The sequence below is a fragment of the Pantherophis guttatus genome, chromosome 1 (genome assembly GCF_059756535.1).
Source record: "Pantherophis guttatus breed Tessera chromosome 1, ASM5975653v1, whole genome shotgun sequence".
Taxonomy (NCBI): domain Eukaryota; kingdom Metazoa; phylum Chordata; class Lepidosauria; order Squamata; family Colubridae; genus Pantherophis; species Pantherophis guttatus.
The window spans coordinates 343,606,122-343,750,300 of NC_142063.1; the positions used below are offsets into that span (position 1 = coordinate 343,606,122).

A 144,179-nucleotide genomic window follows, 5' to 3' on the forward strand; every position below is an offset into this window, starting at 1 on the left:
ACTTTTGCCACGCAATGGCACGGTGGGCCCAGTACGCCTGTTTTTCGCCCTCCCCAGGCTCCAGAGCCTTTCTAGGAGCCTGGGGAGGGCGAAAACGGCCTTCCCCACCCCCACTGAGGCCCTCCGGAGGCCGGAAACGGCCTGTTTGACAACTTCCGGTGGGCCCAGAAGGCCTGAAAATCAGAAAAAATGTCAATGGTCCAACATGGGGCAATCAGTTGCCCAGCTCTGCATGGAAAACTCGTGGTCCAAAACAATATGCCAATCCAGGCCAGGTTAAATTCGTCAACCCGACCAACTTTTCAGTGTCCTCACAACCCAGAAATCTCCCAACAAAAAAACCAAAACAAATATAACCATTTCTCCTTCCTTCAAGTGTTCTCCCATACGGGATTACAGGTGGTGCTCAATTTACAACCACAACGGAGCCCAACTTCTCTGTTGCTAAACAAGATGGTTGTTAAGTGAATTTTGTCCCATTTTACAACCTTTCTTGCCACAGTTGCTAAGTGAATCACTGCAGGTAAAATTAGTAACAAGGTTGTTAAGTGAATCTGGTTTCCCCATTGACTTTGCTAGTTGGAAGGTCGCAAAAGAGGATCCCAGGAACCTAGAACACTACAAGCGTCATAAATATGAGTCAGTTGCCAAGCATCTAAATTTTGATCACGTGATGCTGCTGCAATGGTCGTTAAGTGAGAAGAATAGTCATAAGCCACTTTTTCCAGTGCTATGGTAACTTTGAATGGTCACTAAGCGAACTGTTGTAAATCAAGGACTACCTGCATTCTCCTATACAGATTATTCTGCCATACAGATTTCCATATTTTTCAGACTATAAGATGCATCTGACTATAAGAAGCACCTATATTTAGAAGAGGAAAAAAACAAAAATATGTTTTTGGCCTCCGCACTTTTGAGGCTTTTTTCGGCCCATTTTGGAGGCTTTTTTGGCCCGTTTCTGAGGCTTTTTCTGGTCCATTTTTAGGCTTTTTTCGGCCTGTTTTTGAGGCTTTTTCTGGGCCGTGCTTAAGGCTTTTTCCAGCCCATTTTCAAAGCTTATTTCGGCCCATTTTTTCCGAAACGGGCCCAGAAAAGCCTCAAAAACGGCCCGAAAAATGGCTCGAAAGCAGACAGAAAAAAGGCCGAAAAAAGGCTTGAAAACAGGGTGTGTGGAGGCCAAAAAAAAGGCCGAAAGGTGGGCAGGGCTTCGACAATATTCGGTCTATAAGAAACTATAAGAAGCTTCTTCAGTTCTGACTGAATGGTGGAGGATGGAAGGATTTATATTCCTTGCAGTCATCTGGTCGTTAGCGCTCTCTCTGAGAATTGTTGAGGCCACTTGGAGGTCTGTACCCTCAGGGTCACCTGAATAGTGCAACTGGGTGTGGAGCCTTCTTGGAACTGCTGAAAGGACTGTATTGTAAACAGGAGAGAGGTGGTGTCATACCCCTCCCCCTGTGTTGAGAGTGGGCTGTTCAATCTTAACTTAGATGGGCCTCTTTGACCCCTCTTTCAAACCACAGGAAAATGTGGACTTTGCTTTCTTCAAAAGAGTGGCACCTGCTGTCTTCAAAACAGTGGCCTTTATCTTTCAAATGCAGATGGACTGCTGAATCTTGTCCCGAGGGCTTTGTTCTCTTATGTTGTGTCATGTGTTTGTGAAGTGGTTGTTTTGTTTCTCCAATGTACAGATCTGTACACCTCTCACTTAACTGTACTGCATATAGCACATTGCTCAGTTTGTGTCTGGGCATTTTATCCTTGGAGTGGACAAGCTTCTGCTTCAGTGTATTTTTGGGTTTAAAGTGTGTACAGGCAGTCCTTGACTTATGACAATTGAGCCCAAAATTTCTGTTGTTAAGTGAGATATTTGTTAAGTGAGCTTTGCTCCATTTTATGACCCTTCTTGCTATGGTTGTTAAGCAAATCACTGCAGTTGTTACATTAGTAACATGATTGTTAACCGAATCTGGCTTCTCCCTTGCCTTTGCTTGTCAGAAGGTCGTAAAAAGGGAATCACATAACTTGGGAACATTGCAATTGTCATAAAGATATGTTGGTTGCCAAGGGTCTGAATTTTGATCCAGTGACTGGGGGGATGCTGCAATGGTCATAAGTGTGAAAAACAGTCATAAGTCACTGTTTTCAGTGCTGTTGTAATTTTGAAAAGCCACTAAATGAACTATTATAAGTCGAGGACTACCTGTATGCATGGTGTGTTGCACCTATCAGTACCGTACCTATCTTTCCATACTCCCCCCGCCACCCCACCATCACAACTGATGAAGCTTCTTGGTGTTCCGATCCGGCTCCCCAAACACGACAAACCCTCTAAAGTGAACTCAAAAGATTCCTTTACGAGGAGCGCCAGCAGCCCCAGGAAAAAGTTTCTCTCTCACCGCAGGCTAACAAGTCCCTCCGGCCGGAAGATGAATATAGTCTGCCACATCTATTCATCTCCGCCTCCTGCCTTTTATCCCCAGAATTAGGATGGGGCTTCGCTAGTAGCGGTGGCTCTTCCGTCCCAAGGACCGGCCCATAGATTTCCACTGCTCTCCTCTCCTCTGCCTTCTGTGCATCCAAGCGTCAGGCACTGGACCCAGCTGTTCCTCCTCCTCCTCATCAGCCACCTGCAGACCTGAGGGCTGTTGACTCTCCATCTGAGGGCTGACGGACGGCCCAGTCTCTCTCTCTCTCTGCCAGCTCCATTCCCTCTTTCCCCTCGGAGCTCTCAGGATGCCTTGATGCTGACCCTGACTCCCATCCCTCCTCCTCTGATTCGGCTGCTGGGGAAGGGGGCAGCGGCCGACTGGCCACAACTCTTGGATGAGAAGCGAAACATCTTCAAGCAAAAACGAAGTCCCGTTGCCTTTTGAAAAATCCAGACCTCCCACCCAAAAGAAACTCACAGAAAAGGGACTCCAACTGAGGATCTATTCCATTTATTCGCCTCTTTCTTTGTCAAAATCATCTCTTTTGCCCCCGAGTCATTACTCTGACTGATCCGAGCGCCCACCTCCTCCTGCTGCCCCGGCTTGGCACCCCTTTGCCTCTCCGTCTACCCAGACAGGTTTTCTGCAAGACAGAGGGCACCGAGTTACTAAGAGGATACCTACCGCATGGCAATGCCACCCTGGCACTTTCCAAGAGCTCAAATTCCCTTTACGGGTAGTCCTCAACTTACGACCACAAGGTTTCTGTTGCTAAGCGATGAGACAATTCTTAAGTGGGTTTTGCCTCATTTTATACAGGTAGTCCTCGACTGGACGTCTACTATTGAACCCCAAATTCCTGTTGTTAAGTGAGACATTTGTTGGGTGACTTTTGCCTCATCTTACGACCTTTCTTGCCACAGCTGTTAAGCGAACCACTGCAGTTTGTTAAGTTAGTAACAAGGTTGGTTAAGTGAATCTGGCTTGCCCATTGATTTTGCTTGTCAGAAAGTCAGAAAAGGTGATCAAATGACACACACACACCCCAGAGACACTGCAACCATCATAAATATGAGTCAGTTGCCAACTGTCTGAATTTTGATCATGTGACCAAGGGGATGCTGCAATGGTCATAAGTGTGAAACAAGAGTCCCTTGGGAGTTGGGTGGCATAGAAATGCGATAAATTAAATTAAATTAAATTAAACAACACACAACATAAATTTGGGGCTCTACTGTGGTCGTAACTCAAAGACTACCTGTAATTCTGGAGAGATTTGTTGTAACGTAGAACAGTGACCAGTCATAAGTCAAGGACTACCTACCGTGTGTCCCCGAAAATAAGACCCAACTGGATAATAAACCCTAATGAGCTTTTTGGAGCAAAAATTAATATAAGAACCCATCTTATTTTCGGGGAAACATAGTATATGTTAGGCCAGGGGTCCACATAACACCCAGGGAAAAACCTCTCTCCATGGAACCAGTCCCTGGTGCCCCAAAGTTTGGGGGCCACTGCCTCATCCCCTTTGCAAGCCTTGTAGTAACCTCCCTCGAAGATAAACTTACGTTATTAAGCCAAATTGTAAACAGGACACTAATCTTACACAAGATAAAAAAAAATATTGTAAGTTGTTGTATTCGTTTCTCACCACTAGGAGGCACTACACAACTGATTTTTGTCCTTGCATTGGGACTTCTCTGGCACAAGTTAGCACTCCCTCTACAAATAGTGCTCAACTTACAACAATTCATTTAGGGACCGTCGAAAGCTACACCACCACCACCGAAAACAGGGACTGACACAATCCTCGCAGTTACAACGGTTACAGCATCCGGACGGCCCCATGATCAAAATTCCAGCACTTGGCAAGCCCTGGTCATCTCTCACTTGGACTACTGCAATGCACTCTATGTGGGGCTGCCCTTGAAGAGTATTCAGAAACTACAGCTGGCTCAGAATTGCAGCCTCGAGTCCCCGAGGGTGGCCCATGTCACACCACTGTGATGCAAACTGCAGTGATTGGCACTCTGCTTCCGTGCCCAATTCAAGGTACTGGTTCTTCTTACCTTTAAAACCCTTTACGGCAGGGGTTGCCAACCCCTCTCCCCTCCCCCTCAGCTGGGCCCCCAAGCAGCAAAGATAGAATAACAGAGTTGGAAGGGACCTTGGAGGTCATCTAGTCCAACCCTCTGCTCAGGCAGGAGACCCTATATCCGTGATGGCAAACCCTTTCCGGACCGAGTGACCAAAGCGCGTATGCGCCCAAACCCCCAAAATGCAATGCACGTGTGGCCCCTGCACACGCACCCTGCCCCCCCCATGCATGCACGGCAGTGACCTGATGAACAGCTGGCAGGCTGAAGGCGTGCACACCTGCACGGCGGAGCTAAACTGGGGCGACGGCATGCGTGCCATAGGTTCGCCATCACGGCCCTTTTATCATCTCAGACAAATGGCTCTCCAATCTCTTCTTAAAAACCTCCAGTGTTAGAGCATTCACAATTTCTGCATTTAAATGTCATTATTCCACTGATTAATTGTTCTCACTGTCGGGAAATTTCTCCTAAGTTCTAGGTTGCTTCTCTCCTTGGTTAGTTTCCACCCGTTGCTTCCAGTGGTGAAATATAAAATTTGTTACTACCGGTTCTGTGGGCGTGGCTTGGTGGGAGTGGGTGGGTAATGTGACTGGATGGGCATGGCCAACTTTTTTTTTTAACTTTTACTTTTAAAAGCATTAAAAATGCTTTTAAAAGGCTCTGACGATGCCAGCTGAGTTGCCTGATCATCAGAGGCTTTTGTTTTCTTTTAAAAGCATTTTTTTTTTTTTTTGCTTTTAAAAGAAAAAAAAGCCTCTGATGATTGCGCGGCTCAGCTGAGCATGGGGGGGGGGCGGGCAGGGATTTTTGCTACCCGTTCTCCGAACCACCTGCCACCATCGCTACCGGATCGGGCGATCCGGTCTGAACTGGGAGCATTTCACCCCTAGTTGCTTCTTGTCCTGCCTTCAGGTGCTTTGGAGAATAACTTGACTCCCTCTTCTTTGGGGCAGCCCCTGAGATACTGGATCTCTGCTATCATGTCTCCCCTGGTCCTTCTTTTCATTAAACCAGACCTACCCAGTTCCTTCACTTAAGCCATTCGTTTAGCATTCAAACTTACAACAGCCCTTTAAAAAAGTGACGTGCAACCCGTCCTCGCACTTGTAACCGTCGCAGCATCCCCACAGTCACGTGATCCAAATTAAGAACAGTTGGCAACCAGGACATATTTACAAAGGTCGCAGCTTCCCGGGATCATGTGATCCACACCTGCATCCTTCCCAAGCCGCCTTCTGACACGCAAAGCCGGATTCGCTTAACCCCCGCACCATTCACTTAACAACTGCAAAGGCTTCGCTTAACGTCCGTGGCCCCCCCCCAAAAAAAGTCGTCAAATCGGACGCCGCTCACTTAACAACTGCCTCGCTTAGCAACAGGTCCCCATTGGGCTTGTACATCAAGAACTACTTATAATCCTTCTTAGTATAGCTGTACGATTGAAAATCAGGCTCGTCAGATGTTACATCTTTTCTATCTTGCTCCATGGAGTAGAGCCCGGGTGTCAAACTGGATTTCTTCGAGGGCTGGATCAGCACCGTAGTTTTCCTTCGCGGGCCAAGATGGGGGGGAGGGGGGAGACACGGGACGGACGCCTCCTGCAGCACCCTGCCAGCCAAATCGGGGCGCAGGGGGGCTGCATGCAGCCCTCTGACCCGTTTTCATCTTGAACAGCCTCCTGCAGCACTTTTACTGGCCGAAACGGGGTGCGCCCCCCCCACGCGGCCCATTTCAGCCGGCACCGCGGGCCAGTCCTTTGATATTTCCAGGCCGGCCCCGTGGCCTGGATTTAAGCTCCCCGCAGGCCTTGAATTTTACACCCCTGGAGTAGAGAGTTGGTCTCTGACAGAAGGCCATTTGAAGAGACTAAGAAGCATTTGAAATGTAGATTTACAGGCGGCTGTTACGTATAAGTTGGGTTGAGAAAATCAGAAATGAGGAGGTGATAAGCCGCCTGGGAAAGCCAAGGGAAATCATCAAAACCATCAAAAAGCAAAAGTTAGAATATTTCAGACATGTGATGCGACACCTGGAAAAATACGGTATATTTTAGTTAATCCTCCAGGGAAAGATTGAAGGCAAACAAGGTCCAGGCAGAAGGAGAACATCATGGCTTCAAAATCTAAGGGACCGGTTTGGACACAACTCAGCAGCACTTTTTCGTGTGGCTGTTAATAAAAATAGGACCGCCAACATTATCGCCAACGTCCGATGACAGATATGGCACAAGAAGAGGAGCTGTACATAGAACTGGAGGGTTTTTTCCTTTCAAAATGCACTTAAAACCATAAAACCTGAGGGGGGAAATGCCCATTTTTAACATTATCTTAAAAGCTCTCAGCCCTTCAGCCTTTAAAAGAAAAAAAAAATCACGTTTTACCTTGGATGACGGAGTGGAGCATTGCGAAGGGGCGATCGTCCACGTTTCGGGGCTGCTGTACGAAGGTCCTTCGGCCAAGTTGAAGCACAGATCCTCCTCGCTTTGCAGACAGCCGCTCCGAGATTTTCGGCCGGAACATATACTGATGACGATGGCGCTGGTGTTATCGGCACGAAGCATACGCTGCCTCCACCGGGCCAGCGCTCGGTTAACCAGCATTTTGGCCAAGGACTGTTGATGTTCTCCCTTTGGGGTCAGACACGGGGAAGAGAAGAAGAAAACAGGCAAGTCACTATTCCGAAAGGCTGCGATAGGTATGGCAGGAACACAAAGTCTGTTTAAAATCTCAGTGCTGCCACTGAAAACTGGAAAAGATCTACACTGCAACATTTAGACAATGCTTTAAGAGGGGTGGGCTTCCACTCCCAGAATTTCCCAGCCAGCCTGCTTTAAGAGGGGTGGGCTTCCATTCCCAGAATTCCCCAGCCAGCCTGCTTTAAGAGGGGTGGGCTTCCATTCCCAGAATTCCTCAGGCAGCTTGCTTTAAGATGGGTTGGCTTCCACTCCCAGAATCCCCCAGCCAGCCTGCTTTAAGAGGGGTGGGCTTCCATTCCCAGAATCTCCCAGCCAGCATGTTTTAAGATGGGTGGACTTCCACTCCCAGAATCCCCCAGCCAGCATGTTTTAAGATGGGTGGACTTCCACTCCCAGAATCCCCCAGCCAGCATGTTTTAAGAGGGGTGGACTTCCACTCCCAGAATTCCTCAGCCAGCTTGCTTTAAGAGGGGTGGACTTCCACTCCCAGAATTCCTCAGCCAGCAGGCTTTAAGATGGGTGGACTTCCACTCCCAGAATCCCCCAGCCAGCATGTTTTAAGATGGGTGGACTTCCACTCCCAGAATCCCCCAGCCAGCATGTTTTAAGAGGGGTGGACTTCCACTCCCAGAATTCCTCAGCCAGCTTGCTTTAAGAGGGGTGGACTTCCACTCCCAGAATTCCTCAGCCAGCAGGCTTTAAGATGGGTGGACTTCCATTCCCAGAATCTCCCAGCCAGCATGTTTTAAGATGGGTGGACTTCCACTCCCAGAATCCCCCAGCCAGCATGTTTTAAGATGGGTGGACTTCCACTCCCAGAATTCCTCAGCCAGCTTGCTTTAAGAGGGGTGGACTTCCACTCCCAGAATTCCTCAGCCAGCATGTTTTAAGATGGGTGGACTTCCACTCCCAGAATCCCCCAGCCAGCATGTTTTAAGAGGGGTGGACTTCCACTCCCAGAATTCCTCAGCCAGCATGCTTTAAGAGGGGTGGACTTCCATTCCCAGAATCTCCCAGCCAGCATGTTTTAAGATGGGTGGACTTCCACTCCCAGAATCCCCCAGCCAGCATGTTTTAAGATGGGTGGCCTTCAACTCCCAGAATCCCCCAGCCAGCATGTTTTAAGATGGGTGGACTTCCACTCCCAGAATCCCCCAGCCAGCATGTTTTAAGAGGGGTGGACTTCCACTCCCAGAATTCCTCAGCCAGCTTGCTTTAAGAGGGGTGGACTTCCACTCCCAGAATTCCTCAGCCAGCATGCTTTAAGAGGGGTGGACTTCCACTCCCAGAATTCCTCAGCCAGCAGGCTTTAAGATGGGTGGACTTCCATTCCCAGAATCTCCCAGCCAGCATGTTTTAAGATGGGTGGACTTCCACTCCCAGAATCCCCCAGCCAGCATGTTTTAAGATGGGTGGACTTCCACTCCCAGAATCCCCCAGCCAGCATGTTTTAAGATGGGTGGACTTCCACTCCCAGAATCCCCCAGCCAGCATGTTTTAAGATGGGTGGACTTCCACTCCCAGAATTCCTCAGCCAGCTTGCTTTAAGAGGGGTGGGCTTCCACTCCCAGAATCCCCCAGCCAGCATGTTTTAAGATGGGTGGACTTCCACTCCCAGAATCCCCCAGCCAGCATGTTTTAAGATGGGTGGACTTCCCCAGCCAGCATGTTGATGGGCTTGCTAAAGTTGCTAAGATTTACCGTGTTTGTCAAAGCACAACAAAATGATGATAGGGAACGTTAAGTGAACAGGAGTATCAAAAACAATCAAGCTGCTGGCTAAGAATGATCAAAGCCCATCATCTTTTTTACGCAACATGCATGCAGAAGTTAAGGTTTCAATCATGCGGATCAGCAAAGAAAAACGGAAGTCCTTGACAGCTCACCATAAAATATTTTTTCTCTTCGTGGTCCTGGCACATGGAGATAGCCTCTTGGGGTGGGATCATGTTCCACAGTCCATCACTCCCCAAAATTATATATTTATGCTTCTGAGGATCTAGTGTGTGTACACTCGTGTCCGGTTCTGGAGAAACCACAAACTCCCCGCTGTAGAAGTCGTAACTCCATAGATCACCTGTATAAAAAAACAGAGCAGAACAGATTAACAGAGTTGGAAGGGACCTTGTAGGTCATCTAGTCCAACCCCTTGTCCAAGCAGGAGACCTTGCACAAGTGATGGTGAAGCTATGGCCCGTGTGCCACAGGTGGCACGGAGAGTCTTCTCTGCGGGCATGTGAGCCGTTGCCCGAGCTCAGCTCTACCGCATGTGCGTGCACTTCCTGCCAGCCAGCTGATTTTCAGGTCTCTGCCGCACATGCGCAGGGGTCACGGCACATGTGGGAGATGTGCATGCATGCGCAGGGGAATCACACTCACATGCAAGGGAGCAGGGGGCATACGGGGGCACGCATGTATTGCATTATGGGTTATAAGTGCAGGGAGGTCTACTAGCCCCAAAATAGGGCGTGGCATGGCCCCCCGCGGCCCGTTTTTGCTCCCAGGAGGCTGCAGGGAGGCCTACTAGGCCCGAAATAGGGCGCGTCGCGGCCCGTTTTTGCTCCCAGGAGGCTGCAGGGAGGCCTACTAGGCCCCAAATAAGGCGCGGCATGGCCCCCCGCAGCCCCTTTTTTGCTCCCAGGAGGCTGCAGGGAGGCCTACTAGGCCCAAAATAGGGCGCAGCATGGCCCCCCGCGGCCCGTTTTTGCTCCCAGGAGGCTGCAGGGAGGCCTACTAGGCCCCAAATAAGGCGCGGCATGGCCCCCCGCAGCCCATTTTTTGCTCCCAGGAGGCTGCAGGGAGGCCTACTAGGCCCAAAATAGGGCGCAGCATGGCCCCCCGCGGCCCGTTTTTGCTCCCAGGAGGCTGCAGGGAGGCCTACTAGGCCCCAAATAAGGCGCGGCATGGCCCCCCGCGGCCGATTTTTTGCTCCCAGGGAGGCCTACTGGGCCCAAAACGTGGTGTGTGGGAAGCATGGGTGGGGCGTACATACATACGCAGAGGGGGGCAGAGTGTGCAGCGGGAGGGTCGCGCACGCATTGCATTATTTGTGCAGAGGCGCACACATGCGCTATGGTGCACACATTCGTGCACTTTCGACATGTGACAACAATGAGACAACTTGAGAATGAGCAAGTCAGGTCCAGCCTATAATTATATCTGGAAAATAAGCGGTGCCTGGAGAAGCAGCCAAGAACATGTCGTCTTAATTGCCTTCATGGGGCGGGTTAGAAGCATAGAAGGCCCCGAAGGAAGGAAGAAGGAGGAAAGGAAGAGAAGGAGACAAAGACAGGGAAGAATCATGGATGCAAAACCAGATGCTTTTACAGGTAATCCTTGTGTGATGACCAGGGACAAGGCATGAAGGTCACACAGGGTGGATAAAAGTTGATGATTTTTTTAAAAAATGAAAAAAAATCAGATTTTTTAAAATTTAAATCGGATTTTTTTATTTTTATTAAGTTTATTTTAATAAAATGCTTTTGGACTAAAAATAAAGATTGTTTTCTATTTAAGATACATTAATAATTTCATTTATTCAGCATGAAATGGAGCTTAGTTATGTAGGATGACGCTGTGTATATTCTGCAATATTGGGATTGTCGGTGAGTCACTGCAGGACAGAGATGACAGCTGCTCTTTAAAAATTATGATTTAAATCGAGTTGATTTAAATCAAGCCTTTTTACTAGTGATTTAAATCGTGATTTATATCGTGATTTAAATTTATTTATTTATTTATTGGTTCGATTTATATGCCGCCCTTCTCCAGAGACTCAGGGTGGATTACAATGCGTTAAGCAATAGCCTTCATACTTTTGTATATACCTGCTTAGTAGGGCTTTCGATCCCCCCTAAGCGATGTTCTTTTTTTTTTATACAAAGTCAGCTTATTGCCCCCACAATCCGGCTCCTCATTTTACCTACCTCGGAAGGATGGAAGGCTGAGTCAACCTTCAGCCTGGTGAGATTCGAACTTGCGGTAATTGCAGGCAACTGGTGCTATTTAACAGCACTTTAGACTGCTGCGCCACCAAGGCTCTTTTAAATCAACTTGATTTAAATCAAATCTATCCTGGAAGGTGGCATCCCATGATCCTGGGACAGTGTAGCCGTCATAAATATGAGTCAGCTGCCAAGTGTCCGAATTTGGATCACGATGCTGCAAAGGTCGTAAGTGTGAAAAAACGGTCATCTCACTTTTTCCAGCGCCATTGTAACTTTGAACAGTCGCTGAACGAACTCTTGTAAATCAAGGACTACCTGCCTATGGATCCCTAAATCTTTCTATCGATCGTCACGTCATTTCATTTCGGTTCTCAGAGGCTACTTACCAAGGGCTCGGGCCACTGCCAGGAAGGGAATCTGATCGATAACGGTACTTCGTCGGACCGGACCGTTGTGACTCAAACGAGGCCGTTTCCAAACCACCCGATTCACACCGGATTTATTGATCACACTAAAACAATCGGAGAGAACAGAAGGGAGGGGGAGGAATTAAACGAAGGGTGAAAAGTTTAAAAGAAACTAAAAGTTTCAAGGCATGGGGTATGAAACAAGACTTCTACAATGCATGATTAATAATAAATTTGATTAATAATAAATAAATAAATTAAAGGTGCTGGCTGGTATCTATAAAGCCCTACGGGGTCTGGTTAACTGAGGAATATAACAGCAATAACAACAACAACAATAACAACAACACGTAGACTTATATACCACTTTATAGTGCTTTACAGCCCACTCTAAGTGGTTTACAGCATGGGTGTCAAACTCACGGCGTCACGTTGCGGTCAAGTTTCGCGACATTTTTCCCCATTCACGGAGCTGGGGTGGCCTGCGCGCGACATATCCAGCCCACTTGTCGCCAGTTTGACACCCCTGGTTTTCAGAGGCATCCCATTGCCCACAATAATCTGGGTCCTCATTTTACCATGCGCTCCATGGCATAGGACCCGGGTACCTTCAAGACCAACTTCTGCCACCAATAGTCTCCCACCGGCCAGTCCGCTCCCACAGAGAGGGTCTCCTCAGGGTGCCATCCGCCAAGTTATGTCGGCTGGCGACACCCAGGGGGAGGGCCTTCTCTGTGGGAGCCCCTGCCCTGTGGAATCAACTGCCCCCGGAAATGCATAAGATCTCCGACCTCCGCGTATTTCGCTATGCCCTCAAGACCCTGCTGTTCCACCAAGCCGGGCTATCAATGTAAGGATTTTAAATTAGGTGTTTTAAATTTTGGGGGTTTTAAATTTGAGCCGAAACTATTTAATAATTTTAATTATTTTTAATCGATGTCTGTCTTTGTGCTTTTAATAGGCTGTACACCGCCCTGAGTCCTTCATGAGAAGGGCGGTATAGAAATAAAATAATAATAATAATTATTATTATTAGTTAATCGTTAGTGAGATTCACAGCCTTGGAGGCTGGTTAATAGCTCAGCAGCTCGAGTCCTAACCAAGGACCTAGGAACTGTTAAGGTATCGTCGGAGGATGTAAATTATTATTATTATTATTATTATTATTATTATTATTATTATTATTATTATTACCACCGACCTCAGAAGGAAGGAAGGCTAAGTTGACCTTGAGCCGGTTAGGATCAAACTTTCTGGCTGTGGGCAGAGTTAACTTGCAATACTTCATTCAAACCACTGCGCCACCAGGGCTTCCTTCCTTTTCTCTCCTTCCTTCCTTCCTTCCTTCCTTCCTTCCTTCCTTCCTTCCTTCCTTCCTTCGCAATAGCACTTAAGACTTACATACTGCTTCATAGTGCTTTACAGTCCTCTTTAAGCGGTTTTTATAGAGTCAGCCTCTTTCCCCCAACAATCTGGGTCCTCATTTTGCCGACCTCGGAAGGATGGGAGGCTGAGTCAACCTTGAGCCGGTCAGGATCGAATTCCCGGCTGTGAGCAGAATTAGCCTGCAGTACTACATTATAACCAATTTGGGTTCCATTGTGGTCGTAAGTCAAGGACTACCTTATAAATAGAAAAAGGCCACATTTTGAACAAGCCAGTGTGAGATCTGTTACCTTCCCCCAAGGCCTTCAATCCGCTGCCTCTCCTTTGGAAGCTCAGGTTTGTGATCCTGCGTCACTTCCACGGCTCGGACATATTCATCCTTCGGGTCATCCTGGACTCCGAGAACCACACCCGAGTCGCCGACGTGAGCCACATACATCTTTGAACCACGGATGATTACCACGCTGGCTGTCGTGCCTGAAGTACTCGGAAGTCCAGTCATGGTCTTCGGCCATTCTGCTGCAAAGGGGGAGGAAAATAATTATAAGTTATATAATAAATACATAAATCAGCAAGTAAGTAAGCAAGCAAGCGAGCGAGCGAGCCGGCTTAGTCTAATACAGGGGTATCAAACTCAAGGCCCATAGGTCAGATCCAGCCCGCAGAGTGCTTAAATCCGGCCCAAAATCAGGCATGACACCCCAAAAGGACACTGCCAAAAACCTCACAGCACCAGAAGCCTCAGAAAACATTGCCAAGAAACTCAAGCCAGCCCTTTCTCTTTTAGTTGCGTCCCTTTCTGGATCGGGACTCCCTACACACAGTCACTCATGCCCTCGTCACCTCCCGCCTGGACTATTGTAACGCTCTCTACATGGGGCTTCCCTTGAGGAGCACCCGGAGGCTCCAACTGGCGCAGAGTGCGGCCGCACAGGTGGTTATGGGAGCAATATGGCGCTCCCATGTGACACCTCTCCTGCGCGAGCTGCACTGGCTCCTGGTGGTCTTCCGGGTGCGCTTCAAGGTTTTGGTTACCACCTTTAGAGCGCTCCATGGCTTAGGACCTGGCTACTTACGGGACCGCCTACTACCACAAACAGCCTCCCACCAGCCGGTACGCTCTCATAGAGAGGGGCTCCTCCAGGTGCCGTCAGCCAAACAATGTCGACTGGCGGCCCCCAGGGAGAGGGCCTGCTATCTGGAAGGAGCTCCCCCCGGAGATACGGAGGATCCCGGATCTGCGCACTTTCCACCGTGCTTTGAAGACACTCCTATTCCAGCAGGCCGGCCTGGCCTAATTTTCTCCCCTTCTTTTAAATTTTTAAATTGAAATTTTAATTCGTTTTAAATTATTGGGAGTTTTAAATTGTCTCGGGCAAAAATTATTTAATTGGGTTTTAATCATGTTTTAACTTTTGTATTTATGTGTTTTATTTTGTGCCTGTTCACCGCCCTGAGTCCTTCGGGAGTAGGGCGGTATACAAATTTAATAAAATGAAAAATGAAAATGAAAATTAAGAAAATTAAGCATTAGCTGAAAAGAAAACTCAGAACAGCCTGCTAAATGCTGTTACAAAAGTAACAAAAGCTGACCACAGAAATACTTAAGCAGAGCCATTAAGATAAGGGGAATCAGGCTAAAAGTAAACCCTCCAAACTCCCTTTTTCCTGAGAGGGTTAAACACCAAGGACAGGAAAAACAAAAGACCTAGGACCAAGAAACGCAGGAAAACAGGAAAACAAAATCCAGGGCAATCAGGAACACATTAAAACCCATCAAGCTGCAGGAGCTTCAAAGGGGAATTGAGCATAAAAGGCTCAGATTCACACTTTCAAGTTTGCTTGCAAGCCAGGAATGCTCCAGCTGTGTCACTACTTTTCTTTAACAGAGTTGGAAGGGAACTTGGAGGTCTTCTAGTCCAACCCTGCTTAGGCAGAAAACTCTATACCAGTGATGGCTAAACTGTGCCAAAAGCGTGGGGAGCGTAGGGGGGGGTCGCATACGCGCATGCCCACACTCATAATTCAATGCACCCCACCCGCCACACGTGTGCGTGGGACCGCACCCATGCTCTCCCCGCTTTTGACACATGACGGCACACAATGGCACGGTGGGCCCGGTAGGCCCATTTTTCACCCTCCCCAGGCTCCAGAGGCTTTCTTGGAGCCTGGGGAGGGCGAAAACAGCCTTCCCCACTCCTCCGGAGACCCTCCGGAGGCTGGAAACAGCCCGTTTCCTGACTTCCAGACCCTAGAAAGGCTCTGGAGCCTGGGGACAGTGAAAAACAGGCCTTCCGGTCCACCGGAAGTCAGGAAACGGGCTGTTTTCGGCCTCCGGAAGGGGTGCCTGTTTTTACCCTTCCCAGGCTCCTAGAAAGCCTCTGGAGCCCGGGGAGAGCAAAAAACGGGCCTCCCCCCCCCTCGGAGGCCCTCTGGTAGCCACAAACAACCTGTTTCCTGACTTCCAGTGGGCCTGGAAGGCCTGAAAATCAGCACCAGAGCTGAACTAGGGCAATGCTCGTGTGCCCACCGATATGGCTCTGCGTACCAGCCATAGGTTCGTCATCACGGCTCTATAGCGTTTCAGAAAAATGGTTATCCAACATCTTCTTAAAAACTTCCAGTGTTGGAGCATTCACAACTTCTGGAGGCAAGTTGTTCCACTGATTAATTGTTCTGTCAGGAAAATTTCTCCTTAGTTCTAGGTTGCTTCTCTCCTTGATGAGTTTCCATCCATTGCTTCTTGTCCTGCCTTCAGGGGCTTTGGAGAATAAGGTTGAGCTTCTTGTTTTTTTTCCTTGAAAACTTTTAGCTTCTCATCCAAGAAGCTTCTTCAGTTCTAACCGACTGGTGAGGAATAGAAGGATTTTTACTTTTTGCAGTTATCTGGTTTTTAACACTCTGAAGGTCAGTGGTTAGCTCTTTTGAGAGTCATTCGAATAACAGAACAATAGTCGGAAGGGGCCTTGGAGGTCTTTTATTATTATTATTTATTTTATTAGTCATATTTCTAGGCCGCCCACTCTCCGAGGACTCTGGGCAGCTTACACCAAAGACAGTATACTAAATAGCATATTACCCCCAACAATCTAGGTCCTCATTTTACCCACCTCGGAAGGATGGAAGGCTGAGTCAACCTTGAGCCGGTGAGATTTGATCCGCTGATCTGCTGAACTAGCAGTCAGCTGAAGTAGCTGCCGTACTGCACTCTAACCACTGCGCCACCTCGGCTCTTCTAGTTCAACCCCTTCTCAGCGTTCCAGAACAACCCAACTCCAATCAAAAACTCCCGAGACAGGCATCATCTCAAATCTTCCATTTATTAGAATAGGTATACTGGCGTATCTGGGAAAAGCCGAATCTGAGAATTCTGGGTTTTCCCTCAGTAAATCAAAACCCCCAAATCCAACCCCTGCACCCATCGGCCCATCGCATGGCCCAATCACCCTCCGTCCCAACTTGAGGCCCCACTTCAACCACTCCTCCTCCAGATGCAGGAACACCCTGACCTTGACCGAAAAGAAGAATGCTATTATGTCTAACTACAATCTCTCTACTACATCCCCCCTCCTACTTTCCCAAGCGCAAGAAAGTGGCAGCGTGGAAGCTTCTGGTGTTAATATGGCTTCCAAAGCTGACACCTCTTCTAGTCCAAAGCCTAAATTATTTCAGACAAATGGTTATCCAATCTCTTCTTAAAAACTTCCGGTGTTGGAGCATTCACAACTTCTGGAGGCAAGTCGTTCCACTGATTAATTGTTATAATCATCAGGAAATTTCTCCTTATTGCTTAAGTTGGTTCTCTCCTTAATTTCCATTGATTAGTTTCCATCTGTTGCTTCTTGTCCTGCCTTCAAGGGCAGGACATTGGAGAATAGTTTGACTCCCTCTTCTTTGGGGCAACCCCTGAGATATCCGAAGACTGCTATCATGTCACCCCTGGTCCTTCTTTTCATTAAACTAAAGATAAAGGTTCCCCTCGCACATATAAGCTAGTCGCTCCCGACTCTAGGGAGCGGTGCTCATCTCCGTTTCAAAGCCGAAGAGCCAGCGCTGTCCAAAGACCCCTCCGTGGTCATGTGGCCGGCATGACTCAACGCCAAAGGCGCACGGAACGCAGTTACCTTCCCACCAAAGGTGGCTCCAAAGGTGCTTTCGAACTGCTAGGTTGGCAGAAGCTGGGACAAGTCACGGGAGCTCACTCCGTTTACGCGGCACTAGGGATTCGAACCGCCGAACAGTTATAGAGTTTTTGGATTATCAATTGATCTGTTGGCAGTTGATCAGTTTTCCAATATTGGGCGAGTGCCAATCTGGCTGCAGTGACTATGTGTAATATTAAATACTTTATTTCTTTCCTACAGTTTTCTTTAATCATCCCTAATAAAAAAATCTCTGGTTTGAGTTCTATTTTTTCCAATGTTATTTCTATTAGCCAAATTCTTATTTTTTCCCAATATTTCCTAATTTTTGGGCAAAGCCACCAGACATGGAAGAAAGTACCCTGTGCCTGTTTGCACTTCCAACAAATTGGACTTAAATTTAAACCTTCAGAGTGCTAACTCTGGGGGTTCTTTCTAACTAAGGGGGAGGGAGGGAGGGAGGAGAGGGGAGGAGGGAGGGAGGGACGGAAGAAGGAAGGAAGGAAGGAGAGGGGAAGAGGGAGGGAGGGAGGGAAGAAGGAAGGAAGGAAGGAAGGAAGGAAGGAAGGAAGGAAGGAAAGAAAGAAAGAAAGAAAGAAAGAGAAAGAAAGAAAGAAAGAAAGGAAGGAAGGAAGGAAGGAAGGAAGGAAGGAAGGAAGGAAGGAAGGAAGGAAGGGGAAGGCAGGAAGGGGAGGATAGAAGGAAAGAGGAGGGAGGGAGGAAGGAAAGGAGGAAAGGAAAGAGGAAGGGGAGGGGGAAGGGAGGGAGGGAGGGAGGAGGAAGGAAGGAAGGAGAGGGAAGGGAAAAAGGAAAGAAAGAAGGAGAGGGGAAGAGGGAGGGAGGGAGGGAAGAAAGAAGGAAGGAAGGAAAGAAAGGGCGAGGTAGGAAGGGAAGGAGGAAGGGGAGGATAGAAGGAAAGAGGAGGGAGGAAGGAGGAAAGGGAAGAATGGAGGAAAGGGAGGAAAGGAAGGCAGGCGATACAGAAGGATGTAATGAAATGAAATTTGAGAAAGCTGAAATCCAGCCACCACCACCCCCCACCTCCTTTCTTTCGCTATCAAAAGCTTACATTTTGTTCTTCGCATCTGGGCCTCTCTCTATCCACCCTCCAGCCCTCCGTTACTAATTCATTCCAGCCAGGTTTGTTTTCGGCTGAGAGCATCTGCAGCCAATTTTGCAGGCCACACTTTTCTGCAAAAGCATAACCAGGAAGCCCGAGGGGCCAAAAGGAAAGCTAAAATTACACGTATGAGCTCAGCTTGGGACAACCCCCGTACATAACAACGAGGCCCTTTAAAAATCAATGGGGCGTAATTCAGATTAAAAAACTGAGCTCAGTTTTAAAAAAATCAACATAACAGAGCAAACTGGTTTTTTGGCCATTGGACAACAGCCCCAAATACACCTTTAGCACACAAAAATAAAGTTGAAATCAACAGCTGTCCCTCCATCTCTGCATTCACAAATACAGGTAAGTCCTCGATTTACAACCATTCGTTGAGTGACCATTGAAAAAAGTGACAGGACTGTTTTTCCCACTTTGGACCGTTCCAGACTCCCGTGATCCAATTTTGTGGCAAAGTCAATGGGGCAGCCAGACTCACTTAACAACCATGTTCCTATTTTTAACAACTGCAATGATTCACTTAACAACCATAGCAAGAAAGGTCATAAAATTGGGGGGGGGGCCCTTAACAAATGTCTTGCTTAGTAAAAAGAACCGTCAGGCTCAATTATGGTCGTATGTCGAGGACTACCTGCAATGCCGAAATTGAAATTTTCTGGCTAAAAGAATCCCGAGACCATTGCCGATTTAATTTCATTTGGGCAGGAGCTATCAAGTTAAGCCCAAACTATTTCCCACTGTATACGGTATATAAAAAAATAAAAATAGATAAAAAGCTGCAGGAATTCTCTTTTTTCTTTTCTTTAGTGCTTTACCATAAAAAAAAAAAGTTTTTTAAAAATTGCTTTTATTCATTTTTAATGGAAGCTAAGAATTCAAAGCTAGAATCCCCAATGGGCCAATTTTACGCTCAGCCTGATTCAGATTCAGCAAAAAAAAAAAAAGCTAATTTATACAGGTAGTCCTCTACTTACGACCACAACGGAGCCTAAAATTTGTGTTGCCAAGCGAGTTTGGCCCCATTTTACGACGTTTCTCGCCACATTTGTTAAGTGAGCAACTGCAGTTCTTAAATTAGTAACACGGTTGTTAAGTGAATCTGTTTTCCCCCATTGATTTTGCTTGTCAGAATGTCAGAAAGGGGGATCACGTCAGTGGTGGGTTTCAAACTATTTTACTACCGGTTCTGTGGGTGTGGCTTGGTGGGCGTGGCATGGCATGGCTTAGTGGGCGTGGCTTGGTGGGCATGGCAGGGGAAGGATCCTGTAAAATCTCCATTCCCACCCCAATCCAGGGGAAGGGTACTGCAAAATCCCCATTTCCTCCCGATCAGCTGGGACTCGGGAGGCAGAGAATAGATGGGGGCGGGGCCAGGCAGAATTTTTACTACCGGTTCTCCAAACTACTCAAAATTTCCGCTACCGGTTCTCCAGAACTGGTCAGAACCTGCTGAAAAACCCACCTCTGGATCACGTGACTCCGGAGACACTGTGGCCGTCATAAATGTGAACCACTCGGCAAGCATTCAAAGGCAAATCATGTGACCATGTGTTCTGCCCCAGCTACGGACCACAAAGAACACAGCACACACAAAGTCTGTACAAAACTTAAATTTACTAAAATAACTCAGTCTTTTCCAAACCAAGGCTGTTAATAAACTTCCTTAACAGCCTACAAGAAAACAAAGATAAAGTAATCACAATCTTACGAAGGTTGGCAGAAAGCCCAGAAGCAATTTGCGGAGAATCCAGACGCGAAGGAGAATGAACTAAAGTTGTTCCCTACAAATTGCTTCAGTCGGTGTTCCTCCTTAAATAGGCTAAGGGAATGGCCAATTAGCCCCAAGCCTTACTCTCGAGGAGACCTCCTCCTGAGGAGCCACTCCTGCCTTTTGGCCGCTCTGCACACCCATGCATCGAGAAGAGGCTCCTCCTCTTCATCCTCTTCACTTATGGGAGCTTCTGGAGGTTCTGAAGGCCCTGGCTGAATCCCCGCCTCTGGCACCACATCTTCTCCAGCCTCCTCACTGTCCGACTCGAGTGCCAGCTGCACAGGCTGCAGGCACAGCACCACACCAGCCTCCTCGTTGTCAGAATCAGCTACAATCCGTACAGGCCCCATGGTCGCAAGTGTGAAAAATGGACATAACAGCACTTTTTCAGTGCCGTTGCAACATTGAATCGCCACTAAATGAATGGTTGTAAGTCGAGGACTACCTGTACAGATCTCATTAAATTCTTTCAAAAGAGGCTCATCCAGGTAGTTCTCGACTTACAACCATTCAGTTAGTGACCATTCAACGTTACAACACTGAAGAAAGTGATTTACCCTTTTTGTTTTTCACTCTTACCAGCGTTGCGGCATCCCCAGGGTCACATGATCAAAATTCAGATGCTTGGCAACTGACTCAGATTTATGACGGTTGCAGTATCCCCGGGATCATGTGATTCCCTTTTGCGACCTTCTGACAAGTAAAGTCAATAGGGAAGCCAGATTCCCTTAATAACCGGGTTACCAACTTAACGCAACAATTCATCAAACAACTGCAGCAAGAAAGGTTGTAAAATGGGGCAGAACTCACTCAAGAAATGTTTCGCTTAGCAACATAAATTTTGGGCTCATTTGTGGTCGTAAGTCGAGGACTATCTGTATTTATGGCAGTCCCAAGGTGATGTGATTATCATTTGTAATCTTCCCAGCCGGCGTCCAACAAGCAAAGGCAATGGGGGGGGGGAAGCCCGATTCACTTAACAACCGTATGACTAACTTAACAACTGCAGTGATTCGCTTAACAACCATGGCAAAAAAGGTCATAAAACGGGGCACAACAGCCTCGCTTAGCAACAAAAATTTTGGCCTCCATTGTGACCGTAAGTCAAGGACTACCTTTACACACTGTTGAATGCCCAAAGAAAAGGAGTGGTCCCTACTAACCCTGTAACCCCTGAGTAAAATAATCCTATAGACCTCAATTGTGTCAATCAAGAGAAAATATTCCTTACACGTCCACACAACCATTTTCAGCAAAACAGCAAGATCCAACAATGCCCATCCTTAAAAGTGAGAATGTAAGACCTCCTTCCCATATTCCAAGTTTACTCCAAGAATACAGTAGTCCCCCATTTACAACAGTTCATTTAGTGACCCTTCAAAGTTACAACAATACTGAAAAAAGTGACTTACGACCATTTTTCACACTTACAACCGTTGCAACATCACGTAGCTCACGTAATCAAAATTCGGACCCTTGGAAACTGACTCATATTTATGACAGCTCCCGGGATCTTGTGATCCGCTTTTGCGACCTTCCGACAAGCCAAGTCAATAGGGGAAGCCACATTCACTTAACAACCGTGTTACCGACTTAACCACGGCAACGGTTCACTTAACAGGCCTGGCAAGAAAAATCGTAAAATGTGGCAAAATTCATTTAACAAACATTTTTGTTTTGTTTTGTTTTGTTTAATTTTGATTTCATTTAGCAACATAAATTTTGGGCTCAATTCAGTGGTGGGTTGCCCCCGGTTTGGACCAGTTCGCAAGAACCGGTAGTAAAACCAGTGGCAGGCCCCGCCCACCACTCCGGATGTCATCATCGGCGATCTGCGCATGCACAGAAGCTTCTGCACATGCACAGAAGGCTCAATTGTGGTCGTAAGTCGAGGACTATCTGTATTTCGGGAAGTTTATGCTTCCTGGTCTGGATTCAGAAATTCACTCTAGTGCCGTGATGGCGAACCTATGGCACGGGTGCCACAGGTGGCACGTGAAGCCATATTGGTGGACACACAAGTGTTGCCCTAGCTCAGCTCCAGCGTGCATGCGCACACCGGCCAACTGATTTTCAGGCCTTCCGGTCCCACCAGAAGTCGGGAAACTGGGCATGCGAAGGCTGTTTTTGCCCTCCCCAGGCTCCTAGAAAGCCTCTGGAGCCTGGGGAGGGGGAAAAACGGGCCTACCAGGCCCACTGTGCCATCGCGTGCCAAAAGCAGGGGGAAGTGGGGGGGGTCATGTGCACATGCACGGGAGGGCGGGGCACATTGAATTATGGATGTGGGCATATGTACCCGCGACCCCCCCGTGACCCCCGCTTTTGGCACACGACAGCAAAAAGGTTAGCCATCACTGCTCTAGTGCATGCGTGCCACAGGTGTGCACGCTTTCAGCAGCTTCTTTTCTGGTTTCCGGCGTGCCAGCTGGTCTTCACAAGCGCCGGAGCACCGGAAAACGGCTTGAAAATGGCCCGAAAACAAACGACCAAAAACCAGACCATTTTCCGTTTTCAGGCCGTATTTTGGCCCGTTTTCAGGCTGTTTTTGGCCCAGAAAACGGGCTGAAAACACCCGAAAAACTGCCTGAAAACAGCCCAGAAAATGGCCTGAAAACGCCCAGAAAACAGGCATATGTGCGCTAGCCAGCTGGTCTCTGGGTTTCCGGCACTCCTGTGCATGCGCATGGACGCACGATTTGGGCACTCATTGCCAAAAAGGTTCGCCATCACTGCTCTACTGAGTTCAAACAGGACTTACAAGTTAGAAAAATATACAGAGTGACTCATCCATTTCCACTGGTCTCAATTTTTACCTGAGTATGCATAATTTAGCCACAGGAGTTTTTTGGCATTTGAATAAGGGAGTCAACCTTGTTCTTTGAAGAACTGGGTAGCCGGCTTCCCACGTGACACTAATAGCGTGGGAAAGAAATTATAAAAGCTGGATTCATACATGACACTAATATATTAGAAAAATAAATAAAAGCTGGATTTACACTTCTCACTTGGGAAACACTTATAAAAGCTGGTTTCACACGACACTAATTTATCAACAAAATATAAACGCTGGTTTTGCACACGACTCTAATATATTGGGGGGAAAATTATAAAACCTGGATTCACACGACACTAATTTATCAACAAAATATAGAAGCTGGATTCATACATTTCACTCGTAATATATTGGGAAACACTTATAAAAGCTGGATTCACACAACACTAATTTATCAAAAAATATAAATGCTGGTTTTGCACACGCACTAATATATTGGGAAAAATTATATAAGCTGTATTCACACGTGACCCTGATATAGTAGAAAAAAATATAAAAGTTGGATTCACACATTTCACTCTTAATATATTGGAAAACACTTATAGAAGCTGGATTCACACAACTCTAACTTATTGAAAATATATAGAAGCTGGATTCACATATTTCACTCTTAATATATTGGGAAACACTTATAAAAGCTGGATTCACACAACTCTAACTTATTGAAAATATATAGAAGCTGGATTCACATATTTCACTCTTAATATATTGGGAAACACTTATAAAAGCTGGATTCACATGACTCTAATTTATTGAAAATATATAGAAGCTGGATTCACACATTTCACTCTTAATATATTGGGAAACACTTATAAAAGCTGGATTCACACAACTCTAATTTATTGAAAATATATAGAAGCTGGATTCACATATTTCACTCTTAATATATTGGGAAACACTTATAAAAGCTGGATTCACACGACACTAATTTATCGAAAATATATAGAAGCTGGATTCACATATTTCACTCTTAATATATTGGGAAACACTTATAAAAGCTGGATTCACACAACTCTAACTTATTGAAAATATATAGAAGCTGGATTCACATATTTCACTCTTAATATATTGGGAAACACTTATAAAAGCTGGATTCACACAACTCTAACTTATTGAAAATATATAGAAGCTGGATTCACATATTTCACTCTTAATATATTGGGAAACACTTATAAAAGCTGGATTCACACGACACTAATTTATCGAAAATATATAAAAGCTCGATTCACACGTGACATTAATAGATTGGAAAAATATAAGTGTTGGATTCACACATCTCGCTCTGATATATTGGGAAACTACTATAAAAGCTGGATTCACAGGACACTAATATATTAGAGGGGTGGAATACAAAATTCTCACAACACACAAACCCCAAACCAACTTCTTTCCCCCACACTGTGGCTTTTCATGAATATGAGGTACCCAGCCATGGGCAGAGAATGTGGCTTGCGTAGAAAGGTTCTCAAGATGTGGGAGAAATACAAGATTTTGTGTTATTGCAAGACATTTGATCACAATCTAAACAGCCAGTAATGAATCAAGCAATGTAGATATTCCTCGATTTAAGAGCCATTCTTTCAGCCTCTGTTCGAAGTTACGATGACAATGAAAAACAGTGACTCAAGACCAGGCTTACAACCATCACAGTATCCACACAGTCACACAACACAAACAAAATCCGGGCGCTTGGCAACTGGCATGTGTTTGTGACGGTTGCAGTGTGCCGAAGTCATGTGGTCACTCTGTGGAAACTTCCCAGCTGGCTTCCGACAAACGAAGTCAATGAGGGAAGCCAGGTTCGCTTAACAACCTTCCAATTCACTTAACAACCATAGCGATTGTCTTAATAATCAGGGGCCAAAAAAAAAAAAGCTCGTAAAATCAGGCACGACTCACTTTAACCACTTTGCTTAGCAAGGACACTGCGGTTGTAACTCGAGGACTACCTGTAGACTACCTCCCTCTTTCAGTTAGTAAAGTTCACATTTATTTATTTATTTATTTGTTTAAATTTCTATACCGCCCTTCTCCAAATAGGACTCAGGGCGGTGCACAGCCTAAGTAAAAACAAAGCATACAAAATTTAAAAAACAGTATTAAAATAATTAGATATTCTGGCCGTAAATTAAAACAACCCAATTTAAAACCAATTTAAAATTTAGCTCAAGCCAGCCCAGCTAGTTGAACTGGACATTTTTATTTTATTTTATTTTTATTTTATTTCCAATTTATATACCGCCCTTCTCCCTGAGGACTCAGGGCGGTGTACAGCCAAAATTAAGAACATGAAATACAAATATTAAAAAACAATTAAAATATATATAAATTTGGCCCAAAAATTAAAAATCACAAACCAATTAAAACATTTAAAAATTTCTTCTTAAGCCAGCCCGGCTTGCTGGAAAAAGTGGGTTTTAAGGGCATGGCGGAAGGCGCTGAGGTCTTGGATTCTCCTTATCTCTGGGGGCAGCTGATTCCAGAGGGTAGGTGCCCCCACAGAGAAGGCCCTCCCCCTGGGGGTCACCAGCCTACATTGCTTGGCTGATGGCACCCCGAGGAGGCCCTCTCTGTGGGAGCGCATACCCCAAGGTGGGTAGGAAACCCCAGAATTTGTATTGGAATTGGGCCCCAAAAGTTTAGTAGCATTTGGGTGCCCAACCCATCTTGAGGATAGAGAGTAGGGGAACCCCGGTTCACACAATCCCGGGTCAAACTCTACAACCAACGGTGTAAAACACAGCTCTCCTTGACTCTAAGGCAGTGTTTCTCAACCTTGGAAGCTTGAAGATGGGTGGACTTCAACTCCCAAAATCCCCCAGCCAGCGTTGCTGGCTGGGGGATTTTGGGAGTTGAAGTCCACCCATCTTCAAGCTTCCAAGGTTGAGAAACACTGCTCTAAGGCCTTAAGCAGTTCCTTCTACATGCAACCCACAAGTCAGAACACGGCTACATGTCTTTCATAAACACGCCACTCCAGAAGGCCAAGAGGGGGGCGGGGTAAACGGACATTAAAAACCAGTTTATAATCACAGAAGTATTTCCTCTATTATTATTATTATTATTGGTTAATCTTTAGTGAGATTCACAGCCTTTGAGGCCGGTTAATAGATGATGATGATGATGATGATGATGATGATGATGATGATGATGATTACAGAATTAAGAGTGCATGTGAAGGGGTTTGGGGTTTAATTATAGGAAGAATAGCTTTAAGGCAGGGGTCCCCAACCTTGGCAACTTTAAGACTTGTGGACTTCAACTCCCAGAATTCCTCAGCCAGCAAAGCTTTAAGACTTGTGGACTTCAACTCCCAGAATTCCTCAGCCAGCAAAGCCCATTCACATGTAATGGGGGGCAAGCCATGGGGGTGTGGGGAAGAAAAAGCCCCCACCCCACCCTCTCCCTCCCCAAACTGTGATCCTTTCAACTCCTCGACTCTCGGGAAGGAAGTTTCCCAGGATGGAATAAAATAAAAATAATGTTTGGAAGGCATGGCATGGAGGCTTATGCCAGGGGCAAGAGAGGCAAAGACTGCTGGGGAAGGGAAGAGTTAGGGGAAGGGAGAGAGGGAGGGAGAGAGGGAGGGAGAGAGGAAAAGGGGAAAAGGGAGGGAGGAGTAAAGGAAGGAAAAGGAAAGTGGGGGGTGAGAGGAAGGAAGGAAGGAAGAAAAAGGGAGGGAGGGAGGGGAGAGGGAAAGAAGGAAAAGGGAAAAAGGGAGGGAGGAATAAAGGAAGGAAAAGGGGAGGGAGGGAGGAAGGAAAAGGGAGGGAGGGGATAAGGAGATGGAAGGACGAAAGGAAGGAAAAGGGAAAAAGATGGGGAGGGAGGGAGGAAGGGAAGAAGAAAGGAAGGAAGAGAGAGAGGGAGGAAGGGAGGGAAGGAAGGAGGATAGAAAGAAAGAAGGAAGGGGAAGGAGGAAGGGAAGAAAAGGGAGAGAGGGAGGGAGGGAGGGAGGGAAGGAAGGAGGATAGAAAGAAAGGGGAAGGGAGGGAGGGAGGGAGGAAAGGAAGGAGGATAGAAAGAAAGAAAGAAGGGGAAGGAGGGAAGGAAGAAAAGGGAGAGAGGGAGGAAGGGAGAGAGGGAGGGAAGGAGGGAGGGAAGAAAAGGGAGAGGAAGGAAGGAAGGAGGGTAAAAAGAAGGAAAGAAGGGGAAGGGGGAAAGGGAGGGAAGGGGGAAGGGGGAAAGGGAGAGAGGGAAGGAAGGAGGACAGAAAGAAGGAAGGAGGGAGGGAAGGGAAGAAGAAAGGAAGGGAGGAAAGGAGCGAGGGGAGAGAGAGAGGGGAGAGGGAGCCGGGCCGACTTACGCAGCTTCTTCCACATGGCGCGGTGGCAGGCGAGGAAGCCCTTGCGGAGGGCGGCGCAGACGGCGGCCGGCTCGGCGGATCGGAAGCCCTTCTGCTTCTTGATGAAGGGCCAGAGGTTCTCGCGGGCGAAGTGAGCCGCTTCCCGCCCGCCGTGCCCGTCGCACACGGCGAAGAAGGCCACCGAGCCCGGCGTCCCGGCCCGGCCCTCCTCCTCCTCCTCCTCGTCCTTGGGGTCCTCTCGGGGCTCGGGCTCCAGCACGATCTGGGTCACGTCCTCCATGTATTTCCTGCCTCCCTGGTCGGAGAAGAGGCTCACCGCCAGCGAGCCGCAGGGACCCTCCATGCGACCCCCGGCCCCGGCCCCGGCCCCGGCAGCAGCCGCCGCGGAGGAGGAGGAGGAGGCGCTCCGGGCCTCGCTTGGCCCCGACGGCCCTTTTCCCCTTCGCGGCCTCCCGCACCGCTTCTCCTCCCTGGCTGTTTTTGTTTTCCCTTTTATTGTTTACACGCGCCGGGAAGGAAGGAAGAAGCGGCGGCAGAGGCGCTGTTTAGACATGCCTTTTTTTCTCCTCCTCTTCCTCTCTTTCCTCCTCCTCCTCCTTTTTTTCTCCTCCTTCCTCCTCCTCCTCCTCCTCTTCCTCACTTTTCTCCTCCTCCTTTTCTCTTTTCTCCTCCTCCTTTTCCTCCTCCTCCTTTTTTCTCCTTTCTCCTCTTCCTCTCTTTTCTCCTCCTCCTCTTCTTCTCTTTTCTCCTCCTCCTTTTTTCTCCTTTCTCCTCCTCTTCCTCTCTTTCCTCCTCCTCCTTTTCCTTCTCCTCCTTTTTTTTCTCCCTCCTCCTCCTCTTCCTCTTTCCTCCTCCTCTTTTTTCTCCTTCCTCTTCCTCCTCTTCCTCTCTTTCCTCCTCCTCCTTTTCCTTCTCCTCCTCTTTTTTTCTCCCTCCTCCTCCTCTCTTTTCTCCTCCTCCTCTTCCTCTCTTTTCCTCCTCCTCCTTTTTTTCTCCTTCCTCCTCCTCCTCCTCCTCCTCCTTCCTTCTCCTCCTCCTCCGCCTGGAACGAAAAGAAAAAAAAAAAAAAAAAAGGAGAAAGCGGCGCGGAACAATCGCCGATGGAACGCTGGGGAGCCCAACGTTCCAAAAGGAGGGGGGAGGAGGAGGAGGAGGGACCACCCAGCCTTTCCCCGGCCCCCACCGCTCGCCTATTAAGCGCGCCTCCCGCTTGGCCCCGCCCCCACGCTCCACCCCCCCCCCCCCACCAAGCTTGCAGTCCCTTTTTTTTATCTTTCATTTTTCTCTCTTTTCTTTTTTTCCTCCTCCAAAGAAAAATAAAATGGGACTGGTTGGCTTAGGTTGCATTGGGACGAGCGTGGGGAGGGGGGAAGCTAGAGGGGACCTTCTGATCGTAACCCCCCCCCTTACAAAAATAATAATAAAGGTTTGATCGCTGGGGAAGTAAAGATGAAGAACTGGAAGGAATTGGTGGGCATGTTTATTTGCTCCGGGTGGGAACAGAAAAGAAAGGAGGGGGGGAGGGAGTGACAAAGGGCAGAAGCCAATATTTGGATTAAACGTGTGTGGGGGGGGTGTCTCTCTCATTACTTTGACCGAATTTGGGACCCACCTCCACATCCCCCATACCTCCTCCCCCCTTAGGCTAAAGCTAAACATCCCTGCTTCCCTTCCAACCCTAATTCATTTGAAATGCAAAATAAAATTGCGATGCCCGCTAGTTCCAAAGCCACTTTTATTTTTATTTTTATTTTATTATTATTATTATTTAAATTTCTATACCTCCCTTCTCCTTTCGAAACTCAGGGCGGTGAACAGCCAAAAATAAAACATTTGTACACAAAAGTTAAAATAGTTTTAAAATAATTAAATAAAGTTTGGCCCATAATTTAAAACATTTCAATGAAAATCAGTATCAATTTTAAAAACCAATATTAAAATCAGGCCAGCCCGGCTAACTGAAAGAAAGGAGCCTTGGTAGTACAGTGGTTTAAAGCACCCTGTTATTAACACAGCTGCCTGCAATTACTGCAGGTTCGAATCTTACCAGGCTCAAGGTTGACTCAGCCTTCCATCCTTTCAAAGGTAGGTGAAATGAGGACCCAGTTTGTGGGGGCAATAAGCTGACTTTGTATAAATATACAAAAAGTATGAAGGCTATTGCTTAACGCATTGTAAGCCGCCCTGAGTCTCCGGAGAAGGGCGGCATATAAATCAAATAAAAAAAAAAAAAGGTTTTAAGGCATAATCCGAATTATGCCAAAGGCGGCTTCAAACATTCCCAATGAGCAACAGGGTCTTTCAAACAATGCAACATTGTCCAAATGTTTTCCCCCACAGACTCTCTGAAAAGTCATTAAAAGTGTCCCGCTTTGGAATGTGAAATGTTTCCCTGAATAAAAATGTCTTCAGAAAAGTATCTGTGGGTAGGCGTGCGACTTCCCCAGCGTGTTGTGCTAACTACGGGGGGCTCCTCGGCTTACAACCACAATGGAGCCCCAACATTTCTGTGGTTAACGGAGACACTCGTTCTGGGTGAATTTTGCCCTGTAGGAAGTTAGCACCCACCCCTTTCCTAGATGAATGAAATATTTTGGGAAATATTAAAAAGGCAGAATATTATGTTTCCCTGGATGAGAAATGGAGAAGCATGTTTTAAAGACGAAGCGGCTCCCATCTTCCTGCCCCACCCACCCTTTGTCAATGGGCCGGAGGCAGAAACTCAATCTTTGTCAATGGACCATCATCTGCAACACAATAGGACCCATCTATCAACAGAAACTAATACAATAGGACCTATCTAGCAACAGAAACTCACCACATGGCACCTGGGAAGATTACATCAGCCAGCAAGGCTAGCTAAGACCCCCACCCCCTGGGAGTCTGACAACCAATCAGGATACTCTTTCTGGGCCCCAGGAAGTTCAAAGCCAGAGAGGGCCTAAAACCCGGGGACTCACTGCATCTTGCCCCCTTTTCTGTTCAGGAACTCAAACCATGTGATCCTGTCCACCATTAAACCATCTTTCCAAGCAGTCTCCATGTTTCCAGTGTCTTTTTCCCCACTTGGAGCTGAACCCAGAAGGAGATTTCTTCTTACAGTATGAAATTAATGTATTAAAAAGCTATGATGTTCCTAACTGTTGCAAACTGACCATAAATTGTAATTTAGTAGAGACAATGTGTTATGACTTGCTAAAAGCTCCCTTGGAGACAGGAACCTACGCTTTGGGCAAAACCATTATCCGTAAAAAGTAACATCCGCCCAAATTGAAGTTAAAAAATAAACATCATAAGATAGTTGTTGTTAGGCAGGAAATGTCAAGATGACCCTTTAAAGGGTAAAAGAACTCGAAGAATGACTTAGGACAGGGGTCTGCAACCTTAAAGACTCAAAGAGCCATTTGGACCCGTTTCCCACAGAAAAGAAAACACCGGGAGCCACAAAACCCTTCCCGTGCCTCAGGGGTGGGTTCTATTTTTTTTTACTACCGGTTCTGTGGGCGTGTCTTATTTTGTGGGTGTGGCTTGGAGGTCATGTGACTAGGTGGGCGTGGCTAGCTGGTCAGAGTCATTTCTGGAAGGTCCTCGCACTTATGACCAGTCCTCGTACTTCCGACCCGACTCATTTGTTTGCTTTTAACACTGATCAGCTGTAGGGCGGCCCTTTGAAGCCCCGCGGCAAGAGTTTAAACAGTTTTTTTCCCTCTAGTCATCAGCTGGGACTCAGGAGGCAGCAATAGATTGGGGGTGGGGCCAAGTAAAAGGTAAGAATAACGTGGGGGGGTGGGAGGGCGGGGGGGGAGAACCGGTTTGGTGACGTCATATTGTCACCACTACCAGCTCGGCCGAACCGGACCGAACCGGGAGGAACCCACCACTGCCGTGCCTATTTCTTGAGCAGCCACAAAACTAGCATATGTAGTTGAATTAAATGTTCTGTTTTCTTCTGAAACTTTTCTTTTCTTGGATTTATCCATGGTTGGCCTTCCGGGGGTTGAAAAGCTCAGTAAATCACATGCCGGCAGGTGTCGCACATTGGCGGTTGTGACACATATTTTGAGTGACAGAGCCGCAGCAGAGGGCTGAAAGAGCCACATGCGGCTCCAGAGCCACAGGTTGCTGACCCCTGATTTAGGAGAATAAAGGGGAGTTGGGAGGGATTCTTAGGCGTGGGGTGCATTGTGTAGGAGTATAAAATGTGTAGCTTGACAACTGCTATTTGCACTCTTTGAACACAATTTTGGGAAGGGTCTAAGAGGCTGCGCTTGCAACCACTTTTTTTTCTTCTTCACTTTATCTCCAATAAACCTTTGATTTTGTGATCCAGACTTGTTTATGAATTGTGAGGATTAAAAATATTTGGGTCTTCTATCTCACCACAGCCATATGTATGTACCCTGCAAATTAAGCACACGTTTTCCTTGGGCTTCCACAAATAATTATTTCGCCCTCCACCTCTTGTTTAAAAACTCGGCATTCTGCATCGTTTTTTCCCCTTTTATTCACTGGAGCTGACATTTTGGAGGGCTAAACCCCCAGCAATGTGTGTGTTGTGGCTCCATTACCGGAGCCTGTGTCATTGGCAGGAGAGGACTCCGTGAGTGAAGGAGAGGAGTTGGTAAGGCCTCCCTCTCCAGGACCCTCCTCTCTGGCAATGCCTTCGGTGTCCGTCGAAGGGCAAGAGATAGGGCCGGGGCCAAGCACGTCCACGCAGCCACAGGTGGACAGTGATGAGGGTAATGAGTCTTGGCTGGATCCACGCCAGCGTCGCAGAGATAAGCGCGTGCAACAGAAGAAAGGGCGTGCTCGAGATTAGGCTGAGTCACTGGACCACACCCCACAGGGTATAAAAGGGAGCGTGGTGGCCAGTCAAACCTTGTGATGAACAAAGCTGAAAGCTTCCAAGCCATTCTGCATTGCCGGACTTTTTGCTATAGACTTTGCTGGAGTATCTCTGGACTTGATTAATTCCATAATTATTGAGCTGCTTTCCTTTGATGTATCAGAAGTGGGGAGAAGTTATCCCTCCTCTTTGTAAATAATAAACTCTTGGCAGGCAGCCATGAGGTGGTTGCCAAGTTCCGTTATCATAAGGAAAAGGATTTTGCCGGCTGGTTTGGTCTTTAACTCCTGAACGTCTGTTGGTGTGTGTGCGTGGGGTTGGGGACAGAACCTGTGGCCGCTGGAAACTATACGGCAGAGGTCTTGAAACTTGGCAGCTTTAAGACTTGTGGACTTCAACTCCCAGAATTCTCCAGCCAGCTATGCTGGCTGGAGAATTCTGGGAGTTGAAGTCCACAAGTCTTAAAGCTGCCAAGTTTCAAGACCTCTGCATTATAGAGACACTACTAGAGCTGTGTTTTTCAACTTTGTCCACTTGGAGATGCCTGGACTTCAACTCCCAGAATCCATTCCGCAGCCGGCCCTACTGGTTGACAAACTGCAGCATTGCAGACAAATGGCCGCTCAGACTATTTAAAACAGTTTTACTACAAGTTTGTAAAGATTCTCAGTCATCCGATGTCATGGTGGTCCCAGAGCTGCTTTTTCAGGAGGCAACTGGACTTCCTGGCTAGGTGGGCTCACTGGCTAAGACGCTGAGCTTTGTCGATCAGAAAGGTCGGCAGTTTGAATCCCTAGTATAGGTCTCCTGCGTGAAGAAGGGGTTGGACTAGATGACCTCTGAAGTCCCTTCCAACTCTGTTACTGTTATTGTTATCAATTGTCTCGGTTTTTTTTTTCTTTGAAGACGTTTCGCTTCTCATCCAAGAAGCTTCTTCAGCTCTGACTGGATAGCGGGAAATGGAGGGACTTATACTCCTTGCAGACAGCTAGTCATTTCCATCCTTTTTTAGGTTTTATCTGTGTCCTCAGGTGACACCCCCCCCAAGGACACAGCTAAACCTCCAAGTGTTCAGAGACCCTCTAAAAGGATGCAAATGACCATCTGTCTGCAAGGAGTATAAATCCTTCCAATCGCCACCATCCGGTCAGAGCTGAAGAAGCTTCTTGGATGAGAAGCGAAACGCCTTCAAAGAAAAAAACACACAAGAAAGTCCAGTTGCCTCCTGAAAAAGCACCTTTGGGATAGTTTTACTACATTGCACAAAAATGACCAACTGAATGGCTACATGTCTAATAGAGTTTCTATGCATTTGTTATGTAGACTACGTCTCAGGGGAGAAATCCAGCAGGTTCTGGCGAACCGGTAGCAGAAAGTTTGAGTAGTTCCGAGAACCAGCAAATACCACCTCTGGCTGGCCCCAGAGTGGGGTGAGAATGGAGATTTTGCAATATCCTTCCCCCAGGAGTTGGGAGGGAATGGGGATTTTGCAGTATCCTTCCCCTGGAGTGGGGAGGGAATGGAGATTTTGCAATATCCTTCCCCCAGGAGTGGGGAGGGAATGAGGATTTTGCAATATCCTTCCCCTGCCATGCCCACCAAACCACACCATGCCCACCAAGCTACGCCCACTAAGCCACGCCCATAGAATCGGTATTAAAAAAAAATTGGATTTCACCACTGCTACATCTTTATACCATTCCATCACCGCTCCTAACTATTACCGGTAATAAAAGATTGGTAGCATTCTGATTATCCGTATTTTTCTGTGCGGTGTTTTTCGTGCATTATATGCCTTTCCCTGGAAGAGCATCCCATATACCTGTGGTGCCACAGAGGCAACCGAAGAAATAAGAAAACAAGGATGGCTTAAGATAAATATGTAATTATTTCAATTATGCAGGTATAATTACAGGCTTCCTTGAAGCGAGGCATGGGACTTAGGGAAATATGCTGAGTAACTTTTTAAAAAGGGAAAGAAAGCTGGGATACGAGATGTTTTGAGAGGCAGTTACAAACCCTAAGTAGATGGCGCAGTTTTAAAATATGCATTTTAAATGGGTGTGGACTTGCGTGAGAGAGGTTTCCAAAGAGCCAGTTTGATCTAGTGTTTAAGGCACCAGGGAAGAAACCAGAAGAGGGTGAATTCTAGTCTTGTCTTAACCGTGACAGTCAACTGAGTGACTTATTAAGTAAAGAGGTCAATCGTGCCCAATTTTACAATCTTTCTTTGTCACAATTGTTAAGCGAATCATTGCATTTCATTGCACAAGGTCAGGTATGGTTCGTGTACCCTGTTTTTTTTTTTTTGTTTAATTTTTGATTTATATGCCGCCCTTCTCCGGAGACTCAGGGCGGCTTACAATGTGCTAAGCAATAGCCTTCATCCTTTTGTATATTTATACAAAATCAGCTTATTACCCCCACAAACTGGGTCCTCAATTTACCTACCTTAGAAAGGATGGAAGGCTGAGTCGACCTTGAGCCTGGCGAGATTCGAACCTGCAGTAATTGCAGGCAGCTGGTCTTAATAACAGGGTGCTTTAGACCACTGTACTACCAAGGCTCCTGTTTCCCCCAAAATAAGACATCCCCTGATAATAAGGCCAATCTGGCTTTTGAGTGCATGGCAATAAGGCCAAGCACTTATTTGAGGGTTCAAAAAAATATAAGACAGGGTCTTATTTTCAGGGAAACACGGTAGATAGAGATAGATAGATGATAGATAGATAGATAGATAGATAGATAGATAGATAGATAGATAGATATAGATGAGAGACATGTGGATGGATAGATATGGAGAGATGTGTAGAGAGATGAGAGATGGAGAGATGGATAGAAATGTAGATGATAGACTGATGGATAGATGGATAGAGATGTGGATGGATAGATGGATAGATGGATAGAGCAATGGGTGGACAGATTAGATAGATAGTAGATAGATAGATAGATAGATAGATAGATAGATAGATAGATAGATAGATAGATAGATTATATATCTATCTATCTGATATAGATAAGATAGAGATAGATAGATAGATAGATAGATAGATAGATAGATAGATAGATAGATAGATAGATAGATAGAGATGAGAGACATGTGGATGGATAGATATGGAGAGATGTGTAGAGAGATGAGAGATGGAGAGATGGATAGAAATGTAGATAATAGATAGACAGATGGATAGATGAGGATGGATAGATGGATAGAGATGTGGATAGATAGATGGATAGATAGATAGAGCGATGGGTGGATAGATTAGATAGATAGATAGATAGATAGATAGATAGATAGATAGATAGATAGATAGATAGATATAGATGAGAGACATGTGGATGGATAGATATGGAGAGATGTGTAGAGAGATGAGAGATGGAGAGATGGATAGAAATGTAGATAATAGATAGACAGATGGATAGATGAGGATGGATAGATGGATAGAGATGTGGATAGATAGATGGATAGATAGATAGAGCGATGGGTGGATAGATTAGATAGATAGATAGATAGATAGATAGATAGATAGATAGATAGATAGATAGATAGATAGATAGATAGATAGATAGATGATAGATAGACAGACAGACCCTGTTTTCCCCAAAATAAGTCATCCCCTGATAATAAGACCAATCTGGCTTTTGAGTGCATGGCAATAAGGCCAGGCGCTTATTTCAGGGTTCAAAAAAATATAAGTCAGGGTCTTATTTTCGGGGAAACACAGTAGGTAGTCCTCGAGTTACGACCACAACGGAGCCCAAAATATCCATTGCTAAACAAGGTCATCGTTAAGTGAATTTTGCCCCATTTTACGACCTTTTGTGCCACAATTGTTAAATGAACCACTGAGCTTGTGAAGTTAGTAACACAGTTGTTCAGGGGACAACTGGCTCCTACCATTGATTTTTGCCCGTCAGACATTTGCAAAAGATGATCACATGACCCCCTGGCAGGGCCGGGGGTTCTACTTACCTTTACTACCGGTTCGTTACGGGGCCACCCACGAATGATCCCAGGATACTGCAACCGTCATAAAAACATGCCAGTTGTCAAGCATGCAAGATGCTGCAACGGTCGTAAGTGTGAAAAATGGTTATAGGTTACTTTTTCAATGCCGTTGTAACTTCATTGATGAAACAAATGGTGGTGAGTTGTGGACTATATGCTGTGGTACGTAGTTGTAAGTCTCTGCCACAGTTGTTGGGTGAATCACTGCAGTTGTTTTAAGTTAGTAAGCCGGTTGTTAAGTGAATCCGGTTTCCCCCTTTACTTTCCTTGTCGGAAGGTCTCAAAAGAGGATCACATAACCCCAGGACACTGCAACCGTCATAAATATGAGTCAGTTGCCAAGCATCTGAATTTTGATCACATGATTGTAGGGATATTGCAAAGGGCATAACTGCGAAAAACGGTCATTAGTCACTTTTTTTAGAGCTGTTGTAACTTTGAACAATCACTAAATGAATCATTTTTTAAGTCAAAGATTACCTGTAATTCTAAGCTCAGTTATAGTTGTAAATTAAGGACTATCTGTATAAGATCCATAGCTCGCTTCTCTTGCCGTATCTGACAGCATGGATGGAGACAACTACAGATAGTTCTTGACTTACGACTGTAGCTGAGCTCGGAATTATGATATTAAACCAGAATGCAGAATAACAAGAGTTGAAAAGGAACTTGGAGGTCTTCTAATCCAGAATTCCCCAACCTTTCAGCCTTTGTGACCCAGTGGCGGAGGGGGGTGGGTAGGAGAAGGGATGGTTCCGTGTGAGGGGAGAACACGCATGTGCATGAAGCAAGCATGTGCGCCCGCCATTCATCTGAATGGAGCGTTCGAACATGTGGGAATGTGCCCACTGGGGCACGCTATGTCCTCAGCAGGGATGGGATTCAGCCGGTTCAGACCGGTTCGGATGAATCGGATGATAATTTTACATCTGGTTCGTCGAACCGGTAGTTGCAAGGACTAGCTGGCCCCGCCCACCAGCCAAGTCTCCACGCGGGCCGCTTTGGATGCCAGGTAAGTGCAGGGCCCATGCAGAAGCTCTGGGAGGGTGAAAAACGGGCCTCCTGGAAGTTCCAGAAGTCCGGAAACGGGTCTGTTTCCAGCCTCCGGAGTCCCGGGGAGGCTCGAGGAATGCCTCCAGAGCCTGGGGAGGGCGAAAACACTCCCTCCCCCCCGCCATGGTGCAGGAGGCCGAATAGGCCACACCCACCATGGTCACTCCCACCCAGCAACCGGGCAGAGAACCAGTTGCTAAGATCTTTGGATCCCACCAGGGGTGAAATCCAGCAGGTTCTGACAGGTTCTGGAGAACCAGTAGCGGAAATTTTTGAGCAATTCAGAGAACCAGCAAATACCACCTTTGGCTGGCCCCAGAGTGGGGTGGGAATGGAGATTTTGCAATAGCCTTCCCCCCAGGAGTGGGGTGGGAATGGGGATTTTGCAGTATCCTTCCCCTGCCACGCCCAAGCCACGCCCACCAAGCCACGCCCACAGAACCGGTAGTAAAAAAATTTGGATTTCACCCCTGGATCCCACCCCTGGTCGACGGCCAGTAGTAATGCTAGTAACAACAACTGCAGTGATTTACTTAACAGCTGTGGCAAGAAAGGTCATAAAATGGGGAAAAACTCATTTAACAACTGTCTCGCTTAGGGAGAGAGCTTTTGGGCTCAATTGTGGTCGTTAAGTCGAGGACTACCTGTAAATGAGCAGGATCCCCAGTTTGTTAACAGATTAACAGAGAGTTGGAAGGGACCTTGTAGGTCATCTAGTCCAACCCCCCCACCCAAGCAGGAGACCCTACACCATTTCTGACAGACGGAAGTCCAGTCTCTTCTTGAAAGCTTCCAGTGATGAAGCTCCCACAACTTCCGAAGGCAACTTCTATTCCATGGGTTGATTGTTCTCACTGTCAGAAAATTTATCCTTATTTCCAGGTTGAATCTCTCCTTGATCAGTTTCCATCCATTGTTCCTTGTCTGGCCTTCGGGTGCTTTGCTCCTAAAACCCATTTCATCACAGCAGAACTAATTAACACTCTTTTTACCTCCAGAATCTTACATTGGCTAATCAATTCTCCAGATACACATCTACATCACACACCCAACAATTATGTAAATTGCCATTACTGTTGGAAAGCTATCACTGTCTGTATCTCCTGCAATTTATACACGCCTGACTCCAGCGTGGGCACATCCTTTCCCGAAGCAATAATTCCATGAATATGTGGAATGTAATTCACAAAAGCTGATACGGTACAGGTAATCCTTGATTTACGACCACAATTGGGACCGGAATTTCCATTGCTAAGCAAAGGCGGTTGTTAAACGAATCGCACCCAATTTTACAGGCAGTCTTTGACTGACGGCCACAATTGAACTCAACATTTACATTGTGATTGGTTACCTAAGTTTCGCCCCATTTTTACTATTTTTTATGCCACCCTTGTTAAGCAAACACTGCAGTCGTTAAGGGAGTGACACAGTCATTAAGTGAATCTGGCTGAGAAAATTGACTTTGCAGGTCAAAAACCAACTGGGAAGGTTACAAATGATGATAATATGAGCCCAGGACAGTGCAGCCATCATAAAGACATGCCAGTTGCATAAAGAGGGGACTATTTATTATCTATGGGGAATGGGGATTTTGCAGTATCCTTCCCCCAGGAGTGGGAAGGGAATGGGGATTTTGCAGTATCCTTCCCCTGCCACACCCACCAAGCCAAGCCACGCCCAGAGAACCGGTAGTAAAAAAAATTGGATTTCACCACTGGGTTAATACCTTATTTTACTATAACAGAGAGAGTAGGAAATCAATGCTACTTTTTTTTTTCTTATCCTTCCTCACTTCTCCTTCCCCCTCTTCCTCTCCACTGCTTTCCTATTTACTTTTGTATTTTGCATTGTGTAATATTTTATAACTCAATAAAAACATTAACGGAGAATAAAGACAGGGCAGTTTGCAACCGTCTGAATTTTGATCACATGGCTGTGTGACCTGTCACAATGGTCGTTTCTTTTCTTCAGCGCTGTTGGAACTTCAAACGGTCAATAAACGAACGGTTGTAAGTCGAGGACTACCCGTATGACTTCTTTTGCCATTTGGTTGTTAAGTGAATCATTGCCGTTAACTGAATCATGGGATTGTTAAGCGAGTCCAGTATCCCCCATTAATTTTGCTTGTCGGAAGTTGGCTGGGAAGATCACAAATGGTGACCGTGTGACCCGGGGATGCTGCAACTATCGTAAATACAGGTAGTCCTCAACTTACAACCGTTCGTTTAGTGACTGTTCAAAGGTACAAAAATGTGGCTTATGACCGTTTTTCAGTTACAACCTTTGCCGTATCCCCATGATCATGTGATCGAAGTTCAGATGCTTGGCAATTGGCTCATACTTATGACCGTTGCTGTGTCCCAAGGTCACTATTAATAGCGACGTTGTAACTTCAGTCACTAAATGAACTGTTGTAAGTCAAGGACTATGTGTTTTTTTTTTTCATTGCCTGCTTTATTTTTTTATTGACTGTGACCTGCCTTGAGCCGAGTCAGACAATATAATTAAATGATTCAGACAACTGAAAACAGTATTTTCTCAGAAACGGTCCACTCTGGTGATTTTTTATTTTTTTTGCCAGATTTGCTGGCTATGCCTGCCCACTTGTATGCAGTGCCAAAAATAAAATAAAATAAATAGTGGAAATCATTAAGCTTTTACCATTTTTAAATCTGTTTGTAACTTGTAAACCTGACTCCTGTATTATCAAATATTATAACTGTACAAACCCACTAATTAGACCAATTCTCTTCCTGATATTCACTAAGCTGTGCTATGCCCAATGGCACTTTAGTCATAGGAAATGATTTACAGAATGGGCACCTGAGGCTAAAATCCTTAGAGACAGATCTATTCAACGCTGTAGCCATGTTTATAAGGACATGACACATTAACACAAAACCTTGCTCAACAAGGATGCAGGATCAAAATGGTACATGCAGTCCGAATCAGCTGGAGCGAATTCTGGAGTCAGAGCTGAAGAAGCTTCTTGGATGAGAAGCGAAACGTCTTCAAAGAAAAACCAGAAAGTCCAGTTGCCTCTTGGAAAACAAAAAAGCACCTTTGGGACAACCATGACCTGGATGATTGAGAAGCTCCATAGACAGCTGGAGCTTTTAATTCCCCCCCAAAAAAAGATGCTATGATCACACCCTCTCTTTTCAACCCGCACCCATTTAGGACCAGTTCAGCTTTCAGACGAGCCTGAAACACATGAAATCCATCCATTAAATTCGCAAGATTCGTTTTTCTCGCCATGTACATGTATACATCCAAACTAGACTGTTGCTTCTCTGTGTCATTTAATAATATATGTGGGTATATGCATAATTCTGTATTTATTTATTGTCGTGTTTATGCAGTATATATTGGAGATGGTGACCCTTTGAGAGGTGTATGCAATGAAATTTCATTTTGATGTATGCTGATTAGTGTACGTTCAAAGTGACAATAAAGTTTCTATTCTATTCTATTCTATTCTATTCTATTCTATTCTATTCTATTCTATTCCATTCCATTCCATTCCATTCCATTCCATTCCATTCCATTTCTCTTCTATTTCTATTTCTCTTCTATTCCGTTCCATTTCTCTCCTCTTCTCTTAACAGACAGATTAACAGTTAGAAGGGACCTTGTAGGTCATCTAATCCAACCCCCAGCAGGAGTCCCTACAGCCTACACCAGTGATGGTTAACCTTTTTGGTGCCGAGTGCCCAAAGCATGTGTCCACACGCATGAATGCACGTGCGCGTGCCACAATCCCCAAAATGCAATGTGACCATTTCTGACAGATGGCAGTCTAGTCTCTTCTTGAAAACGCCCAGTGATGAAGCTCCCATATTCTATTCTATTCTATTCTCAGTAAAGATTCTATTCTATTCTTCTATTCTCAGTAAAGATTCTATTCTATTCTATTCTCGGTAAAGATTTTATTCTGTTCTATTGTATTCTATTCTTCTATTCTATTCTCAATAAAGATTCTATTCTATTCTATTCTCAATAAAGATTCTATTCTATTCTCAATATTCTATTCTATTCTATTCTTCTATTCTATTCTATTCTATTTTCAATATTCTATTCTATTCTATTCTATTCTTCTATTCTATTCTATTCTGAATATGAGATTTGGATTTAATTTTTTAATTTGTTATTAGATGTTTCTTAACTGTTGTGAGCCGCCCTGAGTCCGGCTGGAGATAGGGCAGCATATAAGTCTCATAAATAAATAAATAATTCTATTCTTCTATTCTATTCTCAATAAAGATTCTATTCTATTCTATTCTTCTATTCTATTCTATTCTCAATAAAGATTCTATCCTATTCTATTCTCAATATTCTATTCTCAATATTCTATTATATTCTATTCTCAATAAAGATTCTATCCTATTCTATTCTCAATATTCTATTCTCAATATTCTATTATATTCTATTCTCAATAAAGATTCTATCCTATTCTATTCTCAATATTCTATTCTCAATATTCTATTATATTCTATTCTCAATAAAGATTCTATCCTATTCTATTCTCAATATTCTATTCTCAATATTCTATTATATTCTATTCTCAATAGATTCTATCCTATTCTATTCTCAATATTCTATTCTATTCTATTCTCAATAAAGATTCTATCCTATTCTATTCTCAATATTCTATTCTATTCTATTCTATCCTCAGTAAAGATTCTATTCTCTTCCGTTCAATTCTCTTGTCAGACAGATTAACAAGAGTTGGAAGGGACCCTATAGGTCATCTAGCCCAACCCCCACCCCACCCACCCACCCACCCACCCAGGAGCCCTTACTACACCATTTTTGACAAAAGGGCAGTCCAGTTTCTTCTTGAAAGCTTCCAGCGATGTGAACCTCCCACAACTTCTATTCTATTCTATTCTATTCTATACCCCCCCTCCAACCCGAACCCCAACCTTACCAACCCCCCCACCCCCCCCCACCCCTTTTAGCCTGCCCTCAAAGGATGACCGACAATCCCCAAAGCCCTGAGGGATGGTGTGTGTGTGTGTGTGTGTGTGTGTGTGTTGTGTGTGTGTGTTCCAACGGCAGCCTTTCTCACTCCCCCCCTCCCTCAGCTAACTTGAGGGGGCCGCGCGCGCCCTCCCTCCTTCCTTCCCCTGCCTGCCTGGGGGGGCGGGGGCGGGGCCATCGTCTCTGAGGCCGCGCGCCCGCGTGCGCGTCAAATGGGGATTGGGGGGACGGTCGCCCCGCCCATTAGAGGGCCCTCTATGAACCCCGCCCACCTAGCCTCCCTTCCTCCCCCCCCTCCCGCGCCGCCGCGGCCTGCGCGCGCCGGGCGAGGCCGGCCCCCCGCGGCTTTACCTCAGGCGGGAGGAACTGCGCGCTTTGAGGGGGGGGAGGGGAAAAAAAAAAGAAGCGCGGCGCGGACTCGCCCCTCACGCGGGCGGCGGGTCCCTGCCAGCCAGGCCGCGGCGGCTGGCCTCGTTCCTCCTCCTCCTCCTCCCGCTCCTCCTCTTTTTTTTTTTTCCTCCTCCGTGAGGGCGCCCCCAGCGGTTCCCGCGTCGCCTCAGCCCGGGCGGGTGAGGGAAAAGCGAGCAAGAAGGAGAGCCGCGGCGGCGGCGGCAGCGGGGCGGAGCGACTTCTAGGCCCGAGCGTTGAAGGCGGTCGAGGCCTGCCTGTCTTGCCCGCCCGCCTCCTGGTTCAGGGCGGCCGCCCGAGCCAGGCAAGATGGCGGCGGGGGAGCTGGAGTGGGTGCCCGAGACGCTCTACAACACCGCCATCTCGGCCGTGGTCGACAGCTACGGCCGGGCCCGCCGGAGGGACATCCGCTCCTTGCCCGAAAACATCCAGTTCGACGTCTATTACAAGGTGAGGAGGAGGAGGAAGGAGGCCCCGACTCTCCCTTCCCTTCCCCTCGTTGCCTCTCCGGGCTGGGATGAGACTCCGTGGGGGGGGAGGACACACACGCTGGAATTGCACCCTCCCCCCTTTTAGACAAGGGGGGGGCGTCTTCTCCCCAGGGCCTCTGTTCTCTTTTGCAACCCCAACTTTCCCCAAACCACCATCATCATCATCGCCCCCAGACTTGCAAGAGCCACCCTGTCTGCTGACAACCCCCACCCCTTTCTGCACCTTTTTCTTTTTGCACCCTTTCTGGGGAGAATTGCATCTCCTTCCCATCCCCTTGGTTCCCCCCCTCGCCCCGTTTGTTTACAACCTGCCCCCCCCAGAATTAGCTAGCCCCCCATCCCCGCTTTGCACCCCCTCCCATCTCCTTGGTTCTCCCCACCCCGTTTGTTTACAACCTGCCCCCCAAAAAATTGGTTAGCCCCCCTCCCCACTTTGCACCCCCCTCCCATCTCCTTGGTTCTCCCCACCCCGTTTGTTTGCAACCTGCCCCCCCAAAAATTGGTTAGCCCCCCTCCCCACTTTGCACCCCCCTCCCATCTCCTTGGTTCTCCCCACCCCGTTTGTTTGCAACCTGCCCCCCAAAAAATTGGTTAGCCCCCCCTCCTCGCTTTGCAACCCCCTCCCATCTCCTTGGTTCTCCCCACCCCATTTGTTTGCAACCTGCCCCCCAAAAAATTGGTTAGCCCCCCTCCCTGCTTTGCACCCCCCTCCCATCTCCTTGGTTCTCCCCACCCCGTTTGTTTGCACCCCTCCTCAAGAATTGGTTACCCCACCCCCTTCGCCAGCTTTGCACCCCTTTTTTGGGGAGAATTGCACCCCCATCCCATCTCTTTGCTTTCCCCCCACCCCATTTGTTTACACCTCCCCCCAAAGATTGGCTAGGCCCCCTCCCCGCTTGGCACCCCCCTCCCATATCATTTGTTACCCCCCACCCTGTTTGTTTGCAACCCTCTTATGAAGAATTAGTTAGCCTTCCCCTTCCACAGCTTTGCATCATTTTGGGGGGAGAATTGCACCCCCTCCTATCTCCTTGGTTTCCCCCCACCCTGTTTGTTTGCATCCCCCTCAAGAATTGGTTACCCCATCCCATTCAATGGATTTGCACCCTTTTTTGGGGAGAATTGCACCCCCTCCCATCTCTTTGATTTCCCCCCACCCTGTTTGTTTGCAACCCCTCTCTGAAGAATTGATTAAACCCCCTTTGGTGGCTTTGCACCCTTTTTGGGGGAGAATTGCACTCCCCTGGCATCTCCTTGATTCCCCCCCCCCCATTTGTTTATACCTCCCCCAAGAATTGGTTAGTCCCCTCCCTGGCTTTGCACCCCTTCTGGGGAGAATTATATCTCTTCCCATCTCTTTGGTTCTCTCACCCTGTTTGTTTGCACCCCTCCTGTAAAGAATTGGACCCCTCCAATTCCTGGTGGTTGCATGGGCAGCTTTTTTTAAATTGCATATAAAAATTTGAAAGATGCCTCCTCCCCCAAATATGGGCCTTGTTTATCTTGCACCCAGTTCTGTCAATTCATGTGATTTTCTACCAAGAATCCTTTTTCCTTGAATTCTCTTGTTTTCCCTGTTCCTGGAAAATGACACTGATGTAATCTATGCCTTTGCTTGTCTTTGCACCCCCTCTTTTTTTTTAGGAATTGCACCTGAGAGCTGCTCCCATCCACATGTGTTGTTTTTTAAAGTCGCCTTGGGACCTTTCAGCCTTTGGTGGAATTTTGTTTTCTTTCTGGGTTTCTTTGCAGTGGGATTGCCCCCCTTGGAAATACCTCTTGTTCCCTGTTCTGAAAAATGATTTGCACCCATCAGAATAATTGGCTTGGTCCCAGCCCATTGCTGCATGATTACTCCCCTTTGCTTTTCAGTTTGCTTCCCAGGGATCTCTCTTTCTCTTCTGCCTATATCTCACCCAACTATTTCATTATTACATCTCTTTGGACTTTTTCGCTCCACTCCACTCCACTCCTCCTCAAAAGTGAGGAGATTCATTTCAATCCTGAGCTACAGATACAGGTAGTCCTCGACTCCCAACAGTTCGTGTATGGACGGTTTGTTTATGGACCGTTCAGTACACAACAGTACTGAAAAAAAGTTATTTTGGCCATTTTTCACACAACCGTTGAAGCATCCCTATGATCACATGATCAAACTTCAGATGCTTGGCAAAATTCAGAGTTTATGACAGTTGCAGTGTGCAAGGGTCATGTGATCACCTTCCCAGTGGGGAAGCCAGATTCACTTAACATCTACATTCAGGCACTGTTGCAAGAAAGGTTGTAAAATGGAGCAAAACTCACTTAACAAACGTCTCAATTTTGTAATGAAAATTTTGGGCTCAGTTGTGGACATAATAATAAACTTTATTATGGTCACAGACCAGCAATAGACAAAATTATCTGTTTACACTAGTGTTAAAAATATTACTACTAATAATAAGGGGCTCAGTTGTGGACATAAGTTGAGGACTGTATATCCAATTTTATTGACTCTTCAAAAGTTTATCCCCACTTATAAAGTTGACCAACTTTGATACCCTTCCTCAGTAGGTGACCTCATGAAAACTTCTTCCAGAAAACTGCTCTCGTTTCATTCTTTATGCTTTATTGAAAAAATTGAGATTTGTGTCTATATAGAATAAAATAGAATTCTTTTTTGGCCAAATATGATAGGACACACAAGGAATTTGTCTTGGTGCATATGCTCTCAGTGTACATAAAAGAAAAGATATATTTGTCAAGAATCATAAGGTACAACACTTAATGATAGTCATAGGGTACAAATAAGCAATCAAATCATATTAGGAAACAGTCAATATAAATCGTAAGGATACCAGCAACAGCCTTACAATCATAAGTGGGAGGAGATGGGTGATAGGAACAATGACAAGATTAATAGTAGTGCAGACTTAGTAAATAGTTTGACAGTGTTGAGGGAATTATTTGTTTAGCAGAGTGATGGCGTTCCAGAAAAACACCCCCCCAAATGTCCTGATTTCTCAGGTTTTGTGATTTCTGCCCAACTACTATTTTTAAGAGTCATTACTCAACGTATCTGTATAGTATAGCCTTTATTGTCATTGTACATCATCTATACAACGAAATCTGGAGGGCAATGGTCCGGGAAGGCCAATTTAGGAGCTGTGGATATGCCTTGCAGCATCCTAAAGGGCTAATTTACAACCTTCCTGCCCATCCCAGACATGAAATACTGTAATGTCATTGCTTTGGAATTTGCCTTGTTTTTATTATTTGTATTTTTTTATAATGCACTATGGTGTGTAATGTGTTTTTGAATTGTTCTGGTAAGTTTAAGCTGTTATAATGCAGATAGTCCTCGATTATTTGTTTAGTGACCATTCATAGTTACACTGAAAAAAAAGTAACTTATGACCAGTTTTCACATTTGTGACCATTGCAGCGCTCTTATGGTCACATGATCAAAATTCGGATGCTTGGCAACTGGCATGTATTGTATTTATGACAGTCGCACTGTTTGGGGTCATATGATTACCATTTGTTACCTTCCCCGCCAGATTCCGACAAGCAAAGTCAATGGAGGAAGCTTAATGATTCACTTAACAACTACACTGATTCCTTTAACTGCTGCAAACAAGATATAAAATGGGGCCAAAGTCACTTCACAACTACCTTACTTATTTACAATGGAAATTTTGGGCACAATTACGGTCTACCTGTAAAGTAGTAGTCTATGGAACTACCTGTAAAGAAAGACTGGTGCTTTTTTAACTTTAGTGTTGGAAGTATGTTCACAGATTGGACCTCATAAGGGTGCTGAGATTGGTGGCATTACCCTGTTTTCCCCGAAATAAGACATCCCCTGATAATAAGCCCAATCGGGCTTTTGAGCGCATGGCAATAAGGCCAAGTGCTTACTTTAGGGTTCAAAAAAATACAAGACGGGGTCTTATTTTTGGGGAAATACGGTAATAGGAAACAGCCCTTTAATAGAGAAGGTGTGCTTTGGGTTTTTTTTTCCTACCCCATAAAAATGACCATTTCATTGTTTACTGCAGTCTTTGCTTTTTATGTTCTGTGAATATTTTCAGAGAGGGATCCACAGGAAGGCTCCAAACAAGTTAGGCAATAATCCTTGATGTTTATCTGGACTAGAACTGCTGGACTAGAACTTCATTGGCTTTGTTTTTCATATTGGTTATGTAGCAAATCACTTTATCTATTTACATAGAATTTTTCTTTGAAACATAATTCATATTTTCTTGATGGTGGAAACCCTGTTCACCTTCTGTCCGTTTTGAGACAATGTAGAGACAATATGTGGCTTTTATATTCAAAATAAGAATAGGTAATCTCCCACCTATCTTATTTTCGTTCACTGGAGTGTATGTTTGCATGTTATATCTATTTTAATTTTTCTTCCAAGAAAGAAATATCTCCTATCCTTTTCACTTAGGAGTAACTCTTTATTAAGGGGTTCCATGAATTAGTTCCAAGTGCAGGATATACCCTATGGACAGTAGAGTGTTTTAACAATAATAATAATTTAGTTAGAACTTCTGGTTGAGAGAAGGTAGGGTTTCTGATTCATTCTTCTCTTCCCTCCACCTGAAAATATTGTAAAATTATAGGTAGCCCTTGAGTTACAACCACAATTGAACCCAAAATTTCTTTTGCTAACTAAGACATTTGTTAAATGAATTTTGTCCCATTTTACTATCTTTCTTGCCACACTTGTAAAGTGGATTATCTCTGTTAAAATAGTTACATGGTTGTTAAGTGAATCTGGCTTCCCCATTTACATTCCTTCTTAGAAGGTTGCAAAAGGTGATCACATGACGCCAGGACACTGCGTCCGTCATAAATATGAGTCAATTGCAAAGTGTCTGAATTTTGATCTCGTGACTAGGGATGCTGCAACAGTCATAAGTGTAAACACAGTCATAAATTTCTTTTTTCAGTCACTAAATGAACTGTTACAAGTCAAGGACTACCTTAATATGTTTCCGATAATAGGGATTTTTCTCATCTGAAATATCTGTCCTAGGAATTAAAGCAATCACGTGATGGGGACTCAGTTTCATTATTTAAAAATGGAAGGATGAACTTTAGATAAATCTGTCTAAGGTGAAGAAAAATGTAAATTCCCTGTATGCTAACAGAGCTATACAGATGCTGAATCTGATTCCCACCTGGCCCCCCTTTTACATTGTTCCTAAATTAAAATTCAAACATCATGTGAGGAAAACATTCTTCGAGAGTTGTCATAAAAAAAAAAACCATGTCTGCTTTAAAGTTAAATTCTTGCCCTAGCCCTTCCCACTTTTTTGTTTTGACCATTTGCCTGTGTTAAAAGGTGATGATAATGCCAAATGTCTCCTCTGCTTTAAAAAAAAAATCTGCATTCTTGCTACTTATCCCAACATAATACTTAGCTTATCAGTATGAGAAAAACAAGCTCTCCAGCTTTAGTTTCATGGGAGTTGTGAATTGCTGAGTAAGCAGTTTGCTTTGTGCCGTGACATGCAATAGTCCTGTTTTTGTATGGTGATCAGGGGAGGGGGCCTATGGGCAGACCACACAAAGATCTGAACTCCTGGCAAAGAATTTTTTTTTTTTTTTTTTTTTTTTAATTTGATTTATATGCCGCCCTTCTCCGAAGACTCAGGGCGGCTTACAATGTGCTCAGCAATAGCCTTCATCCTTTTTTTTGTATATTTTTATACAAAGTCAGCTTATTGCCCCCACAAACTGGGTCCTCATTTCACCTACCTTAGAAAGGATGGAAGGCTGAGTCAACCTTGAGCCTTGGCGAGATTCGAACCCTGCAGTAATTGCAGGCAGCTGGTCTTAAGCAGCTTAATAACAGGGTGCCTTAAACCCTAGTACTACCAAGGCTCTTTATTGGGGGGATCCTTCTGTTCCATCCCTCTAATACCTGTTCCATCAGGTATTAGAGGCATGTCTCTCAATGGATTTTTTTCAACGTCCACTTTAAATAATTCTCACGGATGAAGGCAAATATAAGTGTCCCTGGATAATGTTGCAGGATCCAATCTGGGTCGGTGCCCAGGATCAGAGATTTACTCCTCCAAGCTTTCAGACTGATGCTAGAGCCCATCTTCAGGGAACTTCTCTCCAGAAGAATGTGTGCTTTGGGCTGTTCTGTGAGTCATGTTTATGTGGTGTCTTCCTATAGTAAGCCAATAGGAAAGCACCACGTATTTCAGTAAAGAGAAATTCCCTGAGGATGAGCTCTAGCATGTGTTCAAAAGCCCGGGAGAGCAAATCTCTGGTCCCGGTGACCAACCCAAATTCGATCTCGCATTAACTAATTCTGCTTCTGGGGTGTTTAAATGTGGGATAAATGCTGTTAGCCAGTAGAGAAGTATAAATGATATTTATTCTGAGACAGAGGTATAGTCTATATAGCATAGACAATACAGATTAATGCTTACAATTTGCTTCATCTTTTGGACCAGTTGGAAATGTAATTTGATTATAAGTGTCAATAAATGAATCTAATGAGTCTAATGCATCACTCAAAATGTCAGAAGGCACTCAGTTCCTCCAAGCTCAGCCCACGTGGCCTTCAGTCCAGAAGGATGGGGGTTACATTCAAATCATCTGGATGGTTTATGTTGGATAATTCTGTACCAGTTCAGAAAATCTTATGCCATGTAACATGAATGCTTTCTGGTGAGGCATTGAGTCGGTGTCGACTCCTGGCAACTGCTTGGACTAGTCCCTGCAGTTTTCTTGACAGGATTTTAAGAAGTGTTTTACTCTTGTCTTCTTCTAGGACTAAGAGAGAGGGTTAGGCTCTAAGGTGGGACTAGAATTAGAAGTCACCCAGTTTCTAGCCTGCTGCTTTAGCCACTACACCAAGCTGGCTTTTGGTTTTTAACTACAGGCAGTCCTTGATCTACAACCATTCATTTAGGGACCGTTCAAAGTTACAGTGGCATTGTAAAAAGTGACTTTATGACTGTTTTTCACACCTACAATGGTTGCTGCATCCCCATGGTCACGTGATCAAAATTCAGACACTTGGCAACTGGCTCACATTTGTGACAGTTGCACTGTCCTTGGGTCTTGCGATCATCTTTTGCTACCTTCTGACAAGCAAAGTCAATGGAGAAGTTTAGAGTCACTCAACAACTATGTTACTAGCTTAACAATTGTGATGATTCACCTAACAAGAAAGAAAGGTCAGAAAATGGGGCAAATTCACTTAATAACTCTTACTTAGCAATGGAAATTTTGGACTAGGTTGTGATTGTAAGTCGAGGACTATTTGCACTTTAGTTGGGTCACAAATCACATTGGACCAAAATGTGTTCTGCAAATCCAGCCGATTAAATTAAATCAACCATGGCTCAATTAACTAACTTTTTAGCTCATCAGCTAGGATAGCAGCAGTTAAGATATTGGTCCAGGATTGTGAGAGGTAACTTTAAATTGTTATTCGGCAGGAAACTCACTTGCTGGTTCCTTTACATGTTATTTATTTTCATTTCAAAATTAAATTTCAGTGTAGTGGGAAGAGCTGGTACTGAGAGAAATACCCATGGATGCTGCTACTTATGCAATAATATAATATATAAAGCATGGTTTACAAAACAATGATTGGCGATGCAATATGCAAGGTCAAAGCCAAACAACTCGTATAAAATCTTAATAACGCATTATGTGAATCAAGCCTTTGTCTGACCCAGCATTTGCATCCTTAGATTCATTGAACTTATTCTAGAGCCAACTAAATGGAATTGTGTTATCTTTGTTTTTCCAAGAAGCAGAAGGAAAAAAATCATTTACAAAATGTGACTAGGAAGTTGTGAAATAATGTTTGGAAAATCTGACAGGGTGGTAGTGCTGCAGAGGCATTATTTGCAAAAAAAAAAAAAAAAAGCTATATTAGGAAAAATAAGAAAAAGACAAAATAACCTCTGAGGCCGTGTCTTTTTCTCAAAAGAACAGCATGGAAGTGTTATTAAAATGCTTAATCCTGTGGTGTAGCCAGTGGGTTCCTCCTTGGGACAGAGCATGAAAGAGTATCACAGAGTTGCTGTGCTATGTAAAATAAATATTGTGTGTTTAAGCAGCAGCTTGTTTTTTTTTAATTTGGAATATTTATTTACTTTATGCTTTTTCTCCCAAACGGAATAGAGTACATCATCCAGTTTTTGAACAATATTGTCTTTCATCAAAATGTTGCTCTGTTCCAAATCTGTCACAAACCCAACGTAATTATCCTACTTTCTCAACTATGATGGTAAAATAGCACGGTATAGGTAAAATACAATGTAAGGTGGCCTATTGCTTATATTTATATGGAAGGGCTAATGCCTGTCGTTTAGTATTTTTTTTAATTTGAAGAATTGAAAATAAAATTCTACGGTATCTGGGAGTTGCATGTGAATAAGATGTGTGTATTGTCAGGATTCCAAGTAACACCTCCCGAGGCTAGGCATTCCTCAAAGATCCATTTGATTAGAGATGTCATATTGGCACATCTGGGAAGACCCAAATCTGAAAGCTTCCAGGTTTTCCCCACCCAAAAGAAAGTCCAGGTCCCTGCCCCAGCACCCACATGCCCATCACATGGTCCAATCAATGCACCGTCCCAACTGGAGATGCCTCCCAGCCACACCCCTTCAGGTGCAGGGCAGAGTGACCTTAACTGAGAAAGGGATGACTATATATCTCCCCAGCTCCATACAATCCCCCCTCCCAGTTTCCCACAGCACTAAATGTGGCAGGCCTGAAGATCCAATGCCCAAGATGGCTTCCAGGCCTGACATATATTTAATTTTTTAAAGATCATTTTATCCCACCTTTATTATTTTTTATAAATAACTCAAGGCAGAAAACATACCTAATACCCTTCCTGCTCCTTTTTTCCCCCACAACAACAACTTTGTGAGTGAGTTAGGCTGAGAAAGAGCAACTGACCCAAAGGTTACAAATATAAAAATTAAATTCACATGCAGCTTTCAGAACAGTCAGTCCTTTTTAGCCGCAACCCAGTTTGATTGATATTTTCTCTCTGAAATGTTAATCCCCCTAACATCATTTGCTTCCCTTTAATCTCCAGAACGAATTCCTCTTTTCTGATTTATAGCTAAGCATAATTAAGCCAGTATTTTTTAAATCATTGGTTATTGAAGTCATGGCTTGGTTCATCCAACTTGCTAAGCCAGGAAGCAAGCGACAATATGGTATAGTACAAAGCCTAGGTCCTGCCTTCAAAATATGATTGTTGTTAATCCTTTGATTTGCGATGTCTGGAAGTTGAGTCATGGCAATTGGGTTTCTTTTCTTCTTTGGTTTGAAACATTTTGCCTGCTTATCCAAGTAGCTTCTTCATAACTTGGCTCCCTTTCATCTTTGGCCTACAGTTCCTCCTTTCCTGTGGCAGTTTTGGATCCTGGCATGCAGAGTTCTACACCCAATAATATTCGTAATCTTGGTTAGATTGCAGCACTAATCCAACACCATACTGAGAGAGTTTACACATAGGCTGATGTTTTGAAGGGCAAGATCTAACAGGCAGAAGCCTTAAAGTCACAACTTGGATTTTTACCTAGAAAGAAATGACATGCTGTGTACAAACAATTATTTTCAGAAAGGAAGAGATATGGAATATGAGATACAAGAGACTTCGCAAGATACAATGCATGGCTTTGTAGTGTGTTGTGGGAGCTCTCTATTAGACCCTGAAACACCCATCCAGTTATCTGGTGACAAGATGGCTCTAGCTAGGTGTGGTCCAAAGCACCACTTGACCAGCCTCTGTTTCTGGCAAAATTCCAAATGTTGATCTGTGTACCTGTTTTATTTTGGTGACATCAGTTATTCCTGGTACGACTGGCCTTTGCTTGGATAACTCAGGAGACAAATAGCCAACTCTTTTGGACGTAAGGCCTCGCTAAAACATGACAGGCATTTGGGAAGAAGAATTCCAGAAATTATTTTAGCCCCACTGAATTGAAGAAGTGCAGTCAGCTGGTTCTTAACTTCTATAAATCAACCCTTAACTAGTTGATTATCTTTTCAGAACTTAGAACTTTAATTCAGCCAACTTAAACACTTTTCACCCTTGAAATACTGTGGTTCTATAAGATTGGATTCCATGCTAAGCCTTCAGCCTTGTTTGCTCTTGGTTTGGCATAATGGTATTATTGCAGTTAATCTAGCCACTGTGATAGAATCTATGGGTGGTGACTCAGTGCAGAGATATGACAGCATGGGCGCCCGTCATATTTCCCCCGTGAAAGAGTTCCATTATTTGGGAACCATCGCAGAAAAAATGCTACCCTTAGTCACCATGCTGCAGGACTGATCTGTCATTAGAACAGAGACCGGTATCTACCGCCTTCAGAAGTTGTGGGAGCTTCATCACTGGAAGCTTTCAAAGAGACTGGACTGCCATCTGTCAGAAATGGTGTAGGGTCTCCTGCTTTTGGGGGGGGGGGGCTTGGACTAGATGACTTACAAGGCCCCTTCCAACTCTGTTATTCTGTTATCTTCAATCTTTGAGCACAGATACTGCATTTCAGATACTGCACTCATGATAATTGACCATAATTTACCATTATTGGTAACTCTATGACTCAAAACCAAGCCATATTATGATGTCTGAATGCAGCCACAGGCACTTTGTGTCCTTTACTGCATGTTTAGTTCTTTCTCCAAATTACGCTTTTTGCATTCTTCAGTGGGGGTATTTAAAAAGTGATAGTTAAAGAGGAAAACTTTGGCCTTTGTGAAATGAAAAGTGAAAATTAATTGTTTTTATTTAATGTGTATTATTTTAATGTACTAGTTTAATGTTTGTAAGCCATCCAAAGTCTTCTCTGATGAGGTGGGAGGCACATAAATTTAACAATTAAGCACAAATAAATAAAAGCATACTATCTGGAGGATTTACTTTATATAGATTTAGAGGCATGTATGGTTATTCCAGTTTCAGAACATACGGCAGGCAGGAAAAAGCAAATTACAGGAATCGCAATGTAATTAACAAATATATGTACCCACCACCATTTCAACAATTAATTCTCAAAGTCCCTGCAGAAAAGTCCAATTTTTCCAGCCTTTCAAAGTAATGTCAGGGTGGGTACCAACCAAATCTATCTCAGATAAATCTCGTGATGGGCTTTGAGTCAGTTGCAACAGGAACTGTTACACGGAGGGTGGTGGCTAATTAGCTTCAACTATTCTGGAAGAAAATAGATTATTAATACCCATTTCAAAATGGAATAGAATATTAGAATATGGGTGTCAAACTCAAGGCCCACAGGCCAGATCTGGCCTGTGGGGTGCTTAAATCTGGCCCATGGGGCCAACCTGGAAATAGCAAAGGACCAGCCTTCGGTGCCTCTGGCAGCCAAAATATGGCACGGGGTGGTGGTGTCCCCCCATGCCCCATTTTGGCTGGTAGGGTGCTGCAGGAGGCATCTGTCCAGTCTCTCTTCCCTCCCTCCTCCTCCTCCCCCCCGGTCTGGCCCGTAGAGGAGAACTAAAATGCTGATCCGTCCCTCAAAGAAATCCAGTTTGACACCCCTGGTTTAGAATAAACTAGTGTTAAGATAACACTGGTTAGCCGGTAGGTGGCTTTCACTAACATACTGGCTTTTAACAGACACAATAACAGACCTCTGGGTTTGTTTTGTTTTTTCCTTTCTGATCTCTTTGGATTGGTGATGATACCCTGAACTGTGTGAAAGATTTGGAAATGGATTAGTGCATTATCTTCAACAGAAACACCTCCGGACTCCCTCTTGTCACCAGTGCTTTGTAACACCTTTATGAAATTACTGAGTGAGGTCACCAGAGGGCTTGGTGCTGTGTATTATTAAGATGTTGGTGCCACTCAAAACAATTTGTGTCATCATTCTGAAGTCAGGTCATTAACCTTCCTAGATGCCTGCCAACAGGCACTTGCTAACTGCATGAGTGATGATAAATTGAAATGGAATTTAAGCAAAATGATAGCTTGTTTTCCAAGAAGTAGTGCATCAATCGGTAGTCATCAAACTGGACTTCTATGTAATTTGAAAAGTTTGGTTAATAGAAAATCAGATTGCAATCAGCAATCAAATTGTTAGGTTTTTTTTAATTCCTTGTTAAAAAAAAAAAAACCTCTTGTCAAATTTAAACATTTGCTGTGACCCCTCATAGATTTCTTGACTAAAATATGAAATGTTGGCTATTTTAAAGAAATAAATAGCTTAGATATGGATTTATTAATCAAAACTTTGGACAGCTAACAAAGCATAAAAGCAGACACATCGCTGAAAACAATAGAACAGGCAATAAAAGACAACAGATAAATTGGTTCTGTTAGTACAGGGCAAGCAACAAACCAGGTTCTATTTACATCTTGGCCCTAAACTCAGAGAGAGTTTTTAAGGCCTTCTGAAAGGCCAACAGAGTTGACTCTATCCAAACTTCAGTGGCAAAGCCCTTCCACAAAGCAGGCACTACGACAGAGAAAGCATCCCTCCCAGATTCCATAAGGCGACACCTATGGAAAAGACCTGAAGCATACCTATCCTGCCAGATCAGATAGGATGGGCAGAAATGACTGGAGAGGAAAAAAAAACATTAAAGGTTGACTCAGCCTTCCATCATTCTGAGGTCAGTAAAATGAGAACCCAAATTGTTGGAAGCGGCAATATGCTGACATTTAAACTGCTCAGAGAGTGCTGTAAAGCACTACGGAGTGGTATATAGGTAGTCCGTGACTACAGTTGAGCCCAAAATTTCTCCTGCTAAGCGAGACATTTTATTAAGTGTGCTTTGCCCCATTTTATGACTTTCCTTCACAGTTGTTAAGTTCAGTGCAGTTGTTAAGTTAGTAACATGGTTGTTAAGTTAATTTGGCTTCCCCATTGACTTTGCTTGTCAGAAGGTCATAAAAGGTGATCAAATGGCCCTGGGACACTGCAAGCATCATAATTACAAGTCGTTTGCCACACACCTGAATTTTGATCATAGTCACATGATCAAAATTCAGGTGTGTGGCAAATGACTTGTGATCATGTGTGAAAAATGGTCATAAGTCATTTTTTACAGTGCCATAACTTTGAACAGTCACTAAATCAATTGTTGCAAATCAAGGATTACCTGCATAAATCGTAAGTGCTGTTGCTATTGCTATTTTTCTTTGCATAATTCCTATTCCTCCTTAAATCCATAAGGAAAAGTATGTCTGGGGCAACTCAAGAATGGGCCCTCTCAAATGTCATATTGAGAAAGACACTCCCTGTAAAATACCAGATGTCTTGTAGTACTTTTTTGGCTCAGGGATAATAATCCTTGATAGCATGGATCATGGAAATAAGGAGGAATTTCCTATTAATCAGTGGAGCTTTTCAAGAAAAGATAGGACAACATTTGTCAGAGATGGTGTGAGGACTCCTGCATTGAGCAGGAGTTTGGACTAGAACAGTGATGGCTAACCTTTTTGGCACCAAGTGCCGAAAGCGCACGCGCCCACACACCCATAATGCAATGCATGCGGAAACCCCCCGCATGTGCCCTGCACATGCGCACAAGACCCCTGTGTACACCCCCCCGTACATGACCCCACCCCACGCATGTGCGCCCTGTTGCTCATGCACCCCGCAAATGCACACGCGTCTCCTACATGCACCCCGCCCCCAACACATGCTAGGCAGAGACCCAAAAACCAGCTGGCTGGTGGCGGCAGAGCTGAGCTGGGGCGACGGCTTGCATGCCTGCAGAGAGGCTCTGTGTGCCACCTGTGGCACACATGCCATAGGTTCATCATCACAGGACTAGAAGATCACCAAAGTCCCTCCCAAATTTATGATTTCATGATTATTGCCAAAATGTCACAATATCTTTTAAAGGAAATCTAAGTATGAATTTACACTATAAGTTTCTTTTTTAAGAGATTCAGAATGTGAAGGCTCTGTTGGTTCAGGGGAATTTGATATTAAAAATGCAGCTTTAAATAGTTCTTTATGTTATACCTAATTCATGAACTTGCTATTTATTTCAAGTGTAATCAAGTTCATAATAGCTTTTTTAGTTCCCACAGTCTTGGTGGAAATTGCTCTACATATAAAATTTAGCACCTGGCCAATTAAATGTGCCATCTAAAACAAAGGTGGCCTGCTCTGGAAGGGTTTTAAAAACAAATGAGATTACTTGATAAATACTTCCGTTATATAATTGCTAAATAATTAATGTTTCCGGCTATATTAAAGAGCAATTAAGATACAGGGAAAGTCATCAAATTGCCAGAGGTGTGTAATATTTGTAATGTACATTATACATAGCAAAGCAGAATACTGTGACTTTAAAAGCTGATTAATCAAACTATTAGTATTAAAATGATTAATACTAATGACATATTTATTGATCTGGTTAATGCCTAATGTCAGTGTCCCGACTGATGATCCCAACCAAAGCAAGCACACTCAAGACCTACCAATGTCTCAGTGTAAAACTTTATTGAATATCGGAACATCATTTCGGCACCATTGAAGGCAAAACCAGCTCTACCTACTTTTCCAGCCCTCTGCTCCTGCAATCCACCATTGGGTTTCCTTCCTCCTCGCTTCTTTTTGACTGGGTGATATTTTTCTTAACTGTCTCTCCGTGCTGTGGCCACGCCCCACTTTCCCATGATGCACCAGTCTTTTCACTCAGTCGCTGACTGACTGGTGTGCTTTTCTCTTCGTGCTTATTTTAGAAGGATTTCTTAGTATTGCGTTAGGCTTTTTTCTTTATTTTTAGTAGTATTTTTCTCCTATTCGGTGAGAGCCTCTATCGGTGAGCTGCAGGGCGTGTGAGAGGTGCCTGGGGACCCAGCCCATCCTCCGCCCAGGGAATTGCTCCCTTTTGACAGCAGCGTGGGTTACCGGCCCTTCGGGGCGGTTCCCTGCCTTCCTTTAAGCCGCCGGTGTGGAGCGCGGGGTTTGCGATTGCCGTTTTCCCCCCCCACACCTCTTCTCTTCAAATTAGTTTTGGCTCTCTTAGGGCGGCTCCGGAGTGCTCCGCATGGTTTGCCCTGCGGCCTCTGATGTCTTGCTGAGATTCCCACTGCTGCGGTTCGTCTGCGCTGCGCTCTAATTGTCAGCCTTTCAAAGTTGCCGCCCGGGGCTCCAGCTGCCTAGACGGAGTCGGAAGCTTCGCTCCAGCCCGCAGCGCTCCGGAAGGTGCCTGCTGCTACGGTGGTGAGGTTCGCTGACGTCCGTCCCTCGGGCGGCGTCCAGTGAGGAGTGTCCTTGGCCCCGTTTTTTTTGGACGTTGTTTAGCCGCCTGAGTCCGGGTTCCGGACAGTCCACGGCTGCCATTTTGTTGCTGTTTCTTGGCGGCAATTTTAACGGGCGCCATTTTGGGATCGCAATTGCTTCTTAAGGGCCGTTGTGTTACTGGGTTACCCCACTCTCTCTACACCTTGAAGCAGTTTTTTGGGGGTGTGCCTCTGTGGCTGTCTGCCAGTTAAGTGGACCAGTTGCCTGTTGTCCCATAATTGCAGTCTGGGCAGTACTTAAATGTTTTTCCTCTTGACACCTTAGCCAGCCTCTTGTCCTTCCTGTCAGAGATTGCTTGGCTGGACTGTTTCGGCTACCCTCAGCGGTTGGGGTGCCTACGTGTATATAGTTCAGATATTGTTGGTTTATAACTCAAAAAAAAAAAAAAACAAAGAAAAGAGAGGAAAAAGACGATAAATATAGTAAGGACTATTTTTTCATTACCTTTTTTCAATAGTACACTTATATAAAAAAAACAAAAACAAAGGAAGAATTGAACTATATTCGGTCTTGTCATAATGGCGGATGCTTATTTTTCATCCGATGCGGAGCAGGAGCCCAGCCCCCCTAGGGCTCCAGCCAAGCACAAGTCAAAATCTCGTAGCAGGGTCTTATCTGCTTCTGAGGACTCCCGCCAGCCTAGGTCATCGGCAGCGGCGGATAAAGACGCGCAACAACGCCACAGGGCTTTGGAGCGCCAATATGACAAGGCCAGACAGGCCACCTTGGCCTCGGTTTTTCCAACTGGCCTGAATACAGCACCTTTGCCTTCGTCGCCCAGCGGGTCCCTGGCGCCTGATCCACCGCAGCCAAGCACTTCTGGACGCCTGTCCAAGAGAACTTCAATCTCATTGCCTGATGTTTCATCGGTGGGCTTGCTCAACTCCGCCCCCCCTCCTGCCCCGCGTCCCGAGGCGACGTTCACTCCAACCGCCGCTGGTCTTTGCGGGGCTGATGGTCAATTATCGTCTTCCCAGATGGACTTACAGTTGTTGCTATCTAATGCCTTGTCCTCTCTGTGGGCTGCGGGACTCCAACAACCGCCCATGCCTCTAGTACAGACGACCTCCCGTCAGGTGCCTCAACCACCTATGGCACCGACTCAGAGGCCCTCTCACCACTTGGCGCCCGATTCTTCGGATGATTCCGATCATGGGGAACATACGGTCGAGGACTTGGAATTTTCAGAAGACGAGGGCCTCACTCCTGATGTTCCTGCTTTTACCGGGCTGTTCAGGCCCTCATTGTTCAAATCTCTTCTACACAAGGCTCGTCAGATCACAAACATGTCTGTTGCTGCGCCTGCATCCTCCGAGGCCGCATCCATGGCGACCCCTCACGAGGCCTTGTTTTCGTCTTCCAAGCCGGGCAGGGACTTCATCCCCTGCCCTCAACTTTTTTCTGACGTTCTACAATCTCCTTGGTCTCAACCTGCTTCGTCCACGGGCCCCAATAGCATCGATAAGAAATTGTATTGTGCGGCACCAGAATTGGACGCCATGCTGTCCCTACCTGTGGTAGACACGCCCGTTGCCAACCTCTCTTCCTCGTCCTTACTGTCAACAGATGCGCTGGACGGGCTGAAATCGGAGGACAGGAAGTCTGAGCTTTCCTTTCGCAAAGAACATCAAGCCCTGGCGTGGGCGATCAAAACTGCGACCGCCACATCCTTCTTTAACCGGGCAACTCTGCTTTGGTTGAGACAGCTTCAGGATAGGCTACCGCCAGAAGACACACGTCTCCACCAGGACATAAACAAAATTGTGGCGGCTACAGAATATTCGGCCGATGCCTCATTAAATTCTGTAAAGTTCACATCCAGGGCTTTGGCCTCGTCTATTACGTCCCGTCGTTTATTTTGGCTTAGGAACTGGAGGGCTGATGCCAAAGCTAAATGGCGCTTGGCGGCAGCACCCTACAAGGCTCCAAATCTGTTCGGCTCCGCTCTCGACCCTGTCCTTATTGAAGATAAGGATAAGAGGAAGGTTATGCCGACTTCCTCTTATCGCAGGCCTGAACGGCGCTATACGCCTTACTATCAAAGACAGTCCTTTCGGGCGACGTCAGGGTCAGGGGGTGCCTACTCGCAACGTCCACAATTTTTTGGCTCTGACCGTTCCTCCGATCGTCAGCGGTTTCGTGACAGAGCTAGGAACCCCACTGTCTCCAAGCGTCCCTTTCGGGGATCTGGATACCGTCAATTCCGCAGGGGGAAATGACTACAGGTCGCAGGATCCCATTGGAGGTCGCCTGCAACTTTTCCACCATCAATGGGAGCAGTCAACCTCGGACTCTTGGATCCTTCACACGGTGTCCTCCGGCCTGTCGATCGAGTTCCTGGGATGCCCTCCTTCTCGCCACATTTGCTGCCCTGTGCCACGTTCTCCCGAACAGGGACGCTTATTACAGGAGCAAGTCCTCCATCTACTCAGCATCAAAGCGATAGAAAGGGTCCCGCCGGAACAACAGGGCCTGGGATTCTATTCGACACTTTTTCTCGTCCCGAAACATTCCGGAGGTTGTCGGGCCATTTTGAACTTGAAACAACTAAACCTCTTCATTTGCTATCGCAGATTCAAAATGCACTCCTTGGGGTCCATCTTGGGGGGGGGGTTCGTCGTGGCGACCTCCTTCAATCGGTCGACCTCATGGAGGCATATCTGCATGTCCCGGTGTCACCTTCGCACAGGAAGTTTCTGCGCTTTCAAATTGGGGACGATCATTATCAATATTGCGCAATGCCCTTTGGTTTATCCTCTGCCCCAAGGACTTTCACAAAATTAGTAGCTGTAGTGGCGGCGTCACTCCGAAGGATTCCGGTGCGGGTACTCTGTTACCTCGACGACATCCTGGTGTTGTCATCGTCCAGGAGCCAGGCAGCTCGAGACCTTCATCTTGTCATCATGGCCTTCCAGAATCACGGATTCTCAATAAATTTTCCCAAGAGTCACCTTTCCCCGTCCACATCACTGCTGCACTTGGGGGCGGTGATAGATTCTATTCGGGGTCAAGTCTTTCTATCTCCAGACAGGATTTCAAGTCTTCAAGACCTGATACGTCAAGTTCTGTCTCATCGCTCCATTCCTCTTCCCCAGCTGTCGCAGCTGCTGGGGAAGATGGTGTCGTGCTTCTCAATTGTGCCATGGGCACGACATCACGCGAGGCCATTGCAATGGTTTCTGCTCCCTTACCAGCGCTCGGGACGCAGCGATTCCCTTCACAAAGTATACCTTCCACCTCAACTTCGTCTGTCGTTTCAGTGGTGGATGGGATCAGCCATTCGCAAGGGCTCGCACTTTCTGATTCAAGACAGAATGACTCTGACCTCGGACGCCAGCCTTCGAGGCTGGGGAGCCCACCTTCAAAATCAGGTGGTGCAGGGTCGTTGGTCCGTTCCAGAAAGAGGCCGCAACATTGCCCTGTTGGAACTCAGGGCAATCCGCCTAGCCCTCAAACATTTTCAATCTCAGTTGGAGGGCCACCACGTCCTTGTGCTCACGGACAACATCACGGCCAAGGCCCATGTAAACAAAGAAGGCGGGACACATTCGAGGCCACTAATGTTAGAAGCGGAGAGTCTCTTCCGGTGGGCGGAACGCCACCTTCTTTCATTGAGAGCGGATCACATTTCCGGCGTGGACAATGTGCGGGCGGATTGGCTCAGCAGACAAAGTCTCGATCACTCGGAATGGCAACTACATCCGAGGCTCTTCCACGAAGCCATTCTTCTTTTCGGCACGCCTGTCGTGGACTTGTTCGCCAGTCCGTCGAATGCCCAGCTTCCACTCTATGTGACTCGTTACCCGTGCCATTCAGCGATGGATCACGACGCGCTCCGATGCCGTTGGCCCCCAGGGCTCTTGTACGCCTTTCCCCCGATCCCCTTGATTCCTCAGGTGATTCGGAGGCTCTTGGAGGAAAGGGCCGAAATGATCCTGGTGGCTCCCGACTGGCCACGTCGGCAGTGGTACGCAGATCTTGTGGCCCTATCGTCTCGTCCACCATGGCTGATTCCACCGGACCGCATCGCCCTACGCCAAGGGGCCATCGACCACCCAGAGCCAGGATGGCTCCAATTGGCCGTTTGGCGTTTGAGCGGGTTATCTTGCGAAAGGACCGACTTCCCGACTCCATCATAGGTACGATCCAAGCTTCCCGTAGGCCGTCGACTTCGCGGATATACGAGTCTTCCTGGAGGGCCTTCTGTCTCTGGTGTGTGGCCAACCTGGTGGACCCTACTTCAGCCCGGATAGAGGACGTCCTGTGCTTTCTACAATCCGGCTTAGACAAGGGGTTGTCACCGTCTACCCTTCGTCGTCAGACGGCGGCGTTATCTACGGTCATTTGGTGTCCCCCATACTCGTCTTTGTCTATGCACCCGCTACTTAAGGGATTTCTTCACGGAGCTGTAAACCTATGCCCCCCGGTTGTTCATAGATACCCGACCTGGGACCTTTCCCTTGTTCTTCAGGCCTTGATGTACCCTCCCTTTGAACCTTTGGGGTCTATTCCTTTAAGGTATTTGTCTTTCAAGGTAACCTTTCTTTTGGCGATCACTTCGGCCAGACGTGTGTCTGAGCTCTCCGCCCTATCGATTAGAAAAGATCTCTGTATATTTCAACCTAATACAGTGATACTACGTCTGGACCCTGCATTCTTACCCAAAGTGAATTCGTATTTTCATCGGGCTCAGGAGCTTATCCTTCCGGATTTCTGCCCGTCGCCGAAACATCAACGCGAAAAGGACTGGCATACCCTCGATGTACGTAGGGCTCTATATTCGTCGGACTGAATCCATCCGTAAAACTGAGGCTCTTCTGGTGTCGTTTCATCCACCTTCTTTGGGCCAAAAGATTTCTCCATCCACAGTGGGCAGGTGGATTAAGACATGCATAGCGACAGTTTACAAGCAACGTTCTCGTCCTGTACCGAGTCGCATCTTGCCTCACTCTACTCGTAGTGCGGCGGCATCTGCCGCCTGGGCTACGCAGGCTTCAGTTTCAGATATATGTCGGGCCGCTACTTGGTCTTCTGTGACAGCCTTCATCACACATTACCGGATTGATAAGTATGCTTCGGCTGAGGCATCCTTTGGTCGACGTGTCCTCCAAAGTGTCCTTGAGGTCCAGGAGTCTGAGTCCAACTAGGTTTTTTTCCCGCCCTGGGATTTGAACTTTGGTATATCCCAATGGTGGATTGCAGGAGCAGAGGGCTGGAAAACGAACGTTGTCTTACCTGAACGTTCCTTTTCAGCTCTCTGCGACTGCAATCCACACCCGCCCTGTTGGTTCCTGATTCCAATTTTCGGTGTTTTTTTCTGGTTCCAGTGTTCACGGTTTTATATGACTTGTTCTGAAGTTTTGAATTGTTTGCTAGGTGGTCACGCCTTCGTTCAAAGACTGGTGCATCATGGGAAAGTGGGGCGTGGCCACAGCACGGAGAGACAGTTAAGAAAAATATCACCCAGTCAAAAAGAAGCGAGGAGGAAGGAAACCCAATGGTGGATTGCAGTCGCAGAGAGCTGAAAAGGAACGTTCAGGTAAGACAACGTTCATTCCCATGCAAAATCACATACATCAATATGTAAATTCCCCCCCCCCAATTAGTGCAGGTCACATTGTTCAATTAAGTGGTATTGTATTGTTATGAGAAAATGTCTCTAGGTTTGGCGGACACCTGCAGATGCATCCTTGAGTCTCAGGCCTATCCTCCTGGAGAGGAGTCTGCATATTTTCTTGAGTCTGGAGTCTGCATATTTTCTCGCCTGACTCTTCTCCTGGTTGTTGGCAAGCTGAGAAGCGAAAATGGTTGCAACAGCATGAGAGCGCTTTGAGCTTGACACCTACATCTGTGATTTATTGAACAAGTTAGTGTAGCATGATTAACATACGACACTGAGCTATGAATTGGGCAGGCAGCCTTTTTTCATTTGTTTATTTCATATTTGTAGGCAGCAATGATGCCACCAGAATGGCAAAACTGAAATTTCTGCTTGCTCTCCCTACCCTCCAGTGCTGTTTTTAGGATATTTTGGGACCTGAAGGAAAAATAGAGGTTTTCGTTTCATAGGATTTTTGAGACAGTGTGGCTACTGCTGAAAATTCTACGATCTGAAGACCATACATTTGGAGGATAGTAAATATAGGGAAAGCAGCCCCAAACAGATAGTGGATGGGACCATGAAGAAAAAGGAGACAGGAAGATAATTCTTAAAATAGCTCCTTAAGGCTACTACTTTCATCCCAGGATATTTTTTTCTCATCAGGAAAGGAGAGACCACCACTTTTTTTTTCCCCATTAAAAATATATTTTGGATTGTGCTTTAATTAGTTTTTGAAACACTCAAAGGATTTGGCAGCTTTGTTTTCCGTGCCCTAGCAAATAATATATTGCTCTTCCAGCAATCTGCACAACTGAATAAAGGGGGTGGGAGGAGCGGAATGTTTACAGCGCTGCATGCTTTCTGCAAGACAAACAATGTGTTCTAGTTTGAGGGAACTAGATCTAATGTTCTATTAAAAAGAACATTTCCTTGGTTTTTTTTTTTTTTTAAAGAACGACTTTTACACTGAAAAAACCTCCCAAGCAAATAAATTCAGTAGCATTGAGAGGTTTCCACAAAGAAGAATGGGTCAACCTATCCCCCAAAGCACCTGAAGACAGGACAAGAGGCAATGGATAAAAACTGATCAAGGAGAGAAGCAACCTAGAACTAAGGAGAAATTTCCTGACAGTGAGAACAATTAACCAATGGAATAAATTGCCTCCATAAGTTGTGGGTGCTCCAGCACTGGAAGTTTTTAAGAAGAGACTGGACAACCATTAGTCTGGAATGGTAGGGCCATGATGACGAACCTATGGCATGCGTGCCAGAGGTGGCACACAGAGCCCTCTCTGCTGGCACCCGCGCCGTTGCCCCAGGTCAGATCTCTCTGGCGTTTTTTTCGTGACCTTCTGTTTCCCTGCAAATGACGAAACAAGCTCATGAAAGAAAAAAGATCTTACCTCTGGCCATGCTGCTGATGTTGGGATGCCCCGCCTCCCGCTGGCCAGCTGGTCTTCAGGTCTCTGCTGTGCATGGCTGTCTGAGCATGTGCAAGTTCACGTACACCTTTCAGTTTGGGCATGCGTGCCTGCGGAGTTTGGGCACTCAGTGTCTAAAAGGTTCACCATCACTGGTATAGGGTCTCCTGCTTGAGCATGGGGTTGGAGTAGAAGACCTCCAACATCCCTCCCAACTTTGTTATTCTGTTAATAAACTGTCCTCTGTAGCTGAGTTTTATTTTCAAGTAAATGAAAATGGCTATTTACCTTACAGTCCAAATAGGTACATTTTTAGCTTTAAACTTTTAACCCACCTAATCTGGAGGATATCTGAATTGGAGCAGATTTCAGTAGAGGGGAGGGGAATGCAGGGAAAATAAAGTGGACTAAGATATAATAAACAAATAAAATAACATCATTTTGTTTGCTTGTAGTATCTGGTATTCAGAAATAAACTGCCTTTATATGTAGGTAGCTCTCAACTTACGACTACAATTGAGTGTAAAAATTCCATTGCTAAGCGAGACAGTTTCACAATTTTCCTTGCCACAATTGTTAAGTGAATTACTGCAGTTGTTAAGTGAATCTGGCTTCCCCATTGACCTTGCTTTTCAGAAGGTTGCAAAAGGTTATCAAATGACCCTGGAACACTGTAACCATCATAAATACATGCCAGTTGCCAAGGATCCAGATTTTGATCACGTGACCTTGGAGATTCTACAAGGGTCATATGTGTAAAAAAATAATCACCCTGGAAGGAATGGGTGGCACACTCAATTCATATTTGCTAAATTCAGGAAGTTGATGTCTTTGGCTTGAAAAGCTGCTCAGGATCCAGTTCTTCAAAGGGAGTCTTGAAATTGAGCAAACATTCTACCCAACCAGTGTATGAAATTAGCACCTGTTGTTATATTAATAAAAACCATCTCTCTTTTTTTTTTTTCTTTTATGCAGCTTTACCAACAAGGCCGACTATGCCAGCTGGGTAGCGAATTCTGCGAACTAGAAGTTTTCGCAAAGGTGCTTCGAGCTTTAGATAAAAGGTACATTTTACAAACGTTGCTCTCCCCGTATTATATATCAAACAGCTTTTGCCAGTAAAAACTTCCTCAGCACAGTTCAAATGCTTCTTGGGTGTGTTCCGTTAGTGTAGAAGATGAACAGAATGAACTCGAGGGCAGGGTCAAATGGAGTCTGGAGTCCCTATACCTTCAAAAAAGATCTAAGTCCAGCCCTTTCCCCTTGAGGTCCATTGGCTCTTACCTGGCGGCAATTTGCATTGACCATAATAAGTATTGACCATAATAGGTCAGATTCTTGTGTATAGGTTGCATGGAATGAACTTGCAGTGCTTTGGAACTCTATCCTGACTCCTTGTTTTTTGCGCCTGATGCTTAGGTTTTCCTCCTCAAAATTCCAGAATGCAATCATAGGGACTACTCATGCTGGGGAAGCTGCATGTATGTGCTTGCTTGCTTGCCTACTATGCCTCCCATCTCTCCGAGGCAACTCTAGAGGGCTTCAACAAAAATACCATATAAAACATGAAAACGACAACTAGAGACCATATATTTAAAATTCTCTTAAAATAATTCAATTAAGCTTCTTGGGTTAACATTTTCCACTGGGTATATATACCATCTCTGGCTGTAATGCTGAGTGATGGGAATCCTTCCTGTTTAGCAGATTTGGATTGCAGTTCCAGTTTTTGTGTATTGTGTTTGTGTTTCCCCCATTGCTGAGGACGTGGCACACGTTTCTTCCGTAATATAAAATGCGGGGGCTGCTGGAATGAGTTGGGTGGGTGTATTAAAATTTCACCTGCTGTTCTGACTTCCTCTCCAGCTGCAGAGAGGAAAAACTAATACCAGTGCGAGGAGTGGGTGGGAATCTGTTTGAAAGGGATTAAAACAAATTGTTGGACTGTTCAATGCAGAGGTTTCCATAAGGCCCTTCTGCTGATCTCAGTATCTGTTGACTAAATACGAAGATGCAGTGTCGTCCTAAGCATGTTTTTCAAGAATATGTCTCTCTTGACAATCATCTTCCTGAATCTGCTATTTTTTCAAAGTTCCAGTTGACCTCCAAGATGTGCAAGAGGCCATAGCTGGCTAGAAATTACATATGGCAGGCAGAGTACAAGTACTCCTTGACTTATGACCATAATGGAGCCTGCCCATTAGGGTCATACATCGTGACGATTGTACAGTAGGTGACCACATGGCCAGATTCAATTTGAGGACCTTTTTTGCAACAATTACAGGTAGTCCTCGACTGGCAAAGTTACAATGGCACTGAAAAATGTGCCTTACGACTGTTTCAAAATTATGACTGTTGCAGCATCCCCATGGTCATGTGATCAAAATTCAGATGCTTGGCAAGTGGTTCATAGTTATGACCTTTGCTGTTTCCTAGAGTCATGTGATCAACTTTTGCTGCCTTCTAACAAGCAACATCAATGGGGAAGCCAGATTCACTTAACAGCAGGGTTCCTAATTTATCAACTGCAGTGATTCACTTAACAACTGCGGCAAGAAAGATCGTAAAATGGGGCAAAACTCACTTAACAACTGTCTCACTGAACAACAGAAATTTTGGGCTCAATTGTGGCCATAATTTGAGGACTACCTATATTTAACCCATTACTGGTTATGGTGCAGTTTTGCCAAAAAAGTAAATGCCAGTGAAATTGTAAATTGTGGTCACGTGACTGCGGGATGCTGCAAACAGCCATAAATACAGGGCAGTTGTCGAGCATCTGAAATTTGATCATGTGACCTCTGGTTGTCAGAACTTTGGAGCTGAGTTGTACGTACCTTTGGGGGGAGATCCATCCTAACTTTGAAAGATCGCTTAATGACCAGTTGCAAGTCAAGGACTACCTGTATTTTTAATAAGACATAAAAAAGACTGCCACCTTCTAGCATTGATAGAAGGCAGGAACAGGCTCTTATCTCCACTGGTACTTCTTTTTCTCTTCTAGGCATCTCCTTCATCACTGCTTTCAGGCGTTGATGGATCATGGAGTAAAAGTTGCTTCAGTCTTGGCCTACTCATTCAGCCGGAGGTGTTCCTACATCGCAGAATCAGATGCTGCTGTAAAAGAAAAAGCGATCCAGATTGGGTTTGTCTTAGGTAACTCTCTGCAGATAAAATATTAGCCATGTCACTTCGTTACAGGTACCTTTAAAAGAGCCATGGTGACGCAGTGGTTGGAATGCAGTATTGCAGGCTAACTCTGCCCACTGCTAAGTGTTCGATCCTGATTGGCTCCAGGTTAACTCAGCCTTCCATCTTTCCGAGGTTGGTAAAATGAGGACACAAATTGTTGGGGGCAGTATGCTGACTCTGTAAACACCTTCAAGAAGGCTGTAAATCACTATGAAGCGGTATATAAGTACTATTGCCATTGCTTTAAGGGTTATGTGAAAATTTAGCACTTTGTCATCTTAAAAACAAACCGTCTCCAGCAAACTGAACATGGAGAGTTTAGTTTGTCTCATTAGGTAGATGGATAGTTGGAGATGTTGTAGGGAGAAGACAAAAAGTTAGACAAAGATTAGACTGATTCCAGTTCAAATTCGTACTCAAGTTAGACTTGCTGCGTCATACCTGATTCAGCTGTCCCGCTGATCATACATCATTCAAGGAGTAACTATTTTCTATAGGAGCAAGGCTTTCACTTTTCCTTTTTGAAACAAAAATCTATGTGGTATACAGGCAGTCCTCGACTTACGACCACAGTTGAACCCATTTCTGCTGTTAAGCAAGGCAGTTGTTGAATTTTGCCCCATTTTACGAACTTTCTTACCACAGTTGTTATGTGAATAATAGCCACTAAGTTAGTAACACAGTTGTTAAATGAATCTGGTTTCCCCATTGCTTGTCAGAAGTTCACAAAAGGTGATCACGTGACTGCAGCACACATCAACCATCATAAATATGATCCAGTGGCCAAGCGTCTGAATTTTGATCCCGTGACCATGGAGATGCTGCGACAGCCACAAGTGTGAAAAACGGTCATAAGTCGCTTTTTTCAGTGCCGTTGTAACTTCAAACGGTCACTAAGCGAATGGTTGTAAGTCGAGGACTACCTGTGTTCAAAATCATTGTTGCAATCATTTATCCAATGTTTCCATCCCTTTTTCACTCCTTCTGTGGCTTCAGCAGTAGGGATGTACATAGAAGATAGAGGGAAGGTCTCTCTCTGTCTATTTGTCTCTGGTTGAAAAACAGGAATGGGCAGTTTAGCCTCTAGAAAGCATGACCAATTTGCATGAGAGACCAACTCGAAGCTGTTGCTAAATTCCAAACAAGCCAATTTTGGGCTGAAACCAACTTTTTTTCTGGGAGAATCCATGCAACGCACACATTGTAATGACAAGGCATTTCTCAAATCAATTTGTCCTGTTGAATCATTAAGAAGAAAAGAGAATTGTAGTCTTCACTCTGAAAAAGTATGAAAGATATGTTTAAAATGTAATAGGGCACTCCCTAATTTATAGCTCATTCTTCTTAAATGTTAAAAGCCATTACATCCGTTATCATGTTAGGCCTTGCTCATGGTCACCCATGCCTTAAATCGGCTCCCGTTTTCGATTACTGCAATGTACTCTACATGGGGCTGTCCTTGAAGATCATCTGGAAGTAGCAAATATGCAGTTTTGGGTGCCCCACCGTTTTTTATTAGTGGGGCTTAAAACAAAGCAAAATCTACCATCATTGTTTATATGTGTTCTTTGTGACCATTGAAAAATCACCCCAGTAGCTGACCTCTTTTCTCAATCAGCATGCTTAAATATTAGCAGACAGCTTGAATTTCTTATTTAGACCTCCTGTAGTTACAAACAGGATAAATGTGACCCAACGCTTATCTTATTAGCATTAGCGTCGAGATTGGACGTCAGTGTCTTTTAAAATAAGATCAGTTCTGTTTTGGAAATAGGTAGTGATATCTTGATCTTTCCAGGGGGGTTCCTATCTGATGCTGGCTGGTACAGTGATGCTGAAAAGGTCTTCCTTTCCTGCCTTCAGTTATGTTCCCTTCATGATGAGATGCTCCACTGGTTTCGTGCCGTCGAATGTTGCGTCAGGTAAGCACTGCTCTGTCTTGAAGGCTGAAAAAAATTCAAGCAGCAAAATGCACTTCTGCTTGTACGAAGGGATTATCCAAATGTTACAACACATGGTTGCTTTTTCTGTCCTCCCCAAACAGGAGTAACAGGATGGAGGAAGGAAAAAAAAAAGATTTCTGTAAACAGTCTCTCCTTTGTCTGATCCATTCCACACAAGAAGGGGTTACAAGAGAGTAAGCAGTTGAGGAATACACCAAGCTGCTTGTGTAATATACTTGCAGCTGCTGGTGCAGGCACATTGCTTTCTATGTCTATTCCACATTGTGTGCCTACTTACTCTTGTAATCCCTTCCTCTCCAATGAATGTAATTGCAAACAATTCACTTCTATGAAGGAATTATCCAGATGTTACAATATATGATTGTTTTTTCTCTCCTCCAAACACTGAGATGGAGGAAGAAGAAAAAAAAGTGATTTCTTTAAAAAGTCTCCTGCATTTGACCCATTCCCAACACTTGCAGAGCAGAGAGATTGGAGAAGAGGGGATTACAAGAGAGTAAGCAGTTGGGGAATATGTCAGACTGTTTGTGTGGTGCACTTGCAGCTGCTGTGCCAGCACATTGCTTTCTATGTGTATTTCCCATTGTGTGTCTACTTACTCTCTTGTAATCCCTTCCTCTCCAATGAATGTAAACGCAAATTAATTAATTAATTAAAATTATTCCCTTGTTAATTCCAAGAGGCAGTGGAATACTTAGCAGGCAAACAAAAGTGGAAGATATAAACCTGATTAGTCTTGTCAGTGTAGTTACGGTCATGTGATTTCCCACTTAGTGACTACTTCGCTTAGCAACAGTTGCTGATCCCAACTGAGGTCACTGAACAAGTCTACCTATATACTGAAGTTCAGTAGAGATATCAACATCCAAGATACCTTAGAATACACATCTTTCCTATTTACAAGACCCTCTAGAATTCTCCTCATTTCCAAATTGGAAGATTACAGGAACCAATGGAAAACTGTATTCATAGAAATATGGCAAGCAACAGAAGAAGAATCAGTACAAGTTCTAACCATAGGAGAAGGACTGGCAGTATCAGCGGTAGGAGTTAAAAGAGGGATCAGCCTAGAATTCCTTTGTAGCCACAAGCTAAGTCAAGCTCTCCTTGAGTGCCATTAACCCTTATCTAACTTTAACCAGGCGCTGATTGTTAGTTGAGAAGTTTCTTGTACATAGGCCAGTGATGACTAACCTTTTTGCCATCGCGTGCCAGGAGAGGGGGGGTGGGGGAGGATCACGCGCGCATGTGCCCACGCGCCTGCACACGCAACACCCCCCATCCCCGCTCCTGGCACATGATAGCCTCATAGGCCCATTTTTCTTTCTTACCTGGTTCCAGATCCTCTCTATGCATCTGGGAAGGGAGAAAACAGCCTTTCCTACTCCCTTGGAGGCCCTACGGAGGCTGAAAGGGCCCATTTCCCAACTCTTGGTGGGACAGGAAGTGACATTTTTTTGCTGTCCCCAGCCTCCAGTACCTCTCTAGGAGTCTCTAGGAGCCTCTCTAGGAGTCTCTGGAGGCTGGGGACAGGAGAAAACATCACTTCCTGTCCCACCAGGAGTCGGGAAATGGGCCCTTTCAGCCTCTGTAGGGCCTCCAAGGGAGTGGGAAAGGCTGTTTTCGCCCTTCCCAGATGCATAGAAAGGATCTGGAGCCAGGTAAGAAAGAAAAATGGGCCTTCCCCACCCCCCCAGGCCCTCCAGAGGCAGGAAACAGCCTGTTTCCCTACTTCTGGTGGGCCCAGAAGGCCCGAAAATCAGCTGGCCGGCGCGCACATGCGCCCCAGAACTGAGCTGGTGTGCCCACTAATATGGCTCTGCGTGCCACCTGTGGCACACGTGCCATAGGTTCGCCATCACGGACATAGGCTTTTAGCGATAAATCAGTTTAATTGAACTTTGGTAATGGCCTGATCTTTCCAGCCTGACGTTAATGAAACTATATCAGCAAATGTGGGGAACAGCACTGACCAACATATTGGAATAGGCCAATTTTCATTCTAATAGACACCCCCCCCCCCCCGAAAAAAAGGGACTTAACAGAATGTGCATTCTATTATATAATGCTCTTAATTTCACATGCTAGCAAAATAATGTTTAGGATTAGCCAATGCAGGTTAGCCTTGCCCTACCTAGACAAGGGGGTGCCAGCTGTTCAAGCTGGTTTTAGGAAAATTCAAGGAACATGAGCCAGTATTGCTGATGCCGGCTGGATAATTAGGAAAGTTAAAAAATACCAAAAAGAAGGCAGTATTTGCTTCAAAAAATAGAGAAATGGATTGTGGGTTGTGTCAATTGTGTCAAGCTGTGGTGTGTGGTTAGGAAAATGGCAATCACAGAACATCTTATGAGAAACCTACCATATATGCAGATCAGGAAGCTGCAGTACAGACACAACATGATGAAACCCAGATTGGCAAAGGAGTGAGACAAGGCTGCATATTGTCTTTATTTATTCAGCCTGCATGCTGATTATGCATTAAGGGGGGCTGATTTGAAAGACGATAAGCATGATTTTAAAATTGGAGGAGGAAATATTAGTAATATGCAGTATGCTAAGGCAAAGGTCATTGCTGTAGTTTTGATTTTTTTTATTTTGCCCTGTAGAGACACCTCCATTGTAGAGAAAGCCTGCTAAGCTGTCTGAAGAGAATAAGCACATCTAAGTTTACAAATTGATTGTATATAGTACCACTTTATAAGGCCTTGGTAAGACCACACTTGAAATACTGCATCCAGTTTTGGTCGCCACAATTTAAAAAAGATGTTGAGAGTCTAGAAAGTGTAGAGAAGAGCAACATAGATGATGGGATTGGAGGCTAAAACATAGAAAGAACTGTTGCTGGAATTGGATACATCTAGTTTAATGACAAGAAGGGTTTAGGGGTGACATGATAGCAGTGTTCCGATATTTGAGGGGCTGCCACAAAGAAGAGGGAGTCAAGCTATTCTCCAAAGCACCTGAGGGCAGGACAAGAAGCAATGGGTGGAAACTAATCAAGGAGAGAAGCAACCTAGAACTAAGGTTAAATTTCCTGACATTTAGAATCAGTGGAACAACTTGCCTCCAGAAGTTGTGGATGCTCCAACACTGGAAGTTTTTAAGAAGATTGGAAAAACCATTTGATTGAAATGGTATACGGTCTCCTGCCTGAGCAGAGGGTTGGACTAGAAGACCTCCAAGGTCCTTCAAACTCTGTTATTCTGTTTGCTGATCTTGACTTAACATTAGTTTATTTAGTGACCATTTAGAGTTACACGGGCACTGAAAATGGACTTATGACCATTTTTCACTCTTAAGACTGTTGCAGCATCCCCATTGTCACATTATCAAAATTCAGATGCTTGCAGCAGACTCATATTTATGATGGGTCGCAGTGTCCCAGGGTCTTGGGATTAGCTTTTGTGACCTTCTGATAAGAAAAGTCAATGGGGAGGCCAGATTCACTTAACTGTGTTACTAACTTAACCGCAGTGATTGACTTAACCATTGTGGCAAGAAAAGTTATAAAATGGGACATTCTCCCGATTGGAGGGAAACGGCTGTCAGGCTTGGGAGGATCTCCGTCTATGTAGCATAGGACCGAGTCTGCAGATTTGCATAGCTCCGCCCTCGGCTGGTGATTGACTTAACCATCGTGGCAAGAAAAGTTATAAAATGGGACAACTCATTTAACAAATGTCTTGCTTATGAACAGGAATTTTTTGGCTCAGTTGTGGTCATAAGTTGAGGACTGCTTGTATTTTAGTCAGTGCTGCTACTTTAATGTTTCACTGTTTGCACAACACGCATTAAAGGAAGGAAGATCCTGTTCTTTATATTTTTATGAGTAACTTAAAGGAGAGAACCAACACTGTTCTTCCTTCATAAATAAGTACCATTTAGTATGTTAATAACAATTACTTATTAAGGATGAATTGACAAACTGACTCCCCTGCCTTTGGGTTTTCATGTGTATGTCATTTACATGCCATTCTACTCTCAGTTACTCTGGGCAGTTTGCAGATTGTTAAAAAAAACATTTAAACACAAGGAACAATACAGGTAGTCCTCGACTTACAACAGTTCATTTAGTGACCGTTACAATGACACTGAAAAAAGTGACTTATGACCGTTTTTCACACTTACGACCTTTGTAACATCCCCATGATCATGTGATCAAAACTCAGATACTTGGCAACTGGTATATACATATGATTGTTGCATTGTCCCAGGGTCACATGATCCCCTTTTGTGACCTTCTGACGAGCAAAGTCCAGGGGAAGCCAGATTCACTTAACCGTTTTATCAACTTCAGTGATTCACTTAAGAACGGTGGCAGGAAAGGTCATAAAATGGGGCAAAACTGACTTAACGAATGTTTCATTTAAGAACATACATTTTGGACTCAATTGGGGGCGTAAATCGAGGAATACCTGTATTAAAACACACACACAGACACAAAATCAAAGAACAGAAACGGCAGGGAATACAAACCTGGAAGGGAAGAAGGAAAAGGAAGAAAAAAAGGGGGAGTCAGTCATCTTTGCCAAAAGCCTTGGTGAAGAACCATGTCTTCGGGATCCTTTGAAATACAATAGGGCGAGGGCTGTTCAAATCGCTATTAAAGATACAAATGGGGACAATTCAAAATACAGAAAATGTCCAGAATTATCTGCGCCTCTATGATTTTGTGCCTGGAAAGAAGGCTTATTTTAAACTGAAGAATGCTCAGAGAAGCCTGGAGGGAAAGACATTACTGCCAATCCTCAACAACTGATCGTTCAAAGTTTTTGTTGTTGTTAGTTGTGAAGTCGTGTCTGACCCATCGTGACCCCATGGACAACGTTCCTCCAGGCCTTCCTGTCCTCTACCATCCTCTGGAGTCCATTGAAGCTCACGCCAACTGCTTCAGTGACTCCATCCAGCCACCTCGTTCTCTGTCATCCCCTTCTTCTTTTGCCCTCCATCGTTCCCAGCATTAGGTTCTTCTCCAGGGAGTCCTTCCTTCTCATTAGGTGGCCAAAGGATTTGAGTTTCCTCTTCAGGATCTGGCCTTCTAAAAAGCAGTCAGGGTTGATCTCCTCTAGGACTGACTGGTTGGATCGCCTTGCAGTCCAAGGGACTCGCAGGAGTCTCCTCCAGCACCAGAGTTCAAAGGCCTCGATTCTTTTGACGCTCAGCCTTCCTTTTGGTCCAACTTTCACAGCCACACATTGCAACTGGGAAAACCATAGCCTTGACTATAAAAAAAGTGACTTATGACCATTTTTCACACTTATGACTGTTGCAGCATCCCCATGGTCATTTGATTTACACTTGAATGTTTGGCAAGTGACTCCTATTTATGACAGTTGCAGTGTCTTGGGGTCATGTGATCCCATTTTGCAACCTTCTGACAAGCAAAGCCAATGAGAAAGCTGGATTCACTTAACAACCGTATTACTAACTTAAGAACAGCAATGATTCACTTAACAAGTATGGTAAGAAAAGTTGTAAATGGGGCAAAACGCACTGAACAAACTACTCACTTAGCAACATAAATGTTGGGCTCAATTGTAGTCATAAGTTGAGGACAGTCCGTACAGGTAGTTTCTGACTTACGACCGGGATTGTGCAGGGCAATTACGATGATAAATTGGAATGGTTGTAAAACAGGACACATACAGCCAGACTCAATTTTAGAATCTTTTTCATAGCGATCATTAATCAAATGTAACAGTTGTTAAATGAACTCATTATTAGCTATGGGCCAGTTTTTCCCGGGAACCAGAAGTAAACTCTTAATTTCCAACAAAAACATTATAAATTGCAGTCATGTGGCTGTGAAGCACCACGAATGGCCATAAATGTAGGCTCATTATTGAGCGCCCAAAATGAGTTCACATGACCATGGGGGAGTTTTTTGGGGGGGGTCCATCCAAACTTTGAATGGTTGCTAAGTGACCCAACGTAAGTTGAGAACTCACTATATAGTTTCACGAAAGACATGGGAATACGACCATGGGGTGGTTTGTAAAGTCACTCTCTTGTTTCTTTCAAGTTGCTTGAGACACCAATAATTACTTTTATAAGTGCTCTCCGTATTAAGGTGATTTGTCTAAAGCACATTATTTTCCCTTCATGAAAAAAAAAGAATGGATATATGTGTTTTGTTTAATACAATTCAGAGGCCACCCAATTTCAAACAATTCTTGAAGGGGGCTTATAGCGGAACAATTAAAAAAACAAGCTGTACTCCTCCAGAAAGTTTCTCCAAGGCATGTCTTTATAATACTAAAATGCCAGTTCTTATTTAGAGGTATGTTGGCCTGGTTTGGACATAAATACTTCAGTACAATAAAACAAAATCATGAGAACTCTCATATCTGGAGAATAAAAAGATATAAAAGCAGGAAAGTCACTTGTTACGTGGACGATGAAAGTTCTTTTCATAATCTCTGATCACAATATCTTACATTCCTTAGTGGTGGTGTAATTTCATCAGAACCCGGAAAGTGTATTAGACTTTCTGATTATAAACGAGAATTAATACAGTGTCTTGATTCCTAGTTAACTATTAAGCCAAAGGTTTTCCACTTCAGATGGAATGAACTTCTCTAGTTTGGCCCATTCCATAAATTTTGCATTGCTGCATACAAAAATGTAGAGAGGCAATAAATGTCATTAGTCTGGTAAGCCATGGTTTATTAGAACTGAGCTATTGGGGATGAAGGTTTTCTGTGTTTTGCTGCTTGTGGATAAACTGACATATTTTTATTGCTTACTATTTTAAGACAAAGGGTGAGAAATCTTCCTGATTCCTTAATAATCGTGCCATTTCTATACAGGTAGTCCTCTCAACTTACAACTATTTGCTTACTGGTCATTTGAAGTTAACAACAACACTGAAAAGAATGGCTTATGGCTGCTTTTCACACTTAACAGCCATGTGGCATCTCCACAGTCACATAATCTAAGTTCAGATATTTGACAATCGGTTCATATTTATGACAGTTGCAGTGTCCTGGGGTCATGTAATCACTTTTTGCAGCCTTCTGGCAAGCAGAATCAACGGGGCAGCCAGATTCATTTAATAACTGTTAGTAACAACTAGAGTCATTTACTTGACTGGCAAGAATGGTCGTAAAATGGGGAAAACTCAACTGTCTCACTTAGCAAGAGAAATGATGGGCTCAATTGTTGTAAGTCGAGGATTCTCTGTACAGGCAGTCCTCAACTTACAACCACAAATAAGCCCAAGATTTATGTTGCTAAGTGAGAAATTAGTTAAGTGAGTTTTGCTCTATTTTAGGACTTTTCTTGCCCCAGGTGTTAAGTGAATCATTGTATTTGTGAAATTAATAACCTGGTTGTTAAGTGAATCTATTATTATTATTTTTTTATTAATCATATTTCTATGCCGCCCACTCTCCGAGGACTCTGGGCGGCTTACAACAAAGACAGTATACTAAATAGCATATTGCCCCCAACAATCTGGGTCCTCATTTTACCCACCTCGGAAGGATGGAAGGCTGAGTCAACCTTGAGCTGGTGAGATTTGATCCGCTGATCTGCTGAAGTAGCAGTCAGCTGAAGTAGCTGCAGTACAGCACTCTAACCACTGCGCCACCTTGACTCTGGATTCCCTATTGACTGCTTGTCAGGAGGTTGCAAAAGGTGATTGCATGACCCCAGACACTGCAACCGTCATAAGTACAAATCAGTTGCCAAGCATTTGAATTTTGATCACATGACCATAGGGATGCTGTAAAGGTTGTAAAGTGTGAAAAGTGGTGTAAGTCACATTTTTCAGTGCCGTTGTAACTTTGAATGGTCGCTAAACAATCTGTTGTAGGTTAAGGATTCTCTGTAGTCTTGTATGAGAAGCATTCAATAAGTTGTGGGCCATAACACAGTTTCCTGGATCTCTTTCCTAGGTTATTGCACGTCCGGAATGGCAATTGTAAATATCACTTGGGAGAAGAAACCTTCAAATCAGCACAATCTTATATGGAAAAACTAGCCGAGCACGGCCAGCAAGCCAACAAAGCTGCCCTCTACGGAGAGCTGTGTGCTCTGCTCTTTGCAAAGAGTCATTACGATGAGGTGAGTCTGAAAAACAGGCAGGTGCTTTCTCTCCAAGCGAGAGTTTGAATTAACTGAGCAAATAGCACACAGGCAGATAGAAAATGCTCCAATGATTTTGCAGCAAGATTCTCACATGATGCCAGCAGAACTTGGGTAAAGTTAGCCTTCTTCCCACGTTTAAATGTTGAGATCTGCAAGAACACCAACTTTGTCTTGGCCATAGTAAGGCCCGGTTGGCAGGAACTGGCACTTCACCCACCAGTTGGGAACAGATATTTGCTGGCTGTAGAGGTCTCCTTTCCAGACCTTAGCCCCGTGATGGCGAACCTACGGCACGCGTGCTACAGGTGGCATGCAGAGCCATGTCGGTGGGCACATGAGCGTTGCTCTAGTTCAGCTCCGGCGTGCATGTGTGCGCCAGCCAGCTGATTTTCAGGCCTTCTGTGCCCACCGGAAATCAGGAAACAGGTTGTTTCCAGCCGCCAGAGGGCCTCTGGGGGAATGGGGAAGGCCCGTTTTTCACTGTCCCCAGGCTCCAGAGGCTTTCTAGGGGCCGGAAGTCGGGAAAAGGGCCGTTTCCGGACTCCGGGGGGGGGGCGTTTTTGCCCTCCCCAGGCTCCAAGAAACCCTCTGGAGCCTGGGGAGGGCAAAAATGGGCCTACTGGGCCATTGCGTGCTATCGTGTGCCAAAAAGGGGGAAGCGCGGGGGGGTGGGGCGCATTGAATTATGGGTGTGGGCATATGCGCATGCGACCTCCATATGCTTTTGGCACACAACGGCAAAAAGGTTAGCCATCACTGCCTTAGCCAATGCTCCTTGCCCTCAGGCAGGCTGTTCCCTTGATTTCAACACCAAACCTCTGATGTGGCTTGATTCAGTGGTCGGTCCTGCAACACTTGACTCTGGTTAAAACAGCAGTTCCTCAAGGCTCAAAGTTTGAATGCTCAAATGGACATGTATGAAAGAAGTGTGGGACAAGGTTGAATTTATTTGTTTGTTCGTTAGTTAGTTAGTTAGTTAGTTAGTTTATTTGAGGGGTCCTTGGTGCTTTCTAAGCTTGCTTATTTTCTTGCAGACGTTTTATTAACCAAACTAGGTAATATCATCAGTGCTGGTACATCAGGTAACTAGGTAACATCACTAGCACTGATGATATTACCTAGCTTGGGTAATGAAACATCTGTAAAAAAGCAATCGAGCTCAGAGAGCACCAAGGACTTCTCATGTCAACCCTGAGCTACAATGTTCTCCTTTATTAGTATTTGTTTGTTTAGATTTCTATCCCGGCTTTATTATTTTACAAGTCAGTCAAATATGCATCCTCCTTCTATTTTCCCACAAAAACCTTCTCTCTGCAGCTTCCACTTCTTTCCAGTAACACCCCCAAGTTTAGGTTGTTGCCCTTCTCTCTCTCCCCCCCCCCCCCCCCGCAACAAATGATTCTATGCTATCTGGAGAAGTTGCATTGATTGGGGATTATGGGGATTGAAATTCAGCTTCCCCAGAGGTGCCAATTAGTGGAAGACGGTTGTAAAATTGTTGGATGTGACCAGTGTGTGTTTCTTTGAAATCTGTGTAGCCTTAGTAACAAATGCTTTTCCAAACTTTTGTTGGGTGCTCCATAGGCTTACAAATGGTGTATAGAAGCAATGAAGGAGATCTCGGTTGGTTTGCCTGTAAAAGTAGTTGTGGATGTTTTACGACAAGCCTCAAAAGTAAGTTGAACAATTGTTTCTGTGCTGCTGAGGACAGGAAATCAGACACATTTTTCCTTGAGCCCACGAGAACCCGATTTCTTAAGAGAAAAATAAATATTTGCAAAATTCATAAAACTGTTCCTAAAGACAGAGGGAAGAATACAGGTACATCTCAATTTACGACCACAGTTGAGCCCAAAATGTATGCTTGCTAAACGAGACATTTGTTAAGTGAGCTTTGCCTCATTTTACGACCTTTCTTACCACAGTTCTTAAGTGAATCACTGTAGTTGTTAAAGTTAGTAACATAGTTGTTAGGTGAAACTGGCTTCCCCATCGACTTTGCTTGTCAGAAGGTCGCAAAAAGGGATCACATTTATTTATTTATTTATTTATTAATTTAATTTGTATACCGCCCTTCTCCCAGAAGGGACTCAGGGCGGTGAACAGCCAAAATTAAAAAACATACAAATGCAGAAGTTAAGATAATTAAAAGAATTAAATCATTGGCTACCCAAATTTAAAACCCCAAATCCATAAAATTTAAAATCCCAATTAAAAACCACTTGACCCCAGGACACTCCAACCGTCATAAATACATGCCAGTTGCCAAAGCCTCTGAATTTTGATCACATGACCATGGAGGGGGAATGTTCTTAAGTGTGCAGAATGGTCATAAGTCATTTTTTTTCAGTGCTACTGTCACTTTGAGCAGTCCACTAAATGAACCGTTGTAACTCGAGGACTACCTGTACCTAAACATTGGCCCTCTGCCTACACACTCTGTAGTGGAGATCGCAGGTTGTGTTTTGGGTCCTCCTTCGAGGTGTGGGGGATGGCAGCAAGACAGGCCTTTAAATATCCACGGAGCCTTAATTTCTTAATTTCTTCTGTTTTAGGCTTGCGTTGTGAAACGTGAATTTAAGAAAGCCGAGCAGTTGATAAAACACGCAGTGTACCTAGCACGGTATGTAAGAGGTCTCTTGAAACGCTACAACCTGCTCCGTCCTTTTGGGAAGATTTCGTGATGTTCTTACCTGGAGCGTTTTTGTTTTCTTTTTAATCTTTCAGGGAGCATTTTGGAGCCAAGCATCCTAAATATTCGGACACTCTACTTGACTATGGATTTTATTTACTCAATGTAGATAACATATGCCAGTCAGTTGCAATTTATCAGGTACGGCTTTGGTTTCGTAATTTATTGCAAGCCAGTAAGTGAATGTTACTGTTGTCGTATTTAATGTTTTCTTCTCCATAAGGTCAGAGAATAGGCATGCCAAAATAAAGTCAAAACAGAAAATCATTTAGAGTCTTCATGCCTAATTGTGAACTTAATCTCAAGTAGAACAGAAGCTGGCAATACTATTTATTTATTTGTGAAACATTTATAAGAGAGCAGGTATGAATATGAACATGGACATGAACGAAGGAAATGAATATAAATAAATGGGGACAGTAGGACAGGGATGGAAGGCACGCCAGTGTGCTTATGCACGCCCCTTTTACGGACCTCTTAGGAATAGGGTGAGGTCCACGGTGGACAATTTGAGGTTGAAGTTGTGAGGGTTTGAGGCTGTAACAACGGAGTCGGGTAGAGCAGTGGTCCCCAACCCCCGGTCTGCGGACCGGTGCCGGGCCGTGGAGTACCTGGCACCGGGCCGCGCAGCGGCCGGGGGACATGAACGCTGCAGCGCAAAGGCTCCTGGGCCGTGCGCAAAAGCTCCTGGGCCATGCGCAATGGGCCATGCGCAAAAGCTCCTGGGCCGTGCCCCCACCCCTGCGCGCGCTCAGCGGGCCGCGGCGATAAAAAGGTTGGGGACCACTGGGGTAGAGCATTCCAGGCGTTGACCACACTGTTGCTGAAGTCATATTTTCTTCAATCGAGTTTGGAGCAGTTTACCTTGAGTTTGTATTTATTATTTGCCCATGTATTACTGAGGTTGAAGCTGAAGAAGTTGTTGATGGGTAAGACGTTGTAGCAGACAATTTTGTATACTGTGCTTAAATCGGACCGCAGGCGGCGCAGTTCCAGATTGTCCAAGCCCAAAATTTCAAGTCTGGTGGCATAAGGGATTCTATTGTGAGTAGAGGAATGGATTACTCCTCTCGTGAAATACCTCTGGATCCGCTCAATCGTATTAATGTCCAATATACAGTGTGGATTTCAGGCAGACGAGCTGTATTCGAGAATTGGTCTGGCAAAGGTTTTGCATGCCCTAGTTAGCAATACAATGTTACCAGAGAAGAAGCTTCGCAAAATTCGATGTGAGAGAGAAAAGAGTAAAGAAAAAAAAAATATAAAATAGAGTAAAAGCTACATACAGGTAGTCCTTGACATACAACCACAATAGAGCCCCAAATTTCTGTTGGTAAGCAAGGCAGTTGGTGAGTAAGTGAGTTTTGCCCCATTTTATGCTCTTTCTTGAGACGGTTGTTAAACGAATTCACTGCAGTTGTTAAGTGAATCATGCAGTCATTAAGCAAATCTGGCTTCCGCTTTTACTTTGCTTGTTGGAAGCCAGCTGGGATGGTTGCAAATGGTGATCACATGACGCCAGGACAGTGCAACTGTCCTAAATACATGCCAGTTGCCAAGCATCTGAATTTTGATCACCTGACCATGAGGATGCTACAAGGGTCATAAGTTCAAAAAGCAACCATAAATTACTTTTTTCAGTGCTGTTGTAACTTTGAACGGTCACTAAACGAATGGTTGTAAGTCGAGGACTATATGTAATGCTCCTGTGCTTTAGGCAGTCCTCTACTCTTTGCAGTATAGCCAAAAGATCCGCCCTCAGTTAATTTGCCTTTAAATGCAGCTTGTTCATCTTAGAGAATAGAACAGGACAGAACAACAGAGTTGGAAGGGATCTTGGAGGTCTTCTAGTCCAACCCCCTGCTCAAGCAGGAGACCCTCAACCATTTCAGACAAATGGTTGTCCAGTCTCTTCTTAAAAACCTCCAGTGATGGAGCATCCACAACTTCTGGAGGCAAGTTTTTCCACTGATTGTTTTCGCTGTCAGGGAATTTCCCCTTAGTTCTAAGTTGCTTCTCTCCTTGATTAGTTTCCACCCATTTCTTCTTGTTCTACCCTCAGGTGCTTTGGAGAATAGCTTGACTCCCTCTTCTTTGGGGCAACCCCTGACACATATCTTAGCCTTAGAAGTGCTAGAAGAGTGTGGGGTTTGCTCTGATTTTTATATACCTTCCCCTTTATATAAAGGAGGTGGTTTGGTTTTTTTGTTTCCTTTTTTTTTTTTTAATTTGATTTATATGCCGCCCTTCTCCGGAGACTCAGGGCAGCTTACAATGCGCTAAGCAATAGCCTTCATCCTTTTGTATATTTATACAAAGTCAGCTTATTGCCTCCACAAACTGGGTCCTCAATTTACCTACCTTAGAAAGGATGGAAGGCTGAGTCGACCTTGAGCCTGGCGAGATTCGAACCCTGCAGTAATTGCAGGCAGCTGTTCTTAATAACAGGGTGCTTTAGACCACTGTACTACCAAAGCTCTTTTTGGCTGTTTGATTGTCTCTTATTTATTTATTTATTATTTATTTATTTTGAGGTGGTATGTAGATATTGTTTATGTCTATGTGCCTGTTGATGGCCACTCAGACAAATCACAAACAACAGCTACATACCATTCAAAAGAGACAATGAAAAAGCCAAAAAGTAAAAAAAAAAAAAAAAGAAAACCCCACTTTGCCAGCAAGCAACACCCAGATAAGGCTAGAGATGACTGTACTACCAAGGTTAACACTAGATCAGCAATCAAAAAGTAAACAATACATCAATCAAGGAACTACTAGTACCCAGACCACACACTGATGAAAATTGAATGTTATATAAATAAAACAAATAAAACACTTGAGGGTGGGGGGGAAGGAACTACTAATACAGACAAACAAGGGGCAATAAATAAGAGCCCAGTCAAGAGCCACCCAAAACACACTCATCAACATTGACAGGGCAAGCACGGTATATAAAATGATGGCTGATGATGTTACCTAATTGGGTAATGAAACGTCTTCAAGAAAACCACCAAGCTCAGAGAGCACCAAGGCCCCCGCATTTTAAAATAAATCATACAGGTAGTAGTCTTAGTCGTACCTATCTTTGGGACCATAGGATGGAAAAGAAAAGAGTAAGGGGGATTATAGCTTCTTCTCTCCACTGTTACCTCTAATGTGATACTTGACTTTAGCCACTTCCATTGGAATGTTCCAAGTAAGGCTGTCTTATCCCAAACTTGAAACAATTTCCCCTTTTTTCAGTCTTATGTGCTTAGTTAAGGCAATGGCATCCCTGCTATGTCTGTGGAGATTCTCAGTCATCCAGGTCATAGTTGTCCCAAAGGTACTTTTTCAAGAGGCAACTGGACTTCCTTGTTTTTTTTCTTTGAAGACATTTTGCTTCTCATCCAAGAAGCTTCCTCAGTTCTGTTTTAGCTGAAGAAGCTTCTCAGATGAGAAGCGACACGTCTTCAAAGAAAAGCAAAAAAGTCCAGTTGCCTCTTGAAAAAGCACCTTTGGGACAAGTCCCTATAATGTTAAAACATACTGTACAAGAATGTAACCAACCCTAGGATAATGGGCAGAAGATTCTGTTTGCAACTAATCTGATGTTAGATATGTTAAAAAAAAAAATAGTTTTGACTGCAAATTGACTTACTGGCTAAGATAAATATTTTTTTCACAAATTATTTCAGACAGCCTTGGACATCAGACAGTCGGTGTTTGGCGGCAAAAACATCCATGTAGCTACAGCTCATGAAGATCTAGCATACTCTTCTTACGTTCACCAATACAGTTCGGGAAAATTTGATAATGCACTGTGAGTACTGTGTTCATTTATTTATTATATTTATTATATTTATTTATTATTTTTTATTTTTTGATTTATATGCCGCCCTTCTCCAGAGACTCAGGGCGGCTTACAATGTGCTAAGCAATAGCCTTCATCCTTTTGTATATTTATACAAAGTCAGCTTATTGCCCCCACAAACTGGGTCCTCAATTTACCTACCTTAGAAAGGATGGAAGGCTGAGTCAACCTTGAGCCTTGGCGAGATTCGAACCTGCAGTAATTGCAGGCAGCTGGTCTTAATAACAGGGTGCTTTAGACCACTGTACTACCACGGCTCTTAGAACCCGAATGATTTTATTTATTTATTTATTTAATTTATTTTTCAGATTTCTATACCGCCCTTCTCCTTTCGGACTCAGGGCGGTGAACAGCCAAAATAAAACATTCGTACACAAAAGTTAAAATAGATTTAAAATAATTAAATAAAGTTTGGGCCATAATTTAAAACATTTCAATTAAAATTTTGTTCTTTATTTCGAAGTCCATTCTGATGTTAGAAAAATACGTTTTGCTGAGATGGTAAATTTCAGAATTCATTTCACCCTTTTTGCCAGCATGACAGATAATTTTTCTTTGTCCTGCGTTTTTTTTTCCTTCCTAAATAAGAAGCTATAAAAATACCTGGTAGCCTTTTGTTTTTGAGATTTTGACTACTTGCTATACAGGTAGTCTTCAACTTACAAGTATTCTTTTAGCGACCATTCAAAGTTACAACGGCATTGGAAAAAGCGACTTACAGCTGGCACTCACCCTTACATCTATCCCCACAGTTAGGTGATCGAAATATGGACACTTGGCAACTGGCATGTACAGATAGTCCTCGACTTACAACAGTTAATTTAGTGACAGTTCAAAGTTATAACAGCACTGAAAAAAGTGACTTATGATCGTTTTTCACAGTCACAACCTTTCCAGCATCCCCATGGTCATGTGATCAAAATTCAGACACTTGGCAACTGACTCATATTTACGACGGTTGCAGTGTCCCAAGATCATGTGATTCCCCTTTAGCGACCTTCTGACAAGCAAAGTCAATGGAGGAAGCCAGATTCACTTAACAACCATTTCACTAATTTAACAAATGCGATGATTCACTTAACAATTGAGGCAAGAAAGGTTGTAACACGGGGCAAAATTCACTTAACAAATATCTCACTTAACAACATCAATTTTCAGCTCAACTGTCATCGTAAGTTGAGGACTACCTGTATTTACGATGGTTGCAGCATTCCTGAGTTACGTCACTGCCTTTTGTGACTATCCCAGGCAGCTTCCAGCAAGCAAAGCCAAAGGGAGAAGCCAGATTCACTTATCTGAGTGTCTCAGTTAACAACTGCAACAATTTGCTTAACAACCATGGCAAAAAGGTCTCAAAAATCAGGCTCAACTCACTTAACAATTGCCTTCTTTAGCAGTGGAAATTCTTGTCCCAATTATGGTCCTAAATTGAGGACTCCCTGTAAAACCAAAATCAGGCTATTCACATTTTAAACCACAATTGAGTCCAGAGTTTATGTTGCTAAGTGAAAAATTGGTTCAGTGAGTTATGCCCCATTTTATGACTTTTCTTCTGACAAGCAAGGTACGTGGGGAAGCCACAGTCACTTAACTGTGTCGCTGCGATAATTAACTTAACATCTGTGACAAGAAAGGACATAAAATGGGGCCAAATTCATTTAACTTATCTCTCACATACTGTGTTTCCCCGAAATAAGACCCTCTCTTATTTTTTTTGAACCCTGAAATAAGTGCTTATTGCCATGCACTCAAAAGCCCCATTGGGTTTATTATCGGGATGTCTTATTTTGGGGGAAACAGGGTAGTAACAGAAATTTTGGGCTCAATTGTGGTTGTAAGTCCAGGACTACCTGTACACAGTCTGGAGGTTTTCCCAGATTCGCAGCGCTGTGAATCTTAAAGATCCTTTATGGCATGGGCCCAGGGTATCACTCCAATGGGACTAGCCTGCCCCACTTGTTCCAGCAGAAAGGGCCTACTTTGGATCCCATCAGTCAGAGAATTTCAGCTGGCAGGGTCCAGGAGAAGAGCCTTTTTTTGCTGTGGCCCCCACCGTTCAACTTGGCTTTTAGCTTTTCTATTTAATTTTTCTAATTTTAATTGCTTTGTAGTGCTTTTTAAAAAAAAACTTTTATTATATTGCAAGTTGCCCAGAGTCGCTTTTATCAATGAGATGGGTGGCACAGAAATTTAATAGATAAATGTCAGTAGTAGTCAAGGAGGCATTTACACAACTCTGTCTGGTATACCAGTTGCTCCCTTTCTTAAATCAGGGAGTACTTCAGATAGTTAGTCATGCCCCAATCACATCGTAGCTTGACTACTGCAATGTCTCTCCATGGGGCTGCCCTTGAAGACCATCTGGAAGCTTCAACTGATCCAGAACGCAGCTGGGCAAGCAATGATGGGCATGCCTCAGGATAGCCATATAAGACTTCTGCTTCATGTGCTGAATTGGTTGCTAGTTTGCTTCCGGATGCCATTCCAGATGATTCCATAAATGGCATAGTGCAGTGTTTCTCAACCTTGGCTGCTTTAAGGCGGGTGGACTTCAACTCCCAGAATTCCCCAGCCAGCTTTAGCAATTCTGGGAGTTGAAGTCCACCCATCTTAAAGCGGCCAAGGTTGAGAAACACTGGCCTAGTGAGTGAAAGGAATAGGAGAGGAGAAAAAACACTGTTGTTTTCTGTCATCAGGACATATTCTTTGTTTCAAGTGGGAAAGTCGTGGCTTTTCACCAAATCACACAGGTGGGCTGGCCAAGTTCCAGGATAAGGACCAGGAGCTCAAGTTTTCCTCTTGCTTGTCTTTGATCTTTTAGATTTCATGCAGAACGTGCGATTGGCATCATCACCCACATTCTCCCAGAAGATCATCTCCTCCTCGCCTCCTCCAAAAGAGTTAAAGGTATTATCTGCCGGCCGGGTTTAGCTGCCATGGGAAGAAAGCAGAAATGGCTACTGATGGCTTTAGAGAATTCAACGCTCTGAGGAAACAGGGATAAGTGAGATAAGCCTTTGTGAGTTCCTTGACAACGAGAGCTAGTTTGGTCTAGTAATGGTTAAGGCACCAGGCTTGGAACCAAGAGGACATGGATTCTAATCTTACCTTAGACATGAAAACCACTGAGAGATGGTGAGTTCTAGTCCTGCCTTAGACATGAAAGCCAGCTGGCTGATTTTGGGTCAATCACCAGGAGACGGTGAGTTCTAGTTCCACTTTAGACATGAAAGTCAGCTGGCTGATTTTGGGTCAGTCACCAGGAGATTGGGAGTTCTAGTCCCGTTTTAGGCATGAAAGCTGGCTGGCTGATTGGCTTACATCCTTCACAGCATCCCCATGATCACATGATAAAAATTCAGACACTTGGCAACCAACATGCATTTACGATGGTTGCAGTGTCGGGGTCATGTAATCACTATTCATGACCATTCCTGCTTACTTCCAGCAAGCAAAAGTCAATGAGGGAGGAGCCAGATTCATTTAACAACTGCATGGTTCACTTAACAATGCAGCAATTCACTTAACAACCATAGCAATAAAGGTTTAAAATCGGGTGTGATCCACTTAACAACTGCCTTGCTTACCAACAGAAATTCTGGTCCCAGTTGTGGTCATAGGTCAAGGGCTACCTGTAGCGGCCTTTCTTATAATTGGTGTGGAAAGGGCTTGGTAGACTAATTGCAAGTCTAAATTGATACGGTTAGACAGAAGATTGGAAAAGTCACAGCCAGAGACAGATCTACCTGAACATCTGCTCAATCTGAGATTCTTTGTCTTGTTGACTGATAACTGAGGCAGGATAAAAATGCTGAAAGAACTTCTTTGTCTTGATTCCGGAAGATGACTTTTAGACCATGGTCTTCTTCACTCGCCAGATATCTTTCAATATCGTTTATTAATCTGTAGTGGCACAGTGGTTAAAATGCAATATTGCAGGCTAATTCTGCCGGCCGGCAGCAGTTCGATTCTGACCGGCTCAAGGTTGACTCAGCCTTCCATCCTTCCGAGGTCGGTAAAATGAGGACCCAGTTTGTTGGGGGCACTATACTGACACTGTAAACTCCTTAGAAACGGCTGTAAAGCACTGTGAAGCGGTATATAAGTCTAAGTGCTCTTGCTAATCCACTTTTTTTTATCTCTCCCCCCCCCCTCTTTTAAAGCGCTTATCTTGGAGGAGATTGCAATTGACTGCCACAATAAGGAAACCGAGCAAAGGCTGCTCCAGGAAGCTCACGACCTGCACCTCTCCTCTCTCCAGCTGGCCAAGAAAGCATTTGGGGAGTTCAACGTTCAGACAGCAAAACACTACGGCAACCTTGGCCGACTTTATCAGTCAATGAGGAAATTTAAGGTAAATCCAACTTTCTTAGGGCGGTGGGCAGGAATGTCGCTAAAATGGGCATTTTGTCACAGCAGGATACAAGTAGACTTCGACTTATGACTGATTTTGGGCAAAAACATCATAAATTGCAGTCACTCGAGATGCTGCAAAACAGCCAGAGATGTGGGCCGGTTGCCAAATGCCCAAGATGAAGTAATATGCCTTGTGGGGGTGGCAGAGGGGGAACTGATGTGTTAACTTCAAAACCAGGTCATAAGCAGCTTTTGAAAGGTCCGTCACAACTTCAAATAGTGGCTAAATCGTAAATTGAGGACTACTTGGACTATTTAAATTTTCTTTGAAATGCATTACTTTGTAATAATAATTGCTAATTAATTTTGTTGTTTTTGTATCACCAAAGTTACTAAACTTTAGTCTTCATGCTACATACAACAACAGGTTATAAAGAAGATCATTGATTTGAGGGTCAAGTTTTCTGCATTCATTGCCTGTTTTTTTAATTAAGCAGCATGAAAATAAATAACTTTTACTTCATTTTTATTCTTTCTATTTTTTAAAAAAAAAATACATACATTTTTATGGCTCCAAAATAAGTCAGACCTGTTAATATGATACTAGTATAAGTCAGCTAACAACTTGCTCTATTACAGGTGGTTCTCGATTTATGATAACAATTGAGCCCGAAATTTCTGTTGCTCAATGAGACATGCAGTTATAAGTGAAAAACGGTCCTAAATTACTTTTTTCAGTGCCATTGTGACTTCGAACGGTCACTAAACGAATGGTTGTAAATTGAGGACTATCCGTATGTAGAAGGAAGGCAGGTGTATTACTGAGAAGGCATTATGAACCCAGCTTTTAAAAAAAAAGTCTTGATTGGAAGAAATTGTAGCAATCATGGGAATATTTAGTCCAGGAGTCTCCAATCTTGGCAGCTTTAAGACTTGTGGACTTCAACTCCCAGAATTCCTCAGCCAGCTTTGCTTTGCTGGCTGAGGAATTCTGGGAGTTGAAGTCCACAAGTCTTAAAGTTGCCAAGATTGGAGTCCCCTGGTCTAGTACACCTACTTCCTTCTCTCCACCTCAGTGCTTAATTTAGACAAGCACCTTTTTCAGCATTCGTAAGAATAAAATAAAGTTTCACCGATGTTCACAGCCAGAATGCAGCAGGTTCAAATTCAGCCACTCCACCAACTCATTCAAATTATCTCACTCCATCTCAAAATTCTTTGTTCAGCTGATTCCCCATGCGCCCTCTTGTCCGAAAAGTTTTAAGCTTAGCTTTTTGTTTTAGGTTTTTAAGAACATTAGCTTGTATTCTCAAGCAGGCAGAGACACTTACTTGGGTTTGATGAAAAAAAAATTAGCCATAACGACTCCTAAGTCAGTACTTTACCATTTTGGCTATTGCAGGAAGCAGAAGAGATGCACATCAAAGCAATTCAGATCAAGGAGCAGCTGCTCGGTCAAGAAGATTATGAAGTCGCTCTTTCGGTGGGACACCTCGCCTCGCTCTACAACTACGACATGAATCAGTACGAAAACGCTGAGAAGCTTTATTTGAGATCCATCGCAATTGGTGGGTCAATTCTTTTAACTCTTCAGGGGAAGGGTGGCGCTGGGAGCCCCTTGACCCTCGTTTATAGAAAATTGATAGACAAATAGATAGACACTGTCTATAGATTGGATGGATGGATGGATGCTAGATGGATGGACGGATGGACAATAGGGGAAGAGACAGAGAGTGAGATAGATAGAGATAGACAGACAGACAGACGATGGATGATAGATAGATAGATAGATAGATAGATAGATAGATAGATAGATATGTAGATGTAGATACATAGATTCAGAGAGGGAGAGAGGGGAAGAAAGATGATGGATGGACGGACGGACGGACGGACGGACAGACAGACAGACAGATAGATAGATAGATAGATAGATATGTAGATACATAGATTCAGAGATTCAGAGATTCAGTGATGGAGAGGAAGAGATGATGGATGGATGGATAGATGATAGATAGATAGATAGATAGATAGATAGATAGATAGATAGATAGATAGATACATAGATTCAGAGATTCAGAGATGGGGGAGAGGAAGAGATGATGGATGGATGGATGGATGGATAGATAGATAGATAGATAGATAGATAGATAGATAGATAGATAGATAGATCTGTCTTCTTAAGGGTTGTGAGCCCGTCGAAATGTTGCTAGAAAGAAAAACTTTTAAGGTACTGGTAGGATTTTAGCTAAGGTTTTAAAGGACCTTGTGAGGATTTTTGGAAGATTTTAAGCTAGGATTTTAACCAGAATTTTAAACATTTTAACTAACTTATTTAACATGATGCGGGAAAACACCCGAGATTTTAATTTTTTGCATACATATAGATGTAGATACATAGATTCAGACAGAGATAGGGAGAGAGGGGAAGAGATGGATGGATGGATGGATGGATGGATGGATGGATGGATGGATGGATGGACAGTTGATAGATAGATAGATAGATAGATAGATAGATAGATAGATAGATAGATAGATAGATGTAGATGTAGATGTAGATACATAGATTCAGAGAGGGAGAGAGGGGAAGAAAGATGATGGATGGATGGACAGACGATAGATAGATAGATAGATAGATAGATAGATAGATAGATAGATAGATAGATAGATAGATAGATATGTAGATAGATATGTAGATACATAGATTCAGAGATTCAGAGATTCAGAGATTCAGTGATGGGGGAGAGGAAGAGATGATGGATGGATGGATGGATAGATAGATGATAGATAGATAGATAGATAGATAGATAGATAGATAGATAGATAGATAGATAGATAGATATGTAGATACATAGATTCAGAGATTCAGAGATTCAGAGATGGGGGAGAGGAAGAGATGATGGATGGATGGATGGATGGATGGATGGATGGATAGATAGATAGATAGATAGATAGATAGATAGATAGATAGATAGATAGATAGATCTGTCTTCTTAAGGGTTGTGAGCCCGTCGAAATGTTGCTAGAAAGAAAAACTTTTAAGGTACTGGTAGGATTTTAGCTAAGGTTTTAAAGGACCTTGTGAGGATTTTTGGAAGATTTTAAGCTAGGATTTTAACCAGAATTTTAAACATTTTAACTAACTTATTTAACATGATGCGGGAAAACACCCGAGATTTTAATTTTTTGCATACATATAGATGTAGATACATAGATTCAGACAGAGATAGGGAGAGAGGGGAAGAGATGGATGGATGGATGGATGGATGGATGGATGGATGGATGGATGGACAGTTGATAGATAGATAGATAGATAGATAGATAGATAGATAGATAGATAGATAGATGATGCATACATACATACATACATACATGGATTGATTTTTATAGCCAGTTGAAGCAAGTCTGTTGGGAGATCCTTCTGACCAGTTAGCCTCTCCTGGTCCTTGTGTTTTAAAGCATTTAAAGTAAGATCCCAGATTCATAATTTAGACCTACATTATTAACTGGTTAATCATTGGGTGTAATTAAGGTAATTAATGTAAATTCCCTTTGAAGAAAGAAAGCAGGAAGAATAATGGAGGGTTTGGAGCAAACAGTTAAGCTTTTTTCTAATCATTGGAGATGATGACTTCTTCCCAGAAAAAGAAACTTTGGAGTTCTTCCAGGATCTCTTTTTCCCCCCATGGATTATTCTGTTGATAAGTCCAAACTTCCTTGGAAAAATCTGAAGAGGTCCATTTCTAAAACCATTTATTCACACTCCCAAAAAATTATTCTAGTTTTTTTTTTTTTTTAATTCTATCTATATACTATCTATAATTCTACCTATAATTTTAAAACACAAAAATCACACTTTAATATGGCAGCCTTTAATATTGTTCTCGGTTTTCCGATTTTGTTGTTTTAGGAAAAAAGCTTTTTGGGGAAGGTTACAGCGGACTAGAATATGACTACAGGGGCCTCATTAAACTGTACAACTCCATTGGCAATTACGAGAAAGTATTTGAATACCACAACATCTTAGCCAACTGGAACCGATTGCGGGATCGGCAATTTTCAGTCACAGATGCCCTGGAGGATGTAAGCACCAGCCCTCAATCAACTGAACAAGTTGTCCAGTCTTTCCTGATGTCTCAGACCGTCGAAGGACCCATTTGCTAAGGAACTTGGTCAATTTTACCAATTCTTGTTTCCTTCTTCGTTTTCCCCCCAGATTTACACGGGAAAAGTCATACTGTGAAATTCGAAACCATATTTCATTTTTTTTCCCCCTTTTTCCCCTCCTTTCCCGGAGCTGTTTATATATATATATATATAAAAAATACATTGAAGCACTGGTCCAGTCCATAAAAATCCTCATTTTGGGGATGACATCAACTTTTGATGGAGTGACCATGAGCCGGACATGTGCTTAATATGCACAAGCATGAGCACAGCATATTTTGTTTGGGTTCAAGGTGCGTGCGTGTGTATGTGTATGGTTCACAAACACGTACACACAAGCATGTACGTGCGTGGGGGGGGGAAGATCTCTAATAATCTCAAAAAAAAAAATTTTGTTCTAAAAAAAGCCACTTTACAAAAAATCGCTGCAAAGACTAGAGAGAAATAAAACCATTCAACAGTTTTTAAAGAGTTGCATTCTTAATTGAGAAAAAAGGGTGCCAGGATTATTTTCTTCCTACAATAAAACAAGAGACTTTTATTCAGTATTAGGGCCTGCAGAATCTGGATGCAAAGGAGGAAAAGTATGATCAGGACTTGTGTCCAGACAGACACCTAGCTTCTGTCCGGGGGTGTGGGGGGAAGCATCTTTTCCTGGGCTCACGCAGCAATGGCAATCTGCCGTTTGACCCACAATGCCAGAAATAGATGGCTCAAGAATTTCCTTGCCTGACCAAGCTTGCTCCTAAAACCCTTTTTGTCCTCTGCACCCAGATCTCTCCACAGTATGGATGATTTAAATAAATAAATAAATAAAAAGATTGAAAAGCAAAAACCTGCACATGTACAGAAAGATGCTGGGAAGGTTTCTCCTCCTCACCTTTTAAAGCAACAGAGATTTCTTTGGAGAAGGAACACGTGTTTGTGAAACAGCTTTGAGAAGAATGTGTGAACTGGACCAGTAGGTTCGCACCACCATGGTGAGAAGTCTCCAAAATGAACCTCTTGGCCTCAATTTGCTTTCTTCTTGTAATACAGGCAAGGTGTTTATTTGGTTTATTTTTATTTTTATTTTATTTTATTTTTTTTGGTGACAGGACCAGAATAATTTAAAGGGGACCAGCCTGCCCTTCAAAAAAGAAGTCGTGGAACAGTGCCTTATGTACTGTTTCTCATGCCCCCCCCCTCCCCGGGTTCCCTTTGACCCAGTAGATTAATTTAATGAAGGGTGCATTTTCAACACTACCCGAGACATGGCAAGACAGAACAGAGAATATATTAGCAGCTTCCACCGTTTTCAGCCGTTGCAGTGATCATGCCTTTTAAACTACTATGGATTACACACTAAAATGTTATTTTGCATAAACAAAACTTTTAAAAATGCTTCTCCATCCTCCCCTTCTGCCTTTTCAAACTAGGCTGTCTCTAAAGGCTGCAACTTGCTTGTGCTGAGTTTTTTCTTCTTCTAAAGTATCTGGCTTTATTTTATTTTATATCTTTGGAGATGACGGTTCCTTTTTATACTTTGCAGAGGTCACTGAAATAATATCCGAAGAAGAAGAAAAAGCACAGCAAGGCAGTCACCGTCTCTTTTGCTCCCCTTTCTGTTTTTAAGCCTCATTATTTTTGTTACACCGAACAATCGACCACAACGCGATTTCCTTAACTTCATTTTTAAATGCTTGTCGTTTCCTCTTTTAAAAAAAAAAAAAAAAAAGCGTTAATGCCTGTCTCACTAGTTTGTCTTAATTTGAGGGTGGGGTTGCCTTTTTCTTTTAAATGATGAACTGTCTTTTAAATGTTGAGGTAATCATTGAAATTTTGAAAGACCTGGGGGAGTCCGGTGCCCAGTTTGGAAAGCAGAAACAAAAAAACTTGCTCTTACCTCAGTTTTAAATATGGAGATGCTGACATTGTCTCTGTATATGAAAGTATTGGTGGGCAGCCGCCCCTATTTTCAGGGGTTTTATAAGCTGCCAGGGAAAGAGCTTTGGCTAGCAGAAAGCACCTCTAGGATTTGGAATGAATTTTATTTGCCGTTTTAATTTTTGGGGGGAGGGGAATGAAAGATCTGCCTGTCTGTTCTTAAAGCCATGGACTCCACAAAAAATAGCAATGAGTGGCTTTATATATTCCTCTTTATCCTGAATATAGCAATACCATTGGCTTTTAAAGTAGAATATTGCAGGACAGTCCTTTTTGTTTTGAACTAGTGCCTTTTAAGAATTCCTTCTTCCCTTCCTTCCCTCTCTCCCTTCTTTCTTTCTTTCTTTCTTTCTTTCTTTCTTTCTTTCTTTCTTTCTTTCTTTCTTTCTTTCTTTCTTTCTTTCTTTCTTTCTTTCTTTCTTTTCTTTCTTTCTTTCTTTCTTTCTTTTCTTTCTTTTCTTTCTTTCTTTCCTGGAGGCGGGGCATCTTATAATTCTTTGGTGAAAAATTTGGGAAGCAAATTTTATGCGGGGACAGACCGGAGCAAAAACATACTTTAGAGAGTTGGCAGTTGGTTCCACGGAGGTTGGCCTTTGATTTGGGGGCATGAGTTCGGGATCGGTCCCTTGAAAAGGTGGTTTGGGAGGTGTAACATTGGCAGTCAGAAATCCCGCTTGCCTTGGGACTCTGACCAAAAGATTTGGGGCAGCGAGGACAGGTGAAAACCACACCTCCGCTTGGGTTAATGCCTCTAGTAAGAATTTGCAGGTCTTCAGTCCTGTTTGTATGGGTGCTCTTAATATTTTAAGGCTGTTTCCTCCTCTCCCCCCCCCCCCAGTCTTATAATAAGGTACGTTGCTAAGAGGTTCATTCTTTTAGGGACAAAGCCGTTGATTAGTTTGTCTGGAGAGTTCTTCGTTTCTTCATTTGGTTTCTGGATTTTTGGGCTTCCCCTGGCTCTTTTCGATTCCCATTGTTAACTTTCGTCTTTAAGCGGGATTCTCCATCGGAGTGGCAATGTAAACACTTCACTTTGCTTTATTCCCCATCGTAGGTTTTAAAACCATGGCTTCTCTCTCTCTCCTTCCCTGTCTCCTCTCACGCAAAAGCTGCCTGTTTCCTAAATCATGTCGGTTATATTCTCAGTTGCATTTAGTTGATCGAAATCCCAGAAGGGAAAATTAAATCAATCCATGTTTTCGTTTTGTTTTTTGTGCTGGCATGTTGCAACCGTCCTATAGTAGGAAGAAGAAGACAGTATCCAAAAGAAATATGCCTGGAACACTTCCTCTCCCCCCCTCCCCCCATTTGCAGTGAAAACACAGGAAATATTGTCTCCAACTTTAGAGAAAGTTTTTTTTTTTCCCCTTCAGAGTTGGTTCCTCTCTTGCAGCTCCATCCTCCCAAATTTTTCATTGCAGAATTAGCCAGACCCGTGTTGATGGCATGACGTCTGAACTGAGCTCTCATATGCTGGCTCTTTAGGTCCCTTGATTTTGAAAATCATGACACGCTAAAATCTCACAGCCGAATAAAGTCGTGCAAAATCCTTGACACCCCCTATCCCACCCCACCCCCGTTCTTTTGGAAGCCTTGCTCTTTCTCGTGATGACCAGCAAGTTTAATTCCAGGGTGCCTCTCTGAAATCTTAGACCAGTCTTTCCCACCCCCAGCCTTCTCCAGATCTATTGGATCACAAATCCCATCATCCCCCGCCTGTTATTGCAGGTCACTGGAGGTGAGGGATGATGTGGTAATATAAAGCATGTGGAAAATTGGCTGCAGTTGCCTTCTTTTTTTCCTGAAATTGCAATTAAAACTCGGGGGGGACAGGGGACGGACACGACTGGATGGATGGATAGTTTGAACTCAAAACCAGATGGAGAAACTTGACAAAACTCACAAGATAATTCTTTTAAATCTTTGGCTGCTGGAAAGAAGGGACTAGGAAATATTGGTGAGCTTTGAGCAATTTCCTTAGTTGATGCTTTTTTGAGGTGGGGTCATCCTTCCTGTGCCAGTTCAAGTGCTGATGTTGCCAATGATATACATGTTTGTTTTCTAATCCATATTACTTGTTTTACATCATGGGTGGATTTTGGAGCATGAGAATGTGTTTTATCGCTAAAGTAGAAGATCCAAATTGCATTCCTCAGTGAATCACGCACAGTGGCACCACAAGGAGCCATTTGTGCAGTTTGATATTTTGTATTTGCAAGGAATTATTTATCTAATCTGTTCGTCCCAGTATTTAAAGTAATTTAGCCAAAAATATTCTTTTTTCCCCATCCCTTTGCCTTCACCTACCCAGAAATCCCGATAAGCTGTTATCTAGATCAGGGGATCTCCAAACTTAGCAACTTTAAGACTTTTGGACTACAACTCCCAGAATTCCTCATGACCAGCTGGGGAGTTCTGAGAGTTGAAGTCCACATGTCTTTTGCCAAGGTTGGAGACTCCCTCATCTAGAGCAACTGGGAGCAGAAGAATTCTTGTAAAGTATAAAAGTCAGACTTCAGAGTCACTTTTGAACACTGCCAGCGTGCCATGGTACCCATTGAAAAATAGAGTGAAGGGCAAACGCTATGTGGTTGTGCTGAACCACACCAAACTTCAGGTGTGTTGCTGTTAATTAAAGGCTGAGAGGGCACGGGGGTATTCAAGTCTAGGCCAATTAAACTGTTGCACACAGAGAAACTCCAGTTGTTACACCCTTTGGACATTAGGGTTTTTTTGCAAGCCCCGGGGGGGGTGTCTTTCCTTCCCCCCCCTTACTCCTGAGAACTTGCGTTGTGAAATACGTTTGCACAGTCGTGTTAAGCGCTTTGATTAGGTTTTAGTCAAAATTGTAATAAATATATGAAGATGCAAGCAAAGTGTCCTTTTCCCAGGAGTGAAATAGAAAATGTTTGCTCCTTCCTTTGCTTGGGATTTTGGCGTTCTGAAAACTCATGTTGGACTTCAAAATTCTTTCGCCCATTTGATCAGGATTGTGATTGGTGAGAGCATGGGAATTAGGGAAACAGGGGAACTAGCGGAGCAGAGGCTTAAAATTTGACACAGTTATGACATGTTGCTATTATAGGTCCCATAAAAGGATAATCATTGCAGAACTTTTCCCACACAGAGCTTCTCGCAGCTGCTTTAAAGAATTAAATGGCTCTTGAAAGAACGTTTCAGGTGTAGGTCTTGTTCAATTTCTCTTTCATTTTGGCCTTAAATTGAAGTTTGGCTGGAGGTGATGAAGCAAGAGAATAGGATAATCCAATTCATCCAGACTTGTTACCTTCATGGTGTCCTAGTTAAGCAAAAACTGTTACCCTAACTATAACACTTGTTGGTAATCCTTTGTGAATTTTGAGGACTTTGGGTTCCAAACAGAAGTTGGTGGACGGATGCTTTAACCAGGCAACCAGAATAGGAATGATCACCTCAGTTGGAATCCCTAGATTAAGTCGTTTCTGGATTTAAGCGGTTGATTCTGTGGAAACCTATTTGTGAGGCCTAGAAAGTTTTGTTTCCTTGTGGATATCTACAGAGGCAGAGTTCAGGATCCCATTTTTTCACCCCAGGTGCATGTATGGAACTGGAACTGAGTTGCTCGCGGTTTGAGGCGACTGCTTTTAGACAGTCTGGATGCAAATCCCTTCGTGGCTTGTAAACCAGTAGGGAACTTGACGTAGGACAATAGTTTGAACCTGTCCTCTTCTGTACACGAAGGACAACGATCTAGCCAAAGTGGAAGACTCTTACAGACAGTTTGGAGTCTCTCGCCAAAACCGAGAGAGCTTGTAAAATTGCCCAAACGTTGTCTTTTACAATTGACCAGACTTAATTGAAATGCATCCTGAAAGCACCATTGCTATTTTCTCTGCACCGTGTCTAAAACTCCGTGCGGTTGCCTTCCCCCATGGACGTTCCATGTCCTTGTAACTGTCATCCCATCTATGTCCTTCTCCCTTAATCCCATCCCAACTGGTTTTTTTTTTTAAAGGGCAGATAAAGTTACTGGCTGTAGAAAGAGGACCAGGTGTTAGGGAGAGCAACCAGCTCCCCTCTCCTTAGGACCATGCCTTTTTAGCACCACCGATGACCGCGTTTCACGCTCCGTGCATGTCTGAAATCGATCTCGTACCATGGGGTGGGGGAAAAAAGACGGCATTTAGCAGTCGATACATCTTTCACATGCCTCCTAGAGCGACGTAGGCTTCAACATAGGATCAGGAGAATTGCTGCAGACCTCAGGTAACCCCAAGACCTCTGCTTAACCTGTGAAAGGAGTTGTGATTTCATCCGGGCCGCTAACAAGAAACCCTGAAAATAGAGTCAACCATTTTAAGGAATCGTTCGATCCCTACCGATTACCAAACTCAAGAAAGTGGTATCTTTCTTACAGCTCTTTTCTTCTCCCTGCCAGCCTGGAAAAAAATAAAAATAGAAGAGTTGCCTGAATGAACTGCAGAGAGGTGCTGCCCTCACCTTGTCTGCAGCAATTCCTCCGAATTGTGTTATTTTTTGTTTTGTTTTTTAAAGCGTGCACAGCCTTCGTGCCTTCTTTTCGGACACTGACGCCACTCCAAACTTGGTGCCTTCCGTGTGGATTGGACCACCGTTCCCATCACTCCCAGTTTGAAAAAACAAAACAAAAACCAGCACCCAGTTAGATGCTGAAGAATTTTTTTGCCTTGTGGTCAAAGCTGGCCCATTACGGAGGAGAGGAACCGAGATAAGATAAATTTGTTGTCATGTTCCTTGGCTTCAACATTCAAGCCTGAATAGCAATGTCTGTTTTGCTTGTTAACGGCTGTTTCTTTTTCTTTTTAAACTTTTGTTGGTTTTGGGTTTTGACACACATTTGATCCTGTGGCAGGGTTTGTCTCTTGGAAGGTAATAAATCTTGGCTCCTTTTGTCCTGTTGAATTGTAGAGAAGGGGTGGAAGGAGATGGTCATGTGGCGAAGATGGGTTTTTACAGTTAGGGTTCCTTTTGGACATGCGAAAAGGCTCCATGCGTTTTTGTCTCCCCTCCCCAAACTCAGGAATGTTTTTTAAGGCAGCGAAGCCCACCTCCCTTTTTCCCGTGAAAACCCCATTTTCCGGATTCTCTTTAGCAAATACAGTACTATCACGGCAATTTGTAGGTATCTTAATCGCATGAAGCGGCCTTAGTGCGTTGTTTTTAAGTGCAGATTTCTTTGGTTTGAAGACATTAAAAGAAGAAGGAAAAAAAAATAAGATGGAAAAAATATATATGCTATATAAATATATAGAGATATCTAGAAACTTGGTGTTTTTGACATCCAGGTTTTTTTTTTTCTTCAGTGTTGGGTCACTAACCCTCACCAGGTACCATGTGTGTAACCATCTCACGGCTTCCTTTGTATGCATATTCCTTGATATGAGCTATGTTGCCATGAAAATAAGATTTTAAAACAGAGGAAAAAAACTTTAGCGTTATTTCTTGGGGTGGAGGGGGTTGGATGAGCTTTTATTTTTTATTTAAATATTACCAGTTTCAGTAACTCGTTTATTTTTTAATACTCCATGGATCTTAACAAGGGGATTAAAATATGTACATATATTAAGCAGAAACTGTCTTATCAGCAGCGTTGTTGGAAACGAACCAGCCGAATGCTGAGTCAAACCACCCACTGTCTCTTAAATCCAAATCCCGTCATCTTTTCTGTGCCACTGTTCCTTAATATGAAGGCGTTTTTGATCATCCTTGGCCATGCCATGTCCCTCTTTTGTATCTGATATCACGCCAGACCGCCGTGCTTGAATTTTATTCTTTGTACACATCAAACCATCCTGAGTATGTTTGTAACCAACATTGTGATATTCTGTAATTGTATTGCTAAAATGAACTATTGACTTAATAAATATAGTGTTCCTGCACGTGTGTGGATGTGTAATATTTGGCTGATTTAGAAAAGACACCCGATAGAAAATAATATCTATATAGCTCACGGTCGAACTTAAGGCTCCTTGGTGGCTCTCTGAGCTTGGTTGTTTTCTTGAAGACGTTTCACAGCCCAGCTAAATAACATCATCAGTACAAGGAGGCGGAGGAGGAAGAGAAGAAAGGAAAACTCTGGGCTTCTTGGTGCTGTCTGAATTTGGTGGTTTTCTTGCAGATATTTTGTTACCCAACTGGCTACCATCAGTAGTAAAAGGGAAGTGGGTTTGTTCTCATTATGATACAGCACTGATTATTTATTTATTTATTTATTTATTGGTTCGATTTATATGCCGCCCTTTTCCAGAGACTCAGGGCGGCTTACAATGCGTTAAGCAATAGCCTTCATACTTTGGTATATACCTGCTTAGTAGGGCTTTCGGCCCCCCTAAGCGCTGTTCTTTTTTTTATACAAAGTCATCTTATTGCCCCCACAATCCAGGTTCTCATTTTACCTACCTCGAAAGGATGGAAGGCTTGAGCCTGGTGAGATTTGAACTTGCAGTAATTGCAGGCAGCTGGTGTTACTTAACAGTGCTTTAGTCTGCTGCGCCACCAAGGCTCGTACAATGATGTTACCTAGTTGGGTCTTGAAACGTTTGCAAGAAAACAACCAAGCTCAGAGAGCATCAAGGACCACACAGCTGTCCTCCTCTACAAAACCCACTCCCTTCTAGCACTGATGATGTTACCTAGTTGGGTCATGAAACGTCTGCAAGAAAATAACGAAGCTCAGAGAGCACCAAGGACTCCACAATCATCCTCTTCCTCTTTCTTCTCCACTCTTCAAATCCCACTCCCTTCTAGCTCTGATAATGTTACCTAGTTGGGTCATGAAATGTCTGCAAGAAAATAATGAAGCTCAGAGAGCACCAAGGACCCTGCAGTCCTCCTCCTCCTCTTCCACTCTTCAAATCCCATTCCCTTCTAGCTCTGATAATGTTACCTAGTTGGGTCATGAAACGTCTGCAAGAAAACCACCAAGCTCAGAGAGCACCAAGGACAACGAATTTGAATATTATTGTTTTAGGGATATCAATTTTGAACTATTCTTAGATGACCTTGGAGCATTTGGGGATCTAGAAAAAACTTTTTAACAGGTCACAGATCTCTCTCTGATTTTGAATTCATGGCTTGGGTGGACCTGGTTACTCCAGTGCTTGTATTAATGTGGTCCTTGAGAGTCACCTCCTGCAATCTTGAAACTTTCTTCAACTTAGTCGCTCATCTTCCATGAGAATTCCTATTTTTTTTCCGAAGGACAGGAAGGAAGTTAAAAAAACGGGGGGGGGGAACAGTTTTAACGATTTGATAGGCGGCTTCTTTTCATGGTATCCATCAAAGAGGGTCAAATTTTGCAAGATGGTGCGACTTCACAGCCATTTTGTATAGGTGCGTTCAGAACGGGCGGCGCTTCACTTGTGACACTGCATCTCCACTTCATACGCACAGAGGTAGCTCTCAACTTACAACAGCTCATTTAGTGACCAAGGTTACAACAGCACTGAAAAATGCGACTTGTGACCGTTTTGCAGTTACAACTTGCAGCATCCCCATGATCACATGATCCAAATCCACAAATCCAGACGCTTGGCAGTCGGTTCATACTGATTTATTTATTTATTTTATTTATGCAATTTATATGCATAAATGATGACCATTGCTGTGTCCCAAAGTCACACGATCCCCATTTGCGACCTTAGTAAGGCCACACCTAGAGTGCTGCATCCAGTTTTGGTCACCACACTATAAAAAAGATGTGGAGACTCTGGAAAAAGTGCAGAGAAGAGCAACCAAGATGATGAGGGGACTGGAGGCTAAAACATAGGATGAACGGTTGCAGGAACTGGGCCTGGCTAGTCTAGTGAAGAAAAGGACCAGGGGAGACAGGATAGCATCTTCCAATATTTGGGGGGTTGCCACAGAGAGGAAGAGGGTCAAGCTATTCTCCAAAGCACCTGAAGGCCAGACAAGGAATAATGGGTAAAAACTGAACAAGAAAAGATTCAACCTAGAAATAAGGAGGAATTTTCTGACAGTGAGAAACAATCAACCATTGGAACAGAAGTTGCCTTCGGAAGTTGTGGGAGCTTCATCACTGGAGGCTTTCAAGAAGAGACTGGACTGCCATCAGTCAGAAATGGTGTAGGGTCTTTCTTGGGCAGGGGGTTGGACTAGATGACCTCCAAGGTCCCTTTCAATTCTGTTAATCTGTATCTGATCTTCTGACGAGCAAAGTCAATGGAGAAGCCAGATTCACTTATCAACTGGGTTGCCTACTTATCAACTGCGGTGATTCCCTTTTACGACGGTGGCAAGAAAACGGCAAAACTCGCTTAAATGTCTCGCCTAACCACAGAAATTGGGGCCTCGATTGTGATCGTAAGTATAAGCCTATATAGACAAGCACATCTATCTTGAATGCCTGTGTTTCAGGAGGCCTCTTCTGCTGGAGCAAGTGAAGAGCCTGATGATACAGTGGACTAAAGCACTGTTATTAACATCTCCTGCTTGCAATTACTGCAAGTTCAAATCTCACCAGGCTCAAAGTTGACTCAGCCTTTCATCCTTTCTAAGGTAGGTAAAATGAGGACCCAGATTGTGGGGGCAATAAGCTGACTTTGTATAAAAAATATACAAAAGTATGAAGGCTATTGCTTAACGCATTGTAAGCCGCCCTGATTCTCCGGAGAAGGGCGGCATATAAATTAAAGCAAAAAAAAAAAAAAAAGTGGGATGGGCAAAACCTGACTCCTCCCACCCCAGAGCTTTGCAACCTCTTCCATACAATAAGTGGAAAATTTTTTTGCCGTACAGATGCTAAATTTAATGCTAATTGCCACAAACATTGCATTAGGAAGCGGGATTTTGGATATTTTGCTAAATGTCTGCAAAAGCCTTGAGTCTTGAGCGCTTTCAGAAATTCAAAAGAGTCGAATTAAAGTCACCCAACGATGTGATTTCTTATTTAATGAACTTTTTTTTTAAAAAAAAAAAGCTGCTGTCTTTAATAGAGATTTGATGATGAAGAACTGGCTGTTTCTTCATTCGTAGTCACCGAAAGCGCATCAAATACATCGCAGGTGGCACAGTGTTGCTCCATGACTTCCTTCTCCTGGGTCGTTGAGCACCTGGTGGAAAAGCATGAACCCTTCTGTGAATTTTGAAAAACAGAGAGACTGCTATACACCTCACTAGGATATTGGAATAGCGTATCCAGTTCTGGTCACCGTGGTACAGAAAAGATGATGAGACTCTGGAAAGGGTGCAGAGAAGAGCAACAAAGATGATGAAGGGTTTGGAGGCTAAATCATATGATGAATAGTTGAGGGAGCTAGAGCTATCTAACCTCATGAATAACAATATCAAGGGTTGGAAGGGACCTCGGAGGTCTTCTAGTCCAACCCCCTGCTCAAGCAGGAAACCCTATACTATTTCAGACAAATAGTTGTCCAATCTCTTCTTAAAAATGTCCAGTGTTGGAGCATTCACAACTTCTGGAGGCAAGTTGTTCCATTGATCGATTGTTCTAACTATTGGGAAATTTCTCCTTAGTTCTAGGTTGCTTCTCTCCTTGATTCGTTTCCATCCGTTGCTTCTTCTGCCTTCAGGTGCTTTGGAGAATAGATGGACCCCTCTTCTTTGTGGCAGCCCTTCAAATATTGGAAGACTGCTATCATGTCATCCCCAGTCCTTTTCACTAGACTAGACATACCCAATTCCTGCAAACGTTCTTTGTATGTTTTTGCCTCCAGTCCCCTAATCAACTTTGTTGCTCTTCTCTGCACTCTTTCTAGAGTCTCAACATCTTTTTTACAACGTGGCGACCAAAACTGGATGCAATATTCCAAGTGTGGCCTTCCCAAGGCCTTATAGAGTAGCAGTAACACTTCACATGACTTTGATATCTGGCTTTCATGCCTAAGGTGGAACTAGAATTCACCATCTCCTGGTGATTGGCCCAAAGTCACCCATATGCCTTTCATGACTAAGACAGGACTAGAACTCACCATCTCCTGGTGATTGGCCTAAAGTCACCCAGTCGACTTACATGCCTAAGGCGGGACTAGAACTCACCGCCTTCTGGTAATCAGCCCAAAATCTCCCAATCGGCTTTCATGCCTAAAACAGAACTCACCATTTCCTGGTGATTGGCCCAAAGTCACCCATATGCCTTTCATGACTAAGACAGGACTAGAACTCACCATCTCCTGGTGATTGGCCCAAAGTCACCCAGTCGACTTACATGCCTAAGGCGGGACTAGAACTCACCGCCTCCTGGTAATTGACCCAAAATCTCCCAATCGGCTTTCATGCGTAAGACAGAACTCACCATTTCCTGGTGATTGGCCCAAAGTCACCCATATGCCTTTCATGACTAAGACAGGACTAGAACTCACCATCTCCTGGTGATTGGCCCAAAGTCACCCATATGCCTTTCATGCCTAAGGTGGGACTAGAATTCACCATCTCCTGGCAATTGGCCCAAAGTCACCCAGTCGACTTACATGCCTAAAGCGGCACTAGAACTCACCGCCTCCTGGTAATTGGCCCAAAGTCTCCCAGTTGGCTTTCATGCCTAAAACAGGACTAGAACTCACCATCTCTTGGTGATTGGCCCAAAGTCACCCAGTCGGCTTTCATTCTTAAAACGGAACTAGAATTCATGGTCTTCCAATTATTGGCCCAAAGTCACCCAGCTGGCTTTCATGCTTAATGCAGGATTTGAACTCAACAGCCTGGTGGCGCAGCAGACTAATAGCCTGTTATTATCATTCAGCTGCCTGCAATTACTGCTAGTTCGAATCTTGCCAGGCTCAAGGTTGACTCAGCCTTCCATCCTTTCTAAGGTAGGTGAAATGAGGACCCAGTTTGTGGGGGCAATAAGCTGACTTTGTATAAATATACAAAAGGATGAAGGCTATTGCTTAACGCACTGTAAGCCGCCCTGAGTCTCTGGAGAAGGGCAGCATATAAATCAAATAAAAATAAAAAATAAAATAAAAATGATCTCCCCACTTTCTAGCCTGATGCCTTAACCACTGGACAAACCCGTTTTCTTATCCTGTTTACCTTTCTGTAGGCACGTTTCCTTCTGGAAAATCCCAGCTTTCGGGCAGTGAGTGCAAATATCCTTCTTGCATCTTTACACCACAACTGGCGAGCCTCCACCTATCACGCAGCTTTGCCCATTTTTTATTACTGGGCAGGTTGGCCATGTCTGCATACTCCAAACGGCAGTAGACTTTCTGCAAATTCAACCACAAGAAGAGAGGCAGAGGGCAGTGGCTGATGGATAACGGGGAGCAGTTTTCGAGAGAACATAGCTCAGGGAACCTCTTTGAAGGAACTTGGGGAGTGCCTTCTAATTTTTTTAAAATTTTTTTGCCTAAATCTTATGTATTTTCATGTAAAATACTTTCTTCCGTATACTTACTATAAAAAAAAAAAAAGATTGGAAAAAACACACTGCAACACTCAAAATAATTGCCTATTTCAACTGTTTCTAAAGCTGGTTTGCATAAAGGTAGCTCTGGATTTACAACCGTTCATTTAGTGACGGCTCGAAGTTATAACAGCATTGAAAAAAGTGACTTAGGGAAAACTTCAGAGTTGCATTTGAGTTTCCCCTTCAAATTAAGCCATCGTTTGTTTAACCATGATTTGTGAAATAAATGACAACGGTGGCTGGGTTTGTATAAAGGCCAAAATTAATATTTTTCAAATTTGGGTATAGTACAGGTCAGTGGTGGGTTGCTCCCGGTTCTCACCGGTTCACAAGAACCGGTAGTAAAAATTTGTAGTAGTTCGGAGAACCGGTAATAACATTGGCTGGCCACGCCCCCGAACCGGTCCCCGGCCCAGTCGCCGCTCGCTTACCCTGCCCACTTCATCAGAAGCTTTTTTTTTTTTTTTACTTTTAAAAGCATTTTTTCTACAACCTCTTCGGCCAAAGAGGTTGTAGGAAAAAAAATGCCTTTAAAAGCCTCTGGCGATCCCAGCTGAGTTGCCTGATCGTCAGAGGCTTCTAAAAGCATTTTTTTCTGCAACCTCTTAAGGTTGTAGAAAAAATGCTTTTAAAAGTTAAAAAAAAAAAAGGTGGCCACGCCCACCCAGTCACATTATCCCCCACCACCACCACCAAGCCATGCCTACAAAATAAGCCACACCCACAGAACCGGTAGTAAAAAAATTTAGAACCCACCCCTGGTACAGGTAGTTCTTGACTTAGAACCTTTCAGGTCACGACTGTTCAAAGCTGCAACGGTCCTGAAAAACGTGACTTATGACTGGTCCTCGCTAGCAGTGGGATTCAGCCGGTTCAGGAGGCCAAGTGCTGCCTGTCACAGTCCCTGGCCACGCCCACCATGGCCACACCCACCCAGCCAGTCATTAGGGTAGAGAACCGGTTGTTAAATTATTTGAATCCCACCACGGCTTACAACGGTTACAAAATTCAGGCACTTGGCCACAAGCCTGTATTTATAACGATTGAAGTGTCTTAGGGTTATGTGATCTTCACTTGCAACCTTTCCAGGCAGGTTCTGAGAAGCAAAGTCAGTAGGGAAGCCGGATTCAATCTTTTTGGACTGTTGCCTTCTGGCAGAAGATACAGAACAATTCAAACTCGGACCACACGTCATCTGAATAGTTTTTATCCCAGAGCTATAATTGCACTCAACCATGAACTAAAGGGCCACCATCAGCGAGCTGTTGGATAGCATTACTTGGTCTGTTGTGTGGATGTTTGGGTGGTTTTAGGGGTGGGGAATTTGTGGTGGGTGGGAGTGTATTTGGGGATTGTTATGTGTGTTGGACCTGGTCTTTGGGTGTTAAGTGAATTTCGTTGTATGGGTATACTGTGTATACACGTACAATGACAAAAAAGTTATTTATTATTTATATTTCACTGAACCACCAGATGATTCATTTAACAACTATTGCTAGTAAGGTTGTAAAATGGGGCAAAACTCAGTGGGGAAGCCAGATTTACTTAACAACCACATGAGTCGTTGGACAAGTGTTGCCAGAAAGGTCGTAAAAAGGCAAAACTCACTTCACAATTGTCATGCTTAACAGTGGAAATTTTGGGTTCAATTGTAGTCGTAAGTCAAATCTCCTTCCTTCAGCTCAGAAATTACACTTTGGGGGAAATAAGCCGCAGTTTTGGAGGAGCCCCTTTGATATACGATAAAAGAGTAGCCCATTCACCTCCGGAGATTAATGTACTAAATAAGCATTTTACTAAACTTGGCACAGCTTAAATGTGCTTCTTTAGAAAGAATCAAGGATGGTTCCAAATCAAACTTCCTGAGTCGTGGGAGAAAAAGATAAGAGTGTCCCTAGGCTTGCTGGTAAGAGACACGATGGCTCAGTGGCTAAGACGCTGAGCTTGTCGATGGGAAAGGTCGGCAGTTCAGCGGTTCGAATCCCTAGTGCCGCGTAATGGGGTGAGCTCCCGTTACTTGTCCCAGCTTCTGCCAACCTAGCAGTTCGAAAGCAGGTAAAAAATGCAAGTAGAAAAATAGGGACCACCTTTGGTGGGAAGGGAACAGCGTTCCGTGCGCCTTTGGCGTTGAGTCATGCCGGCCACATGACCACGGAGACGTCTTCGGACAGCGCTGGCTCTTCGGCTTTGAAACGGAGATGAACACCGCCCCCTAGAGTCAGGAACGACTAGCACAGATGTGTGAGGGGAACCTTTACCTAGGCTTGCTGGCAGGGTCAAAAAAGTCAAAATGGCCACCTGCACCTGACTGCAGCCCTTCCCCTTTCCCCCCCCCCAGGTGTGATGCACATTGAAAGGGGTGTGGTTTCGGTTGCATTGGCTTTGGCACCTCCCATTTGGCTTTTGGGAAATCCCCTGGAGACCCCACTGGTGAACCAAGGAAGAGATGAAAACAGGACAAGGCCGGATGCTTCCCCTAGAGTGGCCTTGCCGACCTCTTTTGATCCGGGGATGTATAATATAAAATAAAATAGAATAATAAGAATATAATCCTTACCAGGAATTTGGTGAATTGGTCTGTCTTGCTGTATCTGTACAGTTTATACAGCTGCTTCTCATCCAAGGTTGAGAAAAGGGAGACAAACCTCCAGAGCATTCTGAAACGGGGGAGGGACAGCATTTTGCAGGTAGTCCTCGACATACGACCGTTCATTTAGTGACCGTCCCCCCAAAAAAGGACCGAGCCTTGCACTTACAACCATCATAGCTTGCCTCCAGAAGTTGTGAATGCTCCAACACTGGAAGTTTTTAAGAAGAGATTGGGCAACCGTTTGTCTGAAATGGTATAGGGTTTCCTGCCTGGGCAGGGGGTTGGTCTAGAAGACCTCCAAGCTCCCTTCCAACTCTGTTATTCTGTTCCATGGGTCATGTGATCAAAACTGAGCACTTGGCAACCGGCATATATTTACGACGGTTGCAGTATCTTGGGTCATGGGATCGCCGTTTTTGATCTTCCCAGCTGGCATCCGCCAAGCAAAGTCAATTGGGGGGAAGCCCGATTCGCTTAACGACCGCATGATCCACTTAACAACCGTAGTGATTTGCTTAACGATGGCGAAAAAAGTTTGCAAAATGGGGCAAAAACTCACTTAACGACTGCCTTGTTTAGCGACAGAAACTGTGGGCTCCAGGGTGGCTGGCTTCCGACAAGCAATGTCAACGGGGGAAGCTGGATTCACTTAATGACGTTTGTGATCCACGTAAGCACTGCAGTGGTTCTCTTAACAACCATGGCGAAAAAGTTAAGTGAATCGATTTTATGGCGTCATAAAATCGATTCACTTAACCTTGCTTAACCATGAAAATTCTGGGCCCAATTCCGGTCGTAAGTTGAGGACTATCTCTGCCTGGCATCAGCTGGTGCCAACGATCTCTGCCTCGAAGCATTGACAGGTGTTGAACCCCGAGTTTATCTAATGAACCAGAAGCCAGATTCTACCAGGCCCACCTGGTGAGATTGTTCTAATTTTTACAAAGTTGGGACCATGGCTGGCTGGGGAATTCTGGGAGTTGAAGTCCAGGCATCTCCAAGTGGCCAAAGTTGAGAAACAGTGGTATATAAAGTGATTTCTCTGGAATTCTGGGAGTTGAAGTCCAAACACTTTAAAATATGGTGGATAAGGAATTCTGGGAGTTGAAGTCCACACACCGTAAAATTGCTAAGGTTGATGGGGCCATTTAAAGGTTTGGTTTTGAGGCCACTTCAACCCGCAAAGAGGAATATCTTTAACTTTTCTAAAAGTCTTCTCACCTTAAATCTGTAGGAGACCTATGCTTCACCTATACACAAAATGAAGAGATATTAATCTACTTTTCTGGCTCAGATCCTATTTTAGCAAAGGGCACACACCGAACTAAAAAACTTGATTTTACAGCTAACAATTTCTACAAAGAAAACGTAATTTCCTTACTTTTTCCAATGTTTCAGCTCCCAGGATTTGCAGTAATACAGAAGAAACATATTGATATGATCCCCAAGGATATTGAGATTTTTTCTGGTGCAGATTAGCTTCCTTTCCTTTGGGTAATCTTTCGGCAAATTCAGCCTCTGGAGGGTTTTTTTAAAAGGTCTCAAGTATTCCTTGCACTGGAATGCAAGAGAAGTTGCAGAGAAGTTGGGGGGGAAAAAAAGAAATAATAAATAGTTTCTGCTAACACTATTACATGAATAAGTTCCAGGAGTCATGCTTTATTTACATTTATTACATTTATTACATGAATAAGTTCCAGGAGTCATAAAGGAGACTTCCTCATTATTATAGACCGGGGTCTCCAACCTTGGCAACTTTAAGCCTGGAGAACTTCAACTCCCAGAATTCCCCAGCCATCTTAAAACATGGTGGCTCTGGGATTCTGGGAGTTGAAGTCCTCCAGGCTTAAAGTTGCCAAGGTCGGAGACCCCTGTTATAGACCCCTGTTTCTGAACCGAGGCAATTTTAAGACGTGTGGACTTCAACTGATTTTTTAACTTTCGGGCCAAAATTTATATATATTTTTAAATGTTTTTTAATATTTGTATTCTATGTTTTTTTTTTATCTTGGCTGTACACCGCCCTGAGTCCTCAGGGAGAAGGGCGGTATATAAATTGGAAATTAAATTAAATTAAATTAAATTAAATTAAATTAAATTAAATTAAATTAAATTAAATTAAACTCCCAGAATTCCCTAGTCAGTATGATTAGGCTTAATGCTGGCTGTGGAATTCTGGGAGTTGAAGGCCATCCATCTTTAAAACATGATGGCTGTGGAATTCTGGGAGCTGAAGTCCACACACCTTGAAGTATGTTGGGTAGGGAATTCTGGGAGTTGAAGTCCACACATCATAAAATTGCTAAGGTTGAGAAACCATGTTTTAAATGGATTCTGATGGGGCCATTGAAAGTTTAGGTAATCCAGAGGCCATTTAAAAACAACCCGCAATGAGGAATAACTTTTAAGATCCTCCTAACTTTGTCACCAGCCTTCAATAATTCACTGGGAGAAGATAGAGAGAAATCAGTTCACTTTTCATTTAAATATTAACATATTTTGCATTCGAATCAATATGTGAACTGAAGCACAGTTGAAATTTGCAATTCTTTGAGTGTTGCAATGTAGTTTTCCAATTTTTATTTATTTATTTTTTAAATTAAGCCTGGAAGCGTGTACATTAAACCAAAGCATTTTACATGAAAATACGTAAGATTTAGGCAAAACATTCATTAAAAAAAAAAAACAGAAGGATAGCTTACATTACACTGCAAAGATGTAGAAATGGGGAAAATTCTGTATAAAACTATATATTTGCTTATTCATATGCTTTGGAGGTAAAAATGCTTATTTTGTCATCCAAGTACTTGTCCTGACAGTTAGAACAATTAATCAGTGGAACGACTTGCCTCCAGAAGTTGTGGGTGCCATATCAGTGGGCATGCCAGCTCAGCTCTGGCGCGCATGTGCGTGTCGGCCATCTGATTTTCAGGCCTTTTGGGCCCACCAGAAGTAGGGAAACAGGCTGTTTTCTGCCTCCGGAGGGCCTGGGGGTAGGTGGGGAAGGCTGTTTTCACCCTCCCCAGATGCATAGAGAGGATCTGGAGCCAGGTGACAAAGAAAAACGGGCCAGGAGCAAAGGGGGAGGGGGGATTGGGCAGGCATGTGCAGGGCGGGGCGCATAGAATTATGGGTGTGGGCACGCGCATGCGTGAACCTCCCCCGCCCCCCCCTTCCTGGCACGCGATGTCAAAAAGGTTAGCCATCACTGGTATAAGGTCTCCTGCTGGAGTAAGGGGTTGGACTAGAAGACCTCAAAGGTCCCTTCCAGATCTGTTATTCTGTTTTTCATCCCCAGTTGAGGTAACAATTAAAAAGTTAAACATCATACAATAACTATTTTATAAATAAAGGTTCATAAAGATAACAGACAGACATAGCTTAGCCAATTCTGTGGAGAATAAATACTTTCACCAGCTGATTAGAAAGTCCATCAGAGTTATCAGATTTAAACAACTAAGGCAGGAATATTACCACTTCATACAGCTTATATCTAAGAACACATCCCGTTGTTTGTGAGCATCAAAAGAAAACAGATATACAGTAGTGGCCAAAATTGTGGAAACTTTTTGGGAAAAAGGTATTTTCTAAAACTGTCTAATGCCACCACTTTTTTTTTGGAGTAGTACCATAAAATTATATATCGATGGAAAGATAATTTAATCAAGAATGTAATGCAGTAACTTTTATGAAGGATTTGCTGTTAGAATAGCAGTTACAGTATAAAGAAGAAAAGTGAAACACGTAGAAAAAACGAGATATACAAAAATTATCCCCATATCAGTTAATACTTAATTGGGTAACCTTTAGCATGAATGATGGCCTTACAACACCTTCCCATGGAGCGAACCAAGTCTTTTAGTTCTACAGCTGTTATCATGTGAAACCAAGATTGAAGGATGGCTTCTATTAACTGGGTTTTATTGCTGGGTCGCTTCTGACTAAAAAGTTTCTTTAGTCGGCTCCCTAGATTTTCAGTTGGGTGAAGATCTGGGCTATTCCCAGGCCATGCCAGCAGTGGAATAGGATTATCTTGAAACTCCCCCCCAAAAAGTGGTTATTATTAGCCATCAAACCTCAAAAATACACTTTCCCCAAAAGGTTTCCATAATTTTGGCCACTACTGTATAACCACCGACTACTGAAAAAAACATAACAATTAAAAAAAATTGGAACGGAATTTCTCCCCTTGTTGAGTGATATACTGCTCTTGAAAATGGAGATTCAATTTAGTTCTCTTGTTTTGTTAGTAACAGTTTCCACTGGCTTCATCGCTTACGAAGAACTTTTGACTAAATGGCGCTAAGGAAGCATATGATCAAATACAGGTTAGTCCTCGACGTACGACCGCAATTGAGCCCAACATTCCCATTGCTAAGCGATACAGTTGTTAAGCAAATTTTGCCCTGTTTGACAACTTTCCTTGCCACAGGTGTTAAATTAAATCCCTGCAGCTGTTAAGTGAGTAGTAACACGATTGTTAAGGGAATCCGGAATTCCCCATTGATTTTGCCTTTTGTCACCAAAAGGGACCACACGCAACCGTCATAAGTATGAACCACTTGCCAAACGTCTGGATTTTGATAATCACATGACCACAGGGATTCTGCAACGGTCCTAAAATGTGAAAAAACAGGTCTTTTTTTCAGTCTCCGTTTTGAAACTTCAAACGGTCACTAAAAACGAACGGTCGTAAGTCGAGGACCGCCTGCAGCGTCGGGAACACAAAAGCGTTTAGTAACATGGATTTTGGGAGACTTGCTATTTTAAAGGCGTCTTCGCTGAACCCGCCCACGTAGTGGACGAGCCTCACTTCGATGGGCACCATCCCGGCCAGAGCCCCTCCGACGGCGGCCTCGTTCAGCTGGCAGAAGGTTAGCGGGCGTGTGGTTGCCAGCAACGGAGTTGAACATCTGGATCTGCGCATCTGGATTGTCTCCTGTGTGTTGGGTGCAGAAGGAAAGCGGAGGTGGGAGTTTATTGTGGGCGTGGCCTGACCACCTGAACGTTCTGTCAGTTGATACGGCAGCCAATGGCAGCCCACCGAGCCCTATAAAGTCATCCCCAGCATCAGTTGGTCCTCCGTCTGTGGTCAGGATGCATCTCTTCCTTCTGTCTTTGGAGCTCAACCTCTCCTCTTGCATCCCTTCCAGGGGTGAAATGCTCCCGGTTCAGACCGGATCGCCCAATCCGGTAGCGATGGAGGCGGGTGGTTCGGAGAACCGGTAGCAAAAATCCCTGCCCCCCCCATTGCCCAGCTGAGCCGTGCAATCATCAGAGGCTTTTTTTTTAATTTTTAAAAGCATTTTTTCTACAACCTCTTTGGCCGAAGAGATTATAGAAAAAATGTTTTTAAAAAATAAAAAAAGAAAAAGTTTCTGCTGATCAGGCAAGTCAGCTGCGATCGTCAGAGGCTTTTAAAAGCATTTGTTTTACAACCTCTTCAGCCGAAGAGGTTGTAGAAAAAAATGGTTTTAAAAGTAAAAAGAAAAAGAAAAAAGTTGGCCACGCCCACTCAGTCATATTACCCCCACCACCACCAAGCCCACAGAACCAGTACTAACAAAATTTACATTTCACCACTGATCCCTTCCTTAGCAACTGTGAGACCAAAAAGCCCATGTGCCACACCCCTCTCCTCTCCTTCTCATCTACTCCACTCTGTTAAAGAGATTCTCCGTCATCCAGTTTCATGGTTGTCCCACCCAAAATTGCCTTTTTTTTTTTTCAAGGAGACTTTCTTGTTTTTTTCTTTTTCTTTTGAAGATGTTTCGCTTCTCATCCAAGAAGCTTCTTCAGCTTCAACAGAACTGAGGAAGCTTCTGGGATGAGAAACAAAATGTCTTCAAAAGGAAAAAAAACCCCAAGAAAGTCCAAGAAAGGACCTCTGGGATCTACTCCACTCACAGATTCTGACCACCACTGTTGTGATCCCACAAACTATTAAACAAAAGTTCCTTTAAGCCTTTTGGCCCATATAGACACCGAAGCTGAAACAGATTAAGCAATTTTTGGCAAATACCGGCAACTCAGTCATAACCAAATACAGGTAGTCCTCAACTTATGACCACAACTGAGCCCAACATTTCTGTTGCTAAGCGAGACAAGTGATGAGCGAGTTTGCCCCGTTTTACGAACTTTCTTGCCATCGTCGTTAAGTGAATCGCTGCCATTGTTAAGTTAGGAACATGGTTGTGAAGTGAATCTGGGGGCCCCATTGATTTTGCTAGTCAGAAGGCCGCAAAATTTTATTCTATTTTATTCTATTTTAAATTTTGTATTTATATGTTTTATTCTATGGCTGTTCACCGCCCTGAGTCCTTCGGGAGTAGGGCGGTATACAAATTTAATAAAATGAAAAATGAAAAGGTAGATCACATGTCCCTGTGGCACTGCAACGGTCGTAAGTATGAAGCAGTTGCCAAGTATCTGAATTTTGATCATGTGACCATGGGGCTGCTCCAACGGTCGTTAAGTGTGAACAATGGTCATAAGTTACTTTTTTCTGTGCTGTTGTAACTTTCAACAATCACTAAACAAGCTGTTGTAAGTCGAGGACTACCTATATAGGCCCCTAGGCTAAAATTAATTGTATGTCTCCTGTTAGGAACTTGGCAAAAACTCAATTGTAACCAAATAAAATCTCAAAATATGGAAATCCTTTGTCCATACAATGCGATTTGCCCGACACCAGACTCATCACCTGTCAGGAAAAAGCAACCATCGTCTCTTGTAAATAGCCACAGTTACTCTAACTGTTACAACACCCTCCCCAGATTGTTTCCCTTCCCGTGGGAATGACCAGATAAGGTTTCATGGATTTTGGAGGAAATCAAACTTATGTTCCTTGTGGCTCCACAAGGACTCCAAACTACATCCTCATTTGACTCCTCCTTCTAGCATTTCTGTCAATTTTCCAGTATGACCCAACACCTGGACATACAGAAACAGCGGTGAAATCCAATTTTTTTTTTTACTACCGGTTCTGTGGGTGTGGCTTGGTGGGCATGGCAGGGGAAGGATACTGCAAAATCTCCATTCCCACCCCACTCCAGGGGAAGGGTATTGCAAAATCCCCATTCCCTCCCCACTCTGGGGCCAGCCAGAGGTGGTATTCGCCGGTTCTCTGAACTACTCAAAATTTCCGCTACCAGTTCTCCAGAACCTGTCAGAACCTGCTGGATTTCACCCCTGATACAGAAGGAGCAAAGATTATCATACCCTGCAGGCAGTGGTGAAATGTACAATTTGTTACTTTTTTTTTTTTAATTTGATTTATATGCCGCCCTTCTCCGGAGACTCAGGGTGGCTTACAATGCGTTAAGCAATAGCCTTCATCCTTTTGTATCTTTTATACAAAGTCAGCTTATTGCCCCCACAATCCGGGTCCTCATTTCACCTACCTTAGAAAGGATGGAAGGCTGAGTCAACCTTGAGCCTTGGCGAGATTCGAACCAGCAGAAATTGCAGGCAGCTGTGTTAATAACAGGGTGCGTAGACCACTGTACTATCAAGGCTCTATCAAGGTTACTACTGGTTCTGTGGGCGTGGCTTGGTTGGGGGGGGGGTAATGTGACTGGGTGGGCGTAGCCAAAGAAGTTGCAGAAAAAAAATGCTTTTAAAAGCCTCTGACGATCCCAGCTGAGCTGCACGATCATCAGAGGCTTTTTTTTTTTTACTTTTAAAAGCATTTTTTCAGCCATGAGGTTGTAGAAAAAATGCTTTGAAAAGTTTAAAAAAAAAGCCTCTGATGATCGCACGGCTCAGCTGGGCATTGGGGGAGGGGCCGCAGGGATTTTTGCTACCGGTTCTCCGAACCACCCGCCACCACCCGGATTGAGCGATCCAGTCCGAACCGGGAGCATTTCACCCCTGCTGCAGGGTAAGAAAACTGGGTCCCCGCCCCCCCCCCAAATACATGAGCATGTTTACACACTTCCTAAACGAAGGATAGATTTTCCTATAAATATCACTCTGTCTTTTTAATGCATAGCTGCCTCCAACTGCTACAGTGTTGAATAAACCTACCTGTATTTTTATGGTTTTTACCTTTTTTTTTTTTAATTTGATTTATATGCCGCCCTTCTCCGGAGACTCAGGGCGGCTTACAATGCGTTAAGCAATAGCCTTCATACTTTTTGTATATTTATACAAAGTCACCTTATTGCCCCCACAAACTGGGTCCTCAATTTACCTACCTTAGAAAGGATGGAAGGCTGAGTCAACCTTGAGCCTGGCGAGATTCGAACCTGTAGTAATTGCAGGCAGCTGGTCTTAATAACAGGGTGCTTTAGACCACTGTACTACCAAGGCTCACCTTTGGCTGTTCACCGTCCTGAGTCCTTCGGGAGACGGGCGGTATATAAATTTAAATATAAATAAATATAAATGAATAAATACCCTCCTGCGTGCTCATTGGAACACGACTCAGAACAAACCAGAATGTTCTTCTTACATAACTGAAACTGGTCTTCTGAAGTCTTCTAACCACTATTATGCTAGAGTTACACTAATGGTAAGGGTGGCCAGGCACTTTTAGTATTTTACTTTCCCAGCAGAGAGACCCTGAGGATTGCTACGAAGACACAATCAGCCACTAATGGCAATTGGGGTCCTTGCTATGTCTTTAATTTGTCTGAAAGGGTATATAGGGTTTCCTACCTGAGTAGGGGGTTGGACTAGAAGACCTCCAAGGTCCCTTCCAACTCTGTCATTTTGTTATTCTGTTAATGGGTGTCTTCAGGTATTAAGAATGTTAGGGGGGGAAAAAGCCCGAGTAATGGTTGTGAATGATGCTTGCATCTCAGGCTCACAATCCACATATCCCCATAAATGACAGATGACTTTTTGTAAAGTATGGAATTAGATCAAAACCCACTCCTGTCTAGCACTGATGATGTTATCTAGTTTGGTAATGAAAGGCCTACAAGAAAAGAACCTCGTTCAAAGAGCAGCTAGCACCCTTCCTCCTCCTCCTCCTCTTTCTTCCCCTTCTCCTCTTTCTTCTCCTCCTTCTCTTCCTTCTTTTCCTTCTCCTCCTTCTTCTTTTCCTTCTCCTCCTCTTCCACCTCCTCCTCCTCCTCTTCCTCCTCTTTCTTCCCCTCCTTCTCCTCTTTTTTCTCCTCCTTCTCTTCCTTCTTTTCCTTCTCCTCCTCTTCCACCTCCTCCTCCTTCTCTTCCTCCTCTTTCTTCCCCTCCTTCTCCTCTTTTTTCTCCTCCTCTTTCTTCTTTTCATCCTCCTCCTCTTTCTTCCCCTCCTCCTTTCTTCTCCTCCTTCTCTTCCTTCTTCTTTTCCTTCTCCTCCTCTTCTACCTCTTCCTCTTTCTTCTCCTCCTCCTCCTCTTTTTTCTCCTCCTTCTTCTTTTCCTTCTCTTTTTCTCCTCCTTCTCTTTCTTATTTTCCTCCTCCTCCTCCTCCTCTTTCTTCCCCTCCTCCTCCCCTTCCTCCTCTTTCTTCTCCTCCTCCTCCTCTTTTTTCTCCTCCTTTCTTTTCCTTCTCCTCCTCCTCCTCTTTCTTCCCCTCCTCCTCCCCCTCCTCCTCTTTCTTCTCCTTCTCCTCCTCTTCCACCTCCTCCTGCTACCTTGTTTCCTCCTCCTCTTCCTCCTGCTTCCTCCTTCTCCTCCTCTTCTTCCTCCTCCTCCTGCTTTCTTCTGTTTCCTCCTCCTCCTCCTCCCCTCAAACTCCACTCCCTTCACACTGATGAAGTTACTTAATTGGGTAATGAAACATCTGCGAGAAAATCGCCAAGCTCAGAGAACACCAAAGGACACCCCCCCCCCAAATCAACCCTGATCTACAAATGTTCTCTTCCATCAGAGTTAGATCAAGCTTACCTCTCTCTCTGCTGGGGAACGGGTGGTATTTTAAAAACGAAGAGAAAAATCCGTGCAGAAGGAGTGGAAGGGAATATAGGGACCATCCGTTCTTCCGAGGTCAGTAAAATGATAATCCAAATTGTTTGGGGGCAAGATGCCGATTCTGTAAAAAAGGGCTAGAGAGGGCTGTAAAACACTGTGAAGCAGTATATAATTCTGCTACTGCTTGTGAAGGAGAGGGAGGGAGGGAGGGAGGAAGAGAAAGAAAGAAAGAAAGAAAGAAAGAAAGAAAGAAAGAAAGAAAGAAAGAAAGAAAGAGAAGGAAGGCAGGCAGGCAGGCAGGCGTGGTGGTATATTAGAATGCAGTATTGCAGGCTAACTCTGCCCACAGCCAGATGTTCGATCCTGACCGACTCAAGATTGACTCCGCCTTCCATCCTTCCGAGGTGGGTAAAACGATGACCCAGATTGTTGGGGGCCATAGGCTGACCCTGTGAAACCGCTTAGAGAGGGCTGTAAAGCCCTCTGAATGAAACGTTACGCTTCCTTAGACACACACCATTGTCTGTCACATGCCCTACTGAGGGACTTTTCAATCAGAATAGAGCTGGAAGGGGCCTTCGAGGTCGTCTAGTCCAACCCCCTACTCAAGCAGGAGACCCTACACCATTTGAGACAAGTGACCGTCCAGTCTTTTCTTAAAAACTCCAATGATGAAGTGGCAAGTTGTTCCACTGGTTAATTGTCCCCACTGTTAGGAAGTTTCTCCTTAATTCCAGGTTGCTTCTCTCCTTGATTAGTTTCCACCCGTTGCTTCTTATCCTGCCTTCAGGCTGCTTTGGAAAATACGTTTACCCCCCCTCCTCTTGGTGGTAACCTCTCAAATACTGGAATAGTTATCATGTCGGCCCCCCTAGTCCTTCCTTCTTAAAGATGCTGAAAATGAGAGGCATTGTCCAGATCAAATCTTGCATTTTCTTAGCTAATTGTCGCTCGTTACATTTCTATACCCCCAATTTTCTGTTAAACAGATATTGCAGATTGTTTTAAAATTTTTAAATAAACTAAATAAATAAATAAATAAATAAAAATTTTAAATAAAAAAATTAAATAAAAAAATAAGTTTTTAAATAAACCAGACCCTCTTCCTCCTCCTCCTTTCTTCTTCTTCTTCTTCTTCCTCCTCCTCCTCCTCCTCCTCCCCCCCCTCCATCCCATCCCATCCCCCTCCTCTTCCTCCTCCCCTGCTTTCCCCCTCCTCCTGCATTGCAAACAGTGCTCTGCATTCACTCCTTTTTCTAGATCATGGTTTGTTTTCACCAAGGTGGGTTGACGAGGCCATAAAGATTGCCTTCACACACCACCTTATGAGGTAAAGTGCTTTAATTGGTGTGGTTTTAATACACACCAGAGACCAAAGGTCTTCAAACTTGGCAGCTTTAAGACTTGTGGACTTCAACTCCCAGAATTCTCCAGCCAGCTAGGCTGGCTGGAGAATTCTGGGAGTTGAAGTCCACAAGTCTTAAAGCTGCCAAGTTTGAAGACCTCTGCCATAGATAGACCATAAAAGGGCTGTAAAATTATTGTTTGACCACTAGAGGGCACACAAGGATATTCTTTGCCATCGCTAGGGCAATGTTCCTTAACCTTGGTAATTTGAAGATTTTGGACTTCAACTCCCAGAATTCCCCAGCCAGCATGCTTTTACAACCTTTGCTCCACGGTTGTTAAGCGAATCACTGCAGCTGTTAAGTGAGTCACACAATCATTTCTCAATCATGGCAACTTTAAGTGTGGGCTTCCCCAGCCAGTATGCTGGGAGTTGGTGTGTCCGCCAGGGGTGGGTTCTAAATTTTTTTACTACCAGTTATGTGGGCGTGGCTTATTTTGTGGGTGTGGCTTGGAGGTCATGTGTCTGGGTGGGCGTGGCTAGCTGGTCATGTGACCGGATGGCCATGGCTATGTGCATAGGGACTATTCAGAGGGCTGACAAAAGTCATTTCTGACAGGTCCTCGCACTTTTGACTGGTCCTCACACTTATGACCATCCTCACATTTATGCCCATGCAGCATTCTTAACAACAATGTCACTCATTTCACAACTGCTTCTCTTCACCATGGTGACAAAGTAGGGCAAAAAACGTAAAATGTGAGGACAGTCGTAAGTTCGAGGACTGGTCAAAAGTGCGAGGACCAGTCAAAAATAACTTTTTCAGCCCTCTGAGTAGTCCATATGCACAAAAGGATACAGCAATAGAGAGGGATGAAGGAAGGAGAAGAGAGATGGAAGAAGGAAGGAGAGAGAGGGAAGGAAGAGAAGGGAGGAAGGAAGGGAAAGGAAATTAGAGTAGGAGTGAGGGTAAGAGAGGGAGGAAGAGAGGAGGAGAAGGAGAAAGGAAGAGGAATTAGGGAGGAGAAGAAGAGGGGGGTAAGAGAAAGTAGGAAGGAAAGAAAAGAGAGAGGTGGTAGGTTTGAGAGAAAGATTGCTGTACAATAAAAAACATGAAAGGGAAGAAAGGCAACCCCAAATAAATATAAAGATATTAAGATAAAGAATGAATTGTTAAACTTTAAAGAATAAAAGAGAACAGATATGAATAAATAGCAATAATTAGAAACACACATACAAACATACAATGTACTGTATTTTCTTTGTATAGAGTATTTGGCTCGTTCACAAATTTAAACAGTGCTTAGTCATTTCAATTAAATTTACAATTTCTATATTTCATTTTTGCCATATTTATTCCTCATCTATTTTTTTAAAAAACCAATATTACCCTTCATCCTCATCTCTAATCTTAATCAAATTCAATTTTTCCCTTCTATTCTATATTATACCCCTTCCCATTGTCATCTATTTTTATATCCATCCTCACATTGGTTAATTATGTAATATTACAGTTGTTTAATACAAATTCAACATTTTAATATAAATCAATTAGTTATATAACTATCTTTTTCGTATATTAATCAATATGAACATTAATATTCCAATTATTTCCATGCAATCCAATTTCTTACAAATCAATTAATTATATTTACCAATAATAACAAACCAAATAATTTCCCCCATATATTCCTCCAAACCACAACTTAACCATGTCTGCTTTCAACACAATATTATTATTTTTTTGCTTTAATTTATATGCCGCTCTTCTCCAGAGACTCAGGGCGGCTTACAATGCGTTAAGCAATAGCTTTCATACTTTTGTATATTTATACAAAGTCAGCTTATTGCCCCCACAATCTGGGTCCTCATTTCACCTACCTTTGAAAGGATGGAAGGCTGAGTCAACCTTGAGCCTGGTGAGATTTGAACTTGCAGTAATTGCAAGCAGCAGATGTTAATAACAGTGCTTTAGTCCACTGTACTCTGGCTCTTAATATACAATTAATAGTATCTCAATTATTACAATTCCCTAGTTAAATAGAACTTTTTTTCTTTTCTGTTTTAAAATCTTGAACTCTCCTCTTTTGCCCTAAATTTCCCATTGTTTGCACCTACCTTTTTTGGTGAGGAAAAAGAAAAGAAATCTGCCTCTGCCTAATTTTCCAACCTAACAGCCGACAACCTGCTTTACTTTCAGTTTCGTTTTCAGCTTGATTTGCATAAGGAGAAAAAAACATCTGCTCCAGCAATTTAGCTCTTTGCAGCAAGCAGCCCAGCCCTGGGCAAAACAGCTGAGAGCAAATCAGCTGAGAGTCGGGAGGCAGATCTAATCAAGGGGCTAATTAGCCTATGCTGAAGCTGAAAGGAGTTGCTTTTTCTTGCTGTTTGCTTGCAAGGAGGGTGGGGGCCACCCTCCTTGCCACTTAGCGCCCCCCTCACCCCCTTTTGCCTCTAGCGCCTCCCTGCCATCCCCCTTGCCTCTTACCGCCCCCCTAAAGCATCCCACCGCCCCCCAGGGGGCAGTACTACCCACTTTGGGAACCATTGGCTTAACTACTTAACTACTTAACCACTTCTACCGAAGTAGAATCCCACCACTGGGTCTACCCATTTATTTTTGCAGGCACTGGTCTACTCATTTGTTTTCTTTTATCACTGATCAGCTAGACCGGCTAGCCGGTCAGAGTCATTTCTGGAAGGTCCTCGCACTTACGACCACGTCCTCGCACTTACGACCCGACTCATTTGTTTGCTTTTAACACTGATCAGCTGTAGGGCGGCCCTTTGAAGCCCCACGGCAAGAGTTTAAACAGTTTTTTTCCCTCTAGTCATCAGCTGGGACTCAGGAGGCAGCAATAGATTGGGGGTGGGGCCAAATAAAAGGTAAGAATAATGCGGGCGGAGGGGGCAGAACCGGTTCGGTGATGTCGTATCATCACCGCTACCGGCTCGGCCGAACCGGGCGAACCGGGAGGAACCCACCACTGGTGTCCACCCATTTTAAATCATACCGACTGGGGAATTCTGGGAGTTGGAGTCCATCCATCTCAAAGCTGTGTGAATTGAGCCACTAAGTTCACATTACACCATACATCCAAAGTGAGCAAACCACAGTATCAGTGGTGGGACTCAATTTTTTTTTACTACTGGTTCTGTGGGTGTGGCTTGGTGGGCGTGGCTTGGTGGGTGTGGTGGGGAAAGATACTGTAAAATCTCCATTCCCTCCCCACTCCAAGGGAAGGATACTACAAAATTCCCATTTCCTCCTGACTCGGGAGGCAGAAAATAGATGGGGGCGGAGCCAGGCAGAGGTGGTATTTACTGGTTCTTCGAACTACTCAAAATTTCCGCTAACGGTTCTCCAGAACTGGTCAGAACCTGCTGAAAAACCCACCTCCGCACAGTATGCCTTATTGCCTTGCAAGTTCCCCACTGCTGATTCAATTGAATAAAATTTCAATATTAAAAATACACAGGAGATTGTAGTACTCCGGTTTTTAAAAGCCGATGACTGCATTGGAATAAAAATCTGGTCCAGTTCCAAACTGGGAGAAAAATGCTGGAAATAAAATGGAGAGTGTTGTGACCCTGGCCCCGGAGGCTGATTTATCTTCGCATGCTGATTCGGAGGATGATACGGAGGAGGAAGAAGCTGTCACGAGCTATGTGCCGGAGGGGCCGTCTTCACTGGTGAGTCAGCAAGAACTGACAGTTGCTGACCTACCTATGGACCCCAGCCAAATTGAGGAGGAAACAGAAGCCGGTAACGACGAGGGGGAGCCCCTATTGGATGCAAGAGGGAGACGTAGGAGACGTCGTAGAGAACAGCTATTGCCACGTCCCAAGAGGTGTGGTCAGGAGACGTAGGGCCACACCCTACAAAGTATAAAAGGGGTGTGACTGGGCTGGAAAGGCGTAGTGAACAATTTGTTGGAGTTTTGGATGCAATGGAGTTACAACTGTTAGTTTGGAGTTTTTTGATAAAGAGTCTGCATTCCTGCATTAGCCTGCTGGCTGTCTGCCAAGACCTTTGGAACATTGCCCGGTAACTATTGGACTGATATACGCTTTGGAAGAGAACTATTTATTAAAGGGCCAGCTTCAGTCTCTCTAGCCTGCGTTTGTTACTGCCGGGCTATTTGAGCCTCTGCAAGGCTACTCGTGGGAGGGGACAGAACAGAGATGGGCTTTAGGAACTCTGCTTATCTGGTAGCCAAAAACGAGTGACAGCAACAGTCAATAAATTAAAGGTTGTAAATCGAGGACTACCTGTATAAGGGTGTCTGTAGGGATCATCAAAAAGTAAACATGGCAGCCCTAATCATGTGACTGAAACTCTTCCTATTCTTTTTATGTCTGTCGTGGCACAACCTTTAAAAAGAGGCCAGGTTTTAATTGCACAGTCACGGATGCTCTTTGACTTCTGGTCATCTTGGAAGAGGCGTTTCTGCTTTTCAATTTTTCTGCATCTCCGAAGCTCGCCTTGGTAAGGCCACATTTGGAATATTGCATCCCGTTTTAGTCGCCACGATAAAGGAAATACGTTGAGACTCTGGAAAGGGTGCAGAGAAGAGCAACAAAGATGATTAGGGGGATGGAGGATAAAACATTTAAAGAACGGTTGCTGGAATTGGGTATGTCTAGTTTAATGAAAAGAAGGACTAATCAGAATCAGAATAGAGCCGGGAGGGACCTTGGAGGTCTTCTAGTCCAGACCCCTACTCAAGCAGGAGAACCTTTGCCATTCCAGACAAGTGACTGTCCAGTCTCTTCTTAAAAACTTCCAGTGATGAAGTACCTACAACTTCTGGTGGCAAGCTGTTCCACTGGTTAATTATCCTCACTGTTAGGAAGTTTCTCCTTAATTTCAGGTTGCTTCTCTTGATTGTTTCTTGTCTTGCAAAGGTTCTGTGCCTGCGCAGAAGTGCACACGCTCGCAGTTTTGAATCAGTAGCGAAGGCAAGTAAAACCCACTACTGGTTAGTACAATTAAACAGTGGAACTACTTGCCTCCAGAAGATATAGGCGCTCCATCACTGGAGGTTTTCAAGAAGGGATTGAACAAATACTTCTCTGAAATGTATAGGGCTGTGATGGCAAACCTATAAGCCCGTGATGGCGAACCTATGGCATGCGTGCCACAGGTGGCATCTGGAGCTATATCTGCGGGCACGCGAGCCATTGCCCTAGCTCAGCTCCCCAGCTGATTTTCGGCTGGCCCCTCCCATGCCATCCCTCCCCTCCCAGGAGTCTCCATGCAGCCCGTTTTGGATGCCAGGTAAGTACAGGGCTCGCGCGGAGGCTCTGGGAGGGATTTTTGGCCTCCGGAGGGCCTCCAGGGGGGCAGGGGAGGCCATTTTCGCCCTCCCTAGGCTCCAGGAAAGCTTTTGGAGCCTGGGGAGGCCGAAAGCTAGGCCTGCTGGGCCCACTGGAAGTCGGGAAACGGGCCATTTCCAGCCTCCGGAGGCTTCAGGGAGGCCTGCTAGGCCCAAAACGGGATGCAGGGGGATTGTTCGTGTGTGCATGCACCGGGGGGGGGCATTGAATTATGGGTGTGGGCACGAGCGTGACCTCTCCATGCTCCCCCCGCTTTTGGCACATGACAGCAAAAAGGTTAGCCATCACTGCTATAAGCCATATCAGTGGGCATGTGAGCTCAGCTCCAGCAGGCATGCATTCACCAGCCAACTGATTTTCGGGCCTTTTGGACCCACCAGAAGTAGGGAAACGGGCTGTTTCCTGCCTCCGGAGGGCCTGCGGGGTGGTGGGGAATGCCCATTTTTCTCTCTCACCTGGCTCCAGAGCCTCTCTCTGAGTCTGGGGAGGGCAAAAACTGCCTTCCCCACCCGCCTGGAGGCCCTCTGGAAGCCAGAAACGGCTTGTTTCCCAACTTCCGGTTGGACAGGAAGTGACCCCCTCACCCCCTGGCACGCAATGGCAAAAAGGTTAGCCATCGCTGGTATAGGGTCTCCTGCTTGAGCAGAGGGCTGGTGTCAGGTTTCGATGTCGTCTCAAATAAAATAAATTGCATTTCCAAACAAATAGTCTTTGAAGAAATCTTTCATTTTATTAAGCACGACAACCTGTCCCCGATTGTGGCATAGCCAACACTGACTTCCTAACCCCAAACCTTCCCTTTCCGTTCCCCAATTCTTGGCGTCTCATTGGCCCTCTTCCAAATCACTCTCCCCATATCTAGTACTTCAGCTCCCAGGAATGTCCCCCCTCCCATCTCATCTCCTAGGGGACATTATCTTCAGGGAAAATAAGTAGGTGAGAAGTCAAGCGTCCTCTTGCCAGCAGCCCCCTCTTCTCCTTCTTATGTCAGCACTAGAGTAAATGCAGGCTCCAAGTTCCCTTCCAACTCGGTTATTCTGTTATTCTGACTTCCAAGTTGTAGTTCTGGGAAACACCTGAAGATGGGAGGCTGGCTGCATTTATGGTTTGAGAGTTTGGAAAAATAGATATTCTTGGTGATGTTTTAAGTTTACCCTATTGGTGCATTTGTTATTACAGGTAGTTCTTGACCTACAACCAGTTGTTTAGTGACTGAAGTTACAACGGCACTGAAAATAATAATAATAATAATAATAATAATAATAATAATAATAATAATAATAATAATAATAATTTTATTTCTATACCACCCTTCTCCCAAAGGACTCAGGGCGGTGTACAGTCTATTAAAAGTACAAGACAACATCAATTAAAATAATTTAAAATTATTAAATAATTTGGCTCAATTTAAAACCCCAGAAATTTAAAACACCCAATTTAAAAGAGTGTCTTATAACCAGGATTCACACTTACGACCATTGTAGCATCCCCATGGTCACGTGATCAAAATTTGGTTGCTTAGCAACTGGCATGTATTTATGACAGTTTTAGCATCCTGGGGTCATATGATCACCATTTTCAACTTTCCCAGCCAGCTTTCAACAAGCAAAGTCAATGGCGGAAGCCAGATTCACTCAACAACAGCTTGATCCCATTGGGGATACAGGTAGTCCTCGAGTTACGACCACAATTGAGCCCCCCCAAATTTTTGTTGCTAAGTGAAACCTTTGTGAATTTAACCGTTTTACCACCTTTCTTGCCATAGTTGTTATAAATCCCTGCAGCTGTTAAATTAGAAGCTTGTTTAAGTGAATCTGGTTTCCCCGTTTTGACTTCGCTTGTCAGAGGTTCGCAAAAGGGGATCACACGACCAAGAGACATTGCAACTGTCAGATATAAATGCCTTATTCTCCAATATGTAAATAGTGTACAGACAGGGTATCAGGGGTTAATTTATTCTTCACTTCTTAATGTATTCACAATTCACCACTCCCACATATAGCTCCACCCATTGTATATATAAGGAGCTACCTACACCATTTCCCCTGCTTCTATCTGTGAATATTCAGTGAATATAGAATGCCTAATGTAAATAAAAGAATATATAGTTAAATCTTTAACTCTTGTTGATCTTATTGAGTCTGATCCTGAAAATATTGCAACAAACTGGTAGCAGAGGATGGTTAATTGACTCAATAAAAAGCCTTAAAATGTCTAAGAAAGATAGGCCCAACACCAGGGCCTACAGCAAAGAAATGGAAACGGAACAAGAAATAATCAACGAATCCACGAATGCAATTTCGAGAGAATCCGAAGAATACACCACTGAAGACGAAGAAATAATTGATGACCAGGAGGAAATCGAAATAGAAAATAACGAACTCAGGTCAGAGATATTAAAACTATTAAAAAGCCAGAAGAATGATGAAAGCCTCATCGCGAACCTCCAAGATATGCTAAAGAACAGCGGAGCAGCGAGAGAGAAAAACATCACCAATGAAAAACCCAAAGAGCCGAAAATAGTGAGTAATATGACTGCGGAGAAAATCATTACAAAGAAGAAAAACGATGATCCCGCGCAAAAATTTGAATGGCAGCCATCTTGGTTTCAACCGGCCTCCAAGATGAACGAAGAAGAGCCAATCAGCAATCTCGATTCAAAATTTCTGGCGCGAAAAATATTACCGGACAACGAAAACGAAAAGGAAGATTCAAACACCTCAGAAGAATCAGAACCAGAAAGCGAGGAAGATCCAACAAAACACCAAATAAAATCAGCGATGAAAACGCTCTTTGCTGCATTTGGGCCAAAACTGAAAATTACTAAAAAGACACTAAAAAAGCGAACGAGCAAGCCAATGCCTCAAGACCTGCCCGCTCCCATCCTGACTACTAGAGCGCTGACGCCGGAACCCAGAGATTGCCCAAAAGTCTTAAAAGAAAGATATAGATCAGAATACAGAAACAAACACGATTATAGACAGCCTTCCATAGAAAGGCATAGATATAGGAGCCCACCAAATCACAGAGAGAATAGAGGGGGCAGAGACAATTCAAAGGATAGAAAGTCTGGTTCACTGAATGGATTAAATAAACAAGACAACACTAACACACAACAAAGTGAGAACAATAATTGGCTTATTGATTCTGGAGCAACTAATCACACCACTAATAACAAAAGTATATTGTCTTCATTTACAGAAGATAAATTTGTAATTAAGGTTGCTAACCAAGAAAAGGTTCAAGTATTAGGTAGAGGAAATGTAACCTTGCCTGGTTTAGGAAAAATAGAGGGGGTATTACTAATACCTGAAATACCTCATAACATATTAAGTGCCATAAAACTAAGCAGAGATTCTGACATTAACATTGTTTTTTCAAAAGGAAAGGCAACTTTGGAAAAGAATAAAATAAATGTAGGCACTGTGGTGACTAAAGGAGGACTACCTTACCTAATAACAAAAGAAAAATGGTTACATAACATTGATTCAAATATGGAAGATTGTATTGAAATAGATGATGAGAATGTTAGCAACAGTGACAATGATGAATATAAAATATCTCATGATCACACAGATGCACACAACGATAAGAAACCAAAGATAGGTAAACCAATTCATGATGAGTGTGCTCACATATTGCATAGGAAGTTAGGACATGCCAGTTTTCCTGTAGTGCAAAAAATGACTGAACACGCAGAAGGTGTTAAAATAAAGAATTGTGAAAATTATCTGGAATGTTCAGTATGTAAATCTACAAAACTAAAAACTAGTCCCAGGCCAAGAAAATCTACCAGATCAACTAACAAAATTTTTGATTTAGTACACATGGACTTAGTTGGTCCATTAACTCCATCAATCACTTATAGGAAACGTTACTTCCTGACAATAGTGGACGATTATAGCCGCTATGGATTTGTTTACACACTAAAACACAAAGATGAAACATTTCAAAAATTTAAAGAATTTTACAAACGCATAGAAACACAACACAACATCAAAATAAAACAAATTATGACAGACAGAGGATGCAAATTCATGTCTAAAGAATTCTCACAATGGTTAAAAGACAAAGGAATGTTACATTACACATCTAGTCCATTTTCTCCGTTCCAAAACGGGATTGCAGAGAGAAAAAATTCCACATTACAAACCATGATTAGATGCACATTGGAAGATGCTGGCTTAAGCAAACAGTTCTGGTCAGAAGCCTTACATTATTCAAATTACACACAAAATAGAACATGGTCCAGCATTATAAATAAGACACCATATGAAATGATGTATAATAGAAAACCAAAATTAGCACACATGCATATATTTGGAGTCACAGCAGACGTACACATACCTAAACAATTAAGAAGAAAGGGAGAAAATGTGTCCAGGAGACTCAGATTTATGGGATATGAGACTGGCACTAAAGGATACAGATTCATTGATAGTAACAACAAATTTATAGTCTCCAGAACAGCTGTGTTCCATGAACAAGCTAACTGGTCTAAATTACATCTTAATGAGATATTCCCAAATAAACATGAAGATACAAAATCTCATGAGAAAGGGACTATAGAAAAACAAAATACCAACAAATATAAAAACAAAACCAAAACTTGGACAAATAGCCAACTCAAAATAAAGACAGATACACTAACAAAAAAGGAAGCAAGATATTTGCATGATAACGATAGTAAACCAGAGAAAATCATTAGAAACACCAGAAATCAAATGCCAAATAAATACAAGGATTATGTAATGCACATGAATGGTGAACCAACAACACCCAATACATACGAGGAAGTGTTAAAACTTCCTCACGAAGAAAAAGAAAAATGGGAATTAGCAATGAAGAAAGAGATGGAAAGTTTACAAGGACTAAATGTATTTACACCTGCATCTGCACCTAAAGATAAGACAATTATTGGTACCAGATGGATATATAAAATTAAGAATTTAGAGGGAGGAAATACTCTATACAAAGCTAGATTGGTTGCACAGGGTTATGCACAGAAATATCCAGAGGACTATACTGATACGTATTCCCCCACTGTAAGAACAGAGAGTGTCAAAACAGCTCTAGTGGTAGCTTCAGCACTCAATCTAGATGTATTCCAATATGACATACAGACTGCGTACCTACACGCAAAATTAGATAAAGAAATATACGTGAGAGCACCTCATAGTCCATACACAAACAAAAATGAGACTTGGTTGTTAAACAAGAGTTTATACGGGCTAAAACAATCTGGTAAACGGTGGTATGATTGTTTAGTAAAAGTACTTAAGACCATGGACTTCAACGCTACCACTGCTGATAATTGTTTCTTTGTCAAGAGGGGTGATGATTACATTGAATTTGTATTGATTTATGTGGATGACATTTTATACATAGGAAAACATAAGGAAAGAAGAGAAACTTTTGTAACTAAACTAAATGAACATTTCTCATTGAAATCTTTAGGCAAGGTAAACAAATACCTTGGTGTCCAAATTAATAAGACAAAAGGGGGATTCAAACTTACCCAGAGAGATAAGATCATAGATCTTTTAAATAAATGCAACTTAAACAATGCCAAACCTTGTGATACCCCTATGCAAACTGACTTTCTAAGGAATTCTGATGAATCTTCTCCCGAGTTCAAGGATAATACATTCTATAGATCAATCATAGGTTCACTCCTTTACATATCTAATTGGACTAGACCGGACATCACTTTACCACTCAATTTATTATCTAGGCATGTCAGCAAACCAACAATGTACCACTGGGAAGCTGTTAAAAGAATTTTAAGATATTTAAAAGGTACACTAGACTTTTGTTTAATGTTAGAACCTAATGATATTAAAGAACCAAAGCTTACGTGTTATGCAGATGCAGATTGGGCTGGAGACACCTCATGCAGAAAAAGCACATCTGGTTATGTATTTCTCTTAAATGACTGTCCAGTCTACTGGTACACTGGTAAACAAGAACTAGTGGCTACTTCAACAACAGAAGCGGAATATGTTTGTTTATCCAAGGCCGCAAATAATCTTGTATGGTTTAATGATTTAATTTCAGATGTCTGGAAAAAACCTGCTCTGCCTTTTGTTATGCATGAAGACAATAAAGCAGCCATTGAAATATCTAGATCTGATGCCATTGGACAAAGGTCCAGACATATAGATATAAAATTTAAACATGTGAGACAATTATCTCAGGATGGATTTATTAAAGCAGTGCATTGTGACACTTCAGAACAATTAGCTGATATATTAACGAAGCCTTTACCTTCTAAACAACATAGATACTTAACCTCTAAGTTGTATGTTTTGTATTGTCCTGAATCTGAATGTAACTGGTGTTGTATAACGAATCGGCATTTAGAGGGGGATTTGTCAGATATAAATGCCTTATTCTCCAATATGTAAATAGTGTACAGACAGGGTATCAGGGGTTAATTTATTCTTCACTTCTTAATGTATTCACAATTCACCACTCCCACATATAGCTCCACCCATTGTATATATAAGGAGCTACCTACACCATTTCCCCTGCTTCTATCTGTGAATATTCAGTGAATATAGAATGCCTAATGTAAATAAAAGAATATATAGTTAAATCTTTAACTCTTGTTGATCTTATTGAGTCTGATCCTGAAAATATTGCAACAGCAACCGTCGTAAATATGAGTCAATTTCCAAGCGTCTGAATCTTGATCATGTGACCAACGGTCATAAGTGTGGAAAAATGGTCCTAAGTCACTTTTTTCAGTGCTGTTGTAATTTCAAACTGTCACTAAGAGAACTGTTGAAAGTCGAGGATTGCCTATACTGCAACGGTTGTGAAAAATGGTCATTAATCAATGTTTTTAGTGCCCTTGTAACTTCGAATGAATAGAATAGAATAGAATAGAACAAGAAAGAATAGAATAGAACAGAACAGAACAGAACAGAACAGAACAGAACAGAACAGAATAGAATATGGGGATAGGATAGAATAGGATAAGAACAGAACAGAACAGAACAGAACAGAATAGAATATGGGGATAGGATAGAATAGGATAAGAACAGAACAGAACAGAACAGAATAGAATAGAATAGAATATGGGGATAGGATAGAATAGGATAAGAACAGAACAGAACAGAACAGAACAGAATAGAATAGAATAGGAGAAAACGTGGAATGGAATGGAATGGAATAAGAATAGAATAGAATAGAACAGAACAGAACAGAACAGAACAGAACAGAATAGAATATGGGGATAGGATAGTCTAAGAACAGAACAGAACAGAACAGAATAGAATAGGAGAAAACGTGGAATGGAATGGAATGGAATGGAATAGAATAGAATAGAATAGAATAGAATAGAATAGAATAGAATAGAATAGAATAGAATAGAATAGAATAGAAAATACGGAATGGAATGGAATAGAATAGAATAGAATAGAATAGAATAGAATAGAATAGAATAGAATAGAATAGAATAGAATGGGAAAGAATGGGAAAGAATAGAAAAATAGCATAGCAAAGAATAGAATAACTGGAAGGGACCTTGGAGGTGTTCTACAATAGAATAAAATATAGAATAGAATATACAATATACAATAGAATAGAATAAAATATATCGTAGTAAAATATATACTACTATATACTATAGTAGTATATAGAACAGAATAGAATAACAAGTTGGAAGGGACCTTGTAGGTCATCTAGTCCAACCTCCTGCTCAAGGAGGAGACCCTACACCATTTCTGACCGATGGCAGTCCAGTCTCTTCTTGGAAGCCTCCAGTGATGAAGCTCCCACAACCTCCGAAGGCAACTTCTGTTCCAATGGTTGATTGTTTCTCCCTGTCAGAAAATTCCTCCTTATTTCTAGGTCGAACCTCTCCTCGATCAGTTTCCATCCGTGCAACACTACACCATAAATAAACCCTGCTACCACCCACAGACCACACTAGCCCACCCAAAAGCCAGCGTCAACATAACTAAACTTATCCCCGGGGGCTAGCTAGGTAGGCGTTGGATCGGGCTCCGTTGTCTGGACTGCCTGTCACGAACAGCTGTGAAATGTCATTTAAATTTAAACCCGTGTTGTTTCTGATCTGGGCCTCCCCATTTGCGCAGGATTGAGCAAGCTCAGAATTAAAACGGTTTTGCTTCCTTGCCCTTTACAAGAAATGAATCACCGGCGACATAACCTCTCCTTGTAGAAACTAATTTATGGAGAGATGCACAGTTGAGAAATAACATCCTTTAAATAGATTGTTTTTTTAACATCGGCTTTTGCACCTGAAGGGGCAAGAAGTGTGTGGGGGGGGCAGAGGTGAGTGCGTCGGCTTGCACCCCTGTCGAGGCGCAGCTAATTATAGCTGTTGAATTAATGCCTCTTGGCTTTCCTTTCCGCTGGTTAATTCAATAATTAAAGAGCCTTTGAAAAGCTTTTTAGCAGAGGAGGCCTTTGCAACTGAGTAAAGGAAGGGACGTTTCAGTCAAAGCACTTGCAGAACTACAAAGCTTTTTGCAAACATGTGGTGTAGGGCAGGGGTCTCCAACCTTGGCAACTTTAAAACCTGTGGACTTCAACTCCCAGAATTCCTGAGCCAGCAAAGCTTTAAGACATGTGGACTTCAAGTCCCAGAATTCCTCAGCCAGGAAAGCTTTAAGACGTGTGGACTTCTACTCCCAGAATTCCTCAGCCAGGAAAGCTTTAAGACTTGTGGACTTCAACTCCCAGAATTCCTCAGCCAGCAAAGCTTTAAGACGTGTGGACTTCAACTCCCAGAATTCCTCAGCCAGGAAAGCTTTAAGACGTGTGGACTTCAACTCCCAGAATTCCTCAGCCAGCAAAGCTTTAAGACGTGTGGACTTCAACTCCCAGAATTCCTCAGCCAGGAAAGCTTTAAGACGTGTGGACTTCAACTCCCAGAATTCCTCAGCCAGGAAAGCTTTAAGACGTGTGGACTTCAACTCCCAGAATTCCTCAGCCAGGAAAGCTTTAAGACGTGTGGACTTCTACTCCCAGAATTCCTCAGCCAGGAAAGCTTTAAGACGTGTGGACTTCAACTCCCAGAATTCCTCAGCCAGGAAAGCTTTAAGACGTGTGGACTTCAACTCCCAGAATTCCTCAGCCAGGAAAGCTTTAAGACGTGTGGACTTCTACTCCCAGAATTCCTCAGCCAGGAAAGCTTTAAGACTTGTGGACTTCAACTCCCAGAATTCCTCAGCCAGGAAAGCTTTAAGACGTGTGGACTTCAACTCCCAGAATTCCTCAGCCAGGAAAGCTTTAAGACTTGTGGACTTCAACTCCCAGAATTCCTCAGCCAGGAAAGCTTTAAGACTTGTGGACTTCAACTCCCAGAATTCCTCAGCCAGCAAAGCATTAAGACGTGTGGACTTCAACTCCCAGAATTCCTCAGCCAGGAAAGCTTTAAGACGTGTGGACTTCAACTCCCAGAATTCCTCAGCCAGCAAAGCTTTAAGACGTGTGGACTTCAACTCCCAGAATTCCTCAGCCAGCAAAGCTTTAAGACGTGTGGACTTCAACTCCCAGAATTCCTCAGCCAGCAATGCTTTAAGACGTGTGGACTTCAACTCCCAGAATTCCTCAGCCAGCAAAGCTTTAAGACGTGTGGACTTCAACTCCCAGAATTCCTCAGCCAGCAAAGCTTTAAGACGTGTGGACTTCAGCTCCCAGAATTCCTCAACCAGCAAAGCTTTAAGACGTGTGGACTTCAACTCCCAGAATTCCTCAGCCAGCAAAGCTTTCCACACATCTTAAAGTTTTGCTGGCTGAGGAATTCTGGGAGTTGAAGTCCACTCATATTAAAGCATGTTGGCTGGGGAATTCTGGGAGTTGAAGTCCATATATCTCAAAACATGTTGGCTGGGGAATTCTGGGAGATGAAATCCATATAGTTCAAAGCATGCTGTCTGAAGAATTGTGGGAGTTGAAGTCATACATCATAAAGCATGCTGGCTGAGGAATTCTGGGAGTTGAAGTCCATATAGCTCAAGCATGCTGGCTGGGGAATTCTGGGAGATGAAATCCATATATTTCAAAGTATGTTGGCTAGGGAATTCTGGGAGTTGAAGTCGACTCATATTAAAGCATGTTGGCTGGGGAATTCTGGGAATAGAATCCACTAATCTTAAAGTCTGCTGGCTGAGGAATTCTGGGAGTTGAAGTCAGTGGTGGGATTCAGCCAGTTTGCGCCAATTCGGGAGAACCGGTTGTTAATTTTCTGAGCAGTTTGGTGAACTGGTTGTTGGAAGAAATCATTAGGGCAGAGAACTGGTTGTTAATTTTTTTAAATCCCACCACTGGTTATTATTATTATTAAATTTAAATTTAAGGTTGAAGTTCATATATCTCAAGCATGCTGGCTGTGGAATTCTGGGAGACGAAATCCATATATTTCAAAGCATGCTGGCTGAGGAATTGTGGGAGTTGAAGTCCATACATCATAACATATATTGGCTGGGAAATTCTAGGAATTGATGTCTGTACATCATAAATCTGTACATGCTGGGTGAGGAAGTCTGGGAATGAAAGTACATAAGTGTTAAAGTTGTCAAGGTTGGACACCCTCGGTCTAAATAAATGAAAATAATGTTCATAAAAAATTAAAAGCTTACACATAGAATAACTATTGTCACTTTCAGCTTCATAAATGACTTGCTTCCCGTAGTCTCTGGAAGTCGAAAGGATGTATGTATGTGATGTAATGCCCTCCCCACTTCCAAACATAAAATATTTTGCAAGCCACTGACCCAAAAAAATGGTGGTACTTCTCAAGTAGCGGGTTCAGCTAGATGACCTCTAGGATACCTCTAGGTTTTTATTACCAGCAAAAGATCCTTTGTAATTTTGGTTAATAAAGGCAGTCCTTGACATTCGACATTCATTTAACGACTGTTTAAAGTTGCAACAGCGCTGAAAAAAGGGACTTATGACCTGGCTTCACACTTAATGACCATTGCAAATGGTCCAAATTTGCACACTTCAACAATTGGCACATATTTACGACGGTTGCAGTGTCCAGAAGTCATATGATCTTCCATTGGTGACCTTCCCATAACCAAAGTCTATGGGGAAAGCCAGATTCATTTAATGACCGCGGCAAAAAAAAGTCATAACATTGGGTATGACTCACTTAAAGACTGTCTCACTTAACAACAGAAGTTCCACTTCTAATTGTGGTTGTAAATTGAGGACGACCAGTAGATTTTTTCCCCCTTTTTGCGAGATACTACAAACCTTCCCTGCTATGTGTGCAATTCCATTAAAGTTTCCAAATTATTTTTCAAAAACCCTGCAAGGGCTTTTCTTAATTATCACATAGATTAGCGTTTAATCAAACCATTAAGCCAGGAGCCTTGGGGGAAAAAGCTGCAAATCCACGCAAGGAGATCGCGGCAATTTCTCACTGGCAGCTATTCTAAATCTATATTTTTAACTTCCTGAATGCATTGGCGTGCCTCGGTAAAGCAAAGATTTGAAAATGTAGCGGGGATCAGTTCCATCATGCAGCCAAAATCATTTTTGATTGACAGATACAATCTGAAGTTTAAAAAAAAAAACTGACTTGGTTAAGGAATCCGATAGAAACTGTGAAACCAGAGATGGTGAGTTCTAGTCCTGCCTTAGGCATGAAAATATGGTGCGTGACTCTGGGCCAATCACCAGGAGACGGTGAGTTCTAGTCCCGCCTGAGGCAAGTAAGAAGGCTGGGAGACTCTGGGCCAATCTCTAGGAGACGGTGAGTTCTAGTCTCGCCTTAGGTAAGAAAGAAGGCTGGGTGACTCTGGGCCAATCACCAGGAGATGGTGAGTTCTAGTTCTGCCTGAGGAAAGTAAGAAGGCTGGGAGACTCTGGGCCAATCACCAGGAGACTGTGAGTTCTAGTCCCGCCTGAGGCAAGTAAGAAGGCTGGGTGACTGGGCCAATCACCAGGAGACTGTGAGTTCTAGTTCTGCCTTAAGCATGAAAGCCAGCTGGGTAACTTCGGGCTAGTCTCTCTTTCTTAGCCCAGCCTACCTCACAGGGTTATTGTTGTGGGGACAATAGGAGGAAGAAAGTGTGTTGGATATGTTTGCCACCTTGAGTTATTTGTAAAATTAATAAAGGCGGAATACAAATAAATAAATTAATAAATGAGAAAAAAATTCAACTCTGTTTCAGACCAGCTTTTCCCAAACAGCACAGGACAATCTCTTGAAGCAGAAGTGTTCTTCACTTAACAACTGCAGTGATTCACTTAACAACTGTGGCAAGAAAGGTCAGAAAATGAGGCAACACTCACTTAACTGTCTTGCTTAGCAACGTAAATTATGGGCTCAGTTGCGATCATAAGTCGAGGACTCCCTGTACAGAAGTATATCTGATTGCATTTAGCAGTACAGGGAGTCCTCGACTTACAACGGTTCATTTAGTGATCGTTCGAAGTTACAACGGCAGTGAAAAAAAAGTGACTTATGACCGTTTTTCAGACTTATGACCATTGTAGCATCCTCGTGGTGGCATGACTGAATACTTGACAAATGACTCTAATTTACGACATTTACAGTGTTCCCGGAGTCACATGATCCCCTTTTGCGACCTTCTTACCAGCAAAATCAAAGGAGAAGCCAGATTCACTTAACTGTGTCACTAAATTAACAACTACAGAGATTCACTTAACAAATGTGTCCCCAAAAAAAAGTCGTAAAATGGGGCAAAATTCACTTAACAAATTCCTCACTTAACAACATCAATTTTGGGCTCAATTTTGGTCGTAAGTTGAGGACGACCTGTATTTCTCAAACAGAATTTCCCAGCCAGTAAATTGCATTTTCTGGCTGGGGAATTCTGGGAGTTGAAGTCCTCCTATCTTAAGGTTGCCCAGTTGTGTTTCCTGCTGTGCCAACAATGAAAAGTCAACCTGGCAAGATTTATATAATCAATCCATCTAATGAAATATTAACCTGGCTGTTTGTTCCTGATTTTTTTTTTTTTTTTAAAAAGAGTCCTGTTAAAAGCATTTGAAAGCATTGGTCTTTTCTCTTACCATAATTATTTTTTGCTTGTTGCTCTCTTCAGCTGAAGGCATGGGACAGAAAACAGCCTCGCAGGGAGACCTCGACTTATGACCACAGCTGAACCAGTGGTGAAATGTAAAATTTGTTACTACCGGTTCTATGGGTGTGGCTTGGTGGGCAGGGTAATGTGACTGGGTGGGCGTGGCCAACTTTTTTTTTCCTTTTACTTTTAAAAGCATTTTTTTCAGAAAAAAATGCTTTTAAAAGCCTCTGACGATCCCAGCTGAGTTGCCTGATCGGCAGAGACTTTTTTTTAAACTTTTAAAAGCATTAAAAATGCTTTTAAAAGCCTCTGACGATCCCAGCTGAGCCGCACGATCATTAGAGTCTTTTTTTTTTTTTTTACTTTTAAAAGCATTTTTTTCGGCCAAAGAGGTTGTAGAAAAAATGCTTTTAAAAGTAAAAAAAAAAAAAGCCTCTGATGATCCTGCGGCTCAGCTGGGCATTGGGTGGGGCAGGGATTTTTGCTACCGCTTCTCCGAACCACCCGCCACCATCGCTACTGGATCGGGTGATCCGGTCCGAACCAGAAGCATTTCACCCCTGAGCTGAGCCCCAAAACTTCCAATGCTAAGCAAGACGTTTAAAGTGCTCCATTTTATGACCTTTCCTGCCACGGTTGTTAAGCGAATGAGTGCCGTTTGTAAGTTAGGAAAACGGTTGTTAAGTGAATCTGCCTTCCCCATGGACTTTGCAGGTCAAGAAGGTCGCAAAGTTGAATCGCATGACCCCCGGGACGCTGCAAAACTGTCATAAGTACATGCCAGTTGCCAAGCAAGTAAATTTATTGAATGACCAATCAGCAAGAGAACCAATCAGCTGCTCAGAATTTTAATATAGCTCCAAACGAACAACCAATCGCGCAACCAAATAACCATACTGGCACACAAGACATTTATAAGCGAGGGAGAATTGGACAAAAAATTTTTTGCTGATGATGTTACCTAGTCTGGTAATAAAACGTCCAGAAACTAAATTGGAACAAGCTTGGAGAGAAAACCACTTCTTCTTCTTGTGCCATATCCGTCATCGGACGTTGGCGATAATGTTGGCGGTCCTAATTTTATTAACAGCCACACGAAAAAGTGCTGTTGAGTTTTGTCCAAACCGGTCCCTTAGATTTTTTTTTTTTTTAATTTGATTTATATGCCGCCCTTCTCCGGAGACTCAGGGCGACTTACAATGCTTTTAAGCAATAGCCTTCATACATTTGTATATTTTATACAAAGTCAGCTTATTGCCCCCATAAACTGGGTCCTCAATTTACCCACCTTAGAAAGGATGGAAGGCTGAGTCGACCTTGAGCCTGGTGAGAATTGAACTCACAGTAATTGTAGGCACCTGGATGTTAAATGCTGCCTTAGGAGGCATTAGCCTCCTACGCCACTCAGGCTCTTTTGAAGCCATGATGTTCTCCTTCTGCCTGGACCTCCTCATCTGCCTTCAATCTTTCCCTGGAGGATTAAGTGAAGGATGCCGTATTTTTCCAGGGGTCGCATCACATGTCCAAAATACTCTAACTTTCGCTTTTTTTATGGTTTTGATGATTTCGCTTGGCTTTCCCAGGTGGCTTATCATCTCCTCTTTTCCGATTTTCTCAACCTAACTTATACATAAGAGGCGCCTGTAAATTCATGTTTCAAATGCGTCTTAGTCTCTTCAAGGGGCCTTCAGTCAGAGACCAGCTCTCCGCTCCATAGAGCAGGATTGAAAAGATGTAGCATCCTGATTGCTTCTTTGTTCCCTGTGACTATCATTAAGTGTTGTACTTTATGATTCTTAACGAATGTATCTTTTCTTTTTATGTACACTGAGAGCACATGCACCAAAGACAAATTCCTTTGTGTGTCCAATCACACTTGGCCAATAAAAGAATTCTATTCTATTCTATTCTATTCTATCCTATTCTATTCTATTCTATTCTATTCTATTCTATTCTATTCCATTCCATTCCCCTTTCCTTTCCTTTCCTTTCCTTTCCTTTCCTTTCCTTTCCTTTCCTTTCCTTTCCCTTCCTTTCCTTTCCTTCTGCCTCCTTTCCTTTCCTTTTTCCTTTCTTTTCCTTTCTTTTCTCTTCCCTTCCTTTCCTTTTCCTTCCCTTCCCTTTCTTTCTGCCTCCTTTCCTTTTTCCTTTTTCCTTTCCTTTCCTTTCCTTTCCTTTCCTTTCCTTTTCCTTTCCTTTCCTTTCCCTTCCTTTCCTTTCCTTCTGCCTCCTTTCCTTTCCTTTTTCCTTTCTTTTCCTTTCTTTTCTCTTCCCTTCCTTTCCTTTTCCTTCCCTTCCCTTTCTTTCTGCCTCCTTTCCTTTTTCCTTTTTCCTTTTTCCTTTCCTTCTTTCCTTTCCTTTCCTTTCCTTTCCTTTCCTTTCCTTTCCTTTCCTTTCCTTTCCTTTCCCTTCCTTTCTTCTATTCTATTCTATTCTATTCTATTCTATTCTATTCTATTCTATTCTATTCTATTCTATTCTATTCTATTCTATTCTATTCTAAAAAACAAGAAAGTCCAGTTGCCTCCTGAAAAAGCACCTTTGGGTCTTCCCTCCAGTAGTATGATCTCCCCTCAATCTCAGCTACTTTAAGATGCATGGACTACAATTCCCAGAATTCCCCAGCCAGCATTCCAACCTTGAAATAAGGAGAAATTTCCTGACAGTGAGAACAATCCACCAGCGGAACGACTTGCCACCTGAAATTGTGGCCGCTGCAACACCGGAGGTTTTTAAGAAGAGACCGGACAGCCTTTTGTCTAGAACGATTATAGGATCTCTTGTTTGAGCAGAGGGTTGGACTAGAAGACCTCCAAGGTCCCTTCCAGACCTATTATTCTATGTTTTATCTGTGCTACAGCCTCCATTATGGGGAGCTTGGATTTTCTCAGATTGACAGGAGATAAAACGTGAGTCCTTTTTGGGGAGATTTTATTTATTTATTTATTTATTGGTTCGATTTATATGCCGCCCTTCTCCGGAGACTCAGGGCAGCTTACAATGCGTTAAGCAATAGCCTTCATACTTTTGTATATACCTGCTTAGTAGGGCTTTCGCCCCCCCCCCAAGCGGTGTTCTTTTTTTAATACAAAGTCAGCTTATTGCTCCCACAATCCGGGTCCTCATTTTACCTCCCTCGGAAGGATGGAAGGCTGAGTCAACCTTGAGCCTGCTGAGATTTGAACTCGCAGTAATTGCAGGCAGCTGGCAGCTAAGTGCTACTTAACAGCGCTTTAGTCCGCTGCGCCACCAAGGCGCCTTTTGATTTTGAACCATGAACCAATGAAAAATACCTCCAAGGCCCCTTCCAGCTCTCTTCTGAATTGAATTGAATGATCAAAGACCCCGCTGTGTTCTCCTCCCTTCCCCTTCCTCAAATTAGCCCACCGTGTTCGCCCCTTCGGAGGCCCAAAGGTTTGTTCAGCAAAAACAAACCCTTCTCTTAAATTGTGGTTTTGCACACCGCAAGGACAGGGTTTGACGGGGCCTCCTCAAAGCGACGGCAACGAATTGCAAAAGATGATGGGAACCAGGAAATTGTCCTTCAAGAGCCGCTGGAGAAACGCAACATCTGGAGGGGCAGAAGAAATCAGACGTTGCTGGGGAGAACTGCCTTGTTGTTAGGGGGAACCGCCAGGGCCTGAATTGAATTCATCGGCAGAAGGATGGCAGCTGGTCAAAGCCCCGATGAGGTCACACGCTGCACGACAGCGCGGTGCGATTAGCATTAATGGTGCGATTTGCTGCGTGGTGAGGGCATGATGGGCGACGTCAGCCTCCCTCAGCCACCCCTGGTCATGTATGCCAATATGATTGCACAATTGTTTCTGAGAACTTTTTCCTTTCCTTTCCTTTCCTTCCCTTCCCTTCCCTTCCCTTCCCTTCCCTTCCCTTCCCTTCCCTTTCTTTTCCTTCCCTCTTCCATTCCTTTCCTTCCTTGTTCCTTTCCTCTTCCATTCCTTCCCTTTCCTTCCCTCTTCCTTCCCTTCCCTTCCCTCTTCCTTCCCTTCCCTTCCCTCTTCCTTCCCTTCCCCCTTCCATTCCTTTCCTTCCTTGTTCCTTTCCTCTTCCATTCCTTCCCTTCCCTCTTCCTTCCCTTCCCTCTTCCATTTCTTCCCTTTCCTTTCCTTTCCTTCTCTCTTCCTTCCCTTTCCTTCCCTTCCCTCTTCCATTCCTTCCCTTCCCTCTTCCTTCCCTTTCCTTCCCTTCCCTCTTCCTTTCCTTTCCTTCTTCTTCCATTTTCCCTTCTCTTCCCTTTCTTTCCTTTCCTTCCCTCTTCCATTCCTTTCCTTCCTTGTTCCTTTCCTCTTCTGTTCCTTCCCTTCTGTTTCCTTCCCTTTTTTCTCTTCCTTCCCTTCCCTCCTTCCTTTTTCTTCCTTTTTCCTCTTCCTTTTTCCCCTTTTCCCTCTTCCTTCTTCCCTCTTTCTTCTTTTCTCTTTTCTTCCTTCAACTTCCCTTCCCTTCCATTTGTCCCTTCCCATTTCCTCCCTCCCTCCCTCCCTCCCTCCCTCCCTCCCTCTCTTTCTTTCTTTCTTTCTTTCTTTCTTTCTTTCTTTCTTTCTTTCTCTTCTTTTTTGTAAGGCCTTTGGGGCTTTAGCTTCTAAAATTGTCTCTTGTGCTTGGTGACTGAATAAGTCCAAATATCTCGACTTGTCTTGAGCCCCTCGGCCGGAGTCCATTCAGAGGCCGTGTCTCCCCCACTCCCCACCCCCCCCAACCCATTGCTTAATTGAAGTGGGGTTCTGCCCTCTTGAAACCCGATCCGGTTATATGGGCTGCTTTCAGGATCCAGAGGAAAGTAAACATTGTTTTCCAGTACGGAAATTTATGTTATGTTTACATCTTGGGTGTTTGTGAAGAAATGAAGCTTGGACCATGTTTCCTCCTTCCTAAAGTAATATTTACTCAGCTGGAGAGCAATGGTTTTACGGGTGCATTATTTTAGCTGTTTTTTAAAGGGAATAAAAGGGGTTTTGAAGGATGTGGACAAAATTTGGATGGAAAGAAGGCAGAATATACAAGCTTTGGAGGTTAAGGAGCATATCAAACAGGCTTCTCTCTCTCTCTCGCTCTTTCTTTCTCTTTCTCTTTCTCTTTTTCTCTTTCTCGGATGGCTAGAGA

At 43.7% G+C, this 144,179-nt stretch overlaps 3 protein-coding genes across 4 annotated transcripts in view; 1 reads left to right on the forward strand and 2 right to left on the reverse strand.

Moving 5' to 3' along the window:
• The window catches only part of PPM1D (protein phosphatase, Mg2+/Mn2+ dependent 1D), a 33,337-nt gene extending 4,955 nt beyond the window's left edge, over positions 1–28,382 (reverse strand). Inside the window, exons 1-5 of the mRNA XM_060693241.2 lie at positions 27,148–28,382; positions 13,260–13,488; positions 11,563–11,687; positions 9,116–9,306; positions 6,915–7,160 (exon numbers count right to left, since the gene is read on the reverse strand). Coding sequence (XP_060549224.2) covers positions 6,915–7,160; positions 9,116–9,306; positions 11,563–11,687; positions 13,260–13,488; positions 27,148–27,490 — 1,134 coding nt within the window. The 5' untranslated portion in view covers positions 27,491–28,382. The remainder of the gene's footprint in view (positions 1–6,914; positions 7,161–9,115; positions 9,307–11,562; positions 11,688–13,259; positions 13,489–27,147) is intronic.
• A 13,874-nt stretch (positions 28,383–42,256) lies between these two features.
• APPBP2 (amyloid beta precursor protein binding protein 2) lies at positions 42,257–94,013 on the forward strand. The gene is made up of 13 exons (XM_034404304.3): positions 42,257–42,893; positions 66,211–66,299; positions 68,240–68,391; positions 70,226–70,349; positions 78,293–78,461; positions 80,070–80,159; positions 81,041–81,108; positions 81,213–81,318; positions 84,855–84,979; positions 87,852–87,937; positions 89,194–89,384; positions 90,789–90,954; positions 93,294–94,013. Exons 1-13 carry the CDS (start codon positions 42,753–42,755, stop codon positions 93,545–93,547), a joined length of 1,761 nt encoding a protein of 586 aa, XP_034260195.1. The 5' UTR covers positions 42,257–42,752; the 3' UTR covers positions 93,548–94,013.
• Positions 94,014–104,372: 10,359 nt separating this feature from the next.
• CHCT1 (CHD1 helical C-terminal domain containing 1) lies at positions 104,373–114,440 on the reverse strand. Of its 2 annotated transcripts, none has more exons than XM_060693275.2 (5): positions 114,287–114,440; positions 110,855–111,030; positions 109,441–109,540; positions 106,508–106,683; positions 104,373–104,565 (listed from the first exon to the last, which is right to left on the reverse strand). In XM_060693275.2, exons 1-5 carry the CDS (start codon positions 114,398–114,400, stop codon positions 104,442–104,444), a joined length of 690 nt encoding a protein of 229 aa, XP_060549258.2. In that variant the 5' UTR covers positions 114,401–114,440; the 3' UTR covers positions 104,373–104,441. The 2 variants fall into 2 exon arrangements, with proteins under 2 accessions (XP_060549258.2, XP_060549257.2); XM_060693274.2 differs by having other exon boundaries at positions 114,236–114,439.
• Between the last annotated feature and the right edge of the window lie 29,739 nt (positions 114,441–144,179).

What these genes read in the sequence shown, in the direction of transcription:
- APPBP2 (XM_034404304.3), top strand. Translation starts at nt 42,753, where the DNA reads ATGGCGGCGGGGGAGCTGGAGTGGGTGCCCGAGACGCTCTACAACACC. An exon ending in AGTCAGTTGCAATTTATCAG is followed by an intron (nt 81,319 to 84,854) that starts GTACGGCTTTGG and finishes AAATTATTTCAG; the next exon opens with ACAGCCTTGGACATCAGACA. An exon ending in CTCCTCCAAAAGAGTTAAAG is followed by an intron (nt 87,938 to 89,193) that starts GTATTATCTGCC and finishes CCTCTTTTAAAG; the next exon opens with CGCTTATCTTGGAGGAGATT.
- CHCT1 (XM_060693274.2), bottom strand. Translation starts at nt 114,400, where the DNA reads ATGCGCAGATCCAGATGTTCAACTCCGTTGCTGGCAACCACACGCCCG. An exon ending in GCGAAGACGCCTTTAAAATA is followed by an intron (nt 111,031 to 114,235) that starts GCAAGTCTCCCA and finishes CTTGCATTCCAG; the next exon opens with TGCAAGGAATACTTGAGACC. An exon ending in GGAAACGTGCCTACAGAAAG is followed by an intron (nt 104,566 to 106,507) that starts GTAAACAGGATA and finishes CTTTTCCACCAG; the next exon opens with GTGCTCAACGACCCAGGAGA.